The sequence below is a fragment of the Eptesicus fuscus genome, chromosome 10, assembly GCF_027574615.1.
Source record: "Eptesicus fuscus isolate TK198812 chromosome 10, DD_ASM_mEF_20220401, whole genome shotgun sequence".
Lineage (NCBI taxonomy): Eukaryota > Metazoa > Chordata > Mammalia > Chiroptera > Vespertilionidae > Eptesicus > Eptesicus fuscus.
The window spans coordinates 83,598,704-83,720,346 of NC_072482.1; the positions used below are offsets into that span (position 1 = coordinate 83,598,704).

At 39.1% G+C, this 121,643-nt stretch overlaps 2 protein-coding genes across 2 annotated transcripts in view; both read right to left on the reverse strand.

Annotated features, from left to right (window-relative positions):
* FABP7 (fatty acid binding protein 7) overlaps positions 1 to 10,152 on the reverse strand; it is a 21,564-nt gene extending 11,412 nt beyond the window's left edge. The window contains exon 1 of the mRNA XM_008138725.3: positions 10,125 to 10,152. The gene's annotated coding sequence lies outside the window, so the exon portion shown is untranslated. The remainder of the gene's footprint in view (positions 1 to 10,124) is intronic.
* A 22,441-nt stretch (positions 10,153 to 32,593) lies between these two features.
* Positions 32,594 to 99,080, reverse strand: PKIB (cAMP-dependent protein kinase inhibitor beta). The gene is made up of 5 exons (XM_028142986.2): positions 99,005 to 99,080; positions 93,296 to 93,357; positions 51,890 to 51,985; positions 37,068 to 37,244; positions 32,594 to 33,370 (listed from the first exon to the last, which is right to left on the reverse strand). Exons 3-5 carry the CDS (start codon positions 51,963 to 51,965, stop codon positions 33,303 to 33,305), a joined length of 321 nt encoding a protein of 106 aa, XP_027998787.1. The 5' UTR covers positions 51,966 to 51,985; positions 93,296 to 93,357; positions 99,005 to 99,080; the 3' UTR covers positions 32,594 to 33,302.
* Between the last annotated feature and the right edge of the window lie 22,563 nt (positions 99,081 to 121,643).

The window sequence follows — 121,643 nt, forward strand, 5'->3', positions numbered from 1 at the left end:
TGCACCTTCAGATAAATAAGGTATTTTCATACTCATTTTATAGAAGAAACACAATCCTTAAACAAGTGTTTTCCACCTAAATTTTAACTCTTTGCAACATATTATTTTCAAGATAATTTATTGGAGCAGCTTTTTTTAAAAATTTTTGTTTATTTGAGAGAGAAGAGAGAGAGAGAGAGAGAGAAAGAGAGAGAGAGAAACATGGATTTGTTGATCCACTGACTAGAGATTGAACTGGAAACCTTGCAGTTTCAGGATGACACTCAAATCAACCGAGCTATCGGCCAGGACTGGAGCAGCTCTTGACACAGTGTGATAAATAACATCATTACAAATTATAAATGGGCTATTGAGATTTGTGGTATTTTTCACCCAATAGTTTATTGGAAAGCATAGTGTTATAAGCATATCTTTAATGCTAGTGATATACAATTAAAATAAAATAAAATTGAGGAACTAATTCCTATTTTTTTCCTTTTCAAAGCAAGTTTTTAAGCTGGAAATGTCTATTGAAACCATTATTATGATTATATTATTTTTATTATTGGTTTTAAACACATAGAAGTAACTTTACAAATGTTAGTGCTCATCAGTTTAGTGAAACATGAGACTTCATTTGAGATTGTTTATAAATATGCCAGAATTTCATCAATTTAATGCTTTCTATGTTAACTTTTTATCCACTTGGGAAACATTTAATATTTTAAAAATAATAACATTGTGACATAAATAAATATGAAGGACTCTATGGAGAATTGCAGTAAGTTTGTTTCTGCAACCTAAATACACTCACCTAATATATCTTATTTCTCCCATTTTGCTACATATGAAAAAGTGCTCATTACTGAAGAAACTGAAATGCCTATGTAAAACATATATAATAATGTTTTACATAGACATTGATGTGTCTTTACAAATAGGGCTTACAAAATAATGTAATTATATAAATTATACATTATAATTTTTCTTATAATTTATAAATTATAAAAAGCAGCAATTTTGAAAGACTATTGAATCTTGGGGAGTATATGCTGCTCATGTTTCTAATCTGTTAATATTTAAAACAAAATTGAAGGTGGCTAGATAACATTATCTGGACAGCCTTTCCATGTCCTGTGGCAGTCCACATCATCATCATGTCCTGAGACGAGTTTTCATGGGTCACTTCCAGATTCCTGTTGCTGCCAGCAATGGGAAATTTCAGGGTATGGCCTTGCAATCCTCATGTGCTCAATGTGTTTTGTATGGTGTCACATGGGTGGGGGAACTGTCTTTCCGTCATTTACATAGAGAAACCAACTGAAAGAGGAAATTTGCAAATTTGGCACATTTTCCTAAAGTTTTGAGAAGACAATGTTTACATTGCAAAAACAGCAAAAACCTGTATTTCCACCTACTACTTTCCCTACTCCTTCCCCCATTCCCCCCTACAACCAAATTTCTATTCATTTCTCTTTTTTTTATGTTCATTAACATTTTTAATGCAATTTATTAGGTTGACATTAGCCACCTCTTTAATTCCTTGACATCTGTCAATCCATGACTACAGTGTTAATTACTAAAGTATTTTCCAACAAAAGATAGGTCCTTCCTTAAGAGAAAATTCTGATGCAATATGGTTATCTGGAATACTGCGTTTGTTTAATTATACTCCTTGGTTAATGTCAGAATCTTATCATTTGTCTATACAGGGCCAATTTGCTTTTACTTTATAAGTTATATAACTAACTAGTGGCCCGGTGCATGTAATTCGTGCATGGGGGTGGGGGGGGTGTCCCTCAGCCCAGCCTGCACCCTCTCCAATCTGGGACCCCCTCAGGGGATAACCGGCAGTCGGACATCCCTCTCACAATCCAAAACTGCTGGGTCCTAACTGCTCACCTGTCTGCCTGACTGCCCCTAACTGCTTCTGCCTGCCAGCCTGATTGTCCCTAACTGCTCCCCTGCTGGCTTGATTGCCCCTAACCACCTCTGCCTCGGCCCTGCATCCGGAACCCAGGATTCCCTCCTCCAGCCGACCACAGGCACCTGGGATACGGGCTTCCCTCCCTCTGGTCAGCCATAGGTGCCCAGGCTGGCTGCAGCCACAGGGGATGGTGGGCAGTGGCTTCGCCTGGGCTGCAGCCGCAAGTGCTGGCGCCAGGCGGGGTGGGCGGCTTCTCCGTCTCCCAGGCCACAGCCAGCAGCAGGTACTGGTGCCCAGGACTGCGGGGTGAGCGGCTTCTCCAACTGCTAGGCTGTAGCCAGCCACAGGTGCTGGTGCCTGGACCACAGGCGGGTGGCTTCTCTGTCTTCCCTGGGTTGCAGTGTGGGCAACTTCTCCGGCTGGCTGCGGCCTGGGATCATGGGGCAGGCGGCTTCTTCATCTCCCCCCCTCCCTCCTGCCCCCACCGCTCAGGGCCTGTGGGGGTCAGAGAAGTCAGGTGCCAGCGCCTGAGGCTGGGTGCGGCCAGGGAGATGAAGGGTTCTACCAGTTATCATCTAGGCAAGAAGTTTAGAAGTTTTTATAAAAAATAAAAATACTACCATTGTTTGTAACAAACCCCAAGTCTGTATAAATACTTCTCTTCATTTAAACAGGGGAGGCAGAAAATAATAACCACATGCAGAATGAAATCTGTGGGCATATCTACTAAAAAAGTAGAGAACCATTATCTGAAAATAAATAATAAGAGTATATCCTTAAAAAATGACTTATCAAAGCAGACAGAAGAAAAAAAAACCCTGAAAAATATCTATTTGGCATATCAATAGGTGCAAAAAGCTATAAGAATAAAATAGATTGAAATAAAAAGATGATCCAGATGAACATTTTTAAAAAGGCTGAGATTCAAAAATAAACTGGAGGTGATCAAAAGACTCAAGGAAATAACTAAATAGAAGGAATTAGATCAACCAAGGAGACAGTAATAAATAGCAAGATATTGTTTGAAGAGAATTTTCAGAATGCAGAGACTTTATGAACAGTGAAAGTAAAAATGTTAGGCATGAAGAGACTGGAAATACTGCCTGATATAGCTATTACTAAGAAAAATATTAAAACAATTATTGAAATAAGATATGTAATAAACAAAACTATAATTGAGGAAAACTTTCTGCAGCTGAAAATAGGTATTAGTACCTGGACCAAAAGGCCACATCATTTAATATAATGAATGAAAAGAGAGCCAAACTCTCTAATTCTAGTGATAGTTTTGAGTCAAATGTAATTCAAAGAAATAAATCTAAAAACAAGGAAAAATTAAATAAGCATTCAGTCAGAAAAAGATGCATAAAATGTTATAAGAAGTGTGGCTGACCATTGTAGCATTTAGATACCAACTAAATATAGAGCAATGTTACAGAGTTTTTTGGGGGAACCACACACACACACACATACACACACACACACACACACACACACACACACACACACACACACAACAAACCGTGACTCAATGTTTTTTTGTTATATGTAAATGTAGAAGAGATGTGCTCTTTGAAAATGAACCAGCATTCTCATGATATTGTTTTTATATGTTGCTTGTCTGCAGAAAGAGAATACATTTAGCAATGGACCTGAGAACCAAATTTAGTCAACAATGATATTTCTCTTGCAAATTAGTAAATTCTGATTGCATATTCACTCTTAATAGCCTTGTGTCTGCCGCTGAGACGAGATCAAACTTTGCAGTCAAATCATGTTTCAAAATCCTCAGGATCAAGTACAGATTGTGAACAATAACAAGCACTTTAAGCTCCTGATTTTCAACTCATAGGAAAGATACACATGCACATCCCTTCCCTGAGGGGAGATCTTGGGTGCAGGATGGGTGGACGTGTTCAGTTTAAGAAACCATGGTCAAAATTGTTATTGTTTTGACTTACAATGTTAAGGGAAAACATGCAGGTTTTTAAAAAATATATGTATTTTTTATTGACTTCAGAGAAGAAAAAGAGATAGAAACATCAATGATGACAGTGTCATCGATCATGCCCCACACTGCGGATCTAGCCCACAACCAGGGCATGTGCCCTGACCAGAATTGAAACGTGACCTCCTGGTTCAAAGGTCAACACTCAACCACTGAGCCATGCCAGCTGGCAAAAGCAGGCAGTTTTTATTAAAAAAAGAGAATAGGTTGTAAAGTTTGAAGTAATGCCTCAATTCAGCATTCCTTGGGGAATCCTTCAAGAGAGGATTGTCCTGTTTCTTTGAACATCTTTCTTTCTAAAGTTTAACAGATCAGAATTGAGTTAAAATTTATGACTATTTTCAGAGAGGGACTGACTCATTATTACATGTAGTCTTTCAATTTAGAGACCATAGGTTTTAGCTCCAATCATTCAAAAGTATGATATTTTTTTCAGTAATTTGTTTATTTCCTATATATAATTCTGTGTTCTTAATCCTTAGACTCTCTTCAACACAGCCTTAGGTTTCAAAAAAAAATTAAAAACAAAGGGATTAGCATTCTTAATCTTAAATCTGTTCAAATCCAATACTTAAATAAATTAATACAATAATCTTTGGCTGTCCTATATTATAAAACTACTATGAGAAGATTTTCTTGTTTTAACTTTTAAAGATTACTAGTTAGGTTCAAAACACAGTGTTTCTTCCACTGACTGTCTATATATTTATCATTAAATTATCTAATCACTTTAGCATTTGAATCATAGTCTGGAAATGATGGTTGCTACTCTGGATCATCACTTATGTTCCTTCTTCTGTAGTGTCCTAGGGCATTTTGGTGTTTCTACATTATGTTGGTCTGTTTTCAGGTATTAATAGTCACCCACTCCTACCTCATGAAGTAATCTAATTCTAATTCAGGACAAACAAAACAATTCTACTGAAGTAATACTCTGAGACAGAAAACACATTAAATGTTTATATGAGGGTGGAATTGGGAAAGAGAAAAGAAACTAAATAGCTATGTTTTATTTTCTTGGGTAAATCAAGCTAGATTTAACCTGGAAATATCAGAACTTTTGCTTCAATGTGAGTTTTATTAAAAATCTGATTATTTAGTTAATAAGGAATTATATACTAATCATTTGCAAAACTACAAAAACATTCATTTTTAGTTGTCATAGATATCTGCTCAATTCACTCTTTTCTTTTAAGTATTATGATTAACAAATTGGCCCTAGTCAACATTAAGAAAATGCTCATCAAAGACTAATTTTATTGTTCACATCAATTTTGAAAAAAGTAGTACATTAAGGAAGCCACACTTACAGATTCATCTTTCAAAAGAAAATCCATCTTTTCATTTCTTGTATTTTGTTGCTTTTATTATATCCATTATGTCAACCATAACATAACAATGTTATTTCATTTAGATAAAGTTATTTCAATGTAATGTTATAATAAATTAAGCTATTCGTTATTATTAAAAAAGGGCCACTTATAAAATATTAATTATTCCATTGACCAATTTAACAATTAATGTAAATTAGTCAACAGTCATATTTTTGTAGTCTAAAAATGAAGTGGCATAGCTAAAAAAAAATTTGTGCCTCAGTTTCTCTTTAAAATGAGCATTGTCATAATTAATTGGTCAGTAGAATGATTATACAAGTTGATATAAATAAAGTGCTTATAATAGTGTCACAGCAAGTACTCAGTAGATGTTAACTATTATCCTATTCTGTATCCTCTGCTTAATCCTGATTGGCAGTAGAGGCTTCTGACAATCTGTAATATTGTTTTAATGCAGAGAAAGGAGGAAAACAGAGGGAGGAGTAAGAAAAGTACCACTTTATTGGAAATCAGTTTTTAAACTAGGAATTAACTGGAATTAATTTGCATGCCCAGATTTTTTAGCTTGAGCAATGACAGCCCTCTTCTTGTAATTTTGATTTGCGTAATTGGCACACACCCTATGAGGAAAGATGGCAACCAAATACAACTTAAAATTGTTGCCAAGAATTCTTGTTACTTGATTTAGAAACTCTCAGGAGGAACCCATGGGCTCTGTCTTGTCACACTCTACACATAGGATGTGCTTAATATGTCTGTTTGCATAAATTAATGATGAGAGGGTGTGGGAGTAATTCTGAGTATGTGACACTAGTGGCCCTGCTTTATAACTTTACAAAGGAAAACTCCAAGAAGAGAACAAAATATGATATTGGTTCCAACGAAGTTTGTTTCTTTAAGAAACTTCTTAAAGCACTCTGCAGCACTAATATTTTTCCACTATAAAATTTAGAAGCACCTCTGCTGATCTAATTGCTATCATATTGAGATATGGTCACTAAATATATTTTATTTTGTGCCCCATCAATAAAATGTTTATCTACCTCATATATATGTATTTATTTATTCATAACTTATATGCAAATATAATCCTATTAATATATCATGAATATTACAAAATGTATAAAATGAAATTGAAGACAATGAGATGAGGATAAAATGATAATATTTTTATATAGTGCCTTGCCCCATGTTACTGTTAATTATTATTCTGAGGCCAAATATAAATATACTGTATATACTTTGGGTTGAGGATTATTTCTCATAATAATAGATGTAAATTCACATTTCAAGTAGTCTTCTTGTAAACTTTATGAACCTTAGCCAACGTTTTTCTGTTAAAATTATTTTTATGTTCCCAATTTACACATTAGTGTGGCTGACAACTTACACTAAGAATAGAATACATATTAGCACTCACTTTTTGTTGTTAGGTTGTACATTATTAGCATTATTCTAAATCGTCAGTTTTGTAAAGACATTTTTTCAATCATTTTATCTCATTTTATAACACTATTTATGAATTCGGTTCATTGGGTCCATATACAAGAGAGCAAGTCATAATAAGCTGAAATAGGATGAAAAATGAGACTGCCACTGACTATCGTGTACACTTTCCTCAGGACAATTCATGACAAGTGACTGTCTGACATATGCCTGAGTAAATTACCAATGTCAATCCATATGTAAATTAACTCATATCTCGTTTATATAAAATTAAATACGAATGAAGTATTTTCTTCCGGAACCTCAGTGGATCACTTTGCAGACTCACTGGGATTCGTGTGCCCTCTTTCAGAAAACAATGAGAAAAGAAGGCCCACAAACCACATAAGAAAAAGAGAAACCTCAAGGATAGTGGGTATGGACTTGCAGTCCAGACCTACATATCATAATGTATATCTTTGTTTTTCTGTAAATGAACTTGATTGTTAACTCAACTTCCCATATTTTACTAATAGAAAAAAATTTTATATAGTCACCTTTTCTGGTGAAATTTGTGATTATTGAGTCATTTTAAGTTTTCACTAAGTCAATTCAAGATTCTCAGTTTCTCCTTCATGAGATGTCATCTAAGATCTAAAGATAGAGGATGAGATGAAAGGGCCAGGGACCAGAAAGACACTGGCTCTTATGATGGTATCACAACATCTGGTCCTCAGTCATCTTTTTTGAATACGGCATTTATGATGCTGATATTTCCTGTCCCACATGAGAGAAAGCACATGTCAAGAAAGTTGGCAAAACATTTGGCTGGAGCACCTTCTTGAATTGTGCTTCCAGTTAGTGCATTAAGGAAACTAAGGGAAAAACTGGTTTAGAAGGAGTAATTAGCATTTATATTTTAGAAATGATACGTTTAAGGTGTCTATTGTGCATTCAAGGCAAACATCAAGTAGACTTTTGAATATGGCAGTCTAGTGCTCAGAAGAGAGATTTATGGTTAAAATATAGATTTAGGAGCACCAGACACATATAATTGATCTTTAAATCATGGGACTGAATTGGATCATCTAACTTTTAGGCTCCAAGGAATGAATGTGGAAGCATAGATAAGTGATTCGTTAATAAATCAGCAGAAGTTCCAGACAAGAAAACTGAGAAGTGGCCAGTGAAATGGGAAGAAAAGGAGGGCAGTGTCACGTATCAGAAGCCAAGGGAGGAAGCACTTCATGAATGAGGAACTGATTAAGTTTGTAAATGTGGATGAGAAATCTGGAGAGATAAAGACAGAGTTTATCTTTCGATTGGGTAACCTGGAGGTCATGGATGCTTTTGATAGAGAGATTTCTGTAGCCTGGATGACAAGGGGCTCAAGAGAAACCAAGAGTGAAGTTGAGTTCAGTGAGTACAGAGAAGTGTTCTAGAAAGTTTTTCATAAAGAAGAACCCACATTGGGGAAGTGGTTGGAAGGTTATGTGGAGTTATGGGAACTGTTATTTGTTTTGTTTTGTTTTTAATATGAGTGATATTACAGCATGTTGGTGTGCTAATGAGAATTGTGCAGAAGGTAGGGAATGATTGTAGGAACAAAGCACTTAGGTAAGTAAGAGAACTTAGGACCAGGGACATAGTTTATGATATATAATAGGAAGTATAGCAATAAATCATGGAGCATAAGGCAGGTATTGATAGAAGGAAGCGAGAGGGATAAGGCACAGAAATGGAAGAGTGAATTGATTGGAGATCCCTGGAGGCTCAAGGGCTTGTTGGGTCAGCAGTATTAGAAGTAATGAACTAGAAAGAAAATAAATGGTTGTTAGATAAGAGGGTGGAGTTTATCAGGGTTTTGCTGTTGATGGACTGTGAATTCCTGCAGGCTGGCACAGTGATGTTTTAGGGGACTGGAAAAGAGCCATAAAAGATAAGAATCTGAGTTATGAAAGATGACCAGGGAGGTTAGGACATCGTGAGCAGTAAGACTATTCCTAATGACTGTCTGCAAGGGGAAGTCTTTGTCTAAAGCAAGCCCTGTTTCTGTGCGTCTATATTAACACATCTTTGAAATGCCTCTTTTCATTCTCATGTAATGAGAATTACAAAACATTTAAGGTGTCTATTCTCATACAATCTTAACTATCCTGTAATCCAATCCCCACCTTATTTTCTCCCACCTTTATGTAATCCTCTTTGCATTCTCACCTTAATTTCAAACTGGATTGGAGTGGTACACACACAATACAACATATAGGTGATGCATTGTAGTGTTGTATAAAGAAACTTATATAATTTTATTAGCCAATGCGCCCCTGGGTACGGGTGAAGCCGGATCCTGGGTCCGGGTGAGGCCGTGTGACCCTGGATCCATCCGGGTGAGGCTGGGTCCCGGGCCCGGGTGAGGCCACGTGCCCCTTGGGTATGGGTGAGGCCACGTGCCCCTTAGTCCGGGTAAAGCCGTGCCCCTGGGTCCGGCCGAGACCAAACCAGAGGGAGTCGGACCTCCATTGCCGCCATTTGTCCACCATCCAGAGCTGAGGGGTCAGTGCTGACATGTACACGTGAGGAACTGGTGGACATTGAAATTGGGTCTCAGGGGAACTGTTGGTCCGGGGAGAAACTCACTGCAGACTGATTCATTTGCCTGTCAGCATAACTATTATTGCTCGTCTCACATTCAGTTCTCATAAGTGTATATCTGGTGACATATGATCTCGCTCATCTGGGGGAAGTGGTGAACGGCATAGACTGAGGAACAAGAGCAGAACCAGAAGCAAGGAGGCATCGATTGGACTGTCGGGCCTCAGAGGGAGGATAGGGGAGGGTGGGGGGAGGGGGGAGAGTTCAACCAAAGGACTTGTGTGCATGCATATGAGCCTATCCAACGGTTAAGTTCAACAGGGGGTTGGGGCATGCGTGGGGAGGGGGGTGGGATGGGAATGGGGGGATGAGGACAAATATGTGACACCTTAATCAATAAAGAAATTAAAAAAAAAATTTTCAAATGGATAAAACAAACCGCTAACTGTACTTCTCTGAAGCATTTGAGATCCTGCTCCCTGGCATATGTCATCAGTTTGGCTCAAATAAACTCTAAAAAAAAAAATCTCTACATGTTTGAACATTTCTTACATCAAAAGAAACTAAATTTGAAATTAGAGAAATAAAGTTACATTTTTTTTATACAGCTGAGTCTTGTGGGCTATTAGTGGTAGATACTGTATGTAGGAGCCTTTCAATAACAAACACGTATACTGCAGAACCGAATCATCTCAAGGTGACTAATGGGAGGGGATTTTTATGTGGGGATGAGGCAGGCTCCAAAGTCAATACTAATTTCAGAGAAGTCACTGTGTGTGAGCAAATTACTGAATGCTTTAAATTTTCCAGGTAGATGCATAGGGATCTCTACGAGGGAAGAAACAAGAGTCAACCAAACCTTAGGAAATGCTGCCACAGAACCTCCATTCTCTGAATCCTTGGGCAGCACCTAGGAAGGAGGGAAAGTTATACTTAGAACCCATTCCTTAGGTTCCTAATTTCTTTAAAAAGCTGTCTATGAAAGCACAGCAAGACAAAGAGCCCCGGCTACCTTGTAGAGCTAACTTCAAGCAGTGGCCCGGGGTCTGCTTTGGGAGACAGAGGGTGCCTACGGAGGAGAGTTTGCACTTGTGGGAAAGCCAGAGAGAACCACTTAGTCCAAGAAAGAGAACTGTTCTAGACAGCCAGCTGCTGAGCGTTTTTTAAAATATATTTTTACTGATTTCAGAGAGGAAGGGAGAGGGAGAGATAGAAACATCAAGGATGAGAGAGAATCATAGATCAGCTGCCTCCTGCACGTCCCACACTGGGGATCAAGCCAGCAACCCAGGCATGTGCCCGTGACTGGGAATCAGACCCTGACCTCCTAGTTCATAGGTCAACGCTCAACCACTGAGCCACACCCAGCCGGGACAAGACATTTAGTCTGGAGTAAGCATTTTTTTTTTTCCTTTATAAAAATGGCATTTTGTTCTTAGTTGACTCTTAAAAAGAAACCAAAGCTAAAAACAGCAGAGACCACACAGTCTTAGGAGGACTCAACAAGTCAGAGAGGGCCACTGACTTTATGTAGCCTAAGCTCAGCCAATATTTCCTTGAAGTGGACAATTGATGATAAAAGACTAGGCAGTCACCATAAGGACCGAGTAGATATGGTTAGAACCTTGGGCTGCTAAACCAGATAGACTGTCTGTAAACTCTGAATGCTATAAAACTTGGTTAGTCAGGTGGGAGAGAGGAGAATATCCCAAATCACACTTATTGTTCTGCCATAATAATTGACAGTGTCTCCTTTCACCCTCAAAAGTGTCAGGAACTAAGACAAAGGATACAAAGCACCCTATCTATAAGCAAAGCCAACTCCTCGCCACTTGTGCAAGAGGTTTCATCGGGGATCAGGCAGGGACAGCTTTAGCCTGCATCATGGCCAATGTGCCCAGAGGAGGGTAAGGAAGGATGGGAGAGGCCTAGACCAGCAATTAAAGGTAATTCTAGACAAGGAAGTTGCGTATGGAGCCTATTGTTAAGGCTTAACCCTGGAGAGGACTAGCAAATGTCAGCCAGAGAATCATGGGCTTCGTTGATTGCGTAACAAGAAAGTTACTCCTCTTGTGAAATAAATTCTGTATAGAAAACTGGTCCTCACCCTTTTGATTACAGACAGGGGCAAACACCTAAATGAGAAGTCAGTTTTCCTTTTCAGACCACAAGCAGCAAGTTTAGAATAATAAGTCATAAAAATTTTAAAACCTGATAATCACTTGCCTAAAAGACCATGTAACTCCAACAACAAAGTGGAATGAGTTCATTATCTAAAAGCCAGAGGAAAACACTAATTTGATAAAATTAAAGTGTTTTGTGACACTATATTGGAAATCAAGATTAAGTCTTTTTGCTGTTTGAAAGGAATTAAGAACTACCATAGGAAGGGTTTTACGTAAGAGGGCATTATGATAGCCAGCTTTTTATAAGTATGCTGTCATTCTTATCAAATATTTAAAAAGCTTACAAGTATAAAAGTATTTTCTTGATTAAAAATGCTTTATGCCTAATATCTCTATATTTCTTGAAGATTAGGTGCTATATAAGTAGCTATAGGCTTATTGTAAACATCTTATATAATAAAAGGCTAATATGCAAATCGACCGAATGGCAGAAGGAACGGTCGCTATGATGCACACTGACCACCAGGGGGCAGACGCTCAATGCAGGAGCTGCCCCCTGGTGGTCAGTGGGCTTCCACAGGGGAAGTGCTGCTCATCCAGAAGCCCTGAGCTGGGCTCATGGCTGGCAAGTGCAGTGGTGGTGGTGGGAGCCTCTGGTCAGAAGAGCATTTTGGTCAGTTTCCTCATGTAATATTTGAGGAGAATCAAGGTCACAAATTCATCCTCTGCAGCAGCACTAAGGATGTCCAACTGATGGCTTAGGCCCGCTCCCGCCGGAGTGGGCCTAAGCTGTCAGTTGGACATTCCCCAAGGGCTCCCAGACTGCGAGAGGGCACAGGCCAGGCTGAGGGACCCCCAAGTTCACAAATTTTGTGCACCAGGCCTCTAGTATTAAATAAACTAGAAGATTCTCTAAGAATTCCATATTTAAAAAGCAATGTGGTTAAGTAATAGTTATTTGACTAGTGAAAATATCAATATTTTTGCAAATAAATAAGTTTATTGAATATAAGCATTAATTTTCAAGCAGTTGTGCTTTTAAAACTATATAGCTAGGAGTTTTAGACACAATTTAAAAAAATTGTTATACCTCTGAAAAATACATTTCTTTATTTCCATGAATAGAATCTCATGTTCAAATTTTCAAAATAACATGCAGAATTTATTATGTGATGGTGATAGAAAACATATCCTTTAACGAACATTGATGTTAACAGCTTTTGCTAAAGGGACAATCTAGAACACTGGATTCATTGTGGTTTCCAAACTGGGACTGCTAGATCCATTTTCCAGTGTTATTAAAAACGATTGAAAGCATGGTAAGGACTACTTAATATTTCATCAATACATTAGCCAAATTGCTTATTAAGATGTGTGTCACTGTACATTTTCACCAGCATGAGAGCAACAATAATTTGTTAAGATTAAACTCTTAATCTGTGCTAGGCACTGTGCTAAGCACATTAAAGTAATCTTGTTTAAATCATCATTAATCACCCTATGGCTAAATGCTAAGGTTATTCCCAGTCTACACTGGGAAAGTGGAGGCTTGCCCAAGGCTTGCAGTCTGTGAGAGATACTGCAATTCCCATCAACTTCGTCTGCTGCAGAGCTCATGCTCTTAACATACAAGCATATTACTTTATCTTGGCTAATTCAACAGTCAAAAATTAAATTTGTATTTTATTCACATTCTCTTATTATTTTTTCAAACATTTGTTTTTCCTCCTTTGTGAACTATTGTCTGGTGTTGTCCCATATTTACTTTTTGATCTAAATACTAATGCTATTCTTATTGTTTTATTTGTCTAAGCAATTGTCAATATTTCCCTCAATTTTGATCTTTCCTTTGTTTTTATATAAGAAATTCTTTTTTACATAGTAGTGCCTACAGAATTTTTTTGGAATAAAATGATTAGAAGAGCATTTTGGTCAGTTTCCTCATGTAATATTTGAGGAGAACCAAGGTCACAGATTCAGCTAATTGCTAATCTTCGGATATATCTTGGAAGGCAGTAGCTACGAAATATATTATATTAACATTATAATAAAAATTCGATTGGAATTTTAAAAATTATTTGTTTTATTATAATCTTTATTCTTGAACTAGATTATTTTTTTTGCTCTTTTGTAAGAGTTATTAGAATTAAAATGTGTGACTGTCTTGCTCAATTAAAACATAAAGACCTATAAAATATATACATACATGCATAAACTATGCCTAAGTGGTTTAAAATATATGAGCTATAATATGTATACCTGACTTTTTTTCAATGTTACTTAGATCCAGTAAAATAAATAAATATAACCAGGACAAAAATCCACCATACTTTTCTTGGCTTTCTCTGCCCTATTCCTATTTTGGAAAAAATCTTGGCCTTAGTCCAGATAGGTGGCCAAAGGTTGAGTATTATATTTGCTTTGCTACTAGTCTTGCTGTGAACTTCTTAGATTTTGTTTTGTTCTATGCTAGATGAAAGTAAGGAGTAGTAAATGATTGACAAAATGAATTCAAAGGAGGAAATCCAAACATTTGCCAAAGGGTAAAGATTTTGTTGTTGTTGTTTCATGCTATGCCTTTCTAATGTGTTGTCTATAAGCATAAGTATTTATGATTTATGATTCATTCTATCCCACAGATTAGAATATGGTTTTCCCTTATAGAAAGCCTGTGTTAATGTGAAAGGAAAATAGAGTGCTATAACCAAAGTATGTTTCCAAACAATGGCACAAATTCTCACATGCTTAACTTACTTTTTTTTTTTTTAAGGAAAAAGAGATGGTGTGAGAAAAGTAATGGAGTTTGATAGCTATCATCTCATTGCTTTACTACTCATTTTGAATAATAATCTCTCTAAATCCTGTTGCCCCCTGTCCCCTCCCCCTTCCACACCACTTTAAACACACACACACACACACACACACACACACACACACACACATAGAACAAGAATTTTGCCAAAGATATGCAATAGAAATAGGTTTATTTATAAAAATGTAATATTACAATTTTCTAGAAAATCAGTAAATTATAAGAAAGACAAATTCAAATTGGAGCAGTCAAGCATTTTTTAATGTTCTTTAAAATTCTTTGATTAAAGGGAAAACAGTGATAATAGAATCCATAGGAACTGCATGAAAATGGAAGATAAAAAAATTGCTTTGTAATGTAAAATTTCTTTTGCCTCTACACTACATGACCCCAAGTGCACCAAGCTCTTTACGTGGAAAAATGGTTTTCAATGGCATATTGTCACACTGTAAAGATGGTCTCACATTGCCAAATGGACTTTGAGCTGCTTCCTAATTTACTCTTTCCACGGTTTGTTACTCAATATTACACATACTAATGTGCCATCCTAGACTAATGTGACTTTTCAAAAACTTCAGCATGCCTGTTTCAATCTTACCGATCCACTCCTATTAACCCTCCAAAATTGGTGAAATCAAACACTTCTACTGTTAGGGGAAAAGCGTGATATGGAAAATATGGTGCTCACAACCAATAAGTCTGAAACGTGTTTGTTTTCCAGTTGATAGTGGTAGAGCCAGCAGACTCTAGTACAGTGTTCTTCAACAACGGCGCAGTAGAGAGAGAGAACCACTCCTAGTCAAGTTTACTAGGCAACCATTTGGTGAAAAATCTGTAGTTGTATTTTTTCTCTCACTTTCTATTTTTCTAGATTGGCTAATATGTTCCCCTTATTTTCTAATACCCAGTCCTCCTCACAATTCTCTCTATACATTATCTTTAGTATTTCGTCTCCTTTTGCTTTTCTCTCTTAGTCTCTTTGTTAGTGTAGGCCACGCATGTCAAACTCAAAGGCTAACACGGGCCAAATAAACAAGGTTTACGCTTATGTGGGCCGCAAAAAAACAAAACCTTCAATTTTCATAGAAACGTAGATTTATTTTGATAGAGACATGCTGAATACACAGGGCTGAAGTAAATGAGTAATCGTTAATATAGAATAATAGAACATTTTAATAAAAATTAACATTTGTTCTTGAACATTAACTTACCAGACATTGAATAACTGCACAAATTAATAAGCATAATGCAAATAAACCTATTTTTCTTATTCTCCGAATGTGAAATATTTCCTGTTGCTCACACCAAACAAGTCAGTCCAAGACTAATGACGTGGCAATTGGCTGCTAGAATATTCGCTGCTAGTATTAGTGGAGAGAAATGGTGTGCCTGCACCTAAGGCACATCAGGGAAATGAATGCAACACGATTATAGTAATCATTCATTAGCGAACGTTGTAGTTTATTATTAATGACTAGCATTCCCGTTGCAGGAAAAATCCTGCAATAGGATTTCCTGCTGCACTCTACCCCGCCTCCGCTCCGCCCTTGTCGCCCGCCCCGCCTTCTCCACCAGCCTGCCTGCTTTTCCCTTCACCTCCGGCCCTGACTTCGCTCCTCCCTTCTCCTCCCCCTCCCCCCCTCCCCGGCTTGCTTGCTTCTTCGAAGCTTTACTCCCTTCTGCAGCTCTTGGCTTCTTTCGACACTGTCTTGATATGCAAATTAGCCGCCATCTTTGTTGGGGTAATTTGTATACTCGTCCTGATTGGTTGGTGGGAGTGGCTTGGCTGGAGGGCGTGGCTTGGGTGTAGCGAAGGTGCAGTCAATTTGCATATTTGTCTATTATTAGATTAGATTATGTATAAAGGATACTGTAAAAGTTAAGTTACAAAAATTAAAAAAAAAAAACATTTATGGCTGGGCCGCAAAAATATTCATTGTGGGCCACATGTGGCCCACAGGCCGTAAGTTTGACATGCTTGGTGTAGGGCAGTTAGACAGATATAAGCAGAGTAGAAATGATAAGCCAAGTACAGAAGGTCACCAGAGTGAAAAGTTTTGGGTGCCTAGCAATGAGCAAAACTGGGAAAACAAATATTGTAAGGTGGGACCTCACCCCCAGGGTCACCTTTCCTCCCCTAGCATATCGTTACTCATATGGTTTAGACCCCCAGACCTTTCATATTGCTGGTCATGCAGTTCAGACCCTGCCCTTACCTTTCTTCCCTGGCGTGTTGCTAGGCATGTGGTAGACCCCCTCAGAGGAGGAGCCAGGGGGCCAGAGAATAGCATCATATGACTCCCATACAAGCCCTTGGACAACCACTTCCTTAAGCATTAAGCCCTCAGGACAGTGAGGTTCTGGCCCACATCAAATAATCTTAAGAACAAAGCCTTGGGTCTGTTGACCACAGAGACAGCGTTTTGGTCAAACTAAAGTTAACATCTAGGCCTTAGTTGTGTGTTAGCTCCAAGCCCAGAAAAAAACAGTAAAACCAGATGAAGCAACACCACAGCTGACAGACATCAGGTGCAATAACTAACGACCCTCTCCCCTATCACCAACCCATCATAGAGACCAGGACTCCGGCAGGACACACCTGGAAAGTTGATGGCTATTGCATCTCAATCCTTCCCTGAATCCTCCCCTAAAGTCCCCGCCTTTGGAAATCCCTAAGACAAGGACCCAGTGCACTCCCTCCCTCCCTCTCTTGAGCATGCCTGGGGCTTTTCTCCCCCTTTATTCCCGAAAGGTGTGTGCCTTTGTTTTTTTCTAAGCTCCAAGGGCCCTTCTTTCGCCTCTGTAACTTGAATCCTGAGTCTACACAGCCCAGCTGGCTCACTTCTTCCACACCTGTGACCTTCTAAATAAACTTTTGCTTGTATTTGAGTTCTTGATTCTGAATTCTTTCTTAGCTGAACTCAAGGACCGAGGTCTAACTCAACCAGTAACATCTGGTGCCATTCGCCTTTAGCATCTTTTTTTTCTATTAATTATTTTTTCCCCTTACGAAAGGTATCAAAAACAAATACTTGCCTTTAAAGTTGGCCTGTCAGCTACTCCCTGGTTACTGATTTGTCCCTTCTTAAAAAATCAACAGGCAATCCTTGGTGACTGTGGAAATTCTGCTCATTTATGCTACCAGAGCATTGTTGTTAAAATGGTTAAAAACTAGCTTATTAAAATGCAGATGTCTTAGTGATAGAGACAAAGTGGTTCAAATTCTAATTTCCACAGCCACCTGCTTCTCTGAACACTGAAGGCATCTGAAATGTTATTTCTTAAACAACACTAAAACAAACAAAACCGAAAGAGTGAAGAAACTTTATCTGAGGCAAGACCATTTTTGTTAGCAGATTACCAACAAAGGTCAGTCAGATATGCAAGAAACACATCAAGTGTTCTGGGAGGGGAATGTGTGAATGTTGACCAGTCATTTGTATGGATTGGGCTTTCTCACAGCATCCAGACCTTGTTCTCTGATGTGAAGATCTTTTTGATGGAGTTGGCTAATTTTTGTTAGGTGCCACCCATTTCTCATTTATTGACTACCATTAAGGTATGAAATATTTTCATTTATATAACTTAAAAATCTATAGATGTTTGATGGACTGAATCTCATTACTTCACTACTCAAAACCATTTTTTTCAAGCCTTCTTATTGCCTACAGATGAGGTCCAGATGCCTTCCCCTGCCTTTCCCAAGTCTCTAGAATCTATTCTGAATCTCATTTCTGTCTTACTTGCCATATCTCCCTCTACTTCTCTCAGCACCTTAATGCCAACCACACCAGCCCATTTCTTTCCGAATATGCCTGGGGCGTATCTGCCTCCTCTCAGCCCCTGAGTCCAATCTGAAATGCTTCCTCGGTCTCACTAATAGTCCATCACCTGCGGCTGGGCCTGTATTCAGGGAGGAAGCAGATACTCTGCGAGAGCACCCAGAAAAGCAGCCACGGTAGTTTCCCTTCCTCCCTTTTCTGACCATTGTCTCCAGAAGACCTCAAATGCGGTAACTCCAGAGCCACTAAGAATAAGGACATGATGAGATGAAGAGGAACAAGAAGATTATTTCGAGGGATGAGAGTCATACGGGAGAGAAATGTCCTTATGGTCACTGACCACTGAGATGGGGTGACTCCTTACCAAGTGTAACATGGTGTTTCAGGACATTTGGGGGTCGGACAGGTGTCAGGATGGAGTTGCCTATTTCTACCTCTTGGAGAAGCAGGGAGAGGAGAGTGAGGACAGCATTAGGAGACAACACACTTTAATTAAGTTGAGTAAGTGAAAGGTTTATATTGCATTACTTGCCGTGCAGATTCTGATCATTTCTTCAACTTAATACTGAGAATTTATATTGTCACTCACTTGTTGACTATGTAGTTGTAAAGACTGCACACACAACGTCCAGTCTGTTTCTTCTTAGCTGGGAAACTGAAATAAGTAGCACAGAAAACACCTTTTTTTAAAATATATTTTTTTATTGATTTCAGAGAGGAAGGGAGAGGGAGAGAGAGATGGGAACATCAAAGATGAGAGAGAATCATTGATTGGTCGCCTCCTGCATTCCCCCCACAAGGGATTGAGCCCATAACCCGGGCATGTGCCCTTAATGGGAATCAAACCTGGGACCCTTCAGTCTGTAGGCTGACGCTCTATCCACCGAGCCAAACGGGCTAGGGCTGTTTTGTTTGTTTTAAAGTTGATTACCCTAGCCAATTTGGCTTAGTGAGTAGAACGCTGGCTTGCAGACTAAAGGGTCCTGGATTTGATTCCAGTCAGGGGCACATGCCCAGGTTTCGGGCTCGATCCCCAGTAGGGGGCATGCAGGAGACAGTTAATCAATGATTATCTCGCATCTTTGATGTTTCTATCTCTCTCTCCCACTCCCTTCCTCTCTGAAATCAATAAAAATATATTAAAAACAAAACAAACAAAATAAAATAAGAATTTGTACATATGCTACTACTTTTATTCTCTCAAAATATCTCTTAACCTTTTGCACTCGGATGTCGAGTGTGACTCGACATGATTAGCATCGGTAGCAGCTCATATGTCGAGCCACACTCGACACGTAGTTTCACCGCGGGGGAAAGGGAGATTTTTGTCTATTTTTCCAGTATCTTTTCTTGTTTTCATTAGCATGAAAGGACAAGTAAAATGTAAATGCCGTCTCAACTGATGCCACCACCTAAGCTTATCTTTTGCATAGGCAGCAATCTTGAGTAGGAGGGTCCAAGGCATGAGTCATTGCATCATGCCTTTTTGAGCTTGCATCATCTTCCCTAGGTAAAGAACCTTCCTTATCTTTTCGTCTCCTAGGTTTGTTTAGGTTTCTATTAGAATATCACAGATGTTGTCATGACACAGGATTTAGTTGGATGATTGGTTTGCCCCCTAGCAGTCGCATGTTCTGAGTGAATTTCCCCTTCTCAGGATGGATAAGTTTTCCAAAGACATAGAAAGCAGCGATGATGAATTTTACTTCGAAAACGAAGAAAAAAGTGAAAAATGTAATAGTGACAAAAGTGAGTTCTCCGAGGATGCGAGTGGAGATGATGAACAAATCGCTGGTCCTAGTGGAACTACAGAAAGGAAAAAGTCCCTTGCTTTGCCCAAAGATCTGGCTGAAAGTACTGACAGTGACAGTGACATTGAATTCATAAAGGCAAAACGAAGACGCACAATTGTTTATTCGAGTGGGAGTGATGGAGATATAGGTGATATCATTGAGAAATCGGGGATAAGACCCAGTGAAAGTTACATTTCTAGGGGAAAACAGGAAAAAGAAAAGTGGACATCTACATCTGTGAATGACAAAGAGCCTAGCAGAATCCCTTTCTCCACAGGTCAGTTACATGTTGGACCTCAAGTTCCTTCTGGATGTGCCACACCAATAGACTTTTTTCAGTTGTTTTTTTACTGAGACGTTGATAAAAAATATAACGGATGAGACAAATGAGTATGCTAGGCATAAAATTAGCCAGAAAGAACTATCCCGGTGATCCACTTGGAATAATTGGAAAGATGTGACGATAGAGGAAATGAAGGCTTTTCTTGGTGTAATACTAAATATGGGTGTATTGAATCACCCCAACTTGCAGAGTTATTGGTCCATGGATTTTGAGTCTCATATACCATTTTTTCCATCTGTTTTCAAAAGAGAAAGGTTCTTGCAAATATTCTGGATGTTACACTTGAAAAACGACCAAAAGTCAAGTAAAGATTTGAGAACAAGAACCGAGAAGGTAAACTGCTTCTTGTCATACCTTGAAATGAAATTTAGGGAGAGATTCTGTCCTGGAAGAGAGATTGCTGTTGATGAGGCTGTTGTTGGTTTCAAGGGAAAGATACACTTCATCACATATAATCCTAAAAAGCCAACAAAATGGGGTATTCGTTTATATGTCCTCTCAGATTCAAAATGTGGTTACGTACATTCATTTGTCCCTTATTATGGAGGAATAACATCTGAAACGTTGGTGAGACCTGATCTCCCTTTTACTAGCAGAATAGTTTTAGAGCTTCATGAAAGATTGAAGAACTCAGTACCTGGTTCTCAAGGTTATCATTTCTTCACTGACAGGTATTACACTAGTGTCACTCTTGCAAAGGAATTGTTCAAGGAAAAAACACACTTGACAGGGACAATAATGCCCACTAGGAAAGATAACCCACCTGTTATCAAACATCCAAAGCTAATGAAAGGAGAGAGAGTGGCTTTCAGGGATGAAAATGTAATGCTTCTTGCGTGGAAAGACAAGAGGATAGTCACAATGCTCAGTACATGGGACACTTCAGAGACTGAGTCTGTGGAAAGGAGAGTGCGTGGTGGTGGGAAGGAAATAGTTCTCAAACCCAAGGTTGTGACCAACTATACAAAGTTTATGGGGGGTGTTGATATAGCTGATCACTACACAGGCACATACTGTTTTATGAGGAAGACTCTTAAATGGTGGCGTAAATTGTTTTTCTGGGGGCTTGAGGTCAGTGTTGTAAATTCCTATATATTGTACAAAGAATGCCAAAAAAGAAAAAATGAAAAACCGATAACGCATGTGAAATTTATTAGGAAACTAGTACATGATCTTGTTGGAGAATTCAGAGATCGTACACTAACTTCCAGGGGTAGATTATTATCCACTAACTTAGAGCAACGTTTAGATGGAAAGCTCCATATAATCACACCTCACCCTAACAAAAAACACAAAGATTGTGTTGTTTGTTCTCACAGAAAAATCAAAGGAGGAAGAAGAGAGACGATTTATATTTGCGAAACATGTGAATGTAAACCAGGTCTTCATGTGGGTGAATGTTTCAAAAAATATCACACCATGAAAAATTATAGAGATTAAAATTACTCTTTGAATGTATCAATAATTTGAAATATAAAAAAATCCAAATAAATAAGTTTGTATAAAAAGGAACTCCAGTTTTTTATTCTACTGCCGCGCTTTGTAAAATCTGGGGTATTTAAAAAATTAAATCCCGAGTAGAATAAAGGAACCGAGAAAAAAGCAAGCGAGTGCAAAGGGTTAAAATTAGTCCAAAAACCAGAGACTTTCAGAATCAGGTAGATTTAAGAGGATTTTTCAGTAATGTCATTCTACACATAAGAAAACCAAAGTCCCAAGAAATAAAGAAATCCTTTTTGTTTTAAAAGATCCTGTGAATGGGGGAAATAACCAACAACACTCTTTCTTCTTTTGGATTTTCTGTCACCACTAGTGACAGATCCATCAGGCCCCTTGGCCTTCTTTCTTGCTAACAGGTGAACTAACACGTTATCTCCCTGGGTCTTTGACCTTTGGTGGAGCAACCTCCCTCTCACACTATCTCCTGACCAAGCATCTAAATACCCATTGCTGAAGGGAGGCAGGTGTTGTCACTGGAAGAGTGGACTTCATGTTGTTAATTAAAAGAGAGGGAACAAACATTTACTGAGGAGTCCAAGGCCGTGGGTGTGGGGGGGTTGGAGGGGCTGAAGAGAGGTAGAGAGGTGCACCCCTGGAGGGCAGGATGGTGCTGAGAAGCAGGCAGGCTTCAGTGAATTTGCCCCAGAACCTTGTTGCTAAAGTGGCCGTATCTCAGGGTTTAGGGCTCAGTGCAGAGGAAGTTAGTTTCCTGTTCTCCCTCTGTATTTAGTGCCTTGTTGTTCTTTTTTTGTTGTTTAAATCCCACCCTTGACAAGAAGCACCAAGAGAAGAAGTTCATTCCTGCTTAGACCAAAGCCACCAAAGAGAGGCAGTGAGGCTCGGGGCAGTCTGGAGGGGGCCATCAATGGAAGTAAGAGAACCTCCAGGAAAAGGAGAAGGGGAGGAGGTCAGAGCTGAAACCCACACCTGCTGTGTATCTTTCAAATGGACTTTATTTCAGTCTTATCTTTAATTACACGCTCAACTTCCATCACTCTTAACCTTTTAACTGATCTGTACCTCAGTTTTCTCAGCTGTAAAATGAGGACAATAATACCTACCTCATGGGGTTGTGAGAATTAAAAGAATTAATATGGGTAAAACACATATCACAGTATCAGTATCTGGCATCCAGTAGTCACTGTAGAAGCATTTGCTCTTATTTAGGGAGACTAGAGGCCCAGTGCATGAAAATTCATGCACTGGAGGGGGGAGGTCCCTCAGCTTGGCCTGCCCCCTCTCACAGACTGGGAGCCCTCAGGGGTGGGAGGCGACCCGGAGATCAGGGGAAGGCGACACCCCATCACACCTCTGCTGGGGCCACTGCTGGCAGCACAAGCCTCGGCCGGCCCTGGTTACCTGAGCCTCGGGCGGCCCTGGGTAGCTGGGCAGCTGCCATCCGAGGCTTGCCTGAGCCTCAAGCCGGCCCTGGGTGGCTGGGGGGGGGGGGCTGAAGGGACTGGGGGACTCCGGAGGCAGGCGCGCGGAGCTGCTGGACCCGCCTGGGGGCGGGCCCGCCTGTGCCGTGCACCTGCCGCCCCAGCGGGCTGAGGGGACTGGGCGCCACCATCTTTGAGGGCATGGCAGTCAATTCACATATTCCCTCCTTATTGGCTGTGGGCCCCTCCATCTTTGTGAGGGCGTGACAGTAAATTAGCATATTCCCTCTTTATTAGATAGGATAATATAGGTTAATGGTTAAAAGCACAGATTCTTGATTCAACCTTGGGCAAAGACTTCTCTGGGCCTGTGTTTCCATGTGTAGGGCTTTTGTGAGGCTAAATAAATAACACATTCAGCACTGAAACCGTCTTTAATGCATATTAAGTGTTAGCCATTAGTGCATATTTAGCATTATTCCCTCCCCCTCCCTACTCACCCACATGTGGTCCATCACTGAATACAGGACTTCTTGTCCAGTGACAGCACTCCAGAGATAGGAGAAGCTGTGCTCAGGACCTCTTGCCCCCAACAGGTACCTTGCCAAGACTACTTGGCCAGCATCTCCTTTGTGTACTCAACTTTCCCACACAACAAACAGCAGGATTTGTGGGAACCGTTTTCCCTATTTTCTATTCCTGCCCTTGGAAGACCAGGAATAATCACTTAGCTAACCCCCATTCTGTTTTCATGAGACCCATCTTTCTCCAAAGTGAAAGGGGAAACTGTTAAATGATCGGAGGTATTTAAATTAAGTCAAGAATAAAGCTATACATTCACATACCATTTACTTGGGCTCAAGGTGCAGGGGGGGAGGGGACTTTTCAAAGTCTCAAGGTCACAATGGAAAAGAGTACTTTTAAACTGAGAACCATCAAAGGCCAATTTTAAATCTAAGATTGTAGAAAATTCAGAATTGTTTTTAACTTGATGTTAATGATTTGCGCATGACTATTTTAAATTAAAATAGGAAAGAAATTCGGTCGACCCTGCTATACAGAAAAAAAGAACTCTTTGTCACATGGAAGTAAACATTCTATCTTTGCATTCCTAAGAAATGTATTTTAAAAATGCATTAGAGCACTCTCTTTTCTGGCCTAAGAGTCTAGGGTATTCTAAATAATCAAAAGCCAAAGATTAACACACTTTTTATCACTTTCTATTACAATTACCTTTCCATACAGTAGCCTCTCAGAAAAATTGTGCTTGAAATACTATAGTTTGTGTTTCTTTTATTTGTTTTTTACAATAACCCTGGTCAACACATCTAGCAGAACTGGTAAAGCAAAACAGACTGTGGAATCTCAGAGGGAAGATAGGGGAGGGTGGGAGGGTGGGAAGAGATCAACCAAAGAACTTATATGCATAGATGCATAACCATGGACACAGCAATAGGGTGGTGAAGGCCTGGGGCGAACGTGGGGGCATATTAGAAGAAGTCAATGGGGGGAAAAGCGGACATATGTAATACTTTCAACAATAAAGTTTGAAAAAACAAACAAATTGGAAACAAGAAATCTGATTAAATTTGACTTTGGGGATGTCAGTAAGAAGTGTAATGCTACCACCACCTAGTGTCGATTTTGAGTAAATCTCGAAAATGAAAACTAAAGAGGAAAACAATTTACCCAAAGGCACATAGTCAGGTTAGGTTAAATTTAGGCCAAAATCCACATTTATTGACTGAGAGTCTCCTGGTGTTTTTATTATTATTATTACTATTATTATTATTATTATTATTCTCTATAATATCAAATTAAGGAAATATTTAAAAAGCAAATCCCTTCTACTAATAGAAATTTAACTTAGGTGGGAATTTTATTATAAAACAGGAATATTTGAATGTCTAGTGTGTCTAAAGCACTATGAGAGCCTTCACAGAGGTGCCGAAGTCAACTTCATATACTGTAAGTGGGAGGCAAGACTGTTTTCTGGTTTCTTGCTTTGAGAAGAAGAGGCAATCTCCATCTAGTACTTCCGGTACTTCTCTGCTAATCAGTACTGCCAAACAGTATTGACCTCTGTAATATTCGACCTCTGTAATACATGGAACAAAAGGTATTATGTTTGCCTATGTGACCCTCCTTTTAAGATATTTATAGTTAATTTCGTGTTTCCCACAGAATGTCAGTGAGCCCTTTTCACAGCCACGGCTAGGCCCCCGACCGATGTGAAAGGAGTCAAGCTTGGGGGTGGCATCTCTTCTTTCCAGTTCAGCTTCCATCCCCTTTGCCTCACTTCTGGATACCGTCTCCCACCCAGGGGATCCACGGGCTCCCACCACTTTGCCATTCCTTCAGGGTCCTGCAAGTTAATGGCAAATTGTACTCACCAGAGAAAATCTTTTCTGGAATAAGGTAAAAATATGAGTGAATGAATGAAAAAATAAAAAAATAAAAACAAATAAAATTGCTCTGCAAAGATACAAATGCCTTGTAATAGCTTATGTGGTATCCTGCCTATATAAAACTTTATTTTCCTAGGAATCCTGAGTGGAATCCAGACAAATTTAACAACTGAAATAAGCCAGTCAGAGAAAGACAAGTAGCATATAATTTCACTCATATGTGAAATCTAGTGAACAAAATAAACTAACAACCAAAATAGAAACAGAATCATAGATAAAACAGACTGACAGCTGTTAGAGGGGAGGGGTTTGGGAACCTGGGAGAAAAAAATGAAGGGATTAATTTTAAAAAAAAAAGAACTGTATAGACATAGACAATAGTACAGTATGGTGATTTATCAGAGGGAAACAGAAAGGGCTAGTAGAAGAGGGTAAAGGGGGGTAAATGGTGACGGAAGGAAACTTGACTTCGGGTAGTGAACATGAAATGGAACAACTAATGGGTCCGGGCTGACTGTCACTACTTGAGACAATTCAGCAGAGACAGGGTTGAATCATATATGAGCATTTATTCCAATACTACTGGCAGTATGGGAGAGCAGTCATCCACAAAAATCTGCTCTGCAGGCCCCCATAAACCAGCTGCTAATACAGGGTAGGACAAAGATTACATGGGGAAGTAGGGATTACAGGCATGGGAAGTAGGCAATGCAGGCCAGGGTGGGACTCCACTGTTTGGGCAAATAGGATGTTAATCTTTCCATGATAATCAATCTTGAATAAGGCTGGACCACATTCCAAGGTGGACTCCCGGGTCCCAGATTGCCTCCCAGGTCCAAGGTTGACTCCCAGGTCCCGGGGGCGTACAACTCCCAGCCAGGTTAGAATGTTCTTTCTTTAACCAACACAAGTTCAATATGGTTAACAGAGCATGATTAATATTTCCCATAACCATATCTAGCCCCCAATATTCTATTTTTGCCCCTAACAAACACACAATACCATATATAGATGATGTATTATAGAATTGTACACCTGAAATATATATAATTTTATTAAACAACTAGAGGCTCAGTGCACAAAATTCGTGCACGGTGGGGAGGTGTCCCTCAGCCCACCTGCACCCTCTCCAATCTGGGACCCCTCGAGGGATGTCTGACTGCCCATTTAGGCCTGATCTCAGTAGGATCAGGCAGTCGGACATCCCTCTCACAATCCAGGACTGCTGGCTACCAACTGCTCGCCTGCCTGCCTTCCTGATTGCCCCTAACCGCTTCTGCCTGCCAGCCTGATCACCCCCTAACCATTCCCCTGCCAGCCTGATTGATGCCTAACTGCTCCTCTGCCAACCTGGTCACCCCTAACTGCCCTCCTCTGCAGGCCTGCCCCCCTCCCCCCAGCTGCCCTCCCCTGCAGGCCTGGGTCCCCCTTAAGTGCCCTTCCTTACAGGGCCGGTCGTCCCCAACTTCCCTTCTCTGCCAGCCTGGTCACCCCTAACTGCCCTCCCCTGCAGGCTTGATTGCCCCAACTGCCCTCCCTTGCAGGCCTGGTCCCTCCCAACTGCTCTCCCCTGCTGGCCATCTTGTGGTGCCCATCTTGTGTCCACATGGGAGCAGCCATCTTTGACCACATGGGGGCAATCATCTTGTGTGTTGGAGTGATGGTCAATTTGGATATTACTCTTTTATTGGAGAGGCTAGAGGCCTAGTGGGGGCTGGCTGGTTTGCTTTGAAGGGTGTCCCAGATCCGGGTGGGGGTTCCCTTGGGGTATGGGGCGGCCAGCATGAGGGGCCTGTGGTGGTTTGCAGGTTGGCCACACCCCCCGGCGACCCAAGGGGAGGCCCTGGTATCTGGGATTTATTAATCTTCTATGATTGAAACTTTGTAGCCTTAAGAGGAGGCCAAGGCAGGCCAGGGCAGGCGGAAAGCTTGGCATCCTCCATTGCCAAGGAAACCCAAGCCTCCTGCTTGCTCTGTGGCTGTAGCCATCTTGGTTGGGTTAATTTGCATACTTGCTCCTGATTGGCTGGTGGGCGTGGCTTGTGGGTGTAGCAGAGTGATGGTTAATTTGCATATTGCTCTTTTATTAGATAGGATGCCACCCTAATAAATTCAATAAAAATTGAAATATTAAAAATCTACAAAAACAAAGCTCATAGATGTGATGGTTTGGGGCAGAGGGCCTTTTGGTGCAGGTGAGGCAGAGCATGTCCTGGATCTGAGGACCCTGTCTCAGATGACGGTTGCCACTTTCTTGAGTGAATTCTGAAAGGCGATACCCAAATCCATTTTCTTCAACTGTAAAGTTGTAACTGGACAATCAATGGGTTCGTGCGGCCTGTCACTACTTGAGCCAATTAAGCAGAGACACAGTTGAATCATATATGAGTATTTATTCCAATACTGCTGGCATTATGGGAGGTCATTAGGTCATTCACAAAAATCTGCTCTGCAGCCCCCCATAAGCCAGCTGCTTATATAGGGTAGGACAAGGATTACATGGGGAAGTAGGGATTACATGGGAAAGTAGGAGGCTGGGGTGGGACTCCATTGTTTGGGCAACAAGGTTGTTAATCTTTCCATGATAATAGGCAGTTCTTGAATGAGAATGGTTCCAAGGTTGATTCCTAGGTCCAAGGTTGACTCCCAGGTACAAGATTGACTCCCAGGTCCTGGGGGCGTAAACTCCCAGCCAGGTCAGAATGTCCTTTCTTTAACCAACACAAGGCAATCATGGTTAACAGAGCATGATTAATATTTCCCATAACCAAAGCTAGTCCCCCAATATCCTATTTTTGCCCCTAACAAAATGAGAAACATTAACAACTATCTTGTATGATTATTATTATGAAGCTTCAAAGGATCCACGAGGGTGCTGAGTAATCACCAGTCACACAAAGTGTGGCTATAATAATAAAATTATTCCTATTGGTGTGCTCAGTAAGAAATCCATTCTAGGTTTTTAACAGGTAGCAACAGAACCTTCCCTTAGCCCTTTGTTATATTTTAAATAGCTGCAGATTTTCGTTCTTAGAGTTGTCATCAATAACTCGGGGAGAAAAACCCACTCTCATTAATCAATCCTAGTTTTAGCTAAGCAGTTGCTGCTTGTGGAAAGAAAAGAAAGAAAAGGAATAGAAGGAAAATCTATAGAAAAATGACACAGAAAACGTTATTGGCAAATAACATAGAAAAAAATCAACAAATGTAGGACATTCACCTTAAAGTCATCACCACCCTTTATTCTCAGAAAATTAATAATAATAACTTTTGCTATGTATCAGGCACTTTCCTTAGCAATTTATCAGTGTTCACTAATTTAATTTCCGTAGTAATTCACCATTTTGCACATTGAAGAAGTTGAAGCATAGAGTAAAATAACCAAAGTCATGAGAGCAAAGGGCAAAGCTGTAATTTAAACTTGAGGAGTCAGTTTCCACAGATAAGGCATCAGGTTAGTGTGCTTTGGTAATTCTTCCTCTTGTTCTCTCTTTCTTCATCACCTACCCAAGCTGCTCAATCCCCTGAGCTAGCAAAACTGAAGCAAATGCACCATTTCCTTTTGCCTCCCCCTGCAGTCACTCACATTCTAAAGAGGTTCAAAATCTTTGCAGCCAGATCACAAAAATATCTTTGGGCACATGACACAAACCAGTTTCTTTTTGTTTCTTCTTTCTTCTCTTTTGCATAGCATCAAGTTTCCAGACAGCTGTGTAATTGTCCCCTTTTGTCTTGGTTTATCTTACAGTATTAATTAAGACTTTACAGCCACTAAATACAGCAAGAGGTTTGTAAGAAGAAAATGGAGAAATGGGCATGGAGACTTTCCTTAATGAGCCCCACCTGGGTAGCTTTGTTGAAAGTGTCTACTTGCTATGACAAAATACTTTACTATGCATTCCCCCAAATAGCTTGATTTTTTTAAAAATTGATAGATGGATTCAACTTTGTCTTTCAACTATTGATCTCTTGTTCTTTGTCTGAATTCCTTCTCAGAAAAAAAAAAATCTGTTGGCAAATATTCAACAAGCTTGATACCCTCTGTATTGTACAAATACTTATAAATATGTATATGATGGGGCATTTATGTGTGCATTGTGATGAATAAGTGATTTAGCATATACAGCTCTCAGAATGTATGTCATCACTAGCAATAATGAGGAAGAACATGGCTTCATTTCTGGCTTCTAAACGAGAGATAAGCACCTAATAATACTGTGACCCAAAAGATGGGTTGCTTTTTTTTCTTCACATTTTCATGGAAGAAGTTACTCATTTAGATATTGACACAAAATTGTTTTGTTGCAGTAACTGTCATAACACTAGTGAGTGAATCATCGTTAAAGGATGTCAGCAGCTCATTAGCATGACTGAATTGGCACTAATGTAGTAATTACCATGAATTGTCGATTTCTATCATAGTGTCCTCTCCCAGCACCAAGAATTGGGAATGTTTGTGAAATTGCAGAAGAAGGCAGAAGACAGCCAAATGGACAAGTTCAGCTGCCCACCACCTTCACTATCAGAGAATAATGGCAAAAGCATCTGGAATAAAAAATGATGGTGATGACAGCTAATATTTATTGAATTGTTCTTTGCCCGGAATTAGTCAAGTGTTTTACATACACAGTAAGTCCTCACTTAACATCATCCATCAATAGATTCTTGGAAACCGCAATTTTAAGTGAAACTGTGTAACACCACCAAAACCCCTAGGGCCTAGGCTAATAGATAGAAACAAGAGTAACGTTCCTAATGGCATATTTCTGGTCACAAACATATCACCAAACTTCTATATCAAGACCCAAAACGCTTTTCACATTAAACATTGAAATAAATGTGAGTGATACGTAAACTTAACAAATAGTAATTGAAACAAGTAAGAATTATGTTCCAACTCGCTTGTTCTAGTTCAGGGTTGCAGGTGGCTGGAGCCTATCCCAGCAGCTCAGGGCACAAGGTGGGAACCAACCCTAGACAACATGCCCCATCGCAGGGCCACGCACACACACTCAGAGTGGGACAAGGTAGACACTCAATCCACCTAATGTGCTTTCCTTCGGGGGGTGGGAGGAAGCGGGAGTACCCAGAGAAAACTCCACACAGGCAGTGGCCCTGGCCTGGAATTGAATTCTTTTTCTCTTCACCAACATTGTAACAAAACAACGTTGAACAAAACAACCTTATTTGAGGTCTTATTTACTACTTCCACTAGCCCTATACATACGCACTGTTATTAATGCCATTCCAAGAGGAGTACACTGAGACAGAGAGACATGATGTAAATTGACCAAGATCACACAGGTTGTGAGCAGCTGAGCTAGAATTCAAAACCCGTCCATCTGAATCCAAAATTCATGTGCTTACTGGTGAAACTGTACTCCGGGGTTTCCCAGCCACAGCACCATGGACACACATGGCCAGATCATTCTTTGCTTTAAGCGTCTGCCCTGTAGGACTGAGGATGCTTAGCAGTTTAGCAGCATCCCTAGCCTCTGCCCACTAGATGCCAGTAGCACCCTCTCTCCCCAGCCCACTCTCCTGCTGATGGCAGCCCAAAATGTATCCAGGCACTGCCCAATGTCCTTTAGGAGGCAAAAGTGCCCCTTCCCCCAGGATGAAAACCACTGTTCTACTCTCACCCATCTTTATAATGACTACACAGGGTGTCCCAAAAACATGCATACACACTTTAACAGCTGATAACTCACTTAATTTTCACTCCTTTTCAGGTTTAACTGATTTGAAATAAAGGCTGAAGCCAGACTAAGCTTTGAGCAAAGAAAATGTATGCACTAGACTTTTTTATGGGGATACATAAAAGATAAAGTTTATGGTATAAAACTGGCCACCGTTGACGAAGTGAAAGAGTGCACAAATACCACAAGAAATGATTCTTGATGTTTGTGATTCCATTGCTTCCTGTTATCAGCAGTGCCTGGACCAGAACAGTCATCAGTTTGAAAACAGGCATTGATAAAAAAATTTATCCATTTCTGTAGATTCTTCTAAATTTTGAAAATGAACTGTATCTTAATAAACACTGACTTTATAATCATTTAAAATGTGTACCAAGTATAAATTGTTTGGGACACCTTATATAATATTGTGTTATTAAACAACTCAGAAATATCATTTTAATGGCTAAAATATATTTTATTGAATATTAAATAAGTGCTACACTTAAAATAGTACTTTTAATTAATTTATAAAGAAAAAATTGTATTTGAGAATTTAAAACAATCAGGTTCTTTGAAATCTACCCTTTTGGTGTATTTTAGATCTTACCTAATAATAGACAAACATGTAAATTGACCATACCTCCACTACGCCACCAGCCAATTAAGAGTGATATGCAAATTAACCCAACAAAGATGGCGGTTAATCTGCCCCACTCCCAGTCTCTGAGGGCCTCTGGCAGTGTGGGAAGGAGGGGCCAAAGCAGAAAGAGGCAGCTCCCAGGCCTGAGCGGAAAGGGGCTGGGCCGGAGTGGAAAGGCGGTGCCAGCAGCCAGGGAAAGGAAAGCCCATTCTAGCATGAATCTTCGTGCATCAGGCTTCTAGTATAAACATAAACTTCATAAATAATAATCAGTAGGTGTTTTATATCACAAAGACTATTAATTTCCTCTTTTAAAACATGTCAAAAAATTTAAAAAATGTATTGTCATTTTTCACCTGGTATACTTTAGAAGATAAAAATGAAGGAGACTGTGTGGGTAACAGATTTAAGAGTGAAAGAGTTTATTTGATTACTGTATACAGACATGGCCTAAGTTACAATCAAATAAGGTAAAACATCATGCATATGTGTCTGAAAATAAAAATAATTTATTGGTAAATTTTTTTAAATTCAGAATTCTATTCTTTTCTTAAAATGTCTAATAAATCAACATTTACTAAGGCTTTGGTTTTGTTTATTTTAAAACATACTTAAATATATATTAAAAGCAAGTATTTTGCTATTTATACCCACCTCATTCTTCAAATATTTAAATGCCTACTCTTATGTTACCTATTTTAGGACAGATATAAAAATTAAAGTCTGCATTCCTGAGAAAATTACTTTAGAAACAAGTCATATATACACAAAAGCCCTAAGAATAAGAAAAGACTATAAAGCAACTAATAAAGTATTTTTGCATAATTCACATTAAATAAAAACATACACATACACACACCCAAGTTAAGGAAGATAATAAAATTCATTTAATAGGCATATTACATATAAACAATTTATCACAAATTTTGCATCTTAAGAGTCCACATGAAAAATCACAGTATACATAGACTAGAAGCAATGTATATCAGACAAAAACATCCTGGAGCTGTTTAGGTTGTCAGGTTTATACTTTTCCTCCAAATCTTTTTAGGGTTTGGGACCAAAAAAATTTAGTTAAAAACAAACATTCTATCCTTGTGGTTTTGACCTATTATTCCTTCTTACCAAAGCAAACATCCAAACCAAAAAAAAAAAAACAAAAACAAAAAAACCAACAAATTCCTCCAAATTCCATACATTAGTAGTGTTTGGTTTAAATGTCTTATCTACTACCATAAAAACAGAATTAAAAACACATCTGGCTAAATAAGTCTAAAAGAGAATAGTGGATTTTTATTGGGTTTATAGACAATGATATGTATTTAAATGACCATACATTCTTAATCTTTTCCTTGGGTGCAATTTGGATGTAATCTGCCTTTTAATAACCTACATGGGACCTCATGGTTGCAATCCAAGTGAGTAGCATCACAACAAAATTATCTAGTACACACATGTTGCTTAGGGCTGCAATGTTACCATGGTTACTACCGGATCGAACATCTCAGGAAAGCAGAACCACTAAAGTCTTTCACCTTGCAGAAATTCAGCACTCTTGATAGGTTGTGAGCCTTCATTTTCCTTCATTTGGGGGCTTTTCCGATTGGTCTTGTGTTTTTCCTTCATCTTTCTTTTTTACATCTAAAAAAATAAATAATTTTCATTCATATATGTAATATTTTGAGATTTTCCTTTATGCACCCTAGTCATTTTCTACTTGATTACGACATACTTTGCCATCAGTCCAGACATGAAAACTACACAAAGAAAAGTCAGACCCCAACTTTTTTTTTTGATTAGCAATTGGAAACTATTACTTTTTAAACAATAATATTTGTACTTAGATAATTAAAAAGAAAATAGGCCTTAAATCCACTTATTTATAGCTCTGTTAATAAAACATTGTCTATGCCATCTACCTCTGTAAATGCGTTTCCTTTTGAGTATTCTTTAATACCTGGTGTTACATGTTGACTGTATTTTTAGTACTTTAAGTGTCTTAGTTGATGCCCTTGACTTTATTTCAAAACGATTTAACGAATCATATAAAAATAGTAGCAATATTCTTTCAGATAATAGTTTCTCTGGTGATCAGAATATAAAATGATGAAGACTACTAACTCTCTTCCAGTATATTAGCTTTCTTTTCCTTAACTGTGTAATGTCAACATGTATTTTGGGGTGTGTGTGTGTGTGTGTGTGTGTGTGTGTGTGTGTGTGTGTGTGTTTATAAACTTTAATTAGACCTTTTATATTAACAAGTAACTTTTCTACCTCATTAGTTGGGGATGGCCATTCAACAGCTACATCATGTTCTGATAATCATACAGTTGTCCCCCCCTATCCATGGTTTCACTTTCTGCGGTTTTAGTTACCATGGTCCAAAAATATGAAATGGAAAATTCCAGATATAAACATTCATAAGTTTTAAATTGCACACTGTTCTGAGTAATTGTGATGAAATCTCATGCCATCCTGCTCCGTTCCACCTGGGACATGAGTCATCCCTTTGTCCAGTGTCTCCAGGCTGTACACATACACTTCCCACCCGTTGGTTATGTGGTAGCTGTCTTGGTTATCAGATGGACTGTTGCAATTTTGCAGTGTTTGTGTTTAAGTGACCCTTATTTTACTTAAAATGGCCCCAAAGCCATTCACATAATTTTTTTTTTAAATATATGTTATTGATTTTTTACAGAGAGGAAGGGAGATAGAGAGTTAGAAACATCGATGAGAGAGAAACATCGATCAGCTGCCTCCTGCACTCCCCCCACTGGGGATGTGCCCACAATCAAGGTACATGCCCTTGACCAGAATCGAACCTGGGACCTTTCAGTCCACAGGCTGACGCTCTATCCACTGAGCCAAACTGGTTTCGGCAATTCACATAATTTTATTCCAGTATATTGTTATAATTGTTTTATTTTATTATTATCATTGTTGTTATTCTGTTACTGTGCCTAATTTATAAATTAAACTTTACTGTAGGTATGTATATATAAGAGAAAACATAGTATATGCAGGGTTTGGTAATATCTGCAGTTTCAGGCATCTATTGGGAGTCTTAGAACATATCCCCTGTGGATAAGAGAGGTCTATTATATATGGCATTTTCAAACTTAAAAAGCCAAAAAACATTATATATGCTTTATTTCTTTTATTTTTATTTCTTTCATCTTTTTTTCATCTTATGTGTATACTTTTTTTTAATGTGTATACTTTTTTAAAAAAGATTTTTTTATTTAGTTTCAGAGAGAGAGAGGAAGGAAGAGGCAGAGAGAGAAACATCCATGTAGGAGAGAAACATCAATCGGCTGCCTCCTGATTGAGCGGAAAACCGGGGAATGTGCAACCAGCAACCTTCCCATGTACGGAATGACACCCAACCAACTGAGCCACACTGGCCAGGGCTTATGTGTATACTTTGTAACTTTTACTTGTAGTGTCCCATTTGAGAAATGCAATGACCTTTAGAAAAAAGTGAGGTAGCCATGGGACTCCAGGATCTGTCTACGGCCCCTGGCCTAACAATGGCATGTTTATTTCATGGGAATCAAAGCAGGAACATTTGTAACTTTACCAGGTAGTAAATAACCTCCTGAGGCAAAGAATTAAGAGCCTTCTCTGGGGCTCCCATTAATGGGGTAGAGGTGAAGAAGCTTCTAGCTCTCTCATTCTTCACTGTCACCAGGAATACATTTTTACACACACACACACACACACAGAAGTCTACCTTGACATCTAAAATGGGACGACCCAGGGATTCCACTTCTGGAAATATATCCGAAGAAACCTGAAACACTAATTTGAAAGAATATATGCAACATTTATGTTCATTGCAGTGCTATTAACAATAGTGAGGATTTGGAAGCAGCCTAAGTGCCCATCAGTAGATTGGGTACAAAAATTGTGGCACATTTCCACAGTGGAATACTACATGGCTGTGAAAAGAAAGAAATCTTACCTTTTGTGATAGCATAGATGGGCCTGGAGAGCATTATGCTAAGTGAAATAAGCCAGTCAGAGAAAGACAAGTACCATATGATTTCATTCATATGTGGAATGTAATGAACAAAATTAAACTAACCAACAAAATGGAAACAGAAGCATAGATATAGAGAACATACTGACAGCTGTCAGAGGGGGGATGGTTGGGAGGCTGGGTAAAAAAGGTGAAGAGATTAAGAAGAAGAAAAAAACACACATATAGACACAGACCACAGTGTGGTGATAGCCAGAGGGAAAGTGGGGTGAGGGAGGCGGGAGAGGGTATGGGGGAAACAAATGGTGGCGGATTGAAACCCGCATGGTTCTATTAACCAATTTCACCCCAATAAATTCCATTTAAAAAAAGAAATTAAAAAATAAAATGAGGCACATGGCACCGGCATTTTGGCAATGACTTGGAACTGAAATTATCTTTAACCTCTTTGAATGCTTTTAAATGAAGGGACTTTAAAAAAACCTTTATTGAAATTATTATTATATTTAGTCTCAGAAAACTAAACTCTGCAAAAGCTATGTGGCCTGTATGTAAGCCATGGGGAGAAAGACCCAAGATTTTCCTTCATTTGCTGACAGCTCTTTTTTTTTTTTTTTCTTAATTCAACTACTGGTTGAAGTCTGATCACCTTTTATACAAATGCCTTAAAGATATCTCTAGTTGATAATAAACTTCCTCTAAGAGAAATAGCTAAGCTTATGGAATACTGCAGTGAGCCTGGCCAGCGTGACTCACTCAGTGGTTGAGTTTTGACCTATGAGCCAGGAGGTCAAGGTTCTATTCCCAGTCAGGCACATGCCCTGGTTGCGGGCTGGATCCCCAGTGTGGGGTGTGCGGGAGGCAGCCAATCAATGATTCTCTGTCATCATCGATGTTTCCATCCCTCTCTCCCTCTCCCTTCCTCTCTGAAATCAATAAAAATATATTTTAAAAAATTAGTGCCGTGAAGCAGAGGCTCCTCAAGTGATTTGTCAGTGGGTGGCAGAAGAGAAATTATGTTCTTTCTGAGTACATCTCAATCAATTTTGTAAGCTCCTTGAGGGAAAAGGATAATATGTGCTGTCCTTTGACTCCCAGTCGCCAGCACTGTGTATGACAACACACATCCAATGAACACATAAATGCTCAGTTTCCACATACAAAACACCATGAGACAAAAAGATGAAATTGTCCGCTTTTGGAAAGCCTGAAAAAATCTACTTGACCATAAACACAAAAGATGAAAGGTGTTGTTAGTAAACAGTAGGACAAACCAGCACTTAACAGGGAGACTTGCAGGGGAAAGAACTGGTTCAGAGAGAAGTGCTGCTGATTTTAAGAGAAATTTACTGTTACCTTCCTTTATGGAGAGGGTCTCCAGTTTGAGGGGCAACTCGGAAGTCCCACCTGTCCCAGCTGAACCCTGGATGTCTGGGACGGCATTCCGGCGGCCTGCCCTTGCTGAAGATGCAAAATTGTCGACCCCAAGCTCCACATCAGTCATTTCCGGTGAATCTGTCCTCATAGCAACATCTACAAACAGAATGTGCACGTGAAGGAGAGGATGCGCCTGTTCCGAGGTAAACACTCACAACGGTGGCCGAAAGGCATGGCTTGCTCAAAACCACAACCGGCTTGGGGAATCTAATCACTGCTCCCACTCTGCATCTCTGTCTACTGTTCTGGTCCCAGAGTTTCCATCTGCACAGAATAGAGCAGGAAGTTCTCAGTGCGAGCCAGATTGCTAAAAATAACCCCGAGCCAAAAGAGCCACTTGGATGTTGTAGGGTGCAGCAATCTCTTGCCTTTTGTTCTGCTTTTCTGTGGAAGGATCAGCCCAAGGGGGCTGGGAAGGAAATGAACACTGACTTGCTTGGCCACTCCCAAACAGACTCTGCCTGCCAGGGTTTGCTTTGAGTGTTTGTTCAGCCTAAAACCAAATCACTATAATCTGTGAGGAGCAAACAAAATACACGCTGTTCCTGCTCTTTAGAAATAAGGAATTCAACTTTATCTCAAAGGCTCTTCCCCCTTCACCCCCCACCCTCAGTGACAGCTGTGTATTTCTCTCTGTGCTCTTCTCAGACCTAATTTTCAATGCCGCATGTTCTGTTGGGGAGAGTAGGACTCGTTTTATCCTTTCTTGCCTTCAAATGGACATGGTCATTCCTAGTGCTTTCCTAAAGCATCCTTCATCTTCCCAGCAATCATTGGTCTCTACAAAAAGGTTCTCAAGAGATCACTCACTATACAGGGAGAGAGGTAGCAGATATTGCTTATTCTAAAACTATTTCATATGATGTTTTCTTTTTTCACCTTTAAAAAATGTTTAATTAACAGTTAACATACAGTAACATATTAGTTCATGGTGTACAACCACATGATTATATATTTATATAACTTATGAAGTGATTCCCCCCTGGTAAGTCCAGTATTCATCTGACACCATATATAGTTATTACAATATTGACTATATTTCCTATGCTGTACATTACATCCCCGTGACTATTTTGTAACTATAATTTGTACTTCTTAATCCCTTCTCCTTTTTCACCCCCCTCCCGCCCCCCGCCGGCAACTCTCCTCCCATCTGGCAGCTGTTAAAATGTTCTCATATGATGCATCCTAATGAATCTTTCCTAAGAAGTCAACAATGAACAGTATCGCAAACGCAGTAGGAGCAGGAACAATTTATTGAGAAGCTATTAAGTGTTAGGCTCTCAGCCGGGCATCGAGAGTACAGAGGAATGATACATTCTGTTTTTAGGGGATTTGGACTCCCAAAGGGAAGAAAGAAGGTAAACATGCAAGCACAGATAACAACACAGAATGTGCTGAGTATCAACCAAAGGATGGAGATAATCATCATTTGTGGCACTTGAGGGTAGAAATTTGTGAACATTGGCCTATATACACAAAGCAAATCAAACTTTTCATGAGGAGAGCCCTTTCCGATCACTGAGCTTCAATTCAGGAAATGCTAAAAATGAAGGGAAACAGTCACAAAATATGTGCATTTGATATTAAAAATGCAACTCTTTTTGGCCCAGAGCATGTACATTGAGTTTAGTGTTGGTCTGAGGAATCCAGGAGTAACTAGGCTACTTCTCCAGAGAGTTTCATTTTTCTAGGAATTAGGAAAAATTTGAGAACAATGCTAAAATTTAAGACATAATTTTGAGCTCAATTAGACTTCTAATTGTTTAATATTCACCAACTGTCTGGCATTGAAAGACAGTACAGATTAATGTAAAGAGCACTGGACTATTATTCAAACAGAACATTCCAGGCTTACAAAGTTATATTGGTTAATCCATTTAATTTATCTGAGTCACTATTAAAAAAATGGCCTGACTGATTCAGAGAATTCTTGCGGAAAAACTAACAACATAAAGGGTATAGAAACTCTTTGTAACTATAAAACTATATGGTTGATTACTGGCATCATTGCTCATGTCTCACTAAGTTTTATTTACTCTACCACTCTCCTGTGTGTCCACTTTAATCCTAACAAGAAATATCTTACGCCTGGAAAACCTCCTAAGTTTTCTAAGAGAGAAACTAGCATTCATTCAACACTGCATGAACATTTTCATGTCTATTATTCTCACTTAAACCTTCCACTAACCCTATGAGGTAGTGAGGAATCACCCTCACTCTGTGGATATGGAAACTGGGGCACAGGAACGTTAAGTGACTTACTTAGAGTTGCACAGCTGCTAATCTAGCATCTAGTTTCAGCTTACTCTGAAAACAAGACAATGTAGGTTACCACAAAATTAGCTTTCCAAGTCTCTGAGATATATATAAACAGCCACACAACAGCTACTTTAGATTCTGCCCTTCATTACTTTTAAATAGGAAAAATCTATAATAATAAAAGCACAATATGCTAATTAGACCAGACATCCTTCCAGATGTCCGTCTGGACGACCTTCCAGATGAAGCCAGGGCTGAGAGGGAAGCCCGGGTCCCAGGTGCCAGAGGGAAGCCGGTGATGGCAGCCGGGGGAAGGAAGGCCTACTCTTGCACAGATTTCGTGCATCAGGCCTCTAGTATATATATAAATGTTTAGTTATCTTGTGACCACCCCCATGATGTGTGAATTTCAATTAGAGATATCTTCTCTACCTGTGAGATCTCTAGCTTGTGAGTGGCACCTGACACCAGTTTGGAAACAGACCATTTGCAGGCCTCCCTCCACTCTGTCCTCAGCCAATTCCCATCACATCAGAAGCCATGACCATGATTGAATGTGTACTAGTATTTCTGTGACACATCTTCCTGCGTAACTAGAAATAAATGAACTATGCTGAGCTTGAACACCTTAATTATTACTGGCCTGGTAGTCCCAATCTTAAAACTGAAGATAAGCCCTAGCTGGTTTGGCTCAGTGGATAGAGCGTCAGCTTGTGGACTGAAGGGTCCTGGGTTCAATTCCGGTCAAGGGCACATGCCCATGTTTCGGGCTCGATCCCCAGTAGGGGGTGTACAGAAGGCAGCCAAGCAATGATTCTCTCTCATCATTGATGTTTCTATCTCTCCCTCTCCCTTCCTCTCTGAAATAAAGAAAAATATATATTTAAAAAATTGAAGAGAATGACAAATATAAAAAATTAAGATGAATAATTATATACTATATAATTTATGTTAAATAAAAATGGGAAAACTCTTTTCAGCAAAAGGGGATATGTTAAAAGAGTACTGAGTTAGCATTTGTGCATTGAAAGAAAACTTCTAAAAGGTGGCTGGGAATAGGCCATCCACATGGAAGAAGGGATTCTGGTCTCCAAGTTTATGTCAAGGTTTCTTTGCTACTGGCTGCTATTTTGGAAGTTTTTGCTTTTGCCTTTATTATTTTTCTAAATTAGTCCTCTTTTATAAATTGACTAGAGGCCCGATGCACAAAGATTCATGCAAGAATGGGCCTTCCTTCCCCTGGCTGCCGGCACCACCTTTGCTCTGGCCTGAGTAGCCTTTCTGCGCCAGCCTGGAGCCACCTTTCTGCCTTCCCACGCTGACCAGAGGCCTGGAGCAGCTGGGCGCCTGCATATGCAAATTAATCCACCATCTTTGTTGGGTTAATTTGCATACGCACTCCTGATTGGCTGGTGGGCGTCACAAAGGTATGGTCAATTAGCATGTTACTCTTTTATTAGGTAGATGCTAGAAAATAAGCTCATCACAAAACCAAACGTTTGTCAAAGTTAACTCACTAACTACCCTTTTCAGATAAAAAAAAAAAAAATAGAACTGGACATGCAGGGAGGCCAAGCCACAGGCCGATTTCTCCCAACTCCCACTTGGCACCATCTTCCTCTCAGAGCCACCCGGACTGAGCGGCCAGGATGCCGTGCTCCACCACAAGATGAGCACTTCCGCCAGCCCGGTCCCACAGCGCTATGGGGAGGAAGCTCGCTACAGTGACAGCCACTTGGCCTTCCTGACAGAACGTATCTGTGATTTAGAGGTCGCTGGCAGGGGCATTGGAACCCACAGGGTGATTCTAAACTGAGCTCTTTCCATTACAAGGAGGCTTATCACAGCATCGAAAATAATCCGAAAGCCCATGAAAGAAAAATAAGTCTGAAAAAGCTGTACGGATTCTATTACCTGCCATTGTAAGGAATGTATTAAATCCAACTAGATCCACCCACGGAGATGTGTCTTTGACACCTTGTAAAAGAAAGCAAATTTTAAAAGTAATATTTACAGTGTGTGTGTGTGGGGGGGGGGGGGGGGTGTGGCATGGGGGAGAGGGGATCTTGAATATAATGTAATTTCAACTTTGTAAAAAAGAATAAAAATCCTAGTTGGAAATGTGAGAGCAAGGCAAATATTAACAATTTTTCAGTACCTCCTTACATATTTTAGCTTGTAATAATGAGCATATGTTACTTTTTGTATTTCAAAGAATTAAAACATTCACCTGGCAAAATTATGAATACACAGATATCCTAGCACAGAAAGGTTCTACAAATAACATTTTGGCAATTTAACAAAAAATAGCGTATCTCTAACTAAAAGCTTCTCTGTCCTCCAAATACTCATCTCACTTGTCTGTTATTATCCTATGCAACAGTAATTGCCTATGTTTGACTTTATTTTTAAAGGGATTATATATGTGTATGAGAATTGCTCTATTCAAGTGCTTTGTGACATTGAAAAAGTATAGTGTATAGAAAGATGAGGAAGCACTGATAAGAAAAAAAATAGAGATAACTTTCGGGTTCTTGTAATTTTCTGGGCTTAAAAAGCTATGTTTGTTTGCTAACCAAGGCAGCTGACTCACTAACAACTCTTCCTTTTTCTTCTACAGAATTAGCAGAGCCATTTGGATGAGATCTGCTTTGTCAACTGTGGCTGATTGCAGGAGCTGAAACCACTTGGACATTTGGAGATTTTGCAGAACTCCTCGGATGCCCACAGCAAGGTAATGTGGTTTACATCACCTGGGACAAACTTCCATCTTGCAAATTTGAAATACACAAATTTTAGAATGGCTTAACAAAACACCGCTACACAGGCATGTTTACACACACATTCCAGCATCTTCTCAGTATCCGAAATATTGAAAACGCTACGGCTGCACCACTGAAGCAGACAAAGATGGTTAAGCTAAATGGAGCACTAGAGGAACATAGATATTTTTTAAATCACTAGTCAGCTCTCAGTGGGCTCGAAAGAGCCTGCTAAGAAAAGTGTATGTTATTAAGTGATAAGCACACTTATAAACAAACAGAAGGATTTGCAAGCTCTTTCCTTCCCCACGGAGACAGCCCATCCTTTCGGCTCCCACCCATTCTTTTCTGAAGCTTTCTTACTTGAAGCCAAGCCTGCAAGGAGGTGGATACCTCTTTTCCTAGTCTCTGGATCCATATCACATATCCCATCTCCCACAGTGAAATCAATACTTATTCTGCATGTAGAACTGGAAATAAACTTCTGACCTGCTAAATTAGTTCTCTGGGGGTATGAGTCAGGCTATCTGAAAAAAACACTAAAGTAACAAATAAAGAAAAAAGAACATGCATTTTGGAAAGTCAGTGTTCCTCGTGGCCAAAAGACAGAAAGAATAGACATACACTGGTCTCAGCTGATAACTGCTTCTCCAGCTTTTAACATCTTAATATTATATGCTATTCTTTTTTTAGTTCTCTGCCTACAGATCATTCTCCTGAATGATCTTCTCTTTGCAATATACAAACCTCTTAAAAAAAAAACAAAAACCAACAAAAACTGTAATAACTGCCTCTTAATACTGACAGAAACAGATAATTACTTACTTACCTAGTCACCATCTATCGAGCTCCTACGAAATTAAGTGCCAGGCCCTGTGCTAGGCTCACAAGCTACAAAGAGGAACCCACAGTCTGGTGAGATCAAACGCATTGTGACCTTTCTTGAACTCAAAACCTATTCTTTGCAAATCAAGTAAAAGCATCCACTCTAAAATGTGAGTCCTTGAACATAACTCTTATTCACTAAAAAGTAGTGAGGCCATTTTAGGCTAGATGGAACTTACATAGGATGTGTGTACAACTATAGAAATTATTTTTTAATATGGATACCTTCCTCTTTTTAAAAATCCCTTCATATATGGCATTGCTGTGCTTCAAGCATAAGCCAAAGGAAATCCTACCTTTTTTCTGTTGACCCACCTATTCTTTTTTTCATGCTTAGGTTCTTGCTTGATAACTTAAACAGACCTTTCAACATATAATTGGTAGATACAAGGAGGTTATTTTTACCACAGAAAGTTTTTGACAGGTTAAATTTATAAAATTCAAAATGCAAAGCCAATTGATTTTCCCATAATATTCCAGGTAAAGTAATGAACAAATCTGAGTATCTTCCCAGCACACTGACACTTGTTATACTAAGATATGGCACTCAGAATAATAGTATGGACTGATGTGAATAAAGACGAGGAAAAGATGAATTGCATTACGCTATGTAACCCCCTTGAGTCTGAGGGCTACACTTAACTGGTCATTCTACTTTAATTTCCTGCTAGAAAAACTTCTTTAACCCACACCCTCCATAAAGAATTGTTGGCAGTTAGGCTGTCACAGGGCTTCCTTGACCTTTTGCAACTCCCTTAAAGGACCATAAAACTTTTCCCATTATTGCAGGATTTTTCATTTGAAAGGACCCTATAGTGCAACCTTCCAGACCCTAATACTTAAGGGATACATTAACGCAGCACAGCCAGTTTGTGTCAAAGTTTCTCCTAAGTTCCCACAGTTCTCTTTCTGCCATGAGCATGGCTCGTTCTGCTCAATCTCCAAAACAGCTTGCCCTATTTATTAGTACATCATGTGTGTGTGTGTGTGTGTGTGTGTGTGTGTGTGTGTGTGTGTGGTGGGTGGTCTCCAGGATACAGAGTAATATTTTCAGTTTTCCTTTAAATGAGCGTAATTCTAAATGGCTATAAGCCATAGAAAGCATCCTTCCTACTTACATCTTACATAGTTTTGCCCTTTCACCCTCCACCTTTTCATTTCTATCTTTCTGAGTCATCAGAATTGAGAGGCGTTGGCATGGATTAGAAGGAGCCATTCTTATTTTTCCCCCACCTACCTCAAGCCCTTCCTGCTTGAGAATGTTCCTCCAGTCTCATTTATTTCTCACAGTATCCTTTCCCATCACTGACTCCATTATCCCATGTTCTTATTTTATTAAGCTCCTGGAGCTTAAGAAAGGAAGTATTTGGATTCAACTCAAAAAGTACTTAACACCAACTCTGTGCACAACATGGTGCTAGTTACTATGGAATTAGCCACAATAAGGAAGGACTTCCCTGCCTCAACTGCACAGCTGGGAAGCTGTGTGCCAGGCAGCTCCTCGCAGCACAGAGGAGGGAGTGGTTAATTCCACGGGGAAATGGAGCAGAGCTGCCCAGGGAACATGGCATTCGAGTGGGTCCCAGAGAAGGAGTAAGAAAATTCCAGGGAGAACTGCTCTCAAGCCATCCATTTCTCTCATCTCCGCCCTTTTCCAACTGTTTAGGACACAGTGCTCCTAGAGTTCAAAGAAACTCAAATATTCCCCAAGCTCACAAAAGCCCAAGAACTGAGTTTGCACTAGTGAGAAAATGCTACAATTTTGAGGCTCATGTGGTCTGCTTGCACCCTTCCCGTCTCACAATGAACACAGCCTGCCTATGGAGGGGGGTTTGGACACAAGACCTGAGAGGTCGGTTCCTTCTTTCATGAGACAGTGGTTTTAAAATGACATCAGTAGGAAGGAGAGAAGGGGAAGTTAACTCTGACCAACGTGGTCACGCTAGAAATGTCTCTGTCTGGTACATGGACTTTATATTCATAGATAACATAATGGAAGAATAACACTATATTTAAAATGTAACATTATATTTTACACTAAGCTGTTTTTAATTAAAAACTGTATGCCCCAACACCATACATCGTTATCCCCATGGATGGTGTCAGGTGGGTACTAGACTTATTGGGGTGACCACTTTGTTATATAAATGTCTAATCACTGTTTTATGTCTAATCACTGTTTTACACCTGAAAGTAATAAAATGCTGTATTTTATTGTCAACTGTACTGGAAAAATAATAATTTTTTTAAAAAAACTGTATGTGTCATTTGACCACCATCTCTTTGAGCTAAGTATAACTTCAGGCTCTTTTCAAAGCCTCCATAAGTAATTTAGACTTGTGTGTATTCACAAGAAAAGTTTTCAAGTGAAGAGGTCAAAGCAGAGAGTTGAGCAGTGAGATTACTGAACTACATGAACATAGCCTGAGAATGACGGCCTTTAAATTCGTCCTCGTGTGTGTTCAACAGTCTACATGGATGGAGCAACAGGTAGTCTGGTTGACTGAAAGCGAACGTTCCTGAAGTTGGACCCTGCACTGCCTCCTAACAGACTTGTGACTTCCAATGAGATCTCTCTCTTAGTGAAATTCCACATTTATCAAAAGTGAGATTAATATTACACTAACATTACCTATTTTACTACCTTGAAACCAAACAAACTAACAGATATAAATGTGCTTAGTTAACATCCACACAAATGAAATTTGTTTAGAAATCAGTCATATTAATTTATAGGCACCATAATAGATGATCATTATGAACATCAATTATCTTGTTAAATTCTGATGTTGATGTGGCTTAAGAGTTATAAAGACAAAAATAGATTCACAAAGAGACAGTGCTAGAAATTTTGTGTTCAGGGTGGGGGCGGGGGAAGAGCATTAAAAATCATTTACAATCCCCCCACCACACACACACACACACACACACACACACACACACACACACACAAACGCACACACACTCCACAAACTTGGCTGCCTTTCTGCAACTCATGGAAGACCGCATCTTCCTGAACACTCATCATAGTTTCTCCCTAAACGTGAACCTTTGCACAAAAACCATATTTAAGTGTTCCTCGCATAGTTAAAATGGGATTAAAATTTCTCAATTTCTTCATGATTCCTGAACAACAATTCTTAGTTCGAATAATAACGTAATGGCATGCTATGTGAGGAAAGAAGGGTCACAGAATTTTCTAGAGAGCTCTGCTTTCTCAGTGAGGCTCACCCTGACCACCCCATTTAAAATAGTGTTTCCACCCTGAGCTCTTGATCCCCCTCACCTGGCTCTACTTGCCCCCAGGACTTAGTAGCTTTAACACGTATAACTTACTATGACTGTATTTGCTGTTTGCTTACTAGCTGTCTCCCTCCACTAGAATGTAAGCTCCACAGAAGCAGAGGTTTCTGTTTCACTGATGTATTCGTTGCATTAAAAGCCATGCATGGCACCCCCTCAGCAGGTAATCCACAGAAGGTGTTTGCTGAATGAAACAGTTACTGTTCCACTTTTCTTTTTCAAAATGAATTCCTTTCTGATTGCATATGAAAGTAACATATGCTCGCTGTTGAAAAAGAAATGACAATCCCGAAAGGCTTAATGAAGAAAAAAATCAAATTGCCTCATATCTCATTATTTAGTGACAGCACTGGTATCATCCTGGTGCATATACTTCCAGAATTTTTTCAGTGCTCACATATACAAGTTTATCACATACTTATCTTACACATACATATTTTGAAGCTAAGTCATATTTATTTGCTATCATTTCATTATATCTTCAAAATACAATCTTTTCCAGACCAAGGTAATTCTAAATTTTAAATGAAAGCTTTGAAAAAAAAATAGAGAAAGCTAATATTTCAGGGTAAAATACTATGTAAAATATACACAGCCAAAGGCCAAATGCAATGACAAAAGTAAGGGACATGGCTGAGAACTGAAATAATCCACAAACCTTTCCTGAGTTAAATTGGATAAAGTTAATATACGGGTAAGATGCAGTAGGAACACAAAAGACTGCGTACCCCTTAAAAAGTTCCAGTAATATATTTTTTTCCTTCTATTTCATTAATTTAAAGAAAAATTCTTTGGGATATCCCTTAGTCCCTCTTTTGAGTGGATTTAATTTTCATCTTTATTTTTCTTTCAGCTGAGAAAAGGGGGGAAATGATTGAGCCTTTCAAACTCTGATTTGTTTTCTAAGTTCTCTTCAGTACTTTCTTTTCCTTTGAAGAAAAGAAATCATTTTAGTGTTTCGTCAAGCACAAAATTCAATTAAAATTATAGTAGCAAAAATTTTAAGGTTGTTTTGAGGTTCTTCTGGGTCATATAGGTAAAAATATTCCCAACCAAATAAAAAATAACTTCAGAGAGAAAAGACATTGAAATATTTTTGTTCAGCAAATGATGTATATTGGTATTAACCTATAATTAAGTTAATCAAAGTGAAATTGTTGATATGAATGCATTTACCTTTTATAAATTCCTTTTGTAAAAATAAATTCTGTTTCTGTATTTATTTACTATTACATAAATTGAATAGAAAAAAAGAAACACAATAAAAATGATATATAAAATATATCAACAGACATAACAGATAAAAAAAATTCAAAATAAGAGTATACATATAATATTAATTTTAAAAATATATGAACAGAAAAACATGGTAAGGGGAATATACCAAAATTTTAACAGTAGTTCTTTCTTGGTAGTATTATTATAGATTATTTTTATTTTCTTCTCCGACCTTTATTGTGTCTTCCAAATTTCTATAATAAAGACTTTTACACATAAAAATAGCATTAACATGTGTTGAGTACATACTGTTGAAAGCTCTTTAATGAGAATTAGCTCATGTGGTTCTTCACACTGGAGAAGTCATTACTATCTTCATTTTAAACGTGAGGAAACTGAGGATGATCAATAAGAAATGGTTTGGCTAAAGCAACCCAGTTAGCAAGTGACAGAGACGTGACCAAAACCCATTTCATCTGATCTCATTAATTGCTCTTTCTGGCATATCTCACCAAATATCTGTTGAAAAAAGACTCAGTCTTTATTCAACTAATTTTTAGTAGCTCTACTACATCTTTCACTCTGCCAGATAATAGAGACATAGTGCCAAATAAGACTAAACATATGATGGACATAGTAGGGAAACACAAAATTGTGTGGCCTAATTGTACAAATTAAATACATGCATATTAAAGGAAGTCTAAAAATAGGAGTCAACATATGATATATTCAAATAAGTACTATAAACAAAAATGTTATAAAATGTAGGAGTTATTGAATTTGGGAGCAATTAAGAGCGACTTCACAGAAGCCATAGAACACATATTGGGCCTTAATATTTGCAAGGGAGTTATACAAGTAAGATTTATACATCCAAATGTGGATGGGCATCATCCAATCCAATGAACTCCTGAATAGAAGAAAAGGTTGAGTAAGGGAGAATTTGCTCTCTCTGCCTGTCTTAGAACTAGAGCATTGGTCTTCTGGTGCCTTTAGACTCAAACGATATCACCAGATGTCCTGTTTCTCAGGCCTTTAGACTTGGAACAGAATTATACTATTGACTCTCCTGGGTGTCCAGCTTGCTGATTGCAGATCTTGGGACTTCTTAGTCTCAATCATAGCTTGAGCTAATTCCTTATAGTAGATAAATATATATCCTACTGGTTCTGTTTCTCTGGAGCACCCTAATACACTGAGATATAATTGTCATTTTTTGTGGTTTATAGAGGGTTTTATTTCTGGTATATTTTGAGGATTTAATATATTTGGTGTTTCTGAATGTCATTACAAGGTACCTGGATACCTTTTTTTCCCTTCTTCTTAGTATTTGGTAGGATTCCTAAATTTGAGACTTTAATCAATTCTGGAAAATTCTCAGGTATTATTTCTTTGAATATTACTTTCTATCCTTTCTGCTATTATTTCATTGGAAATTCCAATTAGACATATGAGATAAATACTCTCATTCTATTGACCATGTCTTTACACCTTTCTTTCATATTTCCCATCTCTTTGTACCTCTGTACTGCATTGTGTATAATGTCTTCAGATCTATCTCCCTGTTCTCTAGTTCTCTCTTCATCTGTGTCTAATCTGCTCCATAAGGTATACATCAAGTTTTTATTTCTAATTATATTTTTCATTTCTAGACAATTTGGCTCTTTTTCAAGTCTACCTCATTGTATTATAGTATCTAATTCTTTATTCATACATAATTAAAATACCCTCACTTATTCTTTCCAAATATATTAAGCCTATGTTTTTAAATTTCATATAATTCCAACATGTAAATTCTTTATAGTCTGATTCTCTTGATACTGTTTCTGTAAAATCTCTCTCATGGTAGCTTATTTCCTTGCATTTTTTAAAAATATATTTTGGGTTGTGAGCTTATTTTTTTTTAAACTTCCTTAAAGTTACTTGAGATCTGAGATAAAGTGTTTTCCTCTACATGAGCTCCGAATTTGCCTCTACTGGGTGTCTGGGGCCACTACCAAATTGGTTAGCTTTAAATTCTTAACATGAAATTATTCAGACTACACAGACTGTAGTTTTAAACATTTGAGGTTCTATCTGTGGTAATAAATGACGAGTAGAGTTTTTTCCCCCTTTTCTATCCAAGGCAAGGCCAAAATAGCAAAAATAAAAACTTGCTGTTTTTCTTTGAAGGTTAGGGTTTTGCCATATTATCCTTTGCTGAATATGTCACTCATCAGCATTCTGTGTCTTATGCTGATTCCCTATCTTGAGTGGGTCCTAAGTTTCTTCCCTTGTCCCAAGAACATGACTCTTGAAGACAGAAGTTCTGAGACATTAGGGAACTCAGGGAAGCCTCTGAGTATAGCACTCACCTGCCTCTAGATTTTGGATTTCTTGTTGTCCTGGGTTTATGCAGTTATTTTCTTAGTTATTTGCCAATACAGACATTCATATAAAAAGAGTTTTGAAAATATGTTATCCTGCCTTAACCAGTTTGGCTCAGTGGATAGAACATTGGCTTGCGGACTGAAGGGTCCCAGGTTCGATTCCGGTCAAAGGCATGTACCTTGGTTGCGGGCACATCCCCAGTAGGGGGTGTGCAGGAGGCAGCTGATCGATGTTTCTAACTCTCTATCCCTCTCCCTTCCTCTCTGTAAAAAAATCAATAAAATATATTTTTAAAAAAATAAAATACGTTATCCTGCATTTTAGTGTGTTGTGTACTAGAGCTTTTTAAAGGACATTAAGTTTTCCATAGTGCCAGAAAAGGAAGTTCTAGCTAGGTTCAACACTTTTGTATATAATACTCAAGATATCCATTTCCTTGAGTCACAGAAAACAATGTGCAATAATGTAACTGCATTATTCTTTAACAGAACTTACTTCAACTCACAGAGCCCCATTTTTCCTTCATAGCAAAAAGCAGTCTTGTGATTCAAAGCAAAATCATTCACTTACACATTAATCCACAAGAGTCATTCCTCCATGTAGAGTACGGCCTCCAATTAGGGTGCAATATTACCTGCTGCCCTGACATCTAGTAAAATTGGGAGTGCTTCAAACATTCCCTCTCCAGCCCGGCCGGTGTGGCTCAGGGGTTGAGCATTGACCTATAAACCAGGATGTCAAGGTTCAATTCCCGGTTAGGACACATGCCGGGGTTGTGGGCTTGAACCCCAGAAGGTGTGCAGGAGGCAGCCGATCAATGACTCTCTCTTATTATTGATGTTTCTCTCTCTCTCTCTCTCTCTCTCTCTCCCTTCCTCGCTGAAATCAATCAAAATACATTTTTAAAAAGCACATATCTTAATAATAATAATAAAAGTTCCCTCTTCGCTCTGCTCCCATGAATAACTTATCCTAGCTAAATAACCCCTTTTGTATCCAAGGCATCAGGCACAGTCCCTGCTTATTTCTGAGCAGTGGTTTTCAGTTCCATGCCAGCCTGTGGAATTATTCAAATGAGCCTATCACATCTTCTTGTGGGAACCAGGAGGCACCACACCCTCTTGTTACTATGCAACTTGCCTTCCACAGCCCTTGGTTATTTACGCTGCTCCTGAGTACAATCCCCGTGTGGCCCTGCATGATCGATGTTGTCTTTCCTGGGCTGTGAATATTTGTGGCTAATAAACTGCTGTCATCTCATCTGTCCAGTGTCAAGTGTTGTGTGTTTAGCCAACTCCGTATCCCCAGGGCAGGAATTTCTCCCTCACCAACAGGGTGAACAGGGGCCAATAAAAAGCACTGGTGTCACAAACCACATGACACGCCCAGCCATGAACAAGGACACCTGGTCAGCTTTCATTAACAGCCCTTGGCTAACTTAACAGGTTTTTGTGCTATGGTGGAGGCTGCCTGAGATGGAACCACTAATTGCTGTGCAGGCTTGAGCTATGTCCTGTGTGGTATTCTGTTGTCTTTGTCAGCCACTGCTATCTCCTTCCACCCTAAAACCCGCGTGTCCCCAAGACAAGAATGGTGGTTATTTGACATTCCCTGGCCTAACCGGGTGCTGTCAGGTTTAGCCTGAGTTTGCCAGGTGGTCTCTGAGGCTCACACAGGCAAAGGCAGTGAAAACACAGTGACTTAACCAGTCAGAGCTTCAGTCCTGCTTACCAAGGGTTAGGTTAGGTCACTGCATCTAGCCTGGTGACCATCACTGGCTGCCTGGGGAAGCTGTACAGACATTGTCTGTAACTGTGCCCCTTTGGAACAGGCCCAGAGACAGTTCTTTGTGAGGCTAATGGGGGGAAAAAAGGAGACCACCACCCCATCGAGAATTAAGCATGACATCCCAGTGGTTGCTTTTCACGCAAGGGTAGTGACCTTGCTGATCTCCTGTGCTGCCGCTTCCCTTGCTGCTCTTGCTTGCGCTCTCCTGACCCCCGAGGTGCACATCCATGGTGGCCTGTGGCCCAGGGGCTGATGGAAACAAAAAGGGTAGGGGGAGGAAGGAGCATTTGGTACTCAACTGCTCTCCTAAGGCAGATTCCATAGCCAATGCACCTAAGCTCTGCTCAGTACGGCTGCTTCCCTGCCCACTAACGCGCTAACCTTGCCATCGTTTGTCTGCGGCCTCCACCCAAGCCACAGACAAAATGAGTTACTGAGTGTGGACCCTGACCCCGGGAGACTGGCATTCCCTAGAGGAAGAGGCTGCCTCCTACAAGAGGGGCTACCAAGCTCCCGAACCTTTCCCCATAAACACAGTCACAGGTGATTGTGCAGACAGAGACTGAAAGCTGCCACTCTGGCTAGAAGCCCTAAATACTCGCAGGGATTTGTGCAGAGAGCGGGGATAAAAGGAAGACTACATGACAGAAAAGGTGGGTCCGTAGCGGGAGGATGGTTTTGATCCGTCAAGGCTGGTGTGGGCCCCAAACTCTTCCCTTGCACCACTCTGCTATCTATGCCTCTGTTGCAACAAAGATCCTGATCTTCAGGATTACAGGGGAACGCCCATGGCACCTGGTGGCACCAGGAAGAAGTTAATTAAAACAGGGCTTAGGCTCAGGGTCTTTAAACTTTATAAATCAGCCATTGGTAAGGGAGGGACCCCTAACTCTGATAATATTGATCTGAGGTTCTCTGAGGAAGAAAGTTATAAATATGATAGCAGTAGAAAGACCCCCTCCCCACCCCACCCCCCACCAAGTATATCTAGTTACCAAAAACAATAGCAAGATAAAACACGAAAAGAAAGAAGGCTGGATATAAGGAGGGAAAACCAACAACTAACACTTTAAACAAATGCTCATAATTTGAACTAATTGGAAATCCAAAATTTACTAAAATAATTTATACAGCAAACAAAGAAAGAATACTGATTGTCTCTTGTGCATCTGCAACATAGGCTCTGAATTAACTTTAATACCTGCTAAAATCCACCAACTGTCAAACCACCATGGCCTTAACCGATACTAGGGCTAAAATTACAGTTATATCAGGGATCCTACCATATTTAAACGTGGCATTCTCCATAATGGAAACTACTGAATAGAGGACAAATAGGTATGCCTTACTTTAACCGTGAGAACGCTTCTTGCTTAAATTACCCATGGTTATAGCTCTCATTGCCCTGAAATATCCTATAGTGGGCATGGACGCGCTGACCCAATTTAAAAAAAAAGTAATTAAATTAAGCCTTTGACACATTTTTGGCTTGACAAAATGATATGACACTCCTCCTTCTCTCATTAAAATAGGTTAAACTAGTAACATGACTCAGTGTAATTTAAAACAGGTTCTTCAAGGATTAAAAAGTGTTATATAACACGCAATGTGTGACGGGTAATTAACCCTACTGTTTCTACAGCCCAATTGGGCCTGTTCTTAAACAAATCAGCGGTGCCCCATAGTGAACTGCTGCAACCTAACACCATGGTCCTATCCCATAAGGGCTTTACACCCAACAACGTAATTACTGAAATTGCTGATTCCATCCAATGAACAACTGGTAAATATTTTGCTTCTACAAATTTGGCTAATATGTTCTGTTCTATGCCTATTTTCAATCACCTCTCAGGCACACTTTGCCTTTATTACTCAAAGTACACACACAAGGCTATCCCTGGAATCCGAGGGTCAGCACAATTGGCACACTTCAATCAACAACTGGCCTCATCGGTATATTATTACAAATTCTTAGGCCATTACCTAAGAGCTGCCCCCTTTAGGGTAAAGAACTCTGGGAATCTCTTGCTTTACAGATACCCAAAACATAAATCAAGGTAACGGATTTCTATATATGTGGTAAGGCCACAACACATGGCCTCTCTAGGACTCCCTGTATCCCTTTTGGAGTTCTAGACACTACTAATAGTGACCAATGTGCTCACTTTACTTCTCAGAATGTGTGGTGCTGGGCTCTTGAAGAAGGCATTCAATCAAACTTCTATCTCCCCTGGCGGCCCCAGTGCCCACCTCCTGGGGATACCCACTTCCTACAGCAATGTCACACAGATCTCTCAATTGTCTTTACTGGCTGTACATTGGGACACTTCTAAAGTTTAAAAAGTTTATATATATATATTTTTATTGATTCAGAGAGGAAGGGAGAGGGAGGGAGAGAGAGAAACATCAATGATGAGAGAGAATTATTGATCGGCTGCCTCCTGCATGCCCCCTACTGGGAATCAAGCCCAAAACCAGGCATATGCCCTTGACTGGAATCGAACCTGGGACCCTTCAGTCTGCAGGCTGATGCTTTATCCACTGAGCCAAACCAGCTAGGGCTACAGTTCATATTTTTGACAACCACCTCTCCCTGTAGCCCTCTCCCTCCTGGTCAAGTGCCTACTTTGCTCCCTAAAAGTCTCAGTCTTCTCAGTTTAAACTGATGTTTCAAGGGGTCAACTGTGGCAGAAGGCCACAAATTACGGATTATGTGGTACCCTGACATTTGGTAAAACAAGCCTTGAATGGCATACCCCAACTTTTCCCCTCTTGGATAAGGTCCCTTAGCAAACAACCCTCCTCACCAAAGTCACCAGGCCGAGTTCCTGCTCATCGCTGAGTAGCAGGGTTCAGTTCCCTGCCTGCATGCAGAGTTATTTAAACAAGCCAATCATATTCTCCCACGGGAACCAAGACATGCCCCACCCTCTTAATACTATGTTTCCCATAGCCCTGGTTGTTCCCAACTGCAGGCCCTGCTTGGCCCTGCATGGGGTCCTCCTCCCCAAGGCTGTGAGTATACATGACTAATAAATTGCTGTCAATCTCATCTGATCTCACCTGTCCAGTGTCAGGTGTCGTGCCTCCTCATAATCCTAGGCTGCAAATCCCTCCTTCATCAATGAGGCAAATAGGAGGCAATTAAAACATCCTACTACCAGTACTCCTTACCTTTCTCTCCGGAAAGGGAGCTTAAGTATAGGGAGGACAAGCATTAGGTTTACATATGTCCTGTGTCCGGTGAGATGCAAGGAGGGTTGTTCTGTTTCATCTTCGTGCACTGGGATTCACTGCTATTGTTTCAGGTATAACCTCAGGTATGTGCATCTGCATCTTATTTGTTACAACCCTAGAATATTTAGGGTCCATGGTCTATTTAAACCACGCTTTGCTCTTGTTGGGGTCATTTCAGTCACCTGCCTGCACTCCTTTGAGGGCCTGGGAGCCCCTGAGGCATCCATCACTCAGGCCCATATGCCAAGGACTTCTCCTCACCATTGCTTCTCTATCTTCCTAGTGCTGTATCAGACATGGAACTTCTTTAAGATGCTCATTTTCCTTGGAATTAAGGCATAGTCCTCTCTACACTTGAATTTCCTAATCCCATTCAAATTTCTAGTATTTACTCTCCCTCTAGCTCAATCCAATGAACCTGGGTCCTGGGCGCCTTCCCAGAGACTCAAACAAAGCTTGGGCCTTATCACAGGTTGAATTCTACTCCCACTAGCTAGTCAATGACTCAGTTCCCTCCCAGAAACATAAAACTAACTCTTAGCTGATAATGAAAATATTCAGCATCTATACACATTTTAAAAGCTACTTTTAATAGAGCCCTTACTTAGCTAAGTAGTACACTTGTTTTAGATACATTAGGTGTTTTTTTTATTATTTAATCCTTACCACAAATGTCAGAGACACAAGGTAGGGGGGATTTTCTCCGTAATTCAAGTGAGATGACAAATTAAGTCTTCCAGGTTTTAGGAACATGCTCTTAATTAGGATTTAAGACCTGCTACATGTGATTTCAATACATGGGATTTTAATCATTTCATTACATTGCCTCTCTTCTAGAGTCATAGACACTTATAAATTTAGAAGAGATTGCAATACCATAGAAATACCTATGTGTAAACTTAGGGACTCAGAAGCCACCTAAAACTTACTATGCCATCTACCATATGCACGAATCACTCCAGCAAGAATATTTTCTTTCATTGAACCACATATTCTCCATAGTGTTGAACCAACTCAAAACATTCAATTTTGAATCTTAAAAATGAAGAGCATCTGAATAAAATAAGTATAACTTTGAATACACATTATTTTTTGTTTTCTTTACAATTCTCATTAACTATTATATAAGACACATAGACAGTATAACTACATAATCTGTGAAAACATATATTAACATGCCTTAAAATTCTTTCACAGAATAACATGGAAGCAAAGTCCTATTGCTGGTGGTATAATTTGATGTGTAATTTAATTATGGATATTTTCAGGTATGATAGTTTTAACTTCTAACTTATCTGCAATGATACAGAAGTTAGCATTGAAAATATTTAAGATGTCAATATGAACTATTGTTTAAATATAGATTTTAAGATTTTTTTGGTTTAATTTTAGACTTTATTTATTGCTAAATTTTATCTTTGTAGTTTTTTGTTAAATATGAAAATACTAGAGGCCCAGTGCACGAAATTTGTGCATGGGTAGGGTCCCCAGTGGCTGCCGGCTGCCAGCTGGGGCCTTCCTTCATTCTGCACAGCCCCCTGGTGGTCAGCGCACATCATAGCGAGCAATCAAACTCCCAGTCAGTCGAACTCCCAAGGGGACACTTTGCATATTAGGCTTTTATATAGATAGAAGTTTGTATTTGATGAAAAGACATCCTGTATAATAAAGAGGTAATTTGCAAATTGACCCTCATGTCCTGGCACAAGATGGCCACCCCCATGTGGTCAAAGATGGCCACCCCATGTGGTCAAAGATGGCCACCACAAGATGGCCGGCAGGGGAGGGTAGTTGTGGGTGAACAGGCCAGCAGGGGAGGGCAGTTAAGGGGCAACCAGGCTGGCAAGGGAGGGCAGTTGGGGGCGACCAGGCCAGCAGGGGAGGGCAGTTGGGAGCAATCAGGCCGGCAGGGGAGCAGTTAGGCATCAATCAGGCCGGCAGAGGAGTGGTTAGAGGGTGATCAGGCTGGCAGGCAGGCGAGTGGTTGGGAGCCAGCAGTCCTGGATTGTGAGAGGGATGTCCGACTGCCGGTTTAGGCCTGATCCCTATGGGCCTAAACCAGCAGTCAGACATCCCCTGAGGGGTCCCAGATTGGAGAGGGTGCAGGCTGGGCTGAGGGACACCCTTCCCCCTAGTGCACAAATTTCATGCATCAAGCCTCTAGTATCTAATAACAAAGGATAAAAGACCCCAAAGAATGCAGCAAAGGAAACCCACTATTAAACTCCCTGGAGGTAATTGACAGTTGCATTGTATTTGCCATACCATTTAGTTATTTTTATAGAGTAAGACAAATAAATTCGCATTTTACTATAAAATTTTGAACCTTCCCTTTGAAAGCTATTACAATTTGGTGACCTTCTCCAAGCTGCCCTAGCTATGTACACCTTGGCCCGAATATCCTTTTAGCTCAGTAGCTGCTACATGATCAGGCACTCAGCTTCATCCATCTGCTCTAACGGTGACCTCCTTCGAATTTTTTATAAGCTTTGGATATTTTCTTTTTATAGCTTTGCCAACATAATCATATTACATCCTGACACCAGGCAGTGTAAATTAATTCCTCTTCTGTCTTATGAGCCATGCTACTGAGAGAAACTAGATTTTTCACCTTAACACTTCATTAAAATGTGGAAAGCACAAGACAAAAAAGTGAGGTCTCTGGAGAAAGTTCTCACCTTTGTCCACCTGCAGACTAACAGAGTGAATTTAAAGCAAATTAGCTTTAAAGCAAATTAGCTTCCAAAGATTTTTTTAAAATCTTAGTGGAGTAGGAGAGAAATAGAAAAAAGTGAGCAGGGGTGGATAAAAAGCCTATAATCTTATTCCAGGTGAACTAGAGCAGTGTTTCCCAAAATTGCCTGCTCAAAGGCTCACCTAGGACATCTGTTAACAATACAGACTCCTAGTGCCTTACCTAGAGCCTTCAATTCAGCGTGTTTGCACCATATGTATTGCAAGTACCCTAGGAAGCTACACAAGTTTGACAATAACTGAATTAGAGTAAAAGTTAGGTCAGGTTCTCCTCCATCCATCTTCCTCTAATATGCTTTAAAAAACATAAAACCATAAATGATGTTGCTTCATGGTCTAACAGTATGTATCACCTGAAAGAATAAACCATAAACTGGTCGTTTTAGCAAAGAATACTAATGCACACACACACAGCCCTGGAGATCTACTCATCCAGTTTCAGACCTTATTAAAAAATTCCTTGGAGCAGATTAAAAATTAAATGAATTATAAACTAGTTCTGTCCAGACCTGCTCCAGCAGGACATATACTGATGGCCTTGGCTACATCAGTCATCCCTGGGTTCTTTCTCCTCTCACTCTGATAACCAACCCTGAAGTTCACCGCTAAAAGAGTTTAATATGTTGCTCACTAAACATTCTATGTATGTGACTTGTTTTAAACACCCCCCTCCCCAAAGGCCATATCTCCTCGGAGGCAAGAGCTAATAGGCTCTAGGTGTGGACAGTGGGCAGTAGGTGTTCAATGAGTGCTTTCTGAATAAACTTCATATGGAACTGAGCGTGCCATCCACATCATTTGCAGATCCTGTCTGTGTGGATAGGAAGCTTAGGTTATCAAACTGGATAAAAGAGGTCTGTTATTTTAAGCAAATACCCTAAGTTGGCAGTATGCCTGAATGAGGAAAGACCTTACAAGTCATCCTGCCACTCTTACTCATGTCACATCAAATTTCTCACTGTTATTCTTTGCCATTTGATTAAGGATGCTGAAGAACATCAGCTGGAAAAACTCTCCCAAATCCATCATCATTAAAATAACTGAAGAAAATACTAAAACACTGATTCTGTTTGTAATAATAAAAATGTAGTATAATTGCAGACATTCTCAGGGATACTCACTAGCAGGGGTAGGTGAGGAGAAAAGTAAGCATGGATACACTGAAAAAAGCAGAAAGGATTGCTCACTCAGCCTTTTTTTTTTTTTTTACCCGGGAGAGTGGGCCTGAGAGGCCAGAATAGCCTGAGTGATATTATCTAATAAGACCTCTCTGGGTATCTCAGAGATTGTTATAAAAAAAAAAAAAAAAAAGAACTAAGAAAAAGGCAGGATTGAAAATCTCATTTAATTCAACTAATATTTGGAGTCATCATTGATAGATGTTCATCTTCTGAATAAAAAATCAGAAGCAATTATTTGAAATGCCATTACTGTACAACAGCTATTGGTACTAGGACAAATACTGAGATATGAGTATAACAAAGGCATTGAAATAAGGGAGACAACACTGCGTGATCACTCTAGAACACATTTTAGAGCACAATTTCATTACAACAACAGGCTCAGCCTCTGGTCGATTGCAGATTCCCAGACTAACAGCTTTGAACCTCTTTCACTCCTCTTACTGTACACACAAATCTCCTTAAATCAACCCCATCTAAATTTTCCAATCATTCCTCAAAAATAGCCAGAAACTAAGGAGGAAAGTAGTAAATCCAAGCATATTCTAATTCATCTGTAAGTATTTAAAAGCCTACTGGATTCACAATTTTAAGACTTATGGACTATGTGTATTCATTACAATAACCTCAAAACTTTGAATTTCCTTGGCTAGATGAGTAAAAATTACTAAAAAAAAAAAAGTTTTACTTGCATTAAAAACTCTGAGCAATCATCATACATCACAGGGTCCAGAGAGGGGAGCATTTTGGCACTTTCAGAAGCCTCTATTATGGGTGTGGAAATAATTTTAAAATGATACAGATGTTCATAGGTTTTGTTTTTACCTATTTGTGTTGATTTACTCAGGAAATCTCAGTGGAGCATGGAGAGAGAGCAAAGATGCCTATCTTCTGTTAACTTGAATAGCCTCTATATTTTAAAGTATTATTAATTGCCAAGATTCAAATTCAAACCCAGTTTTCCAGTAAATTGTAAGTCAGAAGGCTTTCTGTAGTCTAAAACACCATGTTCCCTTGATGCACTATTAATTTAATATGAGCTTAGCAGAATGTTTTCACTGAGTATTTTTTTGGTAAACATTTGTTCTACTGAGGCCACACAGATTGGCCATTTCGCTGCAGTGTTTATACACGAGGTAAACTTTTTGAACCTAAGAATCATCTCTTTCTTTTAGTCCTATCTATATATTTATCTGGGAAACATATGTCTGGGAAACATATGTTGAATCATTCTCATCTCTATTTTTCATATACATAGTAGTAACCATAACTACAAATAGAATCTCTTAGTCTTTTTAAAAACTGCAATTTTAAATTATTGTCTGCACTCTGGCACAATCTCTCCCTCTAATTTATTTTAGTGATGACTTCCATTTTTTAAATTAAGGATAGTGACAGAAACATATGATTCAGCTCCTAACACCATCTATAACTGGGGGCAAGTCACTAGCTATTCATAACACATTTTTAATGACCTGTGAAGTTCAGTAGCTGGGTGAAGATTAACAAATATGTTTTCTGAATTTAAAAAGATATAGAAATATTTGTATTTATTTTTTTTATTTTATTTTTAAAGTTGAATTTATTGGGGTGACATTGGTTAATAAAACTATATAGGTTTCAGGTGTACAGTTCTATAATATATAATCTGTATATTGTCTTGTGTGTTCATCACCCCAAGACAAGTCTTATTCCATCACCATTTATCCCCCCCTGTACTACCCTTTGTGACAGCATGGATGAACCTGGAGAGTATTATGCTAAGTGAAATAAGCCAGTCAGAAAAAGACAAGTACCATATGATTTCACTTATATGTGGAATCTAATGAACAAAATAAACTAACAAACAAAATAGAAACAGGCTCATAGACAGAGAGAACAGACTGATAGCTCTCAGAGGGAGGGGGTTGGGGGGTTGAGTAGAAAAGGTGAACAGATTAAGAAAAAATTGCATAGAAATATTTTAATAGACTAATTTTTAAGATTGAGATATAATGTTTTGCACAACTCAAATGTCTATTTGACCTTGACCAAAGCATGCCTAATCCAGTTTCTTTTTCCTATTTTACAATTTAATGGAATTAATGCAAAGTCAAAATAATCAATGCCATTAAAAGCAGTCAAGAGAAATATAGTTGGGAGACAAGGGTATATAGCTTCTCAACTTCAGAGCAGAGTGTAGAAAGTTGTTTGTACAATATGAGGAAGTCCCGTAAGTAGAGCAGAAAGCCAATCATAGGACACTGCAAGAAACAACTAATAATTTTGAGGAAATAATAGTATATAGGAGAGAATTGTTAGAGAACATGTGCAAAAGACTTCTCAATGTCAGTATATAGTATATAAAGTGTCTTGTACAATGCAGGAAATCCTTGAAATAAAGCAAATGCACATTAAACAAGTCTTTGAAACCACTAGAATTCACACACACACACACACACAAAAAAAAAAACAGTCAAGAGAAAAACAAAACAATTGACAATCCATAAGTAACTTGGAGATATCTGAGAATTTTGGAGCTAGAAAATACTTTACTCATCAACATATTAATAAATAAACAAACAAAGCAACCCTGATTTTAAAGTTAAGGAAAAGGAGACCAGACTGCTGCTTCACTAGAGATCTGCTTAACTTCTGAATCAAGTTTAAACATCATGTCACTGGATATTTGGGTCGGGACTTCCCACACAATAATGGTTATAATTTTTTTAAGGCTAAAAATCACTTTTTTAACAGCAGATCACTTATGTGGACATGGTGGATATAATTTGTAAAGGGAAAAGGCCCAGTCTCTGATGGTGGAGGGGGAAGGGTAGTCCTGCCAGGCCTTCATGTGCTTAGGGGAAGGTTTCTGATTGTGAGGTCTACTAGGGAAAGACATGTCCATATCTTGACCTTGAGCCTTGCTGAGAAGTCAACCAGTGTTCTAAAGTTTTATGAAAAAAATCACTCCTTTGCAGGGCAAAGCTTTTTTATTTAGGAGTAGATTGTTGAGGTGGAGGAGTCTTGGTGAAATGAGAATCCCACTTTGTAATGATGCAATTCAGACAAAAAGAGTTACTTACTGTTGTGATTTAAAAGTTGTGCTCATTGGAATCTGAATTGCGTAACTGTCAGAATATAATAGTGATTAACAGATACTGATTTATTTATGTGCAAGGAGAGGAATTTTAACCTAATTCCAGGGAGACATGACAAGATTGAAGCCCCTCTGCCTGTGGAAGGTGGGAAGATACATGAAACAAGGTGATAGGCTGGATGCTAAAGAGAGAGCCAACCAGTAGGGGGTCCCTGTGCACAGGCACAATTAACAGACACTAGTAGTAATGCTGTTGAATATCCAATTCTAGGTTTCTCATTTCTGCATTATAATCTGGGGATTCTCAGAAATACTAGGTGTGGAGAAGATAAAAAATATGTACATTCTGATATGGAATACATAACTATGTTTATTAAGATTTAATCACAAGATGACCCCTCAAGTTTGAAGAACCTATTTTTTTAAATATATCTATTGATTGAGAATATATATAACAAGTGAAAAGTTACTATGAAGTAAATATTTTTTTAAATTAGTTATTATTTTATAGTAATAATCTGTATTTTTAAAATGCTAGTATATACGATATGTGACCATATTTATTTAGACAGATACATGGCTTTGTGGACCCCTCTAATAATTGCACAAAATCCTAGAAGACCAGGATTCCCATGTTGGCAAACACTGGACTATAGCATAAACCGTGGTCCTAGTGACCAGCATCCTGTCCCCTGTAACAACCATAACTTTAACCTCTAATATGTAAGCCTTCTTCCACCTACTTTTAATTCACCCCATTATCCATTTAGAATTAGAAATTATTCAAGCTAAAAAAATTGCTTAATTCTCTCTGTTGGCTCTTAGAGATTGGAAGACTAGGTAATTATGATGGTCAATGTTCATAGACAGTTCCAAGAGGGTGTCCGCAATATTACTTGGAGAATAGAATACAAATATCTGTCATGCTGAATTCCATCCCACTGTCCAATGATTTGTTCAGTCCACAGTCCTGGGAGCCAATTTTAAGCACTGACAGCCCACCTTCACTTTAGGGGTTGAGCTGACACATTAGTGGCATCCTTCCCTAGGCCTTATCCAAGCATCATTTGTTAGACTCTGATAGTCACATGACAGAGAACCATTCTTGAAAAAGAAAACACAAAATATCACTCCTGATTTAATTATAAATTATTTTCAGTAAGGCTAGGATAGAAAAGTCTCATTTAATTAGCAAGTGTAATAAAGATGTGACATTTAAAAACAAATTAGAACACATTTCCATCCTTCATTGGTACACTAAATGATGACATATTGTTCTTTTATAGTTGCCATTTCCAACTTTTAATTGCTTTGGTTTAATTCAAAAAATGTCAATTCGGTAATTACCCTTATGGTGTTGGAATTAGCTTCATTTATCGAGCAAAACAAAATTGACTTCAGAAAGGGAAAACAATTACAACATAATACCAGGGGAAATACTATATCATTGAGGTATTAAAAAACAATATTGTGTACGACTGAAAGTCAGTTTATCTTACAGGAATAAAAGAAAATATTCCATTTTCAATTCTAAACAGGAATTTACCAAATAAACAGTCAGATATAAATTAGTTAATCCCAAGTCACTTTTATTCATTTATAAATGTATTAATTTACTTGGAATATATCTACTGAGTACCAATTATGTGCCTGGCAAAAATCCACATATAAATACAAACTGTGGTAAGTCTTAGATGAGAAATTACAAAGTGTTGTGTGAGTGTATCAGAACCTGACTCATTGACAATAGGGGCTGAGATAGAAAGCAAGAAAAGACATTAGCTAGTATAGAGACAGAAACAGAACATAGGACAGACCAGGAACCGAAGGAAGACTAGTGTGTTGTGAGCACAGAGAAGGTAGAACATGGCACAAGATGGGGCAGATCAGTTAGCAGGGGCCACATCACCAAGGTGTGCTAAGGAGTTGGTCTATCCTAATAGTAGCTGGGAAGACATTGAAGGTTTTTAAGCTGTGGCGTGACAAGCAAAATTGAATTTTAAAAAGATCACTTTGGCTGCAACAAATGGGATAGCCTTGGAAAATAAGAAGAGAGGATTCAACAGATGAGTTTGGATGCAATTGCAGTATTCCAAGTGAGAGAGAATGGAAAATTAGAAATTAGAGTTTATGCCCTCATTTTAACACTCCAGAAAGTCTGAAGTTATCTGTGTTCTACAAGTGACCTATTTTCACAGAATTATATGTGCCAGGGCTAAACGGAAGGCAAAGTGATATAATAAAAGGTATAGGTGCAGTAGAAGGAAATACACCTGGCTCAGCACACTGGTCTGAAGTTTTGGCTCCACTACTTATTAGCTAAGAGACCTTAGGCAAGGCATTAAGCTCTCTGAGTCTCAGCTTCCATGTCTTTTGAGGCCACATAATAATACCTCCCACAGTTGAGAAGATTAAGGATGACAACGTGTGATATTCTCAGCATGTGGAAGGCGAGTTAATATCAAACAACCCCAGGAGAGATCAGCTGGTCTCATCCACTCATGTCAGAGATCTTCATCTTCCTTTTGAAACCTGGTCCTCCTCCTGGTTTTCTTTCTCCGTGTACAGCAGTATAATCCACCCCGATGCACAAGTCAAAAGCCCAGGAGGCATGCTTCTCCCTCACTCCTTATAGTTACCAAGTCACACAAACTTTCTTCTCTAAACAGCTCTTCAGCGGATGGACCAACTGCTCCGCTCACCCTCTTTCTCTATCCTAGTTAAAGTCACCAGCCTCTCTGCATCAGATTATCCTCTTCACTGATGACCCTGCCTCAGTCTTGTTGACCTCTAAGCCATATTTCACACAGCCGAGCAATTTCACTATTTGGTTTTTCGTTCACTCCCCATATGCCAGAAAAAAGTCACCCAGTTCCTTAGCCTAACAACCCCTACATGATCTGCACTCTGCTTGCTTCCCAGGCTCATCTTCTCCCTTCTGATGCAGTAGTTGAAGGAAACTGCTACCTGTTCACCTCCAGGTTCAGGCCAATGGGTGGCTGCAGCTCCTTCTGGCTGGAGCACTCTCCTTTCGAACCTTCTCTTCCCCAGGTCAACAGGTTCTCAAAACGGAGGCCTCCGTCCAGATGGCACTTTGTCTGGGAGGCACTTTTCCTCCACCTGACTCTGTATCTAGGACAGCCTATAACATGAATTTCACTATTTGAATACATTGAATGAATAGCCGAATGAGGCCTGGAGAGTCTGACCGATTGCCGACAGTCACCTAGCTTGGAGGTGGTAGCATGAGGAGAAGACCCAGTCTCCTGACACACGTTACAGTGTCTCTCTCCATCAGGGTGACACCTGCCTTATAGATCTCAGTTGCATCAGGTGTCTGCATCAAGCCTTAGAAACATGTTCTGCATGGTTTCAACATGTTACACATTGACCAGGTATACTGTGGGTTTTGACTTCAGAATCCAAAACAGACCATTTGTTGCCTTCTCGCCAAAGCCTTCTTGGATTACCCTAAGAAGTGGCTCAAGGCTCCCGTGGGACTAAGTGCTCCTTCAGCATTTTCCATACCAGTCTCCCTCCCCATGATACTGTGAACTCTTCAGAAACTAGGACCATGCTGGATTCATTTGACATCTCTGGTACCCAAGACCATTCTTGGGATGAAATAGTACATAATATTTGTTGAACTCAATGGCACTCAAAGATGAATAGTGTCTAAATAAGGGCAATCCCTAGCTGGTTTGGCTCAGTGGATAAAGCATCGGCCTGCAGACTGAAGGGTCCCGGGTTCGATTCCTGGTCAGGGCACATGCCTGGGTTGCGGCTCAATCCACAGCGGGGGGCCTGCAGAAGGCAGCCGACCAATGATTCTCTCTCATCATTGATGTTTCTATCTCTCTCTCTCCCTCTCCCTTCTTCTCTGAAATCCATAAAAATATAAAATAAACAAAATAAAATAAGGGCAAGTAAAGTGATATAAGGAACACCATGAAAAAAACTATGTAAGAATAAGAAGACAGACTAAAATGAAGATGGCTTTGTCATTGAGAAACATGGAATTTGGAGAAAAGGCATGGACAGCTCTGGCTAAGAAAAAGAATCAAGAAGGTGGGGAAGAAGATGGTGCCACTGCTTGAACAGGCTGCCTCTCCTGGTTAGTACCTTCGCCCCCTCGGAGGCCTGCCTGCCTCTTTTCCTTCGTGGCAGAGAACTGGATGGAGTTGGAAAGGAAAGAGCTCTCACAGGCAGACAGCTAGACAATGAAGTAGGGAAGCTCTATGCCTGCCTGGAAAATACAGCCAGCACTGGAAAAGCTGGTTTCACAGGTGCTGCAGGTGCTTGAAATGTCAGAACTAAAGCCAAACAATTGTACTAAAATGGAACTGAGCTAGGGACAGAAATCCAGTATAATCCCAGGTCTTGTCCTGTGGTCTTGAGCAAATCTAGGAGCCACTCTTTCCTCCTCTGTGAAGGAAGAGGTTTGAAAGAGATGGTCTCTCAGAGCCCTTTCTTATTCAAGAGTTCTTCAGTTTATGGGCTTGGCACTTATATTTCCTTAAAGCTGTGACACAACCAAGGGTGAGAAAACTGTCAGTCTGCAGATATTCAAACTCACCCTTCGGACTCCTGTAAACTTCATCTGGACTAGCTAAAACACATACCCATAATGATTTCCCCTCATCCATATACGGTAAGTACAGTCAAAAGCTTTCTCAATAGAATGTTAGAGGTTCAGTGAGGCTGCAAAGCAGTGGTTTGCAAATATCAAAATCAGCCTGGTAATTTTTTGAAAACACAAGTTCCAAAGCCTACCAAATCAGAATCTCCAAGGAGAAGCCCTAGGGATGTGTGTGTGTGTGTGTGTGTGTGTGTGTGTGTGTGTGTGATTTTGATAATCAATTACTGCAATTGGGGGATCATTTTTTTAAACCTTGTAATTTCTTTTTTTAAATATATTTTTATTTATTTCAGAGAGGAAGGGAGAGGGAGAGAGAGACAGAAACATCAATGATGAGAGAGATCATTGATTGGCTGCCTCCTGCACGCCTCCCACTGGGGATCGAGCCCACAACCCAGGCATGTGCCCTTGACCGGAATCGAACCTGGGATCCTTCAGTCCATAGGCCGACGCTCTATCCACTGAGACAAACCAGCTAGGGCAGGGGGATCATTTTTAAAGAAAAATGAGTGTCTCTTAATGGGTAACCTGTTGATCACTTTCATGTGAATTATCTAAGATGTTTGTTAAAAACATCTGGTAATATGGCCAAGAATCTGCATTTTAATAAACATCAATTTCACCCATAAAATAGCTTATGTATGCTGACAAGTGAGATCATCATGTGGACAAAATATTACATCTATGAAGCAATATACTAAAGAGAAAAAATTATGATTGTAGCATAGGTTTATTTCATTATTATTACATTATATTGTTTCATCATTTTATTTAATCTCCATAACAAACATGTTAACACAGTAACAAAAATGCCCGATACCATAGGCACTTTTACCCTCATTTTGCAACAAACTGAAGTATTAGAGAATTTGGATAACTTGCCCAAAATTACAAGATTCATAAGCAAATGCATTGGAACAAAAAACTAACGCCACACAGCTAAGAAAAAGCCTACTAGTATATTGATAGAATGTGTACTTAAGAGTTCAGTACACCTTCCAAATAAACAATTTTCTGAGATCTTATCTGATGAAGCATATTAGAATCCTGCCTGAGTTCCTGTTGGTTGGTTTTATTAGCTACTACACAAATATTAATATCATTACAGTAATCCCATATTAAACAAGATAAAATAACTATTAACTACTAAGCAACCATGTTTCAGGGACATCCTGGAATCATAAAATCATCTAAGGGAGTCATCATTTCTAGACAACAACTTTCAAACAAAAATATTAATTACTAGAGGCCCATTGCATGATATTCGTGCAAGAATAGGCCTTCCTTCCCCTGGCTTCGCTCCCGGCTACCTGGGAGCCGGCAAGTCCTCACTCCCGGCCAGAGCACTGCTCCCATAGCTCCCTCCGCCACCCCCCACCCCAATAGCAGGCATCCTGCCCCTCCAGGCTGCTCCGCGCCTGCATATTCAAATTAACCCGCCATCTTTGTTGGGTTAATTTGCCTATTCACTCATGATTGGCTGTGGGCGTAGTGGAGGTATGGTTAATTTACATGTTTTTCTATTATTAGGTAAGATAGTTGAGAAGCCCAGAACTGTCTAAGCTCTTACTCACCTTGTAAGGAACTACCCAATTCCAGACTTTAGTTACCTAACTCTGCTTCCCTAATCTGTCTTTATATCATGAGTCTTAGACTCCATGCTCTTCAACTCCATGTACTGCCTCTGCTTAGTGCTAGAAGAGGACTACGTTCTACCTGAAATGTGTTTCAAGGAATAAAATATAAAAATGCTATTACTACAGATATATTTTTATTTTATTTATTTAGTTATTTGCAATTCTTGTGTTAATTTTAATGATAAAAAGGCACAAGAGTAAAAACCTGATAGTTCACTTATATTGCATAACAAGCTAACCAAACTGGACATGGAGGATAAATCATTTTACCAGATATACTTTTAGAACAAACCTTTCTTTTCCCCCTCACTGGTTCTCCTCAACTCATCTAATAAAGTGCCTGTTTGTGGAAAGATCCTTGCCTTGATCTCTTGCTAAGTTGAAATAGAAAGGGTCTCCCAGAGTCCCCATTACTGAGTTGACCATTTGGGGATTTAGCATAGTAATAGGTATTTCACAAATATGATGAAACTGAATGGACCTTAGCTATGAGACCAAGCATTAATTAAAAAAAAAATTCACTGAAAGTGTTAATGGAAAATACAAAGCTGCCCAAAGCCATATAACTTTTAGCAGAATACAAATGTTCTCCTTTCCTGTGTTCACACCCTGCCCTTTTCCTCTTTCTCTCCATTGATGTTACAGGCTTTCTGAAATATGTGGACACAAAGATATTTTCACGAAGAGAAAGAAGTAATGAAAATGACATCAAGAAGAGAACGTGCCAAAAAATAAATCAATCCTTCACTAGTTGAAGAGCAATATGGAAGGTTTTCTGACTCAGCTTTGATTTCTTTGTTTTGCTTTTGAATGACTGATTTTTGTATGTTTTATCCTCAAGAAAAAATTTGCATGTCAACTCAAGATTGTATAGTTATATCCTGTCGAGTGTTTTACGGAGGAGCTATTTCTTCCACAAAAATCAGTATTTACTAGTAATTTCCCAATAAAGAAGAAATGGATACTTACAAATCATTTATTAAAATATATTATTTAAAAGATAGTTTAGGAAGAAATTCTGATAAACTTTCTTTCCTGCAAATAAAAATATATATTTATGAAGAATCAGAAAAGGTAAAAATCTAATTAGATTATAAAATTTTAATCATTTTGTCTGGTTTTGTTGTTGTTGTTATTTTTGTTTTTATTGAGTTATAACAGGTAAAAACCATGACTTGCCTGACTTTCTTGGGACAAGCAGAATCCCCGATTCTACACTAAAACTTTCTAATAAAAGTCAAAAGGGCTTCATTTCAAGCCACAGGTGTTAGTACCTAGAATTACCAACTACAAAATGCAGTGGATAATTACTTCATCAATCCTTTTAGGGATTAATGGTAAGTTGAGAAAGTCATTCCCTAAAAATGACTGACCATTACAGCAAACATTTGTAGGCATAGAAAAATGACTCTAAGAAAATACTGGGCTCAATAGATATTTTGTCTACTGAAAATAAAATTTTGTAATTCTATACTATATAAAAAAAGAAAATACTTGACATGACTACACATGTGGGAGGTTGTAGAAACACATCCCACTTTTGGAATTCGACTATAGAGAATTTCTGCATTTGTTGCATCTTCCTTCAATGCCCTGAGGCATTTTGCCAATATTCCCGGCACCCACAACCACCAAGTGGAAAAAATCCAATCATCTTGCTCCTGGAAACCAAAATAAACTGAACAGATATAATTCTTGTTCACAGAATGAACCCTGTGTCTCAGGGCTTAGCACTTGACACAAGAAGGATGAAAAATACTAGGAGTATGAACCATCAGTAAGTATTCACATTAGCCACTCAGGGAAATAGGGCACTTCCCAAATTCCCTCCCCCACACTCCCACTGCCCTAGTTTCGCCCGCCAGTCATTCTTCCTGGACTACTGAACAACATCCTAAAATGATTTTTTTGCACTCATTCTTGCTTCCTATAAATCCTTCTTTCCACAGATTGCAGGTGGAATTATTGCAAAGTAAATATACTCATGATCGTTCTATGATCAATCCTTCACAGCCTCCCCATCACAGGATCAATCCCAAACTCCTTCACAGCGTGCATGGTGCCAGGAGTTGCCCCCACCCCATCTACCTCTCTTCATCTTCACCTCTGCCCGACCCGCACTAATCCTAGAGCTCTGCAGGCACACCCAGTCAATGGCACCCGTGTGCTTGTTTATATTGTCTCTGTGGCTGAAGTTCTTCACCCTCATCCCCCTTCTCATCCCCTGGCTAACATCTACTCATCCATTCAGGGTTAACTTGGGCATCCCTTTCCCAGAAGCCTTCTCTGCCCCCACAGGCTAGGTAGGTACCCTCCTCTGGGTTCTAAAATACTCTAATATATCTCTACTATTGAAGTTATCACATATATTATAAGTTTCTGATTATTGCCTGCACCTTCTGGCCCCACCTCACATAAGTTTTTGTTAAGCCTTTTGAGGGCATGGATTATGACTCATTCACCTTGCACAGTGTTTTGCACATGGTGGGAGGAATGCAATAAATATCTGTTTGAGTTTCAAGGTGCTTTTCAGACTCTGAGCTGCCTGAATGCACACTCTATCATCTTGGGAGAATTTAAAATCAAAAGCAGATATTTTTTAACCTCATTCCTACCCAGCTTCCCATATGGTTTTCGCTGTTCCTCTCACTCTGTTTCCCTTAAATTTAGTTCTATTTGTTCAGGCCGAATATAAGGAACTGAAAAGAGGAAGAGAAAAATAAATGAAAAAAACATCACATGGGAAGTAGTAAAAATAAAAAATTATAAACTTCAAAGTTTATGTATAATGCAAATATGCACCCCTAAGAAACAAGATTAAGAAAACATATTTTATAGTCCTAATTTTTTTTCAGATTTGCATACAACTCTTATCAAAGCTCTAGTAGAGACAACCAAGAGGAAACTAAGGTTAGTTAGTAATGGCTCTTCTTCCCATTTTCTTGTCATAAAATAAAATGTATTCTGTATATAATTTACAGATAAACATTTTATTTTAATTATATTTATTGTTTAGACATTTTCTTAACACTTAAATTTGTACAATTAAGACCATTTAAGGGTATGGTTTTGGAGAAATGGAAATTTCAATAATCCACAGAACATCTTGTGATCTTTCTAGATCAGCTTCAATTTGGTGCCAACATTTCATGTAATTAAATGAGTTAAAACAACCATTATTAAATAAGAGACTTTAAAAAGAAGCAGCAGCAAGAGTTTGGAAATCTGTATCACTTTCCAGATGCATTCATCTGATACTGTAAGGTCTCCAGCATCCCATAATACTCAGGTAACAATGCTGTACCATGCCCTCCAACAGTCTTTGTTCCCCCTGGCCTCACCCACCCAACCAGGAGGGCATTTTTTAGGACAAAGTCAGACCAAAGATTTGTTTTTCATCCCACTGTCCACTACAGATTGATGAAGCCTACCATATTCGCTTTTTCTCAAGATTATTTTCTCTCTAGCTTTAGCCTGCAGAATGTACATTAGAGCCATCCTACGGACATCAGGGAAAATTCTAGGATTCTTTACCATTACATACTCATTGAAACCAATCATAGTAATTCATTTGTATGAGAAATTGATATTCCCCTCCTTTCCTTTGAAGAAAAGTCTGTTAGTACTAGTAATTGCCTTTTCCTCTTCACAGAGTGATTGCATTACCCATGGTCTTTAAGCTGCTTTGGAGATAATTTTTGTCCTTGTTTTGAGTGTTATTCTTGAGTTTCCCAATCCCTCCTTTATTAAGTTATTAATACTGACTTGAATTTTAGAATTCCACACCCCCTCTTTTTTTTTTTTTTTTTTTTTAGCATAATGACCAGAAATCACTATCCATTCCTCCAAGTAAGTCAGGGTGGGAAGTTCTGCTCTAAAATGACCTCCCCTTGCCCTGACCAGTTTGGCTCAGTGGACAGAGCGTCGGCCTGCAGACTCAAGGGTCCCAGGTTCGATTCCGGTCAAGGGCATGTACCTTGGTTATGGGCACATCCCCAGTAGGGGGTGTACAGGAGGCAGCTGATCAATGTTTCTAACTCTCCCTCTCTTCCTCTCTGTAAAAAAATCAATAGAATATATTTTTAAAAATAAAATGACCTCCCCTTTATAATGTTTGTAACATACCTTAACAGAGGTTACAGTACACCATCAAACTAGCTTGAGAAAGAAAAAACAAAAAGCTTTTTTTTAAGTTAGCATGGTTCTAAAATTCCTGGCATTTAACATATAATTTGAAAGCCACTCTCATCACTCAGGAAAGCCCCTTTCTCTACCCTCTTACTAGGTTTCATATAAAAACCACAGCACCAAGCACCAAATGAACATTTATTATAAACTACTCATTGCTTCTTAATGTTTGTTTGCAAGGCTTCAATAAAGGAAGTAACTTTAAAATTTTTCCAACACTATTAAACTTCTTAGCCTTTATTCCTTTCTTGCTTATATCATAATCCTCAAACACCAGGAAATCAGCTCATATGCCTCAGATATGTTCCATGTGACTCACAACAGTTTAACAGGTATATCTGGGGCTAAAGAGAAAACTGTTAGGCATCACAGTTAATAAAGGAATTTTTATGTTAATTATAAAATAGAGTTGGGTTTCAAGTACTAACCCTCACGCTGGTATATTCCTACTAGCAGATTTAGATCTGGTGTTCAAACATTTATGCTCACAAAAGAAAGCCAATGAAAACTGCTATACAATAAAGTGACTATACCAACTTGTGTGTGTGAGGGGGGTAGGAGGAGCAAACAACTTGCTGGGTGCTCCTGATTTTCCAGATGTCTTATTCTCTCACTGAATCCTTACAAAAGCCCTAAGGAGTAAACAGTAATACCATAGCATGGGATGCCTGAGGAAGCCTGAGGTTTTCATAGAGCCAGTGCCCAGCAGTGTCAAGACTGGAACCCAGGTCTGCCTGACACAGTCATACTGACTCAGTAATGGTAGTGGTACTCGATAAGTCAACCCATAAGAGCAGCAAAGAGCAGACACGAGGGAAAGCAGAGTTGATGACTCTACTTTAGAGGTCACCTTGGACATGCCCCATTTTTTTCTAAGTCATTTTTTACAAGACTTCCTATTAGCATTATATTTTAACACCCGATGTTCCATCCCCACCCACCTCGATAAGACCAGAAACCTGTTCAATTGCAGGATTGTCTAAAAAGTTCAGACATGTCCTTGAAGGCTGGCACTTCAGGACTAGCATTAAATGTGCTGTCATCTTGCATATTTTCCAGAAAGTTGTCTGACATACTCCTAGAGGAACAGAGGTGGCAGTGGGGAGGAGTACAAAGATAACTTAGATCCCCAATTTTTAAAATTGTTTTCAAAATAAAGATTATTACAGTGTGGTGCCCTCTAGACGAGGGCAAGATGCTCTTAGAAAATGGACATAATGACTTTTTCACAAAATATTGAACTCTTTGGACTTGAATTTCCATCCCTTCACAGATGGCCTGTAGGAGCTGTAAGGGCTTTTGCAAGGTTAACTTTCTTGAGTCTGGTTAAGAGGCAGGGTCAACGGTGACAACACTGGGTAAAGGAAGTCAGACAGTCCTTAGGGTCTTGTCAGAGAAGGCTCAATCTGGGAGATTCTAACACTACAGATCGTGTGATGTGTACACATGAGCTTTGGGCCCAGATTGGCGCTAGAGCGTAACAGCTATAACTTGGGCAATTTCAGCCCAACTTCCCTTATTTATAATGTGGGAATAAAACTTCAGCCTCACAGTGTTATAAAGATTAAATGAGACAATGCCTGAAAAGCACTTAGTATAATGCCTAACACGGTGCTTAATAAACAATAATCATTATGAGGATGTTCTTTGTACTAAAGGAGAAACTGCACTTTAGAAGATTAAATGTCTAGCATGGGATCACAGGCCATTTCGCTATTGGGGAATAGGGAGTCCCAACTCAGCTTCATCTGAAACCAGATTGCCTCTAAATAATGTTACCAACACAGGACCAGAAGAGGTAGGTCTGTGAAATTTTCAAATGCTCTGCAATGCTTTTTTTATTGTTGTTGTTCATTAATAGAACTGACTTTACAGCCAACTTTTTTCACTTTTCCTGACCTCCACTTCCTTTCTAAACTAACTCTGAATTCCTGTGTGTTTTTGACTGAAGGCTCTTGAATCTACTTTGCCTGACATTCTGTCACTGCTATTTCTTTCTCCTATACTCTAAAGAAAGCAGACATGAGAGAGAAAGGTATTGGAGGAATCTTATTTAGGGGCATGTTTCCTTGCTAACTATTTAACATGCTGTGTATATAGATGTGTCTCTGTAAATAAGATACAGACTGTTAGTTTCAGATTTTGAATCACATAAAGAAATAATCTGAAATAGCATTTAGAGATCAATGCATTTTAAAGGGCCTGTTGAAGAGTGAGTGTTGGGCACTATCTGTAAGCACACTCTCTGAGAAGCAAACGGAGTTAAGATTTCATACTGAGCTCATCAACAGAGGCTCAGGCAGAAATGCTCATTCCTGGTTTTCCTGTTTGTCTTCATTAGTGATGCAGCCCAACCTTGTTTTTTCTTGTCGTTATTATTGTTGTCATCATAGTCATTTTGAGGATTTTTTAAAAATCCGGGTAAATGGGTCAACTAAAAAAAAGGTGGGGGGAGGGTTCGCTTTTCTAATCCATGTCCATTTAGAGCCGAAGAGGCAATTATAGCAGGCCACTGCTTTAGGCCGTAGAGACTGCGCACTTCACAACTGCCATCCACATTGTCGGCCAAGGGACACTCACTCATAGCTGAACTTAAAAACTATTCACGTCATTAAAGTCTAAATTTAGAACGAAAGGAAGTCTTAACATACTTTTTACAAGGATGTCTTTTTCCCTAGAGTGCTGTTTACTAGGCACGCTAAGTTCTTTACACCAAATAGATTTGCTTTTTAGAGATGATTTAATTTATTTAGATGTGCTTTATGTCAAGACAGAAAGATGATGGACAGGACAAAAACTCAACAAAAATAGACTGAATGCCAAAATGATCTTCTTTGAATTTGAGAATGACTACATGTCTCACACGCCAGTGACTTTCAATTACTAGTTGAATTTACACCTCCTATAACAGCAGCTTGTTCGTGTCAGGATTTATCTGGCTCCGAGAGAAATGGCAGCTGCGGGGGTGATTCACAGAAACCAGCTCTCAGCGAAGCAGCTGCTGCTGAAGCTCTGCTCCACACATCAATCACTTGCTGATTGCCGCAGCTAGCTCAGTCACATCCTCTGCTCGGGTGGTTGATTTTGTGGTTGCCGATATTTGGATTGCAGGATTACTGCTGTCATAGCAGACTGCGCTAGCTGAAATAACATCATCTTGTGGACCTTCACATATGAGGAAATCCACGCAATCATGACAATACAACCCTGGGTGAGAGAAGTGATGAAAGGAGCATTCACGCTTAATGCAAAGAGCCTGATTTTCAGCAGAGTGATTCCACTCACCTCCATGCTTCTCAAACTAAAATAAATATTGACTACCCATAATTTGGTATTTTCAAAACCTTTTCCAATCTGTTGTTAAGCAGTTAAAATATTGAAGCTAAATATAGTTATTTACTTTTAAGGCTTGACAAATTTCATATTGTTGATTTCAGTTCATCAATCTGGACTAAGTATCAATTCTACAAATGCCGTCCCTTCCAGTCTTATGTCATTAGTAAAGTTGGAAAAGAATGCCTTCTGGTACTTAACAAAGCTCTGCCAAGAACAGTGCTATGGAGAATGTCACGAGAGATTTTCCTCTACCTCAAAATTGGTCCATGAAAGAAAGAAAGGTAGATTTTTATAGATAGATTTTGGATCTGAAGACTGAATATGGTGACGATGGCAATACTCCCCAAACTGATATACAAATTCAAGCACAAGCCTCATCAAAATTCTCGATTGCTTTTCTGCAGAAATTGGCAAGCTGATTCTAAAAGTCAACTGGAATGCAAGAAACGTAAAGTAACCAAAGCAATCTTAAATAATAACAAAGGTGGAGGACTCATATGTTTTCTGAACACAGCAGAACCTAGTGGATTCCAACATGCATGAGGAAAGCCCCAGGAAACTTGGTGGGTGTAACACGCTTGTATGCACATTCACTGATGTTGAGAATGTGGGCAAGAGCAGAGAAGCCCATGTTGCCTTATGCACTGAGAAGGCAATGATGTGGTGAAAAGAACACCAGGGAGGATCTCAGAAGACCTGGGCTCTAATTCTGCCTCTGCTCTTTGTTGGCAACTCATTCGGATGATGGCATGTAGGACCTCTGAAATTAGAGGACTGAGATTGAAGAGTTAAATCCATTCTTCTCAAAGGCCCCATCCAACTCTAGCATCCTATGACCAGCTGGCTCTCTTGTAAAAGAAGCCATAGACACAGTCATGTCCTCTTTGCTTAGACTTCATGGCCAAGAGAGTTTATTATATGTTCAGAATGGTAATCACTGGAATCCCTAAAAGGCATGAATATTTTGGAATTAAATAAGACTAAGTGCTTAGTCTTCTCACTCATCCAGAAATTTGACATTTCCAACTCATTTGTCAAGGCAAATTGAAGTAGGTGATTAATTTTCATGTTCTTTAGAATATTTTAATATCTTGCTGCACAGGATAAATGTTTTTCATTTTTTCTTGTTTGTGCAGCTCTTTCTATTGTTGACTGTCATTCTCTGTGTCTTTCTATGTAAAAGGTTCTTGGTTTTTACTTTTTTCTTTATTTGTGTCTTCTCAAGATAGCATAAGCAGAAATATCTCGGCTAATAGATTTGCCAGTTACTCTACTTTTGCATTTACAAATTCCCCTCTTGCTACTTCATTAAATCAATATTAGTCACATACATAGACAACTTTACGGCAAAAAGGTTTGAGACTTGAGTTTACTAAATTAAAAATTTAAATGCTAATTAAGAATGTCTTCCTTCAAAAAGTGAAATCCTTGCCCTAACCGGTTTGGCTCAGTGGATAGAGCGTCGGCCTGCAGACTCAAGGGTCCCAGGTTCAATTCCGGTCAAGGGCATATACCTTGGTTGTGGGCACATCCCCAGTAGGGGGTGTGCAGGAGGCAGCTGATTGATGTTTCTCTCTCATCGATGTTTCTAACTCTCTCTCCCTCTCCCTTCTTCTCTGTAAAAAAATCAATTAAATATATATATATATATATATATATATATATATATATATATTTTTAAAAGTGAAATCCTTGCCATGAGCCTTAGTGATGGCAGAATAATCGTTAAAGCTTATCCCATGCTTATGTGGGGAAATAAATCAAGTACCTAAAGATAAATCATGTAATATCCAAAGGGCCTTGCAGGATGATTTTGTACTTAGTTTGATTTATTAATAGATTCATCATTCCCAATGTTTCCCTGAGGGAAACAGCATGATAAGGGCTCAATATTCCGATGCCAATGATTTTGAAAATGTGTACTAACTCTCTGGCTAGAAATTTAAAAATATCCAGATGTATTTTATGTGTGTATATAAAGCCTCAATAATTTTGTTATTTAAATTAATAGAGTAAATAAAATTCTGAGAGGTAGAGATCTTCAAACATCAAGAAAAAATTATTTTAAAGTATTTAGAAGCACATCCATTTCCATGTAAATAATATACAAATAAAACATCTTTATTCATTTGAAAAGTCCATCTGGCTTCTATTTGGCAAAGTCTAGCTTTTATTCTTCATAAAAAATAGTTTTGATTAAAAAATTCAAGCCTACTGTTTATTTTTATAAAATGTTAGTTCCATTAGGCCATGATTCTGTTGTACTTAATACTATGTCTCCAGTATCTAGAAGAGTGCCAAGCAGATGGTAAATAGGTGCTTAATAAAACTTCATCAAATGAATATTAAATAAATTAATAACTGTCATTGTTAATATAAATATCTAGCATTACCAAGTGCCTCAAATGAGCCAGGAACTCTCTATTTTGTTGTCTTTTATCCTCAAACAGCTCTATTGGGGAGGAACCAATGTCATCTCCATTTTATGCATGAAACTAAATTCATAGAGGCTAAGTAAATACCCAAGGTTGCCCATTTAGAAAGTTTGGGGATTTAACCCCAGTTCTCCCTGACTGCAGCACCTGAGCTTAATCCCTGTTTTACAGGAACAATAATAGTATTATTAGTACTAGCAACAATATAGTAATAATAATAACATTCTCAAGACAGATATGATTATCCTCATTTCATTGATGAGAAGCTAAAGCTGGGAGAGGTTGCCAAGCCACAAGCTGGTTAGTGCTAGGATCAAGACTCAAATTCAGGTGTTGAGTCCAATTCAAACACACTAACCAATTATTACTGCTACTTCTTGCTTTCTGGAGATAAGGATTTTCCTAGAGCTTGGCAAACTAGAATGGATGCTTTCCTGAAACTGCTCCCCCAAAGCAGCCTTTTCTCTCTGAGCCTTGCGACTGTGATTTCAATAGCACGTCAAAGCAACAAAGAAAGAAGGGGCACACATCACCGGGACCGTTTCAATAATGGTTCCTGGATAAGAAATCCATTAACGGTTATCTGATTTATTTTCACTCCATCTCCTCATAGAATATAAACCCTCCCATTTGCCTTTAGTCATGTTTGTGCCTTATGGTTCTGCTACTGCACTGTTCTTGTTTTATCACATCCAAAGTTGACCAAATCCATTCATGAGAATATCTCCTTAATTCCCACAACTTTTCTGAGATTACACTATATCCTTTCTTTATTTTGTGATGAACTGTGAAGAGGCAAAGGCACAATTAGAATGAATGCTGAAGCTTCCCTATTGAAGAGACTCCTGTTTCCTCCAGACACCTTGTTGTTAGTGACCCCTGGTTCAGATTAAAGGTAAGAAGATGTAACAGCCAGCCATGGTCCTGAGTCAGGTCTGCTCTTGCCAAGAACATGAGGCCCTCCCCTGGCATCCTGTATAATAAAAACCTAATATGCTAAGTGTCCGGTCGTCCATTCAACCAATCAAAGCATAATATGCTAATGATATGCTAAGGCCACTCAACCACTCGCTATGACGTGCACTGACCACCAGGGGCAGGCAGTTGACTGGTCAACCAGTTGCTGTGACATGCACTGAGCACCAGGGGGCAGATAGTCAACCAGTTGACCAGTCGCTTTGACATGAACTGACCACCAGGGGCAGGCTCTCTGACCGGTGGGTTAGCTTGCTGCTGGGTTCTGGCCGATTGGGACTGAGTGAGATGGGCCAGGCATGCCCTGGAGCCCTCCCATGGCCCCTCCCCAGCTAGCCAACCTCCCATGTCCCTCCCCAGCCTCGATGATGCACCAGTGGGGTCCCTTAGCCTGGCCTGCGCCCTCTTACAATCTGGGCTGAGCCCTCCCTCCGCTCCTGAGTGCATGAATTTTGTGCACTGAGCCTCTAGTTCATTTATAAAGAGTGCTTCACACAGAAGGCCCCTAGCACTAAGGAACTCAACTTCATTAAACTTCCATAGTGATGTGCACATTACATCATGAGAACAATAACTGTAAGCTTGATAAAAAGGTGAAATGAGTGTACAAATGAATGAAGGCAATTAGTGAAACATAAAAGTTGGGTGACTGGATTTATTGTACCTCAAGGGATAATATTTAAGTCATAATTTTAAAGCACTCAGCCAAGCCAATATATTTCCTACTCCATTTTAGAGTAATAAGTAGCCAAAAGTTATAAATATCATACATATCATTACTTTTCTGAATTTATAAATTGAATTTGACTCATCATTTAGTAAGGATCATTCAATTACCATAATTATATAGTAACTAATCCAACTCCCATATGTGCAGATGTTATCACGGCATAATAATAAATGACTTCACCCAAAACACTTTTGCACACATAATATCTAATATTATGTCTAATATCCTACTAAGTACTCCAGCATAGCACAAAACCAATGTGTTCCAAAAACATTTAGAGACCTTTAGAAGATAAAAAGCACACAATATTTCTAATTATTCCCAATTAGTAAAGTAAGGGTCCTGGCAGGTTTTTCTTTAAAAATTTGTCTGAAAGATTATTAAATTTAATTTTAATACATATCCTAATCAACATTAGGTAAAGAGCTTAATCTAGAGATTTGGGACAATAGCAGAGAACTAGAATCTGTGAGTGTTTTTTTAAGGTTAACATGTACACCAGCACATATTGGACATTTGACAAAGCCCTTATCTTAGTTATGTCCTTTAATTGCTCTAGCAAGAGCTGCATGGTTTCTGCATCTGTGAGCCTGTAGTGAGAGGACTTTTATTGGTTGCATAAATACTTTAAGATGTGGGTGAGAGCCAATGTTTAAATTTAATTACTCCTTAATCTTTCAAAGCTTAGAAACACACAGCTGAAGAGAGCTCAATAAATATCAATACAGTTTGCTGGAAACACCAATGTAAGGAAGATCCCATGCAGTCCTTGCTTAACTCTGATGGAAAAGGAAGCAGCCTGCAGATATCCCCAAAGCAAGAGACAATCCAAATACTTTCCGTAATCATCCTCTCATAAATTCCCCTCATTATTCATTCTACACATTACCCTGAAAACTAAAGCTAAATTAGCTCCAAAATATCATCTTAACGTCCGTCATTGGTATCAATAAAAAGTAACTATTGACACGAACATAAATCACGATACTAAATTATGAAGAATAGGTTCATTTTGGCTGTACACAATCACCAACATCTATTGCAAGTCAACTGAATAACCACTCCAGAAAACAAAACAAACACAAGCATTTCTGAACATTTGGGTGACCTTTATGAGAGCTCCAAAGAAATAAGTAGCCAAGAGCAGCAATGTTAAACGTAAGTTGGATAAAGGGAAAAGCCAAGAGCAACCAATTGAAAGCTTTCATTGTCATTTATTTATTTAACAAATATGTACTGAACAACTAGAAGCTAGTGTGTGTGTAGGGGAGGGAGGTGGAGAGAGGGTAATGTGGTAAACAAAAAAGACAAGAACCTAAAGACTAAGGGAGATTATAGAACATATATAAGTGATCCAATACATATTTTACAGTTTTCATGAAGGCTGTTAAGGGGGTAAATCGGTTGCTAGAGAATAATGAGAACTCAAGAACAATCTAAATTAGGGGAAGAGATCAGAGACAGCCTCTCTGAAGAGGTGAACCAAGTGAAGCTATACATGGCAAATATATTGTGTGCCTTGGAGCAAACATGTGGATCGCTGGTGACCTTGTCCCCATTGATAAATGGTATTTTTTTACCCACATGCCATTTCTACCTCTACATTCTCAATATCACATTTTACAATGTTGGGATGCTCTTGTTTACCTTCTCTTCCACCAGCAAGAGTCCCAACTTCTCCATCAACCTCCTTACTCCCTCGTTCCTCCCAGCTGGATTTCTGGTTGGCGGGCTGCATGTCTAAAGCTGTAACTTGTCTCATTTTCGGTTCTTATAAGTGTATTTCTAGTATCACATGAGCTCACTCATCTAGGGGAAATGATGAACAACATAGACTGATGAACAAGAACAGCATCGATCAGACTGTCAGACCTCAGAGGGAAGGTCGGGGAGGGTGGGGATAAGGGAGATAGATCAACCAAAGGACTTGTGTGCTTCCATATGAGCCTAACCAGTGATCACGGACAACAGGGGGGTAGGGGCATGCGTGGGGTGGGGTTTGGATGGGAATGGGGGGGATGAGGACAAATATGTGATACCTTAATCAATAAAGTAATTTAAAAAAATAAAGCTGTAACTTGGTGGTCCTGCTGCATCATGTGGCCAGGGTCAGAGAGTGAGACCAGCCAGCTGACACACGTAGGAACAAATCTCAGCACTGATAAATCAGTTTGTCTAAGGAGCTTTCTGTGATGTTATAGGAACAATTTCTTACCACAATAGCTAGGCAAGTTTATTTTTCTCAAATTCAAGTACTATATTTAAAATCTATTTAAGTAAACAAATTTCACTGAATTCCCTATGAACTGATACTTGCCAATTATTCAAAAATATGCTTTAAGTCTTAGTATTTGGTTTACTGAAAATAAAAATGAAATTTATGCTATTGTTGCTATCTTTAAAAAGATCATTTAAAGTTTGATGATATGATTTCTGCAACACAATATTCTTTTATGCAACAGACTTACTGGATCTGTTATCTTTAATGGCGATTAGCCTTACACTGGTCAGATTCTGCTGGCACAGACAATAGCTCAATAACCAATTGTTTTTAGGTGTAAACATTTGCAGGTGCTAAACCAGAAATTCCTAGTTAAAAAGAAAGAAAAAAACTCAATTCCTAAGAATATTACAAACCCAGGCAAACAAAAAACTCACAATGCCATATAAGATAAATTACTATCAAGGGAAGACCAAAAATACAAAAATATAATACTATTGTCATTGAGCTCAAATTTTGCAATTTCAAGCACCTTCTTTAGTTTCTAAGTTTCAAAGCCTTATAGCTGGACAGAACATAAATGTTTCTCAATGTTTTATAAATAGAAGAGTAAAACCTAAAATGACTATTTTCCTATGAATTTTCTTATATCGGTTATCCAATTTTTTTTAAAAATTAAGTTACTTTTGTTAGCACTATAAGTAGTAAGTTTATGCTTTCAAACAATCCACATTACCCCTCCCCCCATAATGTTCATGACAATTAGCAGCTATTTCTATGTTTATTAAATGTCTTCTCTACTAGACTATTAACTCTCACGACAGCAAGTACCATTTCCATTTTTGTTCCATATCCTGAGATCTTCGGGATGAGAGCTTGGGAAAGCCCGGGAGAGGCAACAGAAGGAATTTGGCCGCAGGCACCAAGATTATTTGGTCTAAAAGAAGACAGAGGTGATCACAAATGGAAGCAGGGAAAGGCACCTAGTGAAAGAGGGAGGTGCTGGTTGTCACAAGATTAGCTATTGGATTGGTCAGTTTAATGTGTCAGCCCAGCGAGGCTCTAGTCCCCAGTTATTCAAACACTAATCTAGATGGTGCTGTAAAAAAAATTTTACAGATGTGATTAACATCTATAATTAATTGGTTTAAATAGGGGAGATTATCCTCAATAATCCGGGTGGGCCTAACCCAATCAGTTGAAAGAACAGAGCAGTGGTTTCCCTGAGGAAGAAGAAATGCCACCTATCAACTGTGGCTTCAGTTCCTGCCAGAATTTTTCCATCCTGCTAACCAGTCCTGTGGATTTTGGACTTGCCTAACCAGCCTCCATAATCACATAAACCATAATCATATCATCTCTTCCTTGGCCTGTTGCTCCTAACCATTCTATAGAAAAGGGGAACTAAAACAATGAGCTCAGGGCTTGACATTCTCAGCTCAAGCTCTATATAAATGGCTGAAAGCTTCTATGTCCAACTAGAAAGAAGCCTATATTTCCTGTAGCTGCAGGATTGAGATTTCAACCCCCCAAATTTATCCTCTAAATTGTTGAATTACAACACAAACTGAATTCCCAATCTTGCAGAACAGCTTTTGTTAAAGTGAGGGCATTGGGTGGGAAAAAACTGGATCTGAAAATTGGAATAGAGACATCTGAAAAATCCCAAAGAAGCTGAAGATATCAAACCCCTAAATTCTGCTGAGTCATCTTTGCCAGTAAAAGGCACCTTTTCACTTCTGTCTGAGGAGGTTGACCCTTGCTTTGCCTGAAGAACTTGTACTAGCCTCTCCCTACCTTGAAAGACAATGCTGAGTCTCCTTGGGAGCTAACAGGGCCACCCCTCTTTGCTTTTAGAATTACAGCTAGACTCTGTCTAGTAGACCCCAAAGAGTGAGATACATGGTCCATGAGGAAGTGGATAAATGCCAGAAGACCTGCATAGTTTTTCCAATTTATACAGACAGAAACCTACCTGGGGAATAAGTGTGTACATGGATATTGAGGGTGTTGGATCGCTGTGGAAGTCAAAATGCCAAAACTCAGCACGTTGGTATACTGTAAAATAGACGCTAAAGTGGCTTGATCCTGTTAGGCCTGTTCACCTAACTCTAGAGTATCCTGAAAGAAATGAATTTGTGAAGAGAGCCCCAGCATCCTTGAGGATCTCTGTGGTCACACTTCTCTACAGATCAGAAATTACAGTAAAAACCGCTGCCCTTGAACTTGGATTTCTGAATGCAATAGGGATAAATGGGTGGCAGGGGCCAAGTTGCAGCCCTTAATCACCAAAGACAAGGTAGATGTGGTTACTATAATGGACAGCAGAGTCAAAGCAATAATCAGAATAATCTGACTTGCAAAGAGAGACCAAGGGTATGGCTAATTGATTATGGTGTCCCTAGCAAATAATCAGATGGGCAATTTAAAAAATTCTTACTTGATCCGTATAAGCATATGAGTTTCAGGACAACTGAACAGATGCCTATTTTGAATGATCAAAACAGAGTCACAACCTCTCAGTCAATTCATAGATCTGACCTTATTTATAGACCCAGAGCCCCTTAAATGAAGGGAAAGCTGGCTCCCTTTGAAACCCTGCTATACCGTCAAAAATTCACATTGTTGACCTTACTTCTAGCCTTCTCCAAAAGAGCCTGCAACAACTATTTACATTGGGGAAAGGAAAATGATCAAAGTGGCCCAAATGCCCCTTCTCCTACTACATTGCCTTCTCTCTATCAGCCCATACCTATTGCCTCATGGGGAGTTCCCCAAAACTAGTTGACTGAGGAAGAGAAAACTTGAGCCTGGTTCTGTACAATGTGTGGGCACCACCTGAAAGTGGACAGTTGTTGCATTCCAGCCCCTTTGCCAGACATCCTGAAGGACAATGGTGAAGGGAAATCCTCCCAGGGAGAACTTTGAACAATGATTCTAGGTGTTCATTTGATTGGAGAGAGAAATGGCCAGAGGTACAAAACTGTACTAACTTACAGGCTGTGGCCAATGACATGACTGGATACTCAGTAATTTGGAAAGAAAATAATTGGAAATGTGGTAAAAAGAAAATTTGGGGACGAGGTATATGAATAGACCACTCTTTTTTTATGGTCAAAAGTTTTACATATGTTTCTTTTTTCCCGATTGACCCCCACCCCCAGCCATTTCCACCCTGGGCAAGCCCCCACCACCCCAGTGTCTGTGTCCATCGGTTATGCTAATATGCATGCATACAAGTCCTTTGGTTGATCTTTAACCACCACCCCCCCACCTCCCCTGCCATTTGTCTCTGGATCTAATTTTGTTCATCAGTTTATGTTGATCATTATATCCCACATATGAGTGAGATCATGTGATATTTATCTTTCTCTGACTGGCTTATTTCGCTTAGCATAATGCTCTCCAGTTCCATCCATGCTGTTGCAAATGGTAAAAGTTCCTTCTTTTTTATAGCGGCGTAGTATTCCATTGTGTAGATATGAATAGACCACTCTTAATGGGAAAAGAATATGTGTCCTATGTGGATGCTCAACAAATGGTCACCTTAGCACAGGAGGATTTTAATAATTAAATGGATAGGATGACCTATTTTGTGCATACTGTGCCTTTTCCCCAGACACTGCTGTCATTGCCCAGTGGGCATATGAATAATAGTCATCAAGGCCGAGGTGAAGATCATACGTGGGCTCAGTAACGCAGAATTGCTCTCCTCAAGGTGGACCTGGCCACAGCCACCGCTGAGTGTACAATCTGCTAGCAGCAGATACAACACTGAGTTCCCAATATGGCACAAGGATGATCAGCCAGCTATCTGGTGGCAGATTGATTATCCTGGACTGCTTCCATCATGGAAAGGGAGAAGTTTTATTCGTACTGCAACGGACACTCTGGATATCAATTTTCTTTACTGCTGCCAAAACTACTATCCACCCATTTACAGAATACCAAAATTCATCATCATGGTATTCCACACAGCATTGCCTCTGATCAAAGGGCTCACTTCGCACCAAATTAAGTCAGTGCTCGTTCACAGGGATTACCATGTTCTCCAACTCCCTCCAAAATGGGCCTCTGAATATCAGGCCCCAGCCCCAGCCCCAACCCTGGACTCCCACTATCTGTGATCAGACTCTCTGTGTATCTGCCTGGATATCTACGCCTGCTTCCAGACTCTGTGTCACCAGGGCCTGCCCACAAGCTGGGACACCATCTGTTACACCTTGCTGGCTTTCCTGGATTCCTACCCCCTGCCTGCCAGGACCGCCTCCTCCTGTTGCCGTCATCATTCTCTCTAAATAATAAGCCCACTATCTTGGCTGGACTTTCTCCCATCAGCTGAAATGAGTTCCAGTTTCAATGGTCTCTTTCACGCTGGTGGGCACGTCCTGTCTTTGACAAACAAACAAATCCATCCATCTACCACCAATCTCTTATTCTGAAGTAAGACTGCTGCTATATGTCCTACAAAATATTTCAACTTCACAGGTATCAAGCTCAATTAAAAGAGACTGTGGATTGTTTCACCAAGAGTTATGGGTGTGTGACAAGACAAAAAGATAGACGTCGTGTACCAACCTGTACTAAAGAAAACTGTTAAACAGTGAAATATTTTCACTGACACTACAGAGGTGAAAAGCAATCATCGCATTGTTTTCCAAACAGACTGCCATCCAATAGAATATTTATAAAGACAGAAATTGAAAAATGAAATAAGTGACATTAACCCTTTAGAAGGTAAACAAAATGTCCACACAACGTGAGAACAAGTTCCAAGCCCAGTTACGGGGCTCTCACATCTACACAACTATGAGATACTGTATGTAGATTTTGGCCTACATTTCCAAGCAATTTTTTAGTTACACATGGGCCTTAGGTTAAAACAAATGACAAAAAGTGATCAATGGTTAAACATCTAGCCACTACCACGCTACATAGAAACAATGTCTTCACCAGCATAAGTTCAGTAAGTTAAAGGTGTGTTCAAAACAAAGGCAAGAAACAGAAACTTAAAATAATGGAATCTTCAAACTGGACTCTTAAGAGACATCAAATCCAATGAAATCCCATCACATTAAAGTTTTATTGAACAGTCATACAGGCACTATGCTAAGTGCTTTACAAATAGAGACTGATTTAATCTTCTTAATAACTTTATAAGGTAGGTACTATTGTCAGTTCTATTTTGTAGATGGGAACCTGGAGACAGAGAGGTGAAGTAATTTGCCCGAGGACCAAGAGTTAATAAACGGCACTTATTAAACAGCTAATAAGTGGGACTCAAATTTGGCAATCAGTGATTCAATCCAGTGCATCGTTCTGTACCTCTGGATGACTTCCTAAGACTCGTGTAGCTAGATGGTGGTGAAGCAAGGTATAGAACAGAGATTAAACTTACATCGTTCAGTGCTCTTTCAACAAAATCTTTTGTGTCATTCAAACATTCACCTAGTGTCAGAAAGACTATAAACTCCCATATAATGGGCTAGTAAACTGCCGTAAGAGAAACAGTCAAAGAACTATAATAGTGAACTTGTTGAAATTACAAATTGATGTGATGTGATTAAGCTATATTTTGCATTTAAATACTTAAACACCAAAAGCTAATATAAAGGATAAATTTTAAGTGAAGTGGCTCATTTTCAGTGACCCCCTAGCAGTCAGCTCACAAAGTGAAGCCATGTTGCACATGACACACAAAGAACATACAACCACGAACTAAACTAAACCAAAGAGGAGCCTTCACAGACAGACAATGGTTATATGACTTCGAGGGACATCATCCTTTCAGCCCTGCTGCAGCAGCCGGGCCTCCGCATATGGAATTGTTATACACGAATGGCTTTAATAATAATCAGCGGCTAAAGTATTCATGATGTCTTCCAGAAATTTAAAGATGCATCATCAGAGACAAATAACAAAAATCAGCTCATGTGCAGCTTTTGGACAATGGTTTCATCTTTTCAAATGTTATATTCTTGAATTTCAGGGTTGTGTTTAAAATAATCACAAATAACAAAAATCAGCTCTTGTGCAGCTTTTGGACAATGGTTTCATCTTTTCAAATGTTATATTCTTGAATTTCAGGGTTGTGTTTAAAATAATCACAAGCACTTATACTCCCCCCACCGACGGATTTTTATTTTTTATGACTATAGTTACAATTTCTATGCTATGTACAATGTAGAATAAAAGGTTGACATCAATCAAAAATAGCATGTGTTCTCAACCCTCTGTACATTAGGATTTTACAGGCTGAATTTATTTGTAAAGTAATCAAATTACCCCAATTTTATAAGTACATAATTAGGTACTTGATACTTAACACATGCTAAATCTTTACTTTCAATGTATTATGTATCTTACATAGAGTACTTTAGCAATTAAATTACATTTCCAGCAGGTAGTCAAGAATACTGGTTTTGTTTATCTTATAACTGTATAAAACAACTTTTAAAAATAACTAATTTGAAATTAGTGAAGTTTAAAAATTATTTGCAAGACTTTTGATCCTAGGAGTTGTATTAGAAACTTAAAATAAAAATGAAATGATGACTGATTTGCTCTAACACCATGTACTATAAATGACATAATTACAATATCACCCTACTATGAAAAACACCTGAGATTGGGCCTGGTAAAGGAAACTGCAGACCTGAGTTGGAACCGAAACCCCTGGTTAATGAATGAGTCAGTTCTCTGTCTCCCATACGATCTTGGCACACCCAAACCTTGCAGAAACAGATATGTCACATTCATTAGCTAGCCAGCTGTTATCAAGACAACTAGGGCAAAGCTAAGCTGACAAATAAGTGGAAAAAAGATGACTTCTGATCACCAAGGAAACCTGACTTACCTGGCCACACTTTGCTACCTATTGCAACAAATGGGACTTTATCCAGTGGAAAGAGGCAGTAATTAGATTTATCTGAGCAGGGAGAAAGCAAGCATAAGGAAAAATATGATGGATTAAAGCCATACTGTAACTAGCCATTCTGAAGGCAGGATATTAGGCATTTCCTTGATGAGGTGGCCTTAAGAATCCATTATCTTACTTCTCTGCATATATATATATATATTAGTATTTTATTTGGGGGGTGATTTAAATATTTTATTTAATTGTTGATAGTATTACAGATATCTCCAATTTCCCCCCTTTACCCCCCTCCTCCTACCTTCTACAACCCCCCCCCCACCCACCCCCCGCCCCCGCCAACCAGGTCTTCACTACCCTACTGCTCATGTCCATGGGCTATGCATATTCTACATCATTTTTAAACATAAGAAAGAGCATGATGAAAAAAAACAATGGGCTGGAAAGGTATATATCTTCTGGATGTTACCCCAAGCAATTGTTTGCTTTGGAGACTTGGGCTGAGTATTTCAAGGACTGCATTAAACCAACTGTGCTACTCAGAAAGTCATTTCACTCCCACAACCTTGTTTTCTTCAGATGCAGGCTAATCCTCCATTGTGACTTGCCTGGGAGAGTCCTAGTTTACTTCCATTTTCCCAACTTCCCATTTGGCTTAGTTTTTGTCATTTTCAAAAGTTCTCAGTGCTGACAATACATAAAGACATAAATTAGAATGATGTTTTCTCCTAACTCTTCCAGCAATAACATCCTGTCATCCATGATCACCAGATGTGAATAGCAAATGTCTTATCAAGGAAAACAGACATTTCACCAGGGAGAACAGAGCTGGAACTATATATAACTACACAGATCTCAAAAACATCGTGTCGTTCAAAAGCAATGTGATATTATTTTTGTAAAATTTAAAAACACAACCAGGACTAAACATTCAAATGATTGCATAAATACATGGGCAAAAGTATAAAATGGATTGGAACAATATACACTAATTTATAGATGCTTCTGAAAGGAGACTTAACTAATTGTAAGATTTTGTTTCTTTAAAAATACTTTAAGCAAATATTATAAAATAAAATGAGTGTCAGTTCTGAGAGGTGGGAGTTGATTTTATTCCTTGTTCTTCTCTGACTTAAATGTCTGACATATAAATACAATAATATAAAACAGAACATGGACTAGTGAATCAAAGAGAAGGTGGAGCTAGTCAAGAAAGACCTGGGAAAGTGAGCAGAGTATGGAAATGGCTCATTTATTGCAGCTGGTAAACACAACTTGCAGTCAGCCAGTCCTTTGAGTTGAGGTTACAGGCAATCACAAATTGTTTCATTGGCTCGTGTTGGCATAACCAGGATATAGCACAACCAATGGAGGCCCTTTTGGCTTTCTTAATGGCTAATTCAAATTCTTCAATGGCCAATACCAACAACATGACTAAAACACAGAAACGGATTGCAACACAGATACTTAGTTACAGCCAAAGCCCTAGCAACTCAAATTCATCCAAGTGCATGAGCAGGCTTTCTTTGAACAGGTCCTTGCACACTGTCCCAAATCCTTTCCAATATAACAAATGGAGGGTGACAATATAGGTCCCCTAGCATAATTCAAAGAGCTACAGACTGAGCTAAAAAGGGAATCTTTCCAACAACAGACAAATAATAAGCAAATACTAACAAAATGCAACAATTGGCCCAAATTGTTTTGGGGTTTTTAAATATATTTTTATTGATTTCAGAGATGAAGAGAAAGAGAGAGATAGAAACATCAATGATGAGAGAGAATCATTGATTGGATGCCTCCTGCACCCCCTGCAACCCCGCATTGGGGATCCATCCCACAACCTGAGCACATGCCCTGACTGGGAATCGAACCTGTGACCTTCTGGTTCATAGGTTGACCCTCAACCACTGAGCCACGCCGGCCAGGAGGCCCAATTTGTTTTTTAATGTTATGTGTTTACTGTTTCTCACTGCACATTTTAGAAATATTTTGTTTTTAGAAACCCCAAGACAGGGAGAGAGGGACTTACTACATTAATGGGTATCATTTTAACTTTCTGGATTGTTTGAGGCAGTCTAGGAGTTTCCCAAGACGAGACTCCAGGTCCCCATAACAGTCCCATTTATTGCATGCCTATTATAGGCTAAACATTTTAAATTAGTTCATTTACACTCATTATTTTATTCAATTCTCACTACAGTCCTGTGAGACATATACTACTACTATCCCCATTTTTCTGATGCAGGGACTAAGACTCAGAGGTGAGAAAGTTAGCCAAGGTCTAAGAGGGAAGTGCAAAGCTGGTCAGCTTGACTCCAAAGCAGCCTGAGAGTCCTTCATTATATCGTCATCAGGGGAGTCCCTCCCATGAATGAGCTCAGTAACATATCCTGGAACCTTTGTCCTCAGGGATGAGTTCATTACCAACCTTCCATCCTCAACCTGTCACCACCCCATAGATAAATCCCCTGTGCCACATTCCTTCCTAGTGGTACCAAGCTTCTGGAACCATCTCTGTTACCAGAGGTAGCTTCTTATAATTACAGGCAGCCATTTCTCTGATTAAACAAAAATGTGTCTTCCTCTCATTCCCATCCACTCAACCAAGCTTTGCCTTCTCAATCACACAGAACAGGTGATATTCCTCACATAATTGAACCAAGTTAGCATATCATCCCTAAGATTTCCCCAAGTGCTAACCACCAGTCAGCCACTCCTGACATGATGCTCTCTTCAGTCTCTCACAGTCCTGTAGTCAGTTGTGCTTTTTTCCTGGTCAGCATCTCCAGGTCACAAACCCTGGGTTAGTGCAAAGCATGTACACGCTGTATCCTCAATGCTCCCAAAGGTGCCGGCACAGGGTAAACGGGGGAAGGGCTCAATAAATACTGACGAAGGAATGAGAAAGGGTTTGCAGACACTGAGAGCATTAAATGGCGATTCTATTGTGATCACTACCAATTAGTGCTACACTGTCAAGGACCACCACCTCCATTCTTTGTATCTGTTTTTCCCTCTCCTTTGCAAGGGCTGTCTGTTCTGCTCTCTTGTTTGCTGGTTGTTTTCTTTGCTTTGTCACCCATTTTACCCTCCAGAACTCACCACTTTCAAAAAGTTCTTTAACAGTCTTCAAAAAGTGACAGCCGGGCGAGCATGAAAATTAACAAGATTTATTTCTTTACCTCTAGGTTTGTGCTTGTTTGACTTTGTTATTCTTATTTAACACAAAATGTCTAAGCCTGTCTTTTGCTTTTATTACTCATGAGAAGAAAACATTTTATACATTTCTTTTGGCTACATCTAGGCCTTTTTTCTGAGGATGGTCAATAATATATAAACTAAATAGATATCTATGCACAAATAGTCATGCTTAAACCAGTATTTGTTGGGGTGGTGGTTGAAGCTAGGGTCTAAACTCTATAATAATAATAATATTTATTATTATTTAGATTCAGACCTTTCCAGGCATGTCTCATGAGCCAGCAGGATAGATCTGCCGAGGATGTAATTTCATGAATTCTTATAAAAAGAGCATTGATGATGGCTGTTAGCCAACACCCAGGACCAAGACCTCTAAGTTTCGTGATAAAATGCCACCTATTAACAGTCCTAGTCCTTGTGTCAGAGAGGGAAGAACCTCTTTAGAGTTGATGGGTAAAGAGAGTTGAAGAAACAAACCTGATCCAAGGACAATGGTCAGGTTAGAAAGGAGGGGAAACGTGGCTGAATGCAGAACATTGGGCAATTTGATCGTGGGAACTAAAGGGCACCACAGATGAGACAGAGGCAGGGGTGGGGATGGCCCATGTCAGCCAAGGGACCACTAGCAGAAAGACCTGGAACAGAGTGAGGGGCCTCAGGAGGAACAGCAGTGGCCACGAATCAACCCATTGCCAATGGACATGGAGACAGAATGGATATAAACAAGAAGACCAGGAAGTTCATGGGCCTGCTGGTTACCCTTTTCATGAGCTATTTTGGGACTTGGAGTCTAGTCATTTTCCTAATAGAATCCAAGACAAAAAAAAAATCACTGTTTTGTTAGGGTTCATGTGAATTGATTGTCAAAGTCCATGCTGATATCACACACACACACACACACACACACACACACACACACACACACACACACAAAACCACCTTTTTCTCTTCATTTCATTGTTCATTGACCATGATACATTTTCCTGTCCCACTTGTTCTGGGGTCCCAGCATTAAAAAACAGCTACGCTGGAAGATTAAGAAAACAATCTTTCCTGCACCATACTCTACCTTAAAATGGGAAATACTTCTCTCCAAATGTTATCATTGTGGCACTCCTCTCCAAGTATCCACTGCATAATTGAAGACAGAAAACTGGAATTATTTATTTCATTTTTATTAGTGACATGTTTTAAGGCATTATAAAAATTCAGGTATTACTCAATGATGTTGTAAAGCACTTCTACTGAAATGAGATGCTCTGGCACATGCCAGAAGTATAAAACTCTCTAGTTGAAATCCCTTACTCTCCTGGATGTTATAACTCAAATTTAGTTGACCTTTTCAGGTGAAACAATCCTAATTTCTAAGACATTGTCTTCTCTCGAACTCTACCTTTATTTTTAACAAGGGCATACTACATATTCACCCTACAAACATTTCTGCGATGCTCTGTGCCTGCAGCAGGTACAATACCACATGAGTCCTAGCCCAGGAAGGGCTTTACTTAGTAAACCTTCAAAATGTAGTGCATTTGGAATATAAGTCAGAAATTTAAGGTTTATTAGTTCTATCCCCCCAAACATCAAGAAAAGGACTTTCAAACACATTGTTATGCATGCTACTTGAGTTTCCTTTCTGTTTATATGTATAGAAGAAGTTCTAATATGTCCATGTTCGAGTCTAACAATCTTCACCTATGGTTTCTGCCTTTAATGTCATATTAGACACGATTATAAAATTAGTCACCAATATATATTTTCCTTCAGTTGTTTCATTATGTTTTATTTCTTAATTAATCTGATATGTATTTGTATATCATATGAATAACACGCATATACAGATAATTGTAAAATAAAATGCTATCTTTATTTTGCTTAAATCTGTTTTGGGAATTTTCAAGCTGATTTAGCTCCTCTAAGTTTCTATTTTAGTAAAAAGTACCATATTGTCTTAGTGATTGTAACTTTATAATATTTGTAATACTTAGAATTAGAAGTTCCTTCTTCATTAATCTTTATTTTCTGTTTGCTTATTTGTTTTTGTTAATCCTCACCCGAGGATATGTTTCATTGATTTTTAGGGAGAGTAGTAGAGAGAGGGAAAGACAGAGAGAAATATTGATGTGGGAGAAATACATCGATTGGTTGCCTCCTGCATGAGCCCCTAACCAGAGTCCGGGCCAGGGAGGAGCCTGCAACCAAGGTTCATGTCCTTGACCAGAATGGAAACTGGGACTCTTTGGTCTGCAGGCCGACACTCTCTACTGAGCCAAACCGGCTAGGGCCATTAATCTTTATTTTCAAAATTTTATTTTCCCAGGATGTCCATTATTCCAGGTGAATCTTAATAGCCATTTTGCCAACCTCTCCATAAAAATCTCTTTTGGTTTCAAATTGACTTTCATTAACTTTATAAATTAATTTGGGGACACTACATTTTTACGATATTTATTATTCTCATCCAGGAATACAACACACATCTACATTACAGCTAATCTTTTGTGTTTCTCAGGAAAATGTTTTATTTTAGTTATTCTTGTACATATCTTACATATTTTATTCATATATATGTGATATTTCATTGCTATGATAAATGGGATTTCTTCATCATTTTCAATTTGTAGCTGTAATAGGAAAGTCAATTGATTTAAATATATTTATTTTCTTGTATGGCTACTTAACTGAAGTCTCTTATTCTAATAGTTCTTTAGTTAATTTTCTTGGAATTTTGTAGTAAAAAATACATTTTTTAAGAAAAAGAAGATGCCACTTCTTTTCAAATAATTGTAACTTTTGAGAGGCAGCATATTATACTATTAAAGATTAAAGACTCACAAGTTAAGACACTTGAGTTTTAATTCAGCTCTACCACTTATTAGCTTCTCTGGGACTCAGCTTTCTAATTTGTAAAATGATAATGATAGTCCATATCTCCAGGATTCTTGTGAAGATTAAGTGAGTTAATATTTGTCAAGTATTTAGAACTGTTTCTAGGATATATAATAAAGAATTTTTTAAATGTTAGTCTTTTTAAAAATGTACAGCATTGGCTGAAATTTATAGAATGTTAACTATAAATGATGGAGTTGGGCATATAGTAAGCCTCTAACATTTTTCTGTTTTCTTGAAATTGATTTTTCACAATTTCATAACATTTCTCTATTCCTAAATTACTATGTTGTGTGTGTATTTTCTTAAAAGAAATGCAACTGCACCCTAGCCAGTTTGGCTCAGTTAATAGAGCATCGGCCTGCGGACTGAAGGGTCCCAGGTTCAATTCTGGGTTGCAGGCTTGATCCCCAGTGGGGGGCGTGCAGGAGGCAGCGGATCAGTGGCTCTCTCTGATTGTTGATGTTTCTATCTCTCTTTCCTCTCTGAAATCAATACAATATATTTTTAAAACAGAAAGAAATACACTTTCATTTTATTAAATATTATTTAAAATCTATTAGGAAGTTAAAAAAAAATAGGGGTTTTATTCTTTTGTCTTGACTATACAATTATTTTAATATATTTCCCAATATTGAACCATTTTTACATTTATAGAATATACATAATTTTTGTATTATTCTATTTCGTGCGTTTCTATATTCCTGCATCTAGTATTTCAATGAATTTTTTGTGATTTTCTTTTTTGTGCTACTTTTATTAGTTTTTTCCTTGTTTGCTAGCATTATGCTTTTCATTAAATAAATCATAAAAAAGTTCCATCTCTATGTAGTGTTTATAGAGTATGGAATAATATGTTCTTTAAAGATATATTTTTTAAATCACTAATTATAAATACCTGATGAAAACAAAGATAGTTTGCTCATCTAAACAGAGTATTTCAGCTCCTGCCAAATCTTCCTATCCAAACTGACCAAAGACAGACAAAATTAGGCTCCAGTCCTAACTTCACACCCACTAGCTCAGTGGTCGGCAAACTGCGGCTCGAGAGCCACATGCGGCTCTTTGGCCCCTTGAGTTTTTAGCAAAGGCCAGCTTAGGAGTACCCTAATTAAGTTAATAACAATGTACCTACCTATATAGTTTAAGTTGAAAAAATTTGGCTCTCAAAAGAAATTTCAGTCGTTGTACTGTTGGTATTTGGCTCTGCTGACTAATGAGTTTGCCACCACTGCTCTAGCTAAATGTGTGCACTTGGCAAGGTGCATTTTTATCCCAGGGAACAGCCACACCTTACAGTCCTCACGAAGTTATTATGAGGATTACATGAGATTATGTTTATAAATTACTATACACTCCCCCTGCAATAGATTCAATGAATTATTTTATACCTTTATTTTCCATAAAAACAAAATTAATGTTTATCATTTACTTGCTATTTTTCCTCAGTATGGATATTTTAGTTATGTAGAAATATAAATGTTGCTGATAAAATTATTTGTGTGAAATTGCTTCACAATAAAGGACAGATTTCAATGGAGACATTCTCTAGTGACATAAGTGTAAAAGTTGACATGACAGTGGAAATGCTCTGCTAGCACATGAAAATGAACCCACTGCTGTTGTCTAAATGAAACCACAGTGGGTTAACAGGAAAGTTGTACTGTTTTGAGAAAACCAGGCAATGAGCCTACACCAAATGTAATGTCTTCCACTCTTTCCTGTTCCCTTGGAGCTTTGTTCTCATGGAAATCCGACAGTGGGAGGAGAAAGTTAGTGCCTTTACCCAGGCTGAGGCTTACTCTGTGTTCCCTGATCTCATCTGAACTGCAATAGGGGAGCAAGTCTTCCACTCCAGGCGGGAGAACGCAGCACTGAGGGGTTGGGGTGGCCTCAAACACAAATCCTACTGACATAATACAATTTTTGTGAATTATTAAGACTGCCACATGAATATAGCCTCAGGTCTATATACACACAGAGATATATACCGTATGTACAATATAAAGTGTATATACAGGGTGGGGCAAAAAAGTAGGGTTACAGTTGTGAGTATTGCAAAACACAAAACTTATTCTTGTATCATTATATTATTTTCCCTATGAATAACTGCAAACCTACATTAGCCCCACCCTGTATATATGCTATATAGTATATGTAGTATATACACATGTAAGTATAAACAGAAATATATATATATACATATATATATTCATATTCACCTCCACAATGGATGTCATTTATATATATCATTGTCACATATATGCCATTTTTATACAGGGGTGGGCAAAAGTAGGTTAATAATAATAACAAATAACATAATAATTTACAAATAAATAATAATACAAGAATAAACTGCCTTGTGTATTCACAACTGTAAACCTACTTTTGCCTACCCTGTATATAAAATATATATGATATATAGAAGGATATATAGATATATGTCATTAGCACATAGAAACCTGTTTCTCAAAAAAGTGAGATTTATGTCCACTTTCTGATTATAAATCTTTTACTGTGTAGTTACTGAACTTTTCTGGGCAGGACTAGACTTCCCCATATGTAAAATACTAGTACCTATTACATAGAGTTGTTGGGAGGCTTAAATGACATACTTTGTCATACAGAATAATGTCTGACACATACTGTACTTAATATGTTTTAGATTTATTCATACTCTTAAATAACAACAGTAAATAGGATGCTCCTACCAATTATATATATATATATATATATACACACATACATATATATATAATTCAATTAGTAAAGAAATCACTTTTAAATATTAAGTAGCTTTGAATAAGGCATCTTAGAGAAACATTTAAATGTTCCATTACTATTAGATTTCTCAGGAGTACTCTAATTGAATGACTTAGGCACATGAGTGGGTATGCACGCATGTGTGTGTGAAACAAAAACCTGTATGTACTTCTTCAGAAGAATTTTAGTTTTTCTTTTTTAGAGAATATAGGTCCCTATACAAGAGTATAGATCCAGTGCCAACGAAGAAGCTTCCCTTTGTACCCTCTCAAAGTCGTGGCTCCCAAACCCTTTGGATCAGCAGACAGTCACCGCCCAAGGCCAGAAGTACTGGCTGAAGAGGTAGTGGGAGGGAAGGAGGGAAGAAAGGTCTATACCACGTCCCTCTAGCTGGCCAATGTTAATTATTTCTCAAATCTAACAGTTGCATGCTTCTCTGCTTTACAATTTAGCCTCAGATGCAGCTGTGTGCTATTCCCAAGACACTGAAAGAGCTCCATTGTGGCTGTTCAAATATGTGCCTAGATCTTCAGGAGAAGCCATTGCTCAACACCGGCAGCTCCGAGTCCTTAAGGCAGAGCTCAAGCCCCTTTCAAGAGCTGGTTAGTTTCGACATGTTATCAACTCTCCCGAAGAGTCATTTACGGACTAGGTTAAATATTAAAAACAAAATAAGATGTGGTCCTGGTGAGTGATCGTTTGACTTTTCTATACAGAAAAAAAAATTCAAAGCAGTATCTCAAATATTAGCAGCAAGTGCTTGCCTTGATATTGAGTCAAATAATTTGCCATTGTAAGCCCACTTGACAAGGCCAGAGTTAGCTTGCTGGCTTTTCTCAAATGTAAATATTTGCTTTGGCTAAATAATGTTAATAGGAAAAGTTACATATTTAATGTGGCATAAAGAAAACGTACTTTCCATTGACCCGGAAAATTTACCTTGCAACTCAGCCTGAAGGAGAAAGAAACTGGAAGAAAAGGACCTGAAATCAGAACTCCAGCTGCCACCACTACCTGCCTTGCACCAAGTTCATGGTTAATTGAATTTCCATCAATAATCTCATACATTGCTTGCAGGTTCATAGAGCATAAGTTATTGACTTAGATTCTGAGGTCAAATACTTACTGTTAGCAACCCTTGTGCCTCTGAGGGAGGCTTGGCCCCCGGCCAGACTGTACTGCTTCTCCCATGGGGGCAGGCCCGAAACTGCTGTAAAGCTGCATGGGGGATGATGTGCCACCATGAGCCCCTGGTTGCTCAGCAACAACCCCTTATGACTGGTCCTCAGGGACTGCTAGGCAACAGCACTGAGTCTGACCCAGCTGCTCCCAGAGCACTGCCTCTCAAGAGGGCCAGGCTAGCAGGAGGCCAAGGGCCCTAAGTGACTAGTTACATAACTTAGACACATTTCTCCTCGGAATGCTCTCCAACTGTCACTAAATAAAAATCAGAGCAGAGCTAGCTCCTACCCTGAGGGATACCCTTGAATGAATCCTTACTTTAAACTCTATCCTTGGATCTTTAGAGAAGTTGACAAGTGAGAAAAGTTGAAAGGATTAAGAAATACAAATTGATAGTTACACAGTAGTCATGATGATGCAACACACAGCATAGGGAATATAGTCAATAATATCGGAATAACTATGCATGGTGGCAGGTGGGTACTGGAAATAGCAGGGGGAACACTTTGTAAAGTATATGACTGTCCAACTACTATGCTGAACACCTGAAGCTAATACAAAATAATATTAAGTGTAAACTGTAAATGAGAAATAAAATTTAAAAAACAAAGCTGAAGGAACAAATTGCTAGATAGAGGAGGAGAAATTAATGAAATAGGAAATAATGCAATAAATAAGATCAGCAAAAAACGTATACAACTGTTGTATTTATTTACACATAAACTGTCAAAATACTTTTTCCCCCAAATACTTTTTGACTCATAAAGTACACCACTGATTATATAACTCCCTACTCAGAATCATTCAAGAATGCAAATTAGCTACAAATTTCACATTAAAGTCTTCATCCCAGCATTTCAGATTCTTCACTACAGCTCCAATGTACCGTTCTACCCTTATCTTCTCCCACTTCCTAAAATTCTACACAACTCTGCCTCCTCCTTTCCTGTATTTGTACCTTTGTTCATACTGTTCTTCCAATCAGGAATGTTTCGCCCACTCATTGAAATTCCATCAGTCCTTCAAAGACCATCCTCATTACTACATCCTCTATAAAATCTTTCTGATCAATTTCTAAGTTTATCTCTCTTTCCTTTGAAACTCCACAGCACCTTTTACTTCTTTTGTGGCACCAGTGACAATCAGCCTGGCAGAAATGTTATTATGTGTATTATCTTCCTTCATCTCCCCCAAATGGATAGAATTCTAAGCTTCCTATAGAAAGGATGGAGTGTCAATCATTCTTATATGCACCATATCACTAACATGAGTACCCAAATCCAGGAAGGTGCTTTTTTTCTTTTTTTCTTTTTCAGGAGGGTGTTTTTAAATAAATATTTGCTTATTTGAATTTGGTAACCATTCATCTCAGATAGGTATGTATAGAGTTCTGAAATTCATTAAAAACTTAAATAAAGGACATCTACAAGCACCCACAGAAATGAACCTAAAAATAAATGAACACACATAGCACTAAAATATGGAGTTGTAGACTCTAATTAGAATAATGCAAGTACTTTGTTCAATATACTGATTTAACGATGAAGAACTAAAATCAAATTCAGAAATACTGGTGTAACTATGTTGACAAAAAACTGGAATCTCAAGAGATTAGGAAACTTCTTCAGATTCACATGACTACTTAAAAGTTGAATTGGCCTCATGACAAAGTTTTTAAATTGCTACTTTAGTTATCTGTTCCACTATTACCACTCAAATCATCTGTTGATATGTTTTTATAAATGTTAGCTCCAAAAGTGTTTATGTAAAAAAGAAAGATTAACTTTTTATTTATTATTTATCTTCAAAATATTATTTGAATAGCCAGAATTTAAAACAAAAATCCATTAATAGTGATTAAACAGAATTATATTGAACAAAATTTAATTACATAGAGCTTACTTATTTTTCAACTTAACTACAAGGAATATAATCAAGAATCAGGATATTAAGAAATACTGCTGTTCAGTCACAATAAATGTCATAAAACCTATACACTAATCATGTTCACCTTGTTTACTCATAAGACATTGCTACAGGTTTAGTCAGAGCCTGTTTATGCCTCTGTTTTGTTTTTAACTTGTTTGTCACCAGTTTGGAGGGTAGTAAAGTTTGCCAGCCCCTAGCTATTTGGTTCAGTGGATAGAGAGTCAGCTTGCAGACTGAAGGATCCTGGGTTCAACTCCAGTCAAGGGCACGTGCCCAGGTTGCGGGCTCGATCCCCAGTAGAGGGCATGCAGGAGGCAACCCATCAATGATTCTCTCATCATTGATGTTTATATCTCTCTCTCCCCCTTCCTCTCTGAAATCAATAAAAATATATATAAAAAAAAAAAGTTTGCCTGTCCGACATCCATTTCCCTTTTGAAGAGACGACCCTTCTATTTTCACTCCATGTGATTCAGTTGTTTCCCAGAATGAAGTTGAGAGCCAGACCTGACAAATCAGAGTTCCATATCTGCCCGTAGCCACAGTGATCAGTTCAGAGGTGGTGTGTGACTCAAACCTATCCCAGCAAGCTTAGGACGTTTTTCCAACCCAGCAAATGCTTAAAGAGTGGGTTCATGATGTAAGTTACTCTATCTTAGGACTGGTGCCAAACCTATTAAGTAAAGATACTTTTTTCTCTTTGAATTTAAACTTGAGAAGTTAGACCTGGAGCTGGTGATAGCAGTTTTGTCACTAAGCAGGGCCCAAGAATAAAGCCAAATTGAAAAAGAGTAGAGCCAAAAAGTAAAAAGAAATTGGGTCGTTACAAAATAATTTGAGTTCTAGATCAACCTGTGACTGAAGTCTGGTTTACATAAATCTGATAAATTCTCCCTATCTCCTCAAGCCAATCTGATGCTGATTTTCTATCATAGGCAACTATAGCATTCCTAAGAGGGGGAACAGTAAGAGCCATCACATAAATAAATCCTCACTTAACATCATAGATAGATTCTGAGACTAAGCAAAACAACATACAGTATAATGAAACTAATTTTACCATACAATAATTGATATAAGTAAGAATTAAGTTCCTACAGTATCTCATCAAAGTTATAACAAAATAACATTATTCAAGGATCTTCTGTACTTTACGGTAGATGAACTAATAACTTATAGCTTGAAAGGCGACGTGTAAAAAAATAATGAATTTCAAAATTTTCAAAAATTTCAAGTCTTTATGTCAAGGACTTATTCCACCTGGCATCCTGGGAAACACCCCAGTTCCAGGGAAACAAAAACAGTTGATCATGCTACTTGGAAGTATAAGGCTTTTGCAATAATTTGCACAAACAAGAAGATAGGGGTCATGAGGTCATAGAGGAATCAAGGCAGGTGGTGGTGAGACTGAGGTTACTGTAGGTTACTGTAGTTGTAAGAGAGAGGGTGTTAAGGGACTCTCCAGAAGCACACAGAATTCTTAGGTTCTCCATTGACTTGTGGTAATGAAAATGGAATCCACTGAGAAATATCTGACTTCAAGAAATAAGAGCATGGGTGGGTCAAAGTATTGGCCAACCCAATGAACAAGTGTAGGTGTAAATCTTTGGATTGGTGTTAAAATATATATAGGATGCTATGCCCAGAGAGTTTCTGAATTTGAAATTTTAGGAAGGAACAATTTCACATGATAGCAAACCCAAGGTGTGGCTACAGAAGTGGTTGAGTGAGCAGTAAAGAGAAAATTACTGCTTGAGCTATGGAGTTCAAAGACTGATAGGTTGTGGCGTTGGATGTAGATATGGAGTCCCCCAGATTGAGGACAGGAGAAGAAAACTGTATATCAGTTCCTGGAGTGCTCAATGAAGGAGTGGTTTGTTCAAGTGGTGAGTAGACAACAGGAATGAGCAATGGTAGAGGATAGTGTAGTCAGATGGCTCAGAGGAACAGGGATGAGTAAGATGGTGGAGAAATAATGATCTAGAGATGGGATACAGGTGCATGAAGGGCATTTGACCAACCCGGAGATTCATGAACTATGAAATAATAAACAGTCGCCAAGAAAGAGGGGGAAGTGGGATGCTCAGGGGAGAGTCAAGTGTCAGGACTAGAGGAAAAAAATGGAGGTTAAGAGGAGTTTACTGTGATTGAATAGGTGTTCCAAAAGGCATGATGGAATGATTTTAAAGGAAGAATAAAGAACAGAAATTAGATCAGAAAGAGGCAGCACAAAGGATAATAATATTTCAAGGCAAAGAGAAAAAATAAGTAGACAAATGATAAAAACAGATTTTAATCATTAGAAAATTAGGTTTTTTAGGGCTAACAAGATGATATGTTCCAAAACTGGTAATGTGGGAATTTAGGGAGAGCCACCAGCTATGGTATGGGACATGGCACACTTTTTACTTCTGGGGTAAGGTGTGAGTGACAGATGTGTGTCAAGGCATCGTAGGGAGACGATCAAAGAGGCTGCAGCCAGGAAAGCTTATGAGTGGAAAGTCTGTGGGACTTCACAACGGTAGGGGCAGCTATGAGGAAGTTTGGCTTCAAGGAGGTGCAGGGGTGAGGGGCACAGGAGGTACACGGATTCGTGCACACAGAAAGGAAATTAATTAGAAGAAATATTTTAATATCACTATTCGCCCTTTCTCTATAATACTGTAGAAGTGTCAGAGATGAAAGAATATTAGTAAAATGTATATAAAAATATAAAAATTGATTAGTAAATAAACAATAACAACATGATATAACAACAACAAAGGCATGATATAAAAAGAACAAAAACATGATATAAAAACAAAAACATGATATAAAACAACATTGATAAAAACAATGACTGATAAATTGATTAAACTTATTCTAATATTTCCCTGTATACCACATTAAGAGTAAAAACATTTTCAGAGTGCTTGACTAATTTCCCTTGTGATGAAGTATTTACAACTTTAACTTTAACATCACACGCTCTTCAAACTCAAGAGAAAGCAACATATAACTGACCATGTGCGAAAACGGGTTCAGGTAGGAATATCCCTACTCTGTCTAGAGTTTGTCCTTGTGATTTATTAATAGTCATCGCAAATGCTGTCATCAGGGAAAACTGTCTTCGAATTAATTTAAATGGGAGGTCAGTGTCAGACGGGGACAAATATGGTGCATGTGCAAGTCAGCGTGTATTTTTAAATTGCCAGTGCACGTCATATGTACCGGTGGTCAGTCGGTAGGACGATCAGACAGGCGGTTGGTCACTTAGCCTTTTATATATATAGATTAGTGGGGAAGGAATCAGTTATGGAACAAGTGGATTTGGGATGACTAGCCATTAAAAAATAGCAATTATAAAGTTAGATAACCTACTAAATTAACTTCCAATGGGTAAAAATGTTAAATAAGACATCAAAAGTACTTTCAAAAGTGTAGATGAATAGTTTTCCAAGTGGGAAAGTCCTTCTCAAGCTTAACAAAATCAGAATGAGAGAAGAAATTGATAGCAGCTTTGACATCGATCAAATTTAAGGATCCTGCAAAGCAATGTGCACCAAATAGATAATGGCAAAAATCAACTGATTCAAAAATTGCAACATAATAGATATACAGAGTTAATATCCTTATGAATAAAAAGCTCTTGAAACAAATAAACAAAAAAGGATTAAAAAATAGGCAAAGAATATAGAAAAGCAATTCATAAAAGTAAATCCAAAATATCTGTTAAACATTTTGGCCAACTAAAAATATTCAGCCTCATTAGCAACCAAATAAATAAAAATAAGAGCTTTCTTTTCTCACTGATTTCTAAATTTTAAAATGTTGACACAGTATTAGTATGTTAATAAAAATGGTATTTTGAGTAGAAATAGCTATAGGACTTCTGAAAAATAATTTGCAGAATGTATCACAAGTCTTTAAAAAGTGAATATGCTCTTACATAGCAATTCTATGGAAATTTCCTTAAAGAAAATAATCAAATAGTTCTGTGCAGTGTATAAAATTATGAATAGTTATCTACTATGATATTGTTTGTAAAACCAAACTTGGAGAAATTTTGCATACTTACCAAAAGGGATAAGTTAAAAATTTAATAGAACACCATACAGCCATTAAAAGTATGATTTTCTATGAAAGATATATTAAGATGATTTCTTAATTGGGAAATAAAGCATATCTATGACATTACTTTTGTTTTTAATAAAAAACTACAGATAAAGCAAAGAATTTTATAATTAATGGTGAAAATAAATATAGGTGAACTTATGTTCTTAATACGATTCTGAAATTTCTGATTATCACTGACCAGCAGGGGACATACTTACTAACAGAAAACAAACGGTATTCACAAGGCTGGTCTTAACCAACCTTGACTCAGAACCTACCCCTTACTTCTTGTCAGCTTATGGCCTTCAGATCTCATTTTAATAACCCGAATTCTGAGCTTTGGAATAGTAAATCCCAGAACAATTTTTCTAAATGTGTAGCAAGCAATGTCAATAAAGAAGGCATCTTGGATTTTGAATCTACATGCATACAAAGCGAAATGCAATACTCAAAGTAAATCTAACCCAATACTCTTTCAGTATCCGAAGCATTAATATAAGTTTTCGGGGGTTTTTTGTTTTGGGGCCCCCTTCCCCCCACCCTCCACCGCCCCTCCAGAGGAATGTTTCAGTGGTCGTCAGGCTCGAATCTCCGCCTTCCAGTCCGGGACAGACTCTAACAACAACACCTGCCGTGTTTGGGTTTCTCTCTTTATATATTTTTACATGTTTCCCGTGTGCCCCCACTCGGGCCAAGCGCTTTCCCACAGGAACCGGGTTGGGCTGCGCTCCTGGGATCAGCGCCGGGGAGATGGGACTGGCGGGTCCGGCTCAGCCGCCCGCAGCAGGGACCTGCCGCCCCAGCCAGGGCAGCGGGTAAAGAACATTCATCCCCGTCGCTCACCCCGACCCGGGAGGCACTTTCAGGAGCTTCCTCGGGCCGGGGGCGGGGGTGGGGGTAGCAGCAGCTGTCAGGACCCAAGCCCCCCACTCTCCTGAGCCTCTGCGGCCACGTTACAGACGCGTGTCTCCCTGGCGCCCGCCGGAGTCCTGGGCTCCGGTAAAATCCCACAGCTGCCGGGACACTGGGGACCATCCGGTCTAAGCACCCCCATATCTTATCAAAGAATGAGCGCACACCGGTGAGGTGAGGTGACCTGGCTGAAGACACGCAGGTCTCCGCGACCCCCGCCGTCGCCAGCAGCTGCCTGGGGGGTGGGAACGCGCAACCCCAGGGAAACGACGTGGCCCTGCCTGCGCGAGGGGCGAAGGGCTCGGCCACTCAGGGCAGGAGGTCACCGGTGTCCCCCTTCAGGTCAGAGTGGGCAAAGAGCAGGTGGCCAGACCTCCCCACTTATGTTCCTAGACCCCAGCGCCCCCTTTCACTCTAACAGTGCCCTAAAAGTGCATGTGAGTGGTGTGGTCTCCAAAGCAAAAGGGGCATCGGCAATGAACCCCCTCCCGTCCCTCACCCCTCCCATCCCCCCCACCCCCCACCCCATGCCAAGGCCGACGGGCGCAAAATGGGAAAGTTGCACTTACCACCTTTCCGCTGGCTCAGTCTCCCCCCAACTCCCCAAGTCCTTTCCCTCCACCTGCACCCGCGACACCCGCTCCCGCCGCCCCGCACCGGGGACGCACCAGCTGCGCGCAGAGCTTCCCGCCGAGCCGGGGCCAGGTGTCCTCCTGCGCTCGGGCTCGCCCAGCCTCGGTGGCCCGGAGCTGCGGCGCGGGCTCCAGCTCGCGGCCGCCTCTACAGCCGGGGGAGGGATGCGGCGACGTCTGAGCTGCGGGGCCGAGGCGCGGCCGGGCGGGGGCGATGACTCCGGGGGCGGAGGGAGCGGCCGCAGGGACCCGCCCCCGAGCTCCGAGCGCGCTTTCCCACGCGGAGTCCCGCTCTGCCTGCGGCCCGGGTCGCCAGGAGCTCTCACGGCCGGCGCAACGGCAGCTCTTCCCTGTGGGCGCCTCGTGCAGGACTCTTTTTCCTGCGAGCGCATCAGCAGACAACTCATCAGCCGTGATCGTCGCAGAACCCGAGTCCTCCCCCCGCCCCGTCCGCCGGCCGTTCTCAGTTTCTCTGGGTGATGATTGTTCAGGTTCTGTCAAGAATTTGCTTGATGTGACTGCGGGGATTCCGCTTCGCTCCCTGCTCCCAGACGCTGCAACTGGACCCTCCGACCTCTGCGCGCGCTCCCCGAGGTTTTTGCTCTCCAGGAGTCATAAGGTTGCCCTTCGATCCAATGGTGGCTGTTTGGAGAAGGTGGGAATTGCATAATTTTCTCATCTGCACCTGGAATCAACAGATGGGGAAGCAACATGCAGTGCTGACAACTTTGGGGCAAAGCAAAGCAGAAAACAATGCCTATCAAGTTTCACTTTTCAAGTTCTCACAAGGAAAAGGAGGTCCTTCAAACCCCATATTAAATGGCTAAGATACGGCTGCAAACATTAAGGTGCTCTTCTCTGCTTCCTGAGAAGGTGGCTTGTCCTCCCTCACAAGAACTCTGGTGTTCAAAGTCTTCTTAACACCAGTGAGCTCATTGATACCGTGCTCTGGCTTCCTATTCAGAGCCCCGGATAGCTGCAATTTACTACTGACTGCTCCCAAATTCCTTTTTAGGCAAAGGCTACACCTGCCCATATTCTCTGTGTTTCTTCTCTGTTGTCTGTATTCTCCTCTTATAAAAACACTTGTTGGATTTGGGATCCATCCCATTCATTATGATCTCATCTGGAGCTCCTGATGGTCATTACATCTTCAAAGACCCTTTACAAATCAGACCTTAGCATTACCAATTAATACATATGCATAAGATATTGATAAGGTAAGGAAGGGAGAGATTTGGAAGGAAAGAAGAGGGAACGACTGAAGCTTTACCAGACAAGGCCCATGCTTTCCTCACTTATTCCAAACTCTATAGTGAAGATTCCTTTTTGTGGACAGCGGCCACAGTGTTTGGAAAGGTTCCAGCCTCGGACTAATGCGAAGGCACCCGGTCCTCTCATGGCAAAGCCACGTGCAAGTCCCAGTACAATTATAGCCAAAGGCTATAGTTGTAAGCTTGACCATATGGTCTGAATCTGTGGTCCCACGTGCCTGAGTGATATGGGCTTGATAGAGTTCAGGAGCAAGTAATTGAGTAGCTTCAAAACCCATGAGAACATTGTAAACGTTCTTGTCCACACCCTTACTTAGCCTTGTGGAATCTGCCTATAAAATAAAGACTCGGCTAGCAGGCAGTGGCACTGTCTCTCTAATCAGAGAGCAGTGTCCCACCTAGGCCCAGCTTTATTATCTTGTCTGTATTCTTTAATCCTTCACACACACCCTCCCCCTGTCCCCACCTCAGGTTCAACCGTGGCTGTGCTGGCGTGGCACACCCTTTGAGTAAAAAAGAGGACTTTGATACAGAATTCTAAGTTGAAAGGATTTTTCCCTCAATAGTTTAAAAAAGTTATTGTACTTTGTCCTAAGTACAAACTATGACTTTTATTATCTGTTAAGATTTTCTTTTACTGGTGATTTTGAGTAATTTCAGGCAGGAGGTCAAATCTGGTCCCTATTCCACCTTCCTGCTTAGAAGCAGAAGTCCATTTAGTAATTTTTTTTTTTTGCCTTTTAGTTTTGTTTCATTTTTCATATAAATGCTTTTCCAAAAAACACTTAGTAATAGTTCAGTGCACATAAGGGACATTTTATAAATGCTTTGGATTGCATGAAGTACATCTTAAAGAAAAAAGGGAAATTCTTTTCACTTACATTCTTCTCAGAGGAAAACTTGCCTGGAGAACTTAGTGGAGGAGCTCTGATCTGACAATTTCTATTGCCTTAACTTTTTATGCCTAAATTTTCATATAAAATGGTACTGGATATTGACATTCTTCTCTAAAATTAAGTAAGTTTTTTTTTTCATTAGATTCAAACAAGCACAGACTTAATTAGGATTAAATGGAAATCTAACTATCTTGCTTTTGAAGCACCTTGACAATTGTGAATGTTATCTTTTATAAGCTATTCATTATCAACAAGGGGTCTAATACCAAGTCATGCTCTGGGATATCATGTGATAAAGTCACCACTAATAGCAACACTGAGGCTGCATCTCAAAAAAGGGGACAAATAAAAATTATTTCTCAGTTCAACAGTGAGAATCTCATCTTTTACATGAACTAAAAGACAACTAATACATGTTACCTTTTCCCCAAAAACCATTTCTATGATAGTTATATATAAACAGCTTCTGCAAATTTCTGTTTTATTATAAAAGAAAAAGCATGTAAACTTGCTGCATTCAACTCTTTCCCACCCTGTCTTCAGGTTCATACCAAGCTATCTGGGGCATCCAAATTACATACAGAAAATTAAACAGCACAGGTATATGAAAGAATTCTGTATTTACCCGAAAACCCATGTACATAGATTAGTAGACACAGTTGGCCTGGTGTGTTAGAAGATTTAGTTTCACTACAGTAAACAAATCCTCTCAGTAAAGGGACAATATATGGATGAAAATATTAGCTTGGTACCACACACCTTCACCATCAATACTTTTAGTCTGTGAAGGTTGATGAGAGAAAGTGATCTCTAAACATTCTTAGATTTCAAATAAAAATATTAACCTTACCTAACCCTAAATATCAGTATTACGTACATCATTATGTGAGACTAGAGGCCCAGTGCATGAAATTCGTGCACAGAGGGGGGTTGTCCCTCAGCCCAGCCTGTACCCTCTCCAATCTGGGACCCCTCAAGGGATGTCCGACTGCCCGTTTAGGCCCGATCCCTAGGATTGGGCCTAAATGGGCAGTCGGACAGCCTTCTCACAATCCAGGACTGCTGGCTCCCAACTGCTTGCCTGCCTGCCTTCCTGATTGCCCCTAACCGCTTCTGCCTGCCAGCCTGATCACCCCCTAACCACTCTGCTGCCAGCCTGTTTGCCCCCAACTTCCCTCCTCTGCCGGCCTGGTCACCCCTAACTGCCCTCTCCTGCAGGGTTGATCACCTCCAACTGCCCTCCCTTGCAGGCCTGGTCCTTCTCAACTGCCCTCCCTCGCAGGCCAGGTGCCTCCCAACTGCCCTCTCCTGCTGGCCATCTTGTGGTGGCCATCTCGTGTCCACATGGGGGCAGGATCTTTGACCACATGGGGGCAGCTATATTGTGTGTTGCAGTGATGATCAATCTGCATAGTACTCTTTTATTAGATAGGATAGAGGCCTGGTACAGGGGTGGGGGCCAGCTGGTTTGCCCTAAAGGGTGTCCCTGATCAGGGTGGGGTTTCCTTGGGGCATGGGGCGGCCTGAGCGAGGGGCCTGTGGTGGTTTGCAGGCTGGCCACACCCCCTGGCAACGCAAGCGGAGGCCCTGGTATCTGGAATTTATTTTCCTTCTACAATTGAAACTTTGTAGCCTGGAGCAGAGCCAAGCCTGGGGCTTCCTCTGAGGCCCACAGCCATTTGTGTTGGGGTTATAATTGAAACTTTGTTGCCTTAAGCGGGTGGGCCCGGCCAGGGTGTGCAGAAAGCTTTGCTTCCCCTGTTGCCAGTGGCAACCCTGGCCTGCTCTCTCAAGCTCCATTCTGCCGCCATTTGTTTGAATTTGTTTACCTTCTATAATTGAAACTTTGTAGCTTGAGTGGAGGCTTAGGCCTGCAACTGCTGGCAGAAAGCTTGGCTTCCTCTGTTACCTAGGAAACCTTGCTCTCTGTGGCTGTAGCCATCTTGGTTTGGGTTAATTTGCATACTCTCTCTGATTGGATGGTGGGCGTGGTTTGTGGGCGTGGCTTGTGGGTGTGTTGGAGGTATGGTCAATTTGCATATTTGTCTATTATTAGATAGGATTCCCCAGACCAGTAGAATTGGTACCATCAGGGAACTTGTTAGAAATGTAAGACCTCTGGCCCTACTCCAGACCGACTGAGTCTTGCTAACCCCCATTCCTGCTAAAAGTTGCACAAAGCGTTCTTCGCAGTGCTCCCAAGCATTTTAGAGCCCTGCGATCTTCAAAATCCAGCCCCTTTCATGTAAGCTCTATTCTCATAATGCTGGTGGCTGGGCTAGAAGCAATGAGACGCTTCCTACATGCCTGGATAGTGAGCTTTTAAGAAACATTTTTTACATTACACAACTAATTCATGAATGCATTCTATTTTTTACAGGTTTAAGACATGGAGATGAAATCAAGCCATCTTTGAAAAGCCACCTTCAACTTTTAGCCCTGCCATCCCCAGAGGTAACTATTTCTATTACAAATTCATCATATTCATTCTCCACCCTTTGTTAATACCTTTTACATAAATGTGATATGGATCCAGAACTATTTATAACTTTCATTTTTTATTGTACAATGTCTTAGAATTATGTTACTATTACCAAACAGGTCTGACTCATTCTTCTTAGCTGTTGCATAGTATTTCATAGGATAAAAATATTAAGATTTATTTAACCACTCCTCATTCAGAAACATTTAGGTACTTGCCAGGATTTTCTAATTATATACATTGCTGAAATATTTGTTTTTATGAATCCTTATATGCATGTGTTATTCTATGGTAGATATTGAAGTAGAATTTCTGGGTTATTGCATAGTCTTATGCTAAGAGATATTTCTGTCTAGACAGTTACAGGATCATAAAGGCTCAGGCACTAAAGTAAGAACCTCCTCAATCCTGAAGTCAAGAGTTTTTAAAAAGTCTATCAATTTAGCTGTAGTTGTATTTTTCCAACGGAAAACACATGGTAGTGGAAATTGAAGGAAATGGACATTAGCCCCCTTCTATGTAGCAAGTTAGAAGTTACGCAGCCTCTCCAGATTTTCATTTCCTCCTTCGCTAGCATTAGGGGATGGGACTAGATGACTTATTTCTCAGAAATGTTTCAGATCGGCATGGCATATTTCTGTTCTTCTTTTATTCATTCATTCAACAAGCATAGATAAGGCATTACAACCTACATATGTTTCCATAAGGACTTAGCAACAAATAATACCAGGAAACAAAGCAATGTATAAACAGAGAGATATCACTTAAACAAATGTATCTAGGAAACAAAATGTGTGCTTTCCAAAAATAAAAATGCAAGAGTACAAAAGATAAACACATCATTTATTTGGTTTTCTTTGTTTGTCTGAATAAAGCAGCTGCCTTGGACAGCTTTATCTGCAAACAATAAAATCCCGAGTGAAGTTGCTGCCCGCTCCCACCACCCCACTCAGGTGGAGGCATAGGGAGATTTGTTCTAACAAGTGCTCACGTGTTTCTGTCCCCAATGTGGTAATTGCCTGGAAGAGCTGTGGCCAACAATAAGACTTTGAGTTCTGGCTGTTTCTTGTGTTCTCAAGATTCTTAGCTACTCAAACTCTGTCTCAAGGCCCATCTGACAGACTGTTCTCTTAAAGAAATGTCCTTTCATTTGCGACATCATCAAACATAGGTAGCACGCACACACACTGAATCCAGAAGGGGTCAAGGAGGAGGAAGTACAGGGGATGGACTTCCTCAATAAGAGACTTGTGGCTATAATACTTATTAAAAAAAAAAAAGGAGAGAAAGAAAAATATAACCATTTTATCCAAGTTTTTAGCATTGAGCCTGTATATCTATTTATTTTAGTTTTTTTTGAAGTTACAGTATCTTCAAAGGCAAAAGGACTTTGAAGACACAAAAAGATGAATCAAAACATAGACAAGGTAAAGTAATTCAAAACATTGAATTTATCAGTCTGCCCAGAGGACAGCCAGAAATAAATTATGTAAAATATAGCTATATTAAAATGAGGGAAACATGACAGTATCACAACTACATTTAACAATTACAACACAGATAATGAAAAGAACCTAACTTAGGATAGAATCATAAGTAAGTTCCTATTTAGCAATGCCATTCTTGATTCAATCGATCAGATTCGTTTACTTTCGATATAGACCATGTCTACCCACCCAAAGTGGAAAGCTGAAACACTCCCTGAGTGGGTGATTTTGCAGCATGTTTCACTAAGCCTTTGTCAATTATATAAACTTGGTTAAGCTTAATTCAGTTCAGAGAACATTTATTATGCACCATGTGATAAAATGTGATTTCTACCAAAAGGAGTTTACCTTTCATTGGAAGTATTTCAAACTTCTCAATTCTCAAAACCAAATTAATTTCAGAGTGTGTCATCTTTAAACAAAGAAAATAAAAACAAAGAGGGTAAGAGAAACAGGTAGTATATATATTTTGCAAGGCCTCAGCATAATTAACACAATAAGGAAGTAATAGCTCTAAAAACATTAGAAATTACTGGTCTGGATAATTCAAGGAAAAAATTTTAAAATATGTTTTTATTGATTCCAGAGAGGAAGTGACAGGGGGAGAGGGGGAGATAGAAACAACAATGATGGGAGAGAATCATTGATCAGCTGCCTCCTGCACGCCCCACACTAGGGATGGAGCCTGTAACCTGGGCATGTACCCTGACCAGGAATCGAACCGTGACTTCCTGGTCTTTGGTCGACATTCAACTACTGAGCCATAATAGTGGAACTCAAGGAAAATTTTTTTGCCCAGTTTTAACATTTTGTAACTAAGTGCTTGGGAGAAGCAGGATAGTAGCATGGAAAGAACACTGGATTGGAAGTAAAGAAACTAGGTTTTAGCTATGGCTTTTTTTATTAACTTGCAATGCATATTTAAAATAATTTTATTTCACATCTATAGACTTAACTTTATTCAGTTGTGAGAGAGGGAGAGAATTAAACCTATGACCCGTTTCAGCTTTAACCCAACAAATGAGTCAGCTATTAGGGTTTCAGTTGTTTGTGTAGAAAAGTAGCAGATGAAGGTAACCTATGTAAGTCAGTTCAACAAAAGCCAAGTCAAGTTGAAAGGTGTTCAATTATTTAATAGACCATATGCCGCTCTTTGTATATTTTACCTCACTGTATTGGATAAATACTACTCCCTTGATCATTATACTTTGTGAATAAAGTATATAATACATTTAATACTTTGGAACAACAGTAAGTTCATCAGACACGTCATACTTAAGTCTCAACCTTCCATTTCAAAATCCTTTCCTAAGTGACTGAGGCCACTTCTCTGACTGTGAATAAGTAATAGGGTAAATATAATTTAACATTTGTTTGGTTTTATTCTTTGTTAGAACTATAAGTCTCCATGGTGTAAAAGTAATATCTGAGATATAAGGCATTTTTACCTAATATTTTTGCATCTTTCTTCTAAATAAGGAAAATAGAAAAAAATTCCATAAGATTGTTAATCAGTGTATCACAGGCCTTTAGCTTGCTATGTTATTTATTTGTTGAATTAATTTATGCAAAAATTAAACACCTGGTTAGAATTCTATTTATTGTTCAGTTAATCATGGATTTATAATTTTGAAATGATATTTCATTTTGTATTGAATTTAACCTCTGATTTGTAGATGTAAATTTTAATTAATTTATATATTTGATGTTCCCATGAGATAAGACAAATGATACCTATTTGGGGAAATGTATAGCAATAAGGTGGAGATATTGTCCTAAAATCTTGTACATGTAACCATTGTTACATTCTTCTCATTTTAAATATATTTTCATTCTTATTAGAAGGTAAATGTTTTCATTAGATCTTCTTTTATACTTAGAGTAAACATATACTTTAGACATTTGCCCCACTCATAACCATGAATGGTGTATAAGATTTTATAGGTAAAATAAGGTCCATTCAAACATAGTTCTGTATATACTTTGTATGCTAAGTGGTTTGTTGTGCACCATACTTAAAAAGACTTCCATTTAAATCATTCATCTCCATCTCTTCCAAGTTCAATGCTGGGCCCAGCATTGTACATTCAAGTGAGTGTTGTATACTCATCAGCCAAAAGTTCATCTCAGGTAGACAATGAAAGTAGCACAGATAGTTCAAGGCATAAACTTAATCTAATGTCTGACAGGGGTAGGAGTGGTGATAGCAGTGCATTTTAGATCGATTCCAGCAGAGCTGCCATCTCTTCTTTGATTTCTTAAACTCTGAAAGCATCCTCTAACAAAAGATAGTTCCTTGGCTATGGACAAGCTAAGAAAGGTTTAAACTTAGCTGGCATTCCTTCTAGCATCAGATCCAATACGTTCATACATTTCAAAAGAGGAGGCAGGGTATCACACCACACGAAAAATAATAGGTAAGACCTTCCTTAATTGCTCTACAGCTTCTAAGTTAGAATATCCCATACTGCAAAGACACTAAGTACTCTCCAGCTCTTCATCCAAGTGACACATCTGAGTCTTTCATCCAAGGCTCCAATGCATCACCCCAATCCAGGGTTTGGGCGGGGTTTTGAGGGGTAGTAGTTAAGGGTCCACAAGAGTTATTCCTGAGTGGTGTTTCACAAGCATTGCTCCTAAGTGGTGTATCTAAAGTTTAAACTTTTGGTTCCGGGTCTTGTTAGAAACAGAACAGGAGCAGTTGGGTTGGTTCTATGGTTACAGTAAGTTTGGCTTGGTGAAGAACATCACTGGATTCTGGAAAGACACCTTAGGTTCAAGGAGGACCTGGATGATTTTAGGTCTTTAAGTTTCATTATTAGGATGTTAACTATTATCAAATCAGTTCCATGGAGATTACAGAAAATAAATTGCAGAGTCCTCTCATCTATTTAAGAGGCACAAACATTTTTTGAACAACTCCCATGTATGTACCATGACCCATACATTGAATCATTCACAGTGGTAAAAGACAATCCCTGCACTTAAAGAAAGAAAGAAAGAAAGAAAGAAAGAAAGAAAGAAAGAAAGAAAGAAAGAAAGAAAGAAAGAAAGAAAGAAAGAAAGAAAGAAATATATTTCTGTGAACAATGTGTGGGTCATGGTTCATACATATAGATTCATGTGCATATGTATGCATATTTATGTGTATGTATATATGTTCATATATATGTATGATATATATGTAAAAAAGGGCATAAATATTTTTAAAATAGAGTGATGTCATAGTCCACACCTATACCCACTTCCCAGCCCACATTCAGACCACTCTTGCCCATGTAGATAGAAAGCTAGAATAAAAATGTAATAATTGTTATGTGTAGAAAGATGGCACATGGAAACAGATTCTCATGGCTCAGTCAACTACTATTTATTCAGCAGTCAGAGACACATGGCACAATTAAAGGTTTTCAGTGGTCCCTGCCCACCAAGGAGATTACAATAAAATAAGAAAAAAAATATGGTAAATTTAAATGCACCTGGATAAATCACAAAATTATAAGAACAAAGCACATTAAAGGAGGATTAATTTTGTGTAACAAAGAAAATGAATCTTTTAAACCTTTAATCTAGCACCTGACACATAAGTGGTTTAATGTTTGATCTTGAAATTTTAAAGATCTGGTCATTGTTTTTCAACATTTATATGGCAAGTTAATTAAATTTAAAGTAGTCTGGCATCTTCCATTCTAAATCTGTTTTTAAGTCCTTTGAGAGGTTCTCTGACCAAGTAATTTACATGACTTTTTTCTGTCTCAACATTGATAATAACTAGCAATCATAAGTCCAGATGGAAAGGAAAATCTTACACTGTAAAAGAAATGTGATAATAAAAACAACTCTGAGGTAACTGATAGAGGAGAGGAAGTGCTCTAAACAGAAATCTGTGTCCCCCAGGAGGTTTTAAATTTTATTACCAAGAAACTGCTGTTTTAAAAGTCTATTCTAGCTGAAACCGGTTTGGCTCAGTGGATAGAGCGTTGGCCTGCGGACTGGAGGGTCCCGGGTTCGATTCCGGTCGAGGGCATGTATCTTGGTTGCGGGCACATCCCCGGTGGGGGGTGTGCAGGGGGCAGCTGATCGATGTTTCTCTCTCATCGATGTTTCTGACTCTCTATCCCTCTCTCTTCCTCTCTGTGAAAAATCAATAAAAATTTATTTTAAAAAAAAGTCTATTCTATCCTCCATGTAGAAAAGTTGTGATAGGATTATAATGGTTCCAAATCACAGTGTGATGTAGTAATTAACTTTTTATTTCCACAAAATGACTAGGGCTATTTGAGGAATGAGTGGATATCTCGGCCATGCAATTACCATATGTGCTGCTAACGCATTTGCCAAATCCTCTGCCGTGGTTGAACGCTGGCTTTATATTTGTCCAGAGCTCCCCAGTCTCATTTCACCTGCAATTGAAGTACAATCGATCTTCCTGGCTCTTACTGTTTCTATCCACATTTCATTCTAACTCAAACAATATTTGTTAATTTCTCATCAATCACATGTCATCTTTTCTTTTTACATCATCATAATGTAATTTCTGCCCACGAAATTGTACCCCTTTATCATAAATTGTACAATGAATTATCTTTTCCCCCTAACTATGCTCTTTTCTGTTTCTCTCCAGTTAATGCATTTAAAATAAGTGTATCTTTCCCATCTAAAATGAAAAAAACTTTTAATTTTCCCTCAGTGCTGTTTTCTGTGGTGTGTGTGTGTGTGTGTGTGTGTGTGTGTGTGTGTGTGTGTGTTTTCATTGATATTTCACAGCAAATGGGTGCTGTTTCTGGGAAGACTTGACGAACTCACAAATCTGAACATCTTTATTACCTTTGTTTTGCAAATCTGTTTGAAATAGAGTGTAACTATAAATTCCTAGGACAACATATAAACATAATAAGCCCAAACTCAAGGCCCATAGTTAGGATCTTGTCACTTTATTGTTTTTGCTTCGAGGTCTCTCCAACCCTGCCTCCCTCATCCTAGGAAAAAGTTATTCCACCATAGAGTTCTTAGAGTAACACAGGTCAGGTTTAATCTCATTTTACTAATCTCGTGGTACTGTTCAGCTAAGTGTCCTAATCAAACCATGAGCTATGTGCAGTCATTGTCTTTCCATCAAATTGTGAGATCCTGGAAGACAGTGACCACCACATCTTATATGTCGTATGCCTGGCCTACTGCCTGACACATAAGAGGTCTAATGTCTGATGAATAAATAGATGCAGAAATTAATGTGTAAATCGTGGAGATAAACCGAATGGCCATAGTACTTTGGAAGAACTGTGCTTAAAATGTGATATCTATTTCCTTGATTCTCTCTCCTTTGGTAGTTTCAATTTGTTTAATTACATGTAAAGCCAAGCAAGTTAGTATAGATAATAGAGCATATGCTTAACAAAATCAATGTGATGTTAAACATATGCTTTTAAACAAATAAATGTCAGTAATGTTTCTTTACTTATAAAGATAGGGCAAAGACAGGGTTACAGTTGTGATTACATGAAACACAGAGTTTATTCTTGTATTATTATTTATTTTATCTTCCACATGAACAACTTGTAAAGCTACTTTTGTCCCACCCTGTAGTTACATAAAAACTAAATGTAAGTTTTTTAAGTGAGTATAAACACTAGTCAAATGCAAGTATTAGTAATATTTTGTGTGCCTAATAAGTACATCGGTATATTTTGTGAGTCATTCCCAAACTAACTTGTGTACTCTAAGATTTATTTAACCTTATATCTCTACCAACATGCACAGTGTTTGAACAAAATAGGAACTTAATTAACACATATTTAAATATCTGCATTTCAGAGAAGATCACTGAGACAGTCCCTGGAAAATCCAGGAATCTTTGCTTCATAGTTGGAGTTCATTTTTTCTGCCGGTATTGTGGCTAATATCTTACTTCCATCCAAAAGAATCAGGTAGTTTGTAGTCATAGTAGTCTGATGTAGCAGTCTTCATGTCTAGATAAAATTCTAACCCAAGTATATTCCAGGTCAGTACTATAGAATCTTAAATTGACAAATTCAAGGTTTCTATGACATGTTAAATTCTGAATTTAAAAAAAAAAAACTACAGAATCTCCATCACACCTGTAGACCTATAAATGTAAATGTTCACCAGAGAACTGCAATACACTGCCAGTTTGTTTTGCCTAAATTAGAAGTGTCACCTTACCCCTATTAAACTGGAAGTGTCACTGTGCCTCAGTCTTATGAGCTGTGAAAAACTCCACGCTGGCTCACGCTGGCCTGCCAGCTGCTCTGGGATAGCAGGGGAGGGCAGGTGTAGTTGTGGAGACAGCAGTGGAAATGAGGCTACACAGCCCAGGGAGCATCATCCTACCATTTAACATTTCCTCCTCTCCTAAAATCTTAACTTGATTTTGCTTTATATTCATGGTTCATTTCTCTATGGACGAAACTATAAATTAGATTCCTGAAAAATTAAACACATTCATCCATTCCACAAAGGTTATGGAGTTCTTAATATATAACTAGAGGGCAACGTGCTAAGTCTGGAAATAGAAGGAAAGATAACGGGTTTACTGTTAATTCAGAGAGACAGACCTGTGAACGGCTGTGCCCTAAGGGAGCAAAAGGTAAAAACAACTAATTCGAAGAGAGAGAAAGGGTCCGGGAGTCTTTTCAGAAATGGTGGCATTGAGCAGTGCTGGCAGATGACTATGCTGATGAGTTCAGCTATTTCTAGAGTGAGGAAACGGCATGCACTGCAGGCCCAGGAGTAGCTACCTGCTTTGTGAACCCTGAAAACTACAGGAAATTTAGTGCTTTGGGAAAAAACAATAAGTGTTTAGGGATGGACAGGAGCAGAGTACAAAGCAGTCAGGATAGCCAGGGGGATAAATGGGTAGATGGTCAGGGGCAGATGGAGAGGAATATGCATACCACACTATTACCTGAGGGTGGCAGGCGGCATCCTTGGGCTTAAAGTACAGGCTCAAAGGGCCTGCAGCAGTCAGGTCTGAATCACAGTAATTTGAACAGGGGTAGTTTAATATAAAGAATTACTAACTTTATATTTAAAAATAAAACCGGTTTGGCTCAGTGGCTAGAGCGTTGGCCCGCGGACTGAAGGGTCCCAGATTCAATTCCGGCCAAGGGCACATACCTAGGTTGCAGGCTCGATCCCAGGCCTGAGTCAGGGCATGTGTGGGATGTCTCTCTCTCACATTGATGTTTCTCTCTCTGTGCGTCTCCCCGTCCCTTCCACTCTCTCCAAAAGTCAATAGAAAAATATCCCCAGGTGAGGATTAAAAACAGCAACAACAAAAGAAATACTAACTTTAACAAGGGGATTGCAGTAACCAAGGAAAAGCTAGCAAAAAGTACAAAGAACTCTAGTGAATACAGGAGTAACAGCTACAACAAGCAGCCATTTACCTTAGAAGGAGAAAAAGTTCAAATATTCTCAAAGAGATAAGAGATATAAAGGAATATTTGAGAGACAAAAGAACATGAAAAAACACGTGATAGCAACTTTTAATGTAACTTGATTGTGGAAATAGGGGAGGAAGCAGAGATGGAAAATTTCAGGAGTTAAATCCTAATCACCATATCAGAAAGTCAATAGGCAATACTTAAAATTGAATAATAAAAATATAGGAGTATAGGCATAGTACTGAGAAATACGTACACCCATGAAGAAGAAATCTCTAAAAAGGTCAATAGTGATTGCCTCTGGGGAAAGGAATTGGAGGAGTTTGACAGAAAATTACTGTATTTTTTTATACATATTTGACTTATAAACTATGTGTATGTGTTACCTTTTCAAAAATAAAATCAATTTTAAAGGAATAAAATAATATGTTAGTTATATATTAGTTATACATGCTTGCTTGGCTCACTGCTTTGAACTGGGGAAAAAATTGAAGACAGAGGTCCTACCCTGAGAGAGCTCAGGAGGTTAGAAATTGACAAATTAGAAAAAAAAAAAAATTAGAGGACCTTGCCTTTAAGTGCTGGATATAGACTGAACTGTAGCATAGGGAATTCAATTGTCTAAAAGAAATATCAGAGAAAAAGTTTCTTGAAAAGAAATGTTTGAATAATTTAAGAGGTACTGTATTGGCTTATTAAAACAACAATCGTAATAGCTGCTATTTTTTTCTTTTTACTTTCTCATATGTGTAAGACACAGATTCTAAGTCTTTTACCTACATCCTTTGATTTAATCCTAACTTTAATGAGGCCAAATATTATTAGCCTCATTTTACCGAGGAGGTGAATCAGAGTAGCTTTAAGAATAGAAAAGTTTCACATCTGTGTGGATGGCTAACACATGATTCAGCCTCAAAGGGAGGGAATGAACTAGATTATCTTACTGTGCATTTAGTGTATTTTTATCTGTAGGTTGTAGCCCAAGAAAGTTGAAAAGTCACCGCTGTAGGTTGCCAGAACTTCACAATTGAAATAGACCTACTGTTGAAATAGACCTGTGTGCTAGAGCATGATGTCTTTGTCATGTAAAACATTCCTTTAAAAATTCAATATTATAATTATTGGTCACTGCAGATACATGTATAGTTACCAAAGAATTTCTTTTTTTTTCCTCTTCAAGTAAACTTCTTAGAATTTCCATGAGAATAAATTCAAAACACAATAAAAATATTCTTGTGTTATCTTCTTTTGTAATTCCTAAAATGCTAGTATTGTCAATTGTACTCAATATATTCTGAATAAAGTAATTTAAACTCTAGCTACTTAACTCCATTTTCCTGTCAATTTAGTTATTGTGCACCTGCCATATTTGTCTCTCTTTATAACCTAAAATAAAGGATGAAAATTGAATAAAATAAAATGCTTAATTCTATTTTGTAATCATTCTGCCATCCTATTCTTGAAACACTT

Coding starts and splice junctions, on each gene's coding strand:
- PKIB (XM_028142986.2), bottom strand. CDS start 51,965: ATGGATGTGCACCTCGGGGGTCAGGAGAGCGCAAGCAAGAGCAGCAAG. Junction 37,245..51,889: donor CAGCACAGGAGATCAGCAAG/GTCACTACCCTT, acceptor TTCTGTTTGTAG/ATGTTGCTATGAGGACAGAT. Junction 33,371..37,067: donor GACCCTCTCCATAAAGGAAG/GTAACAGTAAAT, acceptor TTATTTTTTTAG/ATGTAAAAAAGAAAGATGAA.